At 40.6% G+C, this 104,282-nt stretch overlaps 2 protein-coding genes across 2 annotated transcripts; one reads left to right on the top strand and one right to left on the bottom strand.

Annotated features, from left to right (window-relative positions):
- The first annotated feature begins 3,696 nt into the window (after positions 1–3,696).
- On the top strand, positions 3,697–8,077 carry FAM237A (family with sequence similarity 237 member A). The gene is made up of 2 exons (XM_061147942.1): positions 3,697–4,108; positions 7,938–8,077. The coding sequence occupies exons 1-2, from the start codon at positions 3,697–3,699 to the stop codon at positions 8,075–8,077; spliced, it is 552 nt and encodes a 183-aa protein (XP_061003925.1).
- Positions 8,078–11,063: 2,986 nt separating this feature from the next.
- DYTN (dystrotelin) lies at positions 11,064–90,386 on the bottom strand. The gene is given in 15 exon segments (XM_061147978.1): positions 11,064–11,167; positions 24,851–24,953; positions 24,955–25,365; positions 27,518–27,686; positions 51,918–52,066; positions 53,480–53,591; positions 55,742–55,905; positions 56,160–56,231; positions 61,261–61,361; positions 61,882–61,967; positions 63,845–64,046; positions 66,866–66,940; positions 87,148–87,308; positions 89,741–89,795; positions 90,320–90,386. Coding segments are annotated over 15 exon segments (2,031 nt in total).
- Between the last annotated feature and the right edge of the window lie 13,896 nt (positions 90,387–104,282).

Here is a 104,282-nt window from a genome sequence, read left to right as displayed (position 1 = left end):
TCATTATATATTTAATTTTTAAATTAAGATGTAAATTTTCCTCTCCCACCACCACTACAGTGTAAGTTCTATGAGTATAAGGATTTTGTTTTGCTCCTTCTGTGTACAGAGCATCTAGAATAGTACCTGACACACAGGCACTTGAAAATAAAGTAAGCACTGCCTATTTATTACACACAAATATTTTCAATGGTAATGTGACTTTCAAGATGTCTAAAACCAGAATTAACCTTCCACATCCTTACCTCGGTTCTCCTTTCTCTTTCTACACTCCTTCCCTTGACTCTGCTCCCCAAAAGCACAGAATTTCTTTGAGCAGTCCCTCCATGCCTTTGCTCATGCTAACTTCTCTGCCTGGAGGAGACCATCTCCCACCCCAATGGCCCCAGGACACCTGTATAACTCCTCTCTAAGAAGCTCACCAGTCACTCCCTCAAAGATGCCATCTCTGCCCCTTCCTTCCCCCTTTCTTTTCTCAGGGTTCTCCCATGCCGGTCGCTGTCCCTTATGCTCATGCACTATGCTTCTCTAATTATTTTCTCCAAGAGGCCGAGAGCTCCTTGAAATTCAGGAAGCAAATTGAAGCCTTCACCCATGACCTCTTCCAACTTCCTCAGAAGATAAATAGAAACAAACATTAGTATGCCTGGTTCACAGATTGAGAAATTAATTTCAGAGGAGGAGAAACAGTCCAGAACCCCTCAGGAATCCTCTCGAGAGCTCTTGATTCCTATCACTTGGGTAGAGGGGAACATTCCTCTCATCTTTGCTAAACTTTGCTATAAGCCTGGATTCCACCCTGTGCCCCTCTGGAAGGTAACCATGGATACTGGTATTGAGCTGGCACAAAAGCTTTCAGTTAGTGGAGGCTACAAGTGGTTTTCAGGATGCCTAGAGAGTTTTGGGGTGAAGGGAAAAAGCCTGGAAACACTGACAAAGGTAAGACCTTTGCCTTGGGCTCCTGGTCTGGATGTATTTCATTTAGGGTGGGCCCTAAAGCTCAGCAGAGTCCCTAAAAGGTGACAGGTCCGACTAGGATATTAACTAGCTTTGAGTTGAAAACCAAAGAGAATCCCAGACATCTCCTCTTCTTGGAAAGCAAGACCCCCTCTGTGAAATCTGAAGCAGAGTGTTGACTGACGCAAGCAATACCAGCAGCAATCCTGGGTTTCTGGGGTGACCCAAGACACAGAGTCTGGAGACTGCAGGTCTCCTGTCCCCGGTCAAAGGGAGCTTCCAGCGGCAACTTGTCCACACCCACATTCTTGCCCCAAGAGTGTGTTTCTTTTCGCAGCCCAGGACCACAGGCGAGCAGGAGATATTCACACTCAGGGCGTCATGCTGAGGCACCTTCCTCTCCTCTGAGCCTTTACTGACACCTGGGCGGGCGCCGAAGAGCATTCTCCCACCCTAGGGGTCCTGGGTCTTCCCTGCCATCACTTTATTCTCAAACAAGGCGCGTCTGGAGAGTAGAGATCTGAGGAGCCCCACTCGCTCCTAGGCGGGCGCGGAACTGGGTCGCAACCTTCCAGTTTCGGCCGGCAGACTTTCGCCTCCCAAGGTAGGACCCGGACGGAAGCCAACCGCACAAACGCTCCACTGAGCTGGTGCAGGGTGGGTGTGGGTCAGAGTCAATGAAGTGTGTGCCGCTAAGCCTGCTGGTTTCCCGAAGCGAAATCTTAAGCGGAGGGAGAGAAGAAGAGGGTGTGGGAGATGGAGTTGGGGGCGAGAGGTGCCGGCCGTTTCCCGGGGCGCTTTGACGTAGACTTGAAGAGGCGCCGAGCACTCCCACTGCTTAAGAAGAGACGCCGTGGCCGCCAGGACGCCGGAGCTGGGGACCGTCGCTGGCTCGGGGAGCAGTCTGAGCATTTCCTCTCCACGCACTCCGAGGAATCCAGAGAGCGCTGCAAAGGTAAGTGAGGAGGGGCGCCCTTCTGCCCCCCGGGAGTAAAGCCGCGGAGTAGGGAGTCTCATGGGGCACAAGAGGGCGAGTGTCCCAGGCGGCTCCGCCCTGAGGAGGGAAAGACGGTAGAACCAGGCTCAGGATCGAGACGTGGGGAGCACACCGCGAGGCTTGTGGCAAGACACACGCGGGTCCCGGGGTTGGGGAACTTCAAGGCTCGGGGAAGACTCGGAAGGGAAGGGAACCCGACGAAGCCGAGGTGAGCGCTGTGGCGCTAGCAGACGGCGAATCCCGGACTCGCCGAGTTCAGCACCCTGGACAGTGTCCCGCCCCTGGTCGTCTGATAAACTTAGCATTGACACACAGTTTTGACTAAGGAAAAAATTAACTTTGCATCTCCTCGACTTTAGTATTTTAGTTCAGAAGAGTTTGATTTTGTTCATGTCAATCCTGCGTAAATGATATGAAATACAGAGGAAATGTTTTTGAATAGCCTTGTATATCAATATGCCTCTTCAGGAATGTGTCTATTCAAAGGCAGTTTCTGAAATATTGATTTAAAGGAGATGCCCCGGAGAAAGAAATGACAACCCACTCCAGTATTCTTGCCACTGGGAAATTCCATGGTCAGAGGAGCATGGTGGGCTACAGTCTATGGGATCATAAAAAGTCGGATATGACTTAGTGACTAAACAACATGTTTCGCTGTTGTACAGAAAAGAAACATTCATCTTACGGTGTTATCATTAAGTATTCTAATATAGACATATCCTCAAGAGTAGTCCCATGAGCTGTGCCTGGCTTGCCTTCATTATGCTAACATCTAAAAGATTTGGAAATATAAGATAAAAGTGAAAGTGAGCTGTATATAATCTCCTGCTTTTTCTTTAAGGTTAAGTGTGATATAGTCTGTGAAGATTCAGATAAGTCATTTTCAGGGACAAATTATTATGTTAAGTACATCATTTCTCATTGGGCTTGTCTGAAGTTAAAAATATTTTCAAAGTGTGTAGGGATGTCTTGGTTTTATTGCAACAGGCTTTGAAAGCCGGAAAAGTTGAACAAGAGACAAATAATTTTTGTTAAAATACTTGAGATTTATAGCAAGAAGAGAAAAATGAGAAAATATCATTTTTGTGAAAATTATGTAAAAATTGCACAACATTTTTGATGTGTGTAAAATTAATTTTATGATATTTGTTTATGAATTCTATTATAATGGGTTGAATATATATGTGTATATATTCCATGAGTATATAGATAAGTATATATCACATACTTTTAACACACTGTCTTGTATTTATTTTTAACATTTTACAATTCATATACCTTTTTTAATAATGAAAGGAACCAGAATAAGAAAGCATTCAAAGGTAAAATATGTTCAAATTCTTAATTGCTTGGGAGTCTTAGTTTAGGATAGCTAGGCTAAATTATGGTATTATAGAATAATAAAGCCTTGTAGCAAGACTGAAAAATTTCACCTAATACTCCTTTAAACTATATTTCTCAGTACTAGGGAAAAACAGCTTTATTTATCTTACAAAGGAGCATTTGTTAGGAGTAAATCTTTCTTAATCTAAATATCATTGTTTTAGGCTACCTGGCTTGACAATGCATCATTTTAGATAGAGTGGGGCTTGTGGGAGGTAGGATAAGACTTTTCCTAGGGATACTGGTATGTTTCCATTGCTGGCACCACGGTTCTTAAAGGACATAATTATTTTCTTTACTGAATAGAGCACAAGTAGGGACTCATATGAAATATTTCCATCTTGTGCAGTTTCAAGGTCATGGCCAGTCCTGGAAACAGAGGAAGGATCTACCACCCCTTGAGTCTCACCTGCTCCCTGCTCATTGTGGGAATGTGCTGTGTGTCTCCTTTCTTTTGTCATAGCCAGACAGATCTGCTGGCTCTTAACCAAGCTGATCCTCAGTGCTGGGAATCTTCTTCAGTGCTCCTCCTGGAAATGCGGAAGCCTCGAATCTCTAACACTGTTTCAGGTTTCTGGGATTTTATGATCTACCTGAAGTCATCTGAAAACTTGCAGCATGGGGCATTGTTTTGGGATCTGGCCCAACTCTTCTGGGACATCTATGTGGACTGTGTTCTCTCCAGAAACCATGGCTTAGGAAGAAGACAATTGACTGGAGAGGAAGTGAAGATCTCAGCAGTGCATCCACAGCACACAGGGAGAAAAAAAGGTGGTCCACCCCAGGCCCCATGTCTCTTGAAAGGGTAACCAAGCATGAATGTGCTGAATTGTGAGGAACAGGGAAATGGCTTTAGGGGAATCCATTGCCACACATAGTCTTCCTGGGGGTGAACCCAAAGAACACACAAGTGATAGGAAGATACTTAACACTTCTTTTTGTAATTTGCGGTAGCTTTTAAAAAATCAACATATTGTCCTCATCTTCATACTTCTGGTAAATAGCAGCAAAGAAGAATCAGATAGACAAGTAAGAAAAGACATGATTCCTAAAACACAATATCGAGGTATGAAGGGATGCCCCAAAATTTACATTTTTTTTTTCAGTTAGGTTCGACATTGGTAGTCATAACCTGTGTTTACTTGCTATGGAATCAGGAAGTTTGAATATAAGCCTGAGGAACACCTACAGCACACGTGCTCTTACCCCTTTTAAATAAAAAAAATAACCCAAATGTTTTCATATAAATGGAAGGACTCCTTGAAATTCACTTAGTTGATGATATAAATGGTAGAAAAATCAGCTGGCTTGCAAATTCACTCTCCCTTGTTTTCTGAACAAATCTCAAATAAGTAATTAACTTCCAGCAAGCTGAGTAATTAATTTTTAGAAATCTGGGACTTCCTACAAATTTAGATTTTTCATTGAATAAATATATATTCAAATATGTAATATTTTAAGATATATAAATCTTCAGTCTTACACGTATCAGTCTTCTCTGGGGGCACTAGAAAAAAATTTCCCTTATAGAATTAGAATGAGGGTGAATGAAGCACTGTGAGCTGAGAGATAACAGCCGTATTCATACTGTCTTTGTTCCTTTTTCTGTGTTGTTTTCAACCAATGAACTTCTAAAGCTTGCAAAAAGGGCTGTTCGAGTGGCAGTAACTGTTTATGAAGTAGTGGAAAACTGAAAAATAAAATAATTTTTTCATTTGCACATTTTGTTGTGAGAATTGTTATATAATTGTAAAATGGAAAAATCTATTAAAATAGCAACTAACAGTGATAGTTCTAGATAAATCTTTTCTCAAGATATTGTAGAACATTTAAATATTTAATTTGTTTTAATCTCAATAACAAAAGATATGATTAACTGATCCATAAAACCAGATAATCCACTGGTATTATTTATAAATAAATTTATTGTTTTGGCAAATATTATTGTCACTTAAGCCAATTTCACTTCCTAGAGGAAATATTCTTTCACCAGCTTAGTTACTAAAGCAGAAGTACAAAATGAGTGTCTATAAATGTTGGTTGCCAATATTTTGAAAATATTTTGAACAGAGGCTGCCCAGATATTGACATTAGCAAGCACTGTATATTTTCTTCATGTGTACTGTAGACTTTTTATCCCACCACTGTTTTCCTGTATAGCTGTCATACTCAAATGACTACCAGTATTTCTTGGTTTTGTATTTTACACTTATTTTGAATTACTTTATCCATAGAATAAATGAAAATAATAATATTTGTATTCAACTTAACATGAAAATAATCTATAAATATATCACATATAATGATATTATAATTATATATTATGTACTATAATTCTATAATTATGTAGATATACATAGAATCTCAAAAAATACTTTCAGTTTGCTTATTTGCAATAGGCTATCAAAATAGTCTGAGACTACATGTAATTTTCTGAGCACACTGCAACATTTCTATTTAAAAAAAACTGGTGGATTTGTCTTCAGCATTGGAAGTCACTTCCTTCGTCTTGCTACAGAGATGCTATTGACCCAGTTGATCTGAAAACGTTGCAAGCAGTAGGACTAAACATCTTACTTTATTGAAGTTATTTTAATGTTTGACATAATCAGGAAGTAAGACTTTCCATTTATACTGTATAGTCACAGTCAAAGAGGGTCTTGGGTCAAGGAGACACCATGTTTTAAAGCTAAATAGTTGCAGGAACATCGAGATTTTATCTCAAGAGGTTTGATTAAATCTCTAGTGGCTCAACTAGACTCTGGATGTACCTGCACAGATTCTCTACTAATTTTTTTTTGTCTCCAGGGAATTAATATTCTATCAGGTTGGGATGGGGTGAGAGTGAAGAGGTGTTTGTCCCCATAGTTCTCAGGAAAATTACATCATCAGAGCAGAAGAGAAGAACTAAAATAAGTGTCTCCATAATACACAAAAAGGTTCTTGCTATTTTGATGTCTTCAAGTTAAATAGTTTAAATACACTTGAATAATGTTGCAATGAATCATACCTTATTAAAAACACAGAACTTCTATATAACTTTGTATGTTAATATATTTGTTTTTTTAATATATTTGTTAATATTGAGTCAGCAAATATAAAAACAAGAGATATCAAATAGCTATATAAACTTGGGCAATCTAATTGACTTATTTAACCCTTAGTTTCTTCATCTGAAAAAGAGGGATATGGAAAAAATTAGAAGACCCGTAATGTTTCTTAAGGTTCTATGTTCTGATGTTCTGTGATCTTATCAAAAATAAATGTATGAAAAGCATGGATTTACCTATAGGAAGAATCTGAAAGAGCTTTTTACTCCAACGATAACTTCCTGAGCTTAGTGATGACCTAGACACTGTGGTGCTTTATAATGATGATAAGCAGGAACAGAGGTGATCCAGAAATGAAAATTGCCAAAATTCTGAGACCTAAAGATATCATTGTTTGAGAAAAGACTCAGAAGAGCATCATTAATTTGTCTAGAAAAATATGAGCTAAACTGAATGCTGAAATATTCAGAAGACTGAAGAGGTTATACCCAGGCTTAAGTACTAAATTATGATGGATTCTGTGTAGGCAGATAGGCAGAGAGAATGAGAGAGAAAATGATACATTGATTTAGGAAAAGTGTAAGCTGATAATGTCTCCCAAGTAGAAAATAACAGAGTTGAGGTTAACTCATGGGTTAGTAAAGGCTTCAATACAAATGAAAGGATTTTTAAGCATATCCTTGTTTGTATCAAAAATGATGATTCCTTGCTTCAACAAATCTTGCTCTGCCCCTGAGAGGAACAGAAAAACTTGCCTTCTGGAGCTTGGTAGTTTGGATGGTCTAGAAAAATTGTGAGTCTTTGCTTTCCTCTTTGACTTGAAAATTAACATTTAGATTTAGAATTTGATGATGTTTGCAGTTGGTGTCTAACTAGCTGACAAATGTTCATAGTGCTTATTTTTTAAACACTAAGCAGAAGACAAAACAATGCTTTAGAAATACAAATTAGATTTACAAATGCTTGATTTTCTACTTTACTCACTATAAGAAATTTTTTAAGTAGCATATTCAGAAATTACTTATCTAGAAATCTTTCTAAAGAAACATTTGGAGCTGTAGTCAATTTTGCAGTACAAGTTTCTTCACTGCAATATTATTTATAGTAACAGAAAATTGGAAATAATCTAAATGTCCCATAGTCGGGTAATGATAAATTAAATTATGGCATAAAGTATGTATTATGATTCTCTTTGGAAGATTATACTATAGATGGTTTAAAGTTTTTTTTTTTTAATTTTTATACTATATAACAATTTTTAACTTTTCTAGTCAGAAAAGTATACTTTAATACATATTAATCCAATAGGAAATGTATTTCTTATAATCTTCTTAATTCATATTACATAATTAAACTTTACAGAACACAAAATTTTGCATAAATAAAAATTTACACATATACTTTTGCAATAAATTTGTACAGAACCTTAATAGCAGAGTAGCAGAAATAGAGTGGCAGAAAATTTTCTTTTTAAAACCAAGTCATTGATGTTTAATCAGCCTGAAAATATTTTGGTGATCTAATGATTAGTTCCTTTTTTCTACTTTCAGGTGCCTATTCTCAGCAACGAAGAACCCCTTCCCTAAAGAAGAAAGAGTTGATTGAAGACTTGATAAGCAGGCATGTGCGTAGGAGCAGATCAAAGTTCATTGGAAAAGTGACCAGTGGACTGAAAATAAAGAGAAAATAAATCTAACCTCAGAACTACGCACATCTTGGCATTTAAACAAATATATATATTTTTCTTGACTATTGATCATTCATTTACTTGAAATGATGGGAGTGTAAAAAGATAAATATTAAACCACATTCCCTCGGAGTACTTAGCTTCATTCTTTTAGGCTGCTAGCACGTTCCTTCAAATGCTGTCAGATCATCCCACTGTCTGAAAGAGAGGACCTGTGCATTCTAAGCTGCTTCAGTTTTGTCTGACTCTTTGCGACCCAATGGACTGTAGCCCCCAGACTCCTCTGTCCATGGGATTCTCCAGGCAAGAATACTGGAGGGGGTTGGATGGGGCTACTCAGATTCTTTATATTCATTTTGGTCATTGTTTTGGGATGCTTGACATTGTTAATGAACTGGAGTGCTAGACATTTAATTTGAATACACTGCATGGCTTCAAAGACATCAATCACTGAATTGCTTATGCACAGGCATATGATACTATACTTATTAATTACCTGAATTTTGTTTGGAAGAATATTTTTGAATATTTTGAATTGAGTGATGCGAAAAACAAAATGAAGCAATTCTACTAACAGAAACAAGATTAATAAAAGCTCTGGACCCCAAGTAATGTTATTGAAGTCTTTTTATTTCAATATTCAGTGTTACCATTAACGATAATCCAAACTCTAACAACATAGCAGTAAGTATAATTTTTTTATCCAATTAGTATATTTTCTATTGGATTAAATATTACGACTATAATTGATAACAATTTGCTTTGAAAAACAAACTAAAAATAAAAGCAGCATTATAAGAAAAGAACCCATAAAAATATTTTTCCTCAAAATGACCAGGCCTGAATAAGGTTCATTGCAAAGAAGTCCAATTAGCAAATATATTTGAGTTCCAGACATAATGCTATTTTTATCTCTAATTATGTTCATCTTGCCAATCATTCTGACTACTATAACTGGTGGTTGAAAACCAGAGTGAATTTCAGCTATGTTAGCAATTCACTTGCTTTCCTAGATCCAAAGGAAGTCTCAGTAAATGTTTTCACTGAAGATTTAGGGCCTCCTTAAATGATAAATCTTATCCAAAGGGTTAACATTAGAAGACATAGCTGCATCTGAAGATTCACCAAATCCTGACAATAGGGGAAGGAAGTCTGGGGAAGGAAGTGAGAAGGGGACCCAGCCTCAGCTTTAACTTGATTAGAAGAATGAGCACATTAAGAGCTGCCATTCTTTGACTACCATTTCTACAGAGGGTCATAGTTTTACTTGTGTGCTACTTTCACTAATGTCTTATATCAATTTCTTAAAAAGTATCACATAAGCTCATTATCTGTTATACATCGTTGAAGAGATGCCATTCTTGCAAGGCTTGCCCCTTACTCCTCCTACACCTCGGTCCTACACGAGAGGGGCTGCCAGTTTTTTCTGATGCTTTGTGAGCCATCTAGTCTCTGGTGCAATTAATCAGTTCTGTCTTTGTAGAAGGCAAACAGCTGTAGACAACATGTAAATACATGAACATGGCAGTGTTCCAATAAAACTTGGCTTGTGGACACTGAAATTTGACTCCAAGTCACTTTCAAGTGTTAGAAAACATTATTCTTCATTTGACGTTTTCCAGTTATTTATTTTTTTAATGTAATAACCTCTCTTTATGCACAGCCAGCACAAAACTGGCAGTGGGCAGATTTGACCCTTGGGCTGTAGTTTGCTGACTGGTGCTCTGGGGCATCCTTATCAAACTTGTAAGGAATAAGCTGGGAGGAAGTAAGAAAGAGTGAATATGCTGAATAACAAAACCAAAAAAAAAAAAAAAAATCATGTTGGGCTGAAAAGCAGATTCAAAAAGTTTAGGATGAGATTGAACAGGAATAACATAGTCTTAATCCTACCCAGTTGGACATAATTTCACTTTGGAAACATTACTAGAATTTATGGATCATATGAAAAAGAGCACACAGTCTCTCTAAATGTAACATGAACTGCACATCCAGACAATAGGTGAAATAATGGAACTAAAGCAATTTTTATTCAAAGTTGAAAGCAGTGGTTAGAGTACAGGCTCAAGAGCTGGGTTCAAGGCTCAACGTCATCAGGTAGTGACCAAACAACTTTGGACAAGTTACTGACCATCTTTGTGCCTTAATTTTCTTATAAAATGAGATATCTATTTACTAGGTTTGTTGTGAGGTTTAAATGAGCTAGTACATATACGGTGTGTAGAAGCTAAACACTCTCACAGTTAAAAAATGTTAGTTACCACTTTGAACTTTGTTCAGTTAAATACCCTAATCATACATACAGAGGAGGGAAGCACAGAAGTACTTTGATCAGATTCATTGAATGTGGGATTTTAGTAAGAAACATTTATGTTTTAAAATAAATTTATTTTGAGACAATTGCTGAGTCATACACATTGTAAGAGATAATACAGAGACATCCTATTTACCCTTCATCCAGGTTCCCTCCATAGTAACATCTTGCATAACTATATAGTACAATAACACAACCAGAGAATTGACATTGATAGAATCTGCAGGGTTTATTGAGATCTGACAGGTTCTGCATGCACTCGTGTGTGTGTTTATTTTGTTCTTTGCCAAGCCTGTTCTCCAGCAGAAGTATCTAGACAGAAAATTAGGTCATCAATTTGGAAATTTAGATATTGAAGAAGATAGTTGCACAAATGCCTGTAGACCACACACTTGAATATGACTACCAATGTATTCAAAGAAAGGGCCTCTGTTGGAAGTACAGCACAACTAGATTTGAGTTGCTTCTTCTTTCCATTTCCCTCTACCTCTCCTCACTCCCAAGGCTTTACTCTGAAGAATAAGTCACAAGAGGAGAGAGATTAAAAAAATAAAATTTGCGTCATGCTTCATAGCAGACTACCAAGAAAGAGGTAGAAGATTTAGTGCGGTCAGTACAGATTTTGAAAACATGCTTCGTCATCACCTTAAGGGTCCTTGGAATCTGGGTTCCTTTTCACTTCAGGTCGGTCAAGGTGATCTGATCAACAAGGGCAGAGAAGGCCCTGCACACTCCCTCAGCTCCACAATATAGGTCCAGGTTTACTGAAGATTGCAGGTCTGAAATCAGCAGAAGGAAAGTCCTTCAGAGAAAAGCACCTGTAGGTCCTTAAACTGATCTGAATAAAGTTCTAGCACAGAGAAGAACTAAAATTCATCTCTCTTCAGTTCCTGGTGGCAATGCCCTTTCTCTAAGCTAGCCTGCAAATGAGATGGGTATCATTTACCTTGATCAATTACCAATCGAGACAAGTTGTGGTTCTTAAAGAGAATTTTCCCATAGGTCCAAGCAGCATTCTGAGTAACCAGAAAGCCCACTCTTGAGCAGTGGTTTTCAAACTCTGGTGTATGTTGAAATCGCCTTTGTTTGTTGTGTTAGTTGCTCAGTCATTTCTGACTCTTTATGATCACATGGACTGTAGCCTGCCAGTCTCCCCGTCCATGGAATTCTCCAAACAAAAATACTGGAGTTGGTTGCCATTTCCTTCTCCAGGGGATCTTTCCGACCCAGGGATCGAAGCCGGGTCTCCTGCACTGCAGGCAGATTCTGTATCATCTGAGCCACCAAAGAAAACCTAAAATCACCTTGAGAGTATTAAAACAGATTGCTAGGTCGCAGGCTCAGAGTTCAGATTCAGTATACACAAGGGTTAATTTTATGTGTCAATTTGAATAGAGTGTGGTGCTTGGATATTTAGTAAAACATTTTTCTGGGTGTGTCTGTGCAGGTGTTTCTGGATGAGGTTAACATTTGAATGAGTAGGCTGAGCAGAGCAGACTGCCCTCCCTAATTAGGTGGATGGACCTCATCCAATCAATTGAAGGCTTGAATAGAAAAGGTCTGAGTGAGAGAATTCCTTCTGCCTGATTGTTTTCCAGCAGAGACATCAATTTTCTTCTGCTTTTGGACTCAAAAGGAGACATCAGTTCTGGAGAAGTCAGACTGCTATAGTATATCAGGGATGGGACGCAAGAAACTGTGTTCCTAATAGGTTCCTGGGTGATACTGATGCTGCTGGCCTAGGGACGATGCTTTGAGACCTCTGCTCTATAGTTACTGACTAATGGTTTGAGTGGTCCCCTATGATCTAAAGTAATAGGAATCGTGCTGTAGAAAGATCTTCAGTTTGGCAGTTATCAACCAAAAAATGGATATGCATAATTTTTAAGCTAAAAGTTCCACTTCTAGGAATTGACCCTACAAACATATTTACATATGAGTACAAATATATATGCTATAAAGATACTCACCAAAACATTCTTATGATAATAAAAAATTGGGAGCAACTTAACTACATACCAATAAGTAAATTATTATATATTTATACCCTGGGATATTATGTAGCACTTTAAAAATGACATTGCTCAATGTCTAAGGTATATTGGCAAGTGAAAAGAGCAAAAACAAGTACAATCTAATTTATGCTGAGAAAGTAGACACACATACATGCAAAGAAAAAAGTCTGAAGAAAAATTCACTAAACTGCCAACAATGTTTACTTCTGAGAAATAGGTGCCAGGTCATGATGGTGAATTCATTTTTAAAAAGCATGTGCACTTGGCCATTTTAATTTTATGATGAGCATCATATTGTTTGTGTAATTAATAAAAATAAGATCACAGGAAATAAAAACTTGGAAAGGCTTATTTTGTTAGTTATACACTTCAGTTACATGATTTATTTTGGCTCCATCTGTGCTGTTTTCTGTTGAACATAAGAGGAGAGGGTTCATGCCTTTTTTTACTGTTTATTCTCTAACACTGCTCCAGAACTACAAGAACCTTGAATAAATAATGTTTTATTGCCCGAATATAATCTTGTCCAGTGGCCAACTTATTTTAGAATATTCTGTTTCTCAGCCAATACTTATAAGAACTTTAAATACAGTAATAAAAAATAGAGAAACAACACTCCATTTCATACATTTTTTAAAAATTTAGTTGTTATTTTTTAAAGTTCCAGTCCCTTGAAATATTAAAATAGCCGAAGATATGCACCTAGAGCTGACTGTGGCTCAGATCATCAGCTCCTAATTGCAAAATTCAGGCTGAAAGTGAAGAAAGTATGGAAAATCACTAGGCCAGTCGAGTATGACCTAAATAAAATCTTTCATGTTTATACAGTGGAAGTGACAAAAAGATTCAAGGGATTAGATCTGGTACACAGAGTGCATGAGGAATTATGGACAGAAGTTCATAACATTGTACAGGAGGCGGTGACCAAAACCATTCAAAAGAAAAGGAAATGCAAGAAGGTAAAGTGGTTGTCTAAGGAGGCTTTACACATAGCTAAGGAAAGAAGAGAAGCAAAAAGCAAGGGAGAAAGGAAAAGATATACCCAAATGAATGCAGAGTTCCAGAGAATAACAAGGAGAGATAAAAGGCCTTCTTAAATGAACAGTACAAAGAAGTAGAGGGAAAAAGTGTTATGGGAAAGACTAGAGACTAGAGACTGCTTCAAGAAAACTGGAGATATCAAAGGGAATATTTTGTGAAAGGATGAGCACGATAAAGGACAGCAACGGTAAGATCCTAACAGAAGCAGAAGATATGAAGGAGAGGTGGCAAGAATACATACAGGAACTGTATGAAAAAGCTTTAATGACTTGGATAACCATGATGGTGTGATCATTCACCTAGAGCCAGACATCCTGGAATGTGAAGTCAAGTGGGCCTTAGGAAGCATCACTACAAACAAAGCTAGTGGAGGTGATGGAATTCCAGCTGAGCTATTTCAAATCCTAAAAGATGATGCTGTGAGAATGCTGCTCTCAATACGCCAGCAAATTTGGAAAACTCAGCAGTGGCCACTGGACTGGAAAATGTTCATTACAACCCCAAAGAAGGTCAGTGCCAAAGAATGCCCAAACTACTGCACAATTGTGCTCATTTCACATGCTAGCAAGGTAATGCTCGAAATCCTTCAAGCTAGGCTTCAACAGTACGTGAACTGAGAACTTCCAGATGTACAAGCTGGACTTAGAAAAGGCCGAGGAACCAGAGATTAAATCGCCAATATCCGCTGGATCATAGAAAAAGCAAAGGAATTCCAGAGAAACATCTACTTCTGCCTCATTGACTATGCTAAAGTCAGTTTACAACAAAATGTGGAAAATTCTTAAAAAGATGGGAATACCAGACCACCTTACCTGCCTCCTGAGAAACCTGTGTGCAGGTTAAGAAGCAACAGTTAGAGCTGGTCATGGAACAATAGACTGGTTCAAAATTGGGAAAGGAGCTCTTCAAGGCTGTTCAGGTAGGAGCAAAAGGAGAGGCCACGTGTCCTGCCACCTCCCCAAATCCTTCTTGTCGGAATTCATCTTGACTGAGCAATGCATGTGCCACCAGGAAGGACCCTGAGTCGGAATGATTGGCTAGAGACAACCCAGAAACTAATCCCATCACCATAAAACCCAAGACTGTGAGCCATATGGCAGAGCAGTTCTCCTGGGTTCCTTTACCCTCCTGCTCTCTGCCTGGGCACCTTTTTCCAATAAAGTCTCTTGCTTTGTCAGCCTGTGTGTCTCCGCAGACAATTCACTTCCATGTGTTATACAAGAGCCCACTTTTGGGCCCTGGAAGGGGTCCCCCTTCCTCTAACAAGAACACCTGTGAAATCAGTGTGCACGGGTGCATGCTAAGTTGTTTCAGTCGGGTCCAACTCTTTGTGACCCTATGGACTGTAGCCTGGTAGGCTCGTCTGTCCATGGAATTCTCCAGGCAATTTGCCATGGAATAGGTTGCCATACCCTCCTGCAGGTGATCTACCTGACCCAGGGATCGAACCTGTGTCTCTTACATCTCCTGCATTGGCAGGTGGATTCTTTACCACTACTATCTCCCAACAGTCCGGAGGAAATTGCAATTGGAAAATAATTCACTTGACTGTAACTAACAATCAATCTGGGCTCTGAATGAATTAAGGGTGTGAGAGAAGGCTATCAAAATAATGGGTACAGAGGTTTAAACATATTAGATTATCTAGTCTGCATTAGTCTTCTGGCAATGGAAATACTGATCCCATGCCTTCCTTACAAGAATAATTAATCAGGCAAACCAGTATATAGTGAGTATCTTCTCTGGACTAAGATCTCTCTCTTGAGCTCCAGATTGTACATGTTAATTGCTTCTGATATTTCTATTTGGTTGTTTCCAAGCAATTCACACTTAATGTGTTCAAGACAGAACTCCTGATGTGTTGACCTCTGTCTTAGCTTTCCCAGCCTTCCTCATTGCAATAAGTATATAACCTTCCACGCAGGCTAAGCCACTGTCACTTGCCTAGACTACAATAGACTGTCATCCAGCCTGTTTACAAACCCTCTTGTCCTTCTTCAAGTCATTTCCCACACAATGTCAGTTTTGTAAAAACATAAATCTACCCCTTTCTGAATGAATGCCCAGGATCCAACACAGCTCTTAGCACATAAAGTTCAATTACTATTTGTTGAATGAATGAATGATGAACCAACTAGACACAATTTTTTCTACCTTCATGGAGCTTAATGCTAGAATTCTGTGTACCATTTCCTATCAATGATTTTCATATATGTGCATATATATGTGTACATGTATATATGACAAAGAGAGAAAGACTAAGACTTCAGTACATATACTTAGGATTTCTAGGCAGTATATCTATGTATACCTTCATGGCTACTTTTGAGAAGTCTACTTTCTAAATAATTGAGATAAAGATCCAGTGTTGCTTAAGCACTGCTCTTTAATTTTCTACAATCTGCTGAAGTTCAAGCTTCATTTTCTGATTATTTAAAATAATAGTTTAGATGACGGTTCCAGATAGGAAAGAAAGGAAATGGAATAATGCTCCCACATCCCCCTTAACCTCTCCTCCTAACCCTCTCATCACTCCCACACCTTCTCATCCTTGAAACATGCTGTGGTAAACAGAAGCCAAAGAGATGGAAGAGGAGCAGAGGAAAGGATTTCATAGATTTACATTGGAAATTTCACTCATAAATGAAAAGAAAATAATTTATTGAGAAAGTAAGACTAGCGTATGCTGCCCTTTTTTTGTCACCATAAAAATAAATAGTGTTAGATGCTCCTTCAAATCTAATTTCTTTACTTCAAGTTTGAACAAATCATTTGCTGCTGATTTTCAATCCAACATTTGGAATTTAAAGAGGTTTGGGGAGACCCTTCTATACACTTCTTCTTTTCCAGTAAGTTCTCAGAGTCTCCTGAAATTCTATTATCCTAGATCTCGATACTGAATGCCTATACAGTTATGTCAACAACCATGCCCAAACTGACCATGAAGCATGCCATTTTTGTTGCATCTCCTGCATTGGCAGGTGTATTCTTTATACTAGCACCATCCAGGAAGCCTGAGTCATATAGTCATATACAGTTCATCTTAATTTCCAAACTATGTTGACTTCTTAGCAAAGCTCCTACTCAGAAGGCTAGTCAGCTACCAGGATAATCACAACACTGAGGGAATATATTGATAGTCTGAGTAAATCAGTATGTTACAAACTATAGATCTTTCTGGTTTTTCTAACAATTCTCAAATAAAAAAATTAAAAAATTGGGGCAGTAAAATGATTAGAAACTTCCTGCCATTATCTGATACATCTGTAACAGAGATAGAAATAAAATAAAAATGACCAATACCTTAATTTAGTTTGTTTGCCTTTCCACATCTTCATAAATGTGGTTATCACATTTCTGCCTCTGATTACATTTGGTGTGATTTTGGTAGGCATGCATAGGTTATGTACAAATTACAGGGGGTATTTTTATAATCTATATCAACAATGGCTAAGTTGAGTTTACAAACAGGATTATATTCAATACATCACTGAACGAGGATACAGTATTAATAAGAAACATTTGAGTAAAGAATGACAGTGTTCACTATGGAGAACAGTGTGGAGATTCCTTAAAAAACTGGAAGTAGAACTGCCATACAACCCAACAATCCCACTGCTGGGCATACACACCGAGGAAACCAGAATTGAAAGAGAAATGTGTACCCCAATGTACATCGCAACATTGTTTACAATAGCCAGGACATAGAAGCAACCTAGATGCCCATCGGCAGAGAAATGGATAAGAAAGCTGTGGTACATATACACAATGGAATATTACTCAGCTATTAAAAAGAATGCATTTGAATCAGTTCTAATGAGGTGGATAAAACTGGAGCCTGTTATACAGAGTGAAGTAAGTCAGAAAGAAAAACACTAAAACAGTGTATTAACGCATACATACGGAATTTAGAAAGATGGTAGCATTGACCTTATATGCAAGACAGCAAAAGAGACGCAGATGTAAATAACAGATTTTTGGACTCTGCAGGAGAAGGTGAGGGTGGGATGATTTGAGAGAATAGCACTGAAACATGCATATTATCATATGTGAAATAGATCGCCAGCCCAGGTTCATTGCATGAGACAGGGTGCTCAGGGCTGGTGCACTGGGATGACCCAGAGGTATGGGATGGGGAGGGAGGTGGGAGGGAGGGCCAGGATGGGGAACACATGTACACCTATGGCTGATTCATGTGAATGTATGGCAAAAACCACCACAATATTGTAAAGTAATTAGCTTCCAATTAAAATAAATAAAAAAAAAATAATGGCAGTGTTAAATAAATGTAAAAAGTAGCCATGAAGGTATACATAGATCCTATGCTTAAAGACCTCAAAGAAATTAAATTGATGTAAAAGAAATGAAACAATAAATTTAAACCTTACAGTTAGTACTTGCTGAATTATCACAAAGTATACAATGCAATAGAATAACAAAAAGGGAAAGGTGTACTTTCCTGCTAATATCATAAGCATGTGTGTCTAATAATGCATGCTTTCTGCAGAAGCAGGTCAATGGTGCTACTATAAATGGAAACAGGTAAATTTTTTGAGATATATATTTTTTATATTATCTACAAGATTGGATAATGCTAATCGTATCTTTTTACATTATTGCCTCATCTGAATTTAAAAATAAACTTTGCCTTTTCATGATATCCCTTTTAATCATCTAATGATGGGTATATATATAGATATATCAATATATACATATATATATGTATATATATATATATGCTGCTGTTTAACTGCCAAGTCATGTCTGACTGCTTGAGACCCCATGGACTGCAACCTTCCAGGATCCTCTGTCCATGGGATTTCCCAGCAGGAACACTGGGGTGGCGGACATTCCCTTCGCCAGGGGATCTGTCTCACGTGTGCCTCCTGCTTCTCCCGCACTGCAGGCTGATGGTCTACTGCTGACCCACCAGGGAAGCCTCCATTTATGTGTACGTGCTTAGCCACTCAGACATTTCCGACTCTTTGTGACACCATGGACTATAGCCTGCCAGGCTCCACTGTCCACGGGGATTCTCCAGACAAGAATGCTGAAGTGGGTTGCCATGCCCTCCTCCAGGGCATCTTCCCAACCCAGGGATCAAACCCAGGTCTCAAGAACTGCAGGCGGATTCTTTACCATCTGAACCACAAGGGAAATCCAAGAATACTGGAGTGGGTAGCCTATCCCTTCTCCAGGGGAACTTACCAACCCAGAAATCAAACTGGAATCTCTTACATTGCAGGTGAATTCTTTACTAGCTGAACTACTAGGGAAGCTCCATTTGTCTATATGTATAGACCTTGGTAAAGCTACTTAAAATATTCATGGAACTTTTAGGCATCAAACTGCATACAGTGCTCTGATCAGTCAATTCAGTTCAGTTGCTCGTCATGTTCAACTCTTTGTGACCCTATGGACTGCTGCACACCAGGCTTCCCTGTCCATCACCAACTCTCGGAGTTTACTCAAACTCATGTCCATCGAGTCAGTGATGCCATCCAACCATCTCATCCTCTGCCGTCCCCTTCTCCTCCCGCCTCCAATCTTTCCCAGCATAAGGGTCTTTTCCAATGAATCAGTCCTTCACATCAGGTGGCCAAAATATTGGAGTTTCAGCTTCAACATCAGTCCTTCCAATGAATATTCAGGACTGACTTCCTTTAGGATGGACTGGTTGGATCTCCTTGCAGTCCAAGGGACTCTCAAGAGTCTTCTCCAACACCACAGCTCAAAAGCATCAATTCTTTTGTGCTCAGTTTTCATTACAGTCCACCTCTCACATCCATACATGACTACTGGAAAAACTATAGCTTTGACTAGATGGACCTTGGTTACCAAAGTAATGTCTCTGCTTTCTAATGTGCATCTAGGTTGGTCATAACTTTTCTTCCAAGGAGCAAGCATCTTCTAATTTCATGGCAGCAGTCACCATCTACAGTGATTCCAGAACCCCCCAAAATAAAGTCTCTCACTGTTTCCATTGCTTCCCCATCTATTTGCCATGAAGGGATGGGACCAGATGCCATGACCTTAGTTTTCTGAATGTTGAGTTTTAAGCCAACTTTTTGACTCCTCTTTCACTTTCATCAAGAGGCTCTTTAGTTCTTCTTCAGTTTCTGCCATAAGGGTGGTGTCATCTGTGTATCTGAGGTTATTGATATTTCTTTCAGCAATCTTGATTTCAGCTTGTGCTTCCTCCAGCCCAGCATTTCTCATGATGTACTCTGCATATAAGTTAAATAAGCAGGGTGACAATATACAGCCTTGATGCACTCCTTTCCCTATTTGGAACCAGTCTGTTGTTCCATGTCCAGTTCTAACTATTCCTTCTGGACCTACATACAGATTTCTCAGGAGGCAGGTCAGGTGGTCTGGTATTCCATCTCTTTAAGAATTTTCCACAGTTTTTGTGATCCACAAAGTCAAAGATTTTGGCATAGTCAATAAAGCAGAAGTAGACATTTTTTTGGAACTCGCTTGCTTTTTCTATGATCCAGCAAATGCTGGCAATTTGATCTCTGGTTCCTCTGCCTTTTCTAAATCCAGCTTAAACATCTGGAAGTTCACGGTTCACTGACTATTGAAGCCTGGCTTGTAGAATTTTGAGCATTACTTTGCTAGCATGCGAGATGAGTGCAGTTGTGAGGTAGTTCAAACATTCTCGGGCATTGCCTTTTTTGGGGATTGGAATGAAAACTGATATTTTCCAGTCCTGTGGCCACTGCTGAGTTTTCCAAATTTGTTGGCATATTGAGTGCAGCACTTTCACAGCATCATCTTTTAGGATTTGAAATAGCTCAACTGTAATTCCACCACATCCACTAGCTTTGTTCATAGTGATGCTTCCTAAGGCCCACCTGACTTCAGACTCCAGAATGTCTGGCTCTAGATGAGTGATCCCACCATCGTGTCATGAAGATCTGGGTCATGAAGATCTTTTTTGTATAATTTTTCTGTGTATTCTTGCCACCTCTTCTTAATATCTTCTGCTTCTGTTAGGTCCATACCATTTCTGTCCTTTATTGTGCCATCTTTGCATGAAATGTTCCCTTGGTATCTCTAATTGTCTTGAAGAGATCTCTAGTCTTTCCCATTCTATTGTTTCCTCTATTTCTTTGCATTGATCACTGAGGAAGGCTTTCTTATCTCTCCTTGCTATTCTTTGGAACACTTCATTCAGATGGGTATATCTTTCCTTTTCTCCTTTGCTTTTCACTTCTCTTCTTTTCTCAGCTATTTGTAAGGCCTCCTCAGACAGCCATTTTGCCTTTTTGCATTTGTTTTTCTTGCGGGTGGTCTTGATCACTGCCTCTTGCACAATGTCACAAACCTCTGTCCATAGCTCCTCAGGCACTCTGTCAATCAGATCTTGAATCTATTTCTCACTTCCACTGTATAATCATAAGGGATTTGATTAGGTCATACCTGAACGGTCTAGTGGTTTTCCCTACTTTCTTCAATTTAAGTCTGAATTTGGCAATAAGGAGTTCATGATCTGAGCCACAGTCAGCTCCTAGCCTTGTTTTTGCTAACTGCATAGAGCTTCTCCATTTCTGGTTGCAAAGAATATAATCAATCTGATTTCAGTATTGACCATCTGGTGACGTCCACGTGTAGAGTCTTCTCTTGTGTTGTTGGAAGATGGTGTTTGCTATGACCAGTGCGTTCTCTTGGCAAAACTCTGTTAGCCTTTGACCTGCTTCATTTTATACTCCAAGGCCAAATTTGCCTGTTACTCCAGGTATCTCTTGACTTCCTACTTTTGCACTCCAGTCCCGTCTAATGGAAAAGACATCTCTTTTGGGTGTTAGTTCTAGAAGGTCTTGTAGTTCTTCATAGAACCATTCCACTTCAGCTTCTTCAGCATTCATGGTTGGGGCACAGACTTGGATTACTGTGATTTTGAATGGTTTGCCTCGGAAACGAACAGAGATCATTCTGTTGTTTTTGAGATTGCATTCAAGTACTGCATTTCAGACTCTTTTGTTGACTGTGATGGCTACTCCATTTCTTCTAAGGGATTCCTGCCCTCAGTAGTAGATATAATGGTCATCTGAGTTAAATTCACCCATTTCAGCCCATTTTAGTTCGCTGATTCAAAAATGTCTATGGTCACTCTAGCCATCTCCTGTTTGACCACTTCCAATTTCCCTTGATTCATGGACCTAACAATCCAGGTTCCTATGCAATATTGCACTTCACAGCATCGGACTTCACTTCCATCACCAGTCACATCCACAACTGGGTGTTGTTTTTGCTTTGGCTCCGTCTCTTCATTCTTTCTGGAGTTATTTCTCCACTGATCTCCGGTAGCATATTGGGCACCTACCGACCCGGGGAATTCATCTTTCAGTGTCCCATCTTTTTGCCTTTTCATGATGTTCATGGGGTTCTCAAGGTAAGAATGCTGAAGTGGTTTGCCATTCCCTTCTCCAGTGGACCACATTTTGTCAGAACTCTCCACCATAACCTATCCATCTTGGGTGGCCCTATATGGCATGGCTCATAATTTTGTTGAGTTAGTAAAGGCTGTGGTTCGTGTGAGCAGTTTGGTTAGTTTTCTGTAATTGTGGTTTTCATTCTGTCTGCCCTCTGATGGATAAGGATAAGAGGCTTATGGAAGCTTCCTGATGGAAGAGACTGACTGAGGGGAAAACTGGGTCTTGTTCTGATGGGCGGGGCCATGCTCAGTAAATCTTTAATCTATTTTTCTGTTGATGTACAGGCTGTGTTCCCTCTCTGTTTTTTGACCTGAGGCCAAACTATGGTGGAGGTGATGAAGATAAGGGTGACCCCCTTCAAAAGGTCCATGCAGGCACTGCTGCACTCAGCGCCCCCGACCCTGCAGCTGGCCACCGTCAACCCACACCTCTGCTAGAGACTCCTGGACACTCACGGGCAAGTCTGGGTCAGTCTCTTGTGGGATCACTGCTCCTTCCTCCTGGGTCTTGGTGCATACAAGGTTCTGTTTGTGCCATCCAAGAGTGTTTCCCGTGTAAGTTCTGGTGGCTCTGTGCTGGGATTAATAGTGACCTCCTCAAAGAGGGCTTATGCCATACCCAGGTCTGCTGCACCCAGAACCCCTGCCCCTGTGGCAGGCCACTGCTGACCCGGACCTGCAGGAGATGCTTAGACACAGTTCTGGCTCAGTCTCTGTGGGGTCTCTGGGTCCTGGTGGGCACAAGATTTGTTTGAGCCCTCTGAGCATTTTTGGTGGGTAAGGGGTTTGATTCTAAATGTGACTTCACCCCTCCAACCATCTTGCTGAGGCTTCTCCTTTACAGTATGGAGTATCTTTTTTGGCAAGATCCAACATTCTCCGGTCAGTGGTTGTTTAGCTGCGAGTTTTAGTTTCGGAGTTCTCGCAAGAGAAGATGAGCGCATGCCCTTCTACTACGCCATCTTACACCAGTATACAGTGCTGGGATATTGTCTCCCAAATATGTGTAGCAGATGTAGTCTGTTAAGAATCTGAAATGAACCACGTTTGTGAGGGCTAACCCAATATTTTTAGTATTTTAAAAATCAATAGCTTTCATAAATTCAATTGGAGAAACAAAAACAAAAAATAAAAATGGGATGAGTATGTGAAATCCTAGAAGAGTTTCTAAAATAAAACCACATTTTTATGTGAAATTTTCCTAAAAAGGTCTAGTGGATATTAACTTTATTTTGGAATACTCATCATGACCCCAGTGGTGTTTGGATGGAAATAAGTGGGTGGAATCTTGTGTTGGCCTAAGAATCAGGAACAAGGAGTTCTCGTCTAGTCTTTATCTCAGGCAGTCTGAGCATACTTCTGGCATTTTTGTGATTTTACTTTCTCTAATACAGGATTATAACTCCAGCTCTCTTCACAGTAGATATTTTTAGAATTACCTGGTAATTACTTCATTGACTTGGCTCTACCAAGTTAACTGACATTATCATGTTCCCATCTTACAGCTCACCAACTGTTATCATATTTCCCTTCCTAAATTCTTATACTGAAGTTCCACTTCCACTATCTCCAAATGTGACTATATTTCTAGGTAGAGTCTTTAAAGAGTTAATTAAATTAAATGAACTTTGTGTGGCTGGATCCTAACCCAATATGAGCAATGGACTTATAAAAAAGAAGAAATTTGGACAGAGACATTTTGTTGTTTTGTCACTTACTCGTGTTTGACCCTTTTGGGGATCCCATGGGCTGGGACTGTAGCTCACCAGGCTCCTCTGTTCATGGAATTTTCCAGGTAAGAACACTGGAGCAGGTTGCCATTCCCTTTCCCAAGGATATTCCTGACTCAGAGATCAAAACCCATCAGTTTCTTTACTACTGAGCCACCTGGGAAGCCCATTATAGAGACATGCATGGAGGGAAATGGTGTAAAAACACAAGGAGAAGACAGTCATTGACAAGCCAAGAGAGAGGCCTTAGAAGACACTGATGCTGCTTATACCTTGATCTCCAACTTCTAGCATCCAGAAGTGTGAGGGAAAAAATTCAATTGTTTAATCCACCCGATCTGTGATTCTTCATTGTGGCAGTCCTAGTAAGCTAATACATCAACTCAGAAATATTTGGGGAAGGTCTTCTCTGATGCAAAAACATATGAGAACATTAACCTTTGTTTTATCACTGGTCTCTAGATGACTCATTCCAACATAAAAGATCTTAAAAAGAAAGGGATAAATAAAAAAAAAGAAAAAAAGAAAAAAAGAAAGGGATGTAAATACAGATATAGATATATTAAGATGACAAAATCTTCTATAAATAAGACAATGTCACTGCAAAACAGAAGAAATAGCTATAATAAAGAAGTATTAATAAAAAGAACCCTCGGATTTAGCAACAAGACACAGCTTATAAGGGTGCTGATGATGACGGTGTTACCTGTAGAAACATTCATCAATTATCCTCCAGAGAAAGACTATCATTCTTACTCTCATTTTAAAAGGGTCACATCAGGCTGCCCAGTTATATATGTTTTAGTACTATTGATAATGACAGTTGCCACAACAAAATAATAGGCATTTATTGAATTCTTGGTATGTGTCAGGTGCTATAATAAAATCTCACATGGCTTATCACCTCTAAGGCTCACAATAACACCATCAATTAGGCAATACTAGAAATCAATTCAAAGAGTGCTCAGTCTCTCAGTCGTTATCCAACTGTTTGCAACCCCGTGGACTGGAGCCCATCAGGCTTCTCTATCCATGGAATTCTCCAGACAAGCATACAGGAGTGGGTTGCCATTTCCTACTCCATTAAAGAAGCTATTAATATCCAAAAGACTCACAATTCTGTTACTCACTAGATGAATTACAGCTGTTGGGCTAATATTATGGACTCAGTTGTTTTAAAAGGGAGCCTGATCCCCTGGTCATCATTCTCTCTAGTGATTGTAAGAATCTTACCAGAAGGCGTTTCCAGAGTGAAGGCATCTGTGAGTTTTGACAATATTTCTTGCAGTTCTTCTTTCTCTAGCTCATCGTTCCTCTCCTGGATGTTCATTGCCCCCTCTCTTTTCCCCTGGTGCCAGAGCAAGACCAGTCATTTCAACAGGAGGAATTTTTGGGATGTCTTGCAGCCGTCCTTCCTGGGAACTGGGCAGGGCACTAGAGGTTTCCTTTGAGGTCTTCTGTGCTCGGCTTTGTGCCCTGGGGCTTTGCGCTGGCCTCGGCTTTAAGGTGGCCTCTGGTAATTCTGAGTTTGGTAGAGCATGTCTTGCAGGCGCTGGACCTCTGTGGCTTCCATTAATCACGGTGGACTTAGGAAGTGTTTCTTGTTGTGAACCATCCTCAGTGGAACCCTTGATCTGGGAAGAATCTCCTCCCCTGTTCTGAAATCTTTCTTCACCCTTTCCATGGTCACCCTTGGCAATCACATTTTGCCAGGAAAAAGATGAAGGATGGAGGGGCTGCAACATTGCCTGGGTAAAGAAAATTTTATTTATGAAGAAATTAACATTTTTCTTACTTTTTCATTATGTGTTAAATTTCAATATTTCAATAGGAAATTTTAATGCCATACTTTCTTTTTTGTCTCTACAATATTAGCAATTTTATTTTATGCTACTAATTCAATGTCACCCTAAAACTATCTACAAAAGTTAGAACAGTTTAGATTCTAAAAAGATCACAGGGAATAATCATAAGGAATTTTGGAAAACTCTAGGTTCTGAAAGTTTAAGTTCCAAAATATCAAAGGAATATCTGAAAATGTCATGATATATTGTATTGATAGATAAAAATATTACAATAAAAAGTTCATAATGATCTACTTAGGTAGGTTTCAAAATAAGCCATAGGTATAAAATCTAGGGAGTGTGCAGCCTATGAAGTACAGGTCTCTAAGTGTGGTCCACAGACTCCTGGAGGTCCCTGAGACCCTTTCTATAGCACAAGGAACTATATTCAATATCTTGTAATAACCTTTATGGAAAAGAATCTGAAAAGGAATATATGTATTTATGTATAACTGAATCACTTTGCTGTATACTTGAACACAACATTGTATTTCTTCTATTCTCCAATAAAAAAGAAAAAAAGAATATCCTTGAAGGTGTAGCAAAAATTCTTGTTTTTCTCAGTAACATGTCTCCTTAATATTGTATGGGATGAAATGCGATGTATGCATAAAACATTTCTGATGTTTACTGAAATATAAAAATTGTCTCTTATGCAAAAGAATTAGGCTTTGGTATTTGGCAAACATCTTTTTCAAAAATGAATGAAGTGAGACTATTACAGTAAGGAAAACAATGCTCTCTGAAGACAATTTTAATAGCTGAGCTTTTAAGCAAACACTAGAATTTTATAAAACTTGCATCCACTACCATGAGCTTGCCTCCATTCCAATTCTTAAAGACTTTTCCGACAAGATTCATGGTAATATTGATGAATATGATTTTTAAAATCTTGTATAATGAAATGGGTGAGCATTAGGAAGTTCAGCATAGCTTGGTAAATTTCCAACTGACCAATGTATGATAGTACAAAATCATGCCTAAATAGAAGATTCATTCAAAAAGCACGACAGAATATTGTGTCTTAATGAAACAGGGTGCAAAAGACATCTGGTTTCAGATTCAATATTGCAACCATTCTCTTAAGAAACAATCATTTATTATGTTTTGATTTGGTATCAAGGAAGATCTCCAATTATCTGAAAAGGCAACTAAAATGCTTCTTTCTTTTTCATCTGCAAATCTGTGTGAGGCCAGGTTTCTTCACATACTTCAGCCAAAACATCTTGCAACAGACTGAATGCTGAAGCAGGAAAAATTCAACTGTCTTTGTGAAGCCAGACATTAAATAGATTTGTAAAAAAACATAAAACAATGCCAGTCTTCTAATTAAATACATATATAAGAATATATGGGCTTCCCTGGTGGCTCAGATGGTAAAGAATCCACCTGTAATGCAGGAGACCTGGATTCAATCCCTGGGTTGGGAAGATCCCCTGGAGGAGAGCATGGCTACCCACTCCACTATTTTTGCCTGGAGAATTCCATGGACAGGGGAGCCTGGTGGGCTATAGTCCACAGGGTTGCAAAGAGTTGGACACGACTGAGCAACTACCACACACACACACACACACACACACACACACACGAATATTTAATTACTGTTTAAAACATTATATTATATAATAGGTTTATTATTTTCATTTTCAAATTAGTTAAATTTATTTTAAAACCACTTATCAGTCTTAATTTTGATTAAGGTAAATAGCAATAGGTATAACCCACAAAAGCTCTCTGGGACCCTCAAAAATTATAAGAATCTAAAAGGGATGCTGAGACTAAAGGTTTAAGAATCAATGCTATAAAGTACCTCTTTGCCCCAAGTCTACTGTTCGTAAATGGTACCCATGCTGTTGTCTCCCAGTGGCACTACCTTCAGAAAAGTGGAAGATATCATCTGGCCGATGAAAGCGGGAGTTGATCAGGGTATGGAGAAAAGTGGGAAAGGGAGGAGGCTGATCAGAGTGAGGTGCAAGAGCCTCAGGCTGCAGCCCACCCTCAGCCCAAGGATTCTAGGTCAGACCTCCAGATGGTCCAGATGACCAGTGTCTCCCACATTCTATCCATGTAGATCCTGTCCCATTAGCTGCAGCTTGGTCCACAGACTGTCCTGATTGATTGTGAGTTCGTGAATCTTTGTATCATATCTGCAACTTTTTTCTTCCTGGCAGGCGTAGATGGCTTGCAACTTGTCTTTGTGTTGGTTTAACTGCTTTTTAAGGAGCCTGCAAAGATGACAGGTCTGAGTGGCTTGGAAGGGCAAAACACCAGCATAGCAAGATGCAAGAGCCCTAGCGAAATGTACTCTGGGTTCTCTCTGTGGGAGAAGGTGCTGGAGAAGCCTGGACTTGACTGATAACACCTAACCTTCATCAGTCCTGCTTTACCTGTTCACCCTGTACCGCTGTTTCTCATGTCTACTATACACACAATTATCCCAAGAATTTCAGTGTTTTTAGAGTTGTTTTCAGAAATTCATCATGCCTGTTATGGACTATTTTTGACAGCATACCTTCAGCAGCTCCTTACATGTGAATATTGACTTTATTCATCATCCTTCTGTCCATAAATACTCCATTTAGAATGACGGCATGCATGTCATGGCTAAATACCTAACATCTGACCAAGACCACAAGGGAAGGAGCAATCAAGCAATTTGTGAATTCTGGGTCTATCTTGGCTTCTCATCCTAAGTCTCATTGTTCATTGGTTTCAGAATGAATCAAGTAGTCAGAGTAATTCTTTCGTAACATGAGAGAGGTTATGTTGCTCCTCTGCTAAAAGTCCTCCAGTGTTTCCCCCTCTTTATTTAGAATAAACCAAAGTCCTTACAGAGGCAGCCAAAAGTTGATAAGATGGCCAGGATCTCCCTTCCCTCCTTGACCTCATCTCTAACTTCTCCTGCTCACTGACTGCCCTTCAGCCACACAGAACTCTTGGTAACTGCTCGAACTCCCCTCAGAGCTGGCTCTTTTGGGCCCCTCTGTCTGGAACTCTCCTTCCCTAGGTTTTTGCTCAACTCATCCCATCATCTTTAAGCTTCCACTTGCCATCTTACCCTCAGTGAGGCTCTCCCTCACTGCTCTACTTGAAACTGCAAACCAGAACCCCCAACCTCACTTTCATCATCTCCCATCTCCTTCCCCAGTCCTTCCCATCTCCTTGTCTCCGTGGATTTTTGCCACATCTAATTGCTGCAGAACAAGACACAATCCTAGATTTTGACTTAGTCTCGAGCCTTCAGACTTCTGGATAGTCACTTTTAAGACACACTACCTGCTTTGCTTGTTACTTCACTCCTATTTTATTTATTCTATTACTTAATAACTACTTATTGTGTCTTTATTCTGGCAACTTTTTTTTTTTCTATTTTGCTTCTTGTCATATCCCCAAACCCAGGCCTAAAACAGTTCCTGTTACAAAGTACATATACAACTAAAATTGGCTTTTTAAAGTACAGTCTTATTCTTTGACCAGTACTGTTCTATTTGTGGAATTTGTGGAAATTGGCTCCCTGGTAGGAAACAAAACAAACATTTTCAGTATTAGAGCCATTGAAAATTTTAATTGCCGCAGATCTTGGAGAGGTCATGGAATTTAGCTGGGGTTCATATCCAAAGCAGGCATCTCCAAAAGATGGGCCTCAAACTTCCAGATAGCCACACAGGTGAAACAAGAGTCTGACTTTAAAATCTTTGATTGTAATTAGAATTTCAAGTACATCTTTATGATGGACTTTTCAGAAAAGAGTCAGCTGAGAGATTTTTATATAGCAGACAACAAAGAAGCATTCTCCAAAAGCTTCTCCAGACAGTATTTTCTATAAGTAGAGTGCTGTGTTTGTTATGACCAGTAATGACATCCATTTTCTGCTGTACTGCCTGTCACCGCCGTCCCTTGCCTCCTCTGGCCCATCCACCATGTTTGAACGCCTCATAGACACACATTCCCATCTTGGACAATCCAGGAGAAAGCAGGGGAAGCCTGCATTTCTTTTCTGACTCTCTTTTTCTTTTTTTAATGGAGAAATTATCATAAAGAGTTTCTGATGAACATAATTTACCTAATACCCATATTTCCAGGCAAATATTCACTGCTAATATGGTTCAGATTATTTGAGAAATAATTCCTTTCAAGTGATCTGAAATCTGTCTTTATAAATTAGATCTTTACATGTAGTTCTGCTTTCTGAGGTTAAGGAGCTTGAATCTCCCATGTAGGAGGCCTTCAAACAGAACACAAATATTCACAAGGCAAATCAATCATGTACAGAGTAGTGATAGTTACTTTCCTTGATCAACACGTAGTAGAGAGTAACAAATAGACAACTAGTAATTGAATGATACTCTTCCTTGTAATGTAGCCTGAGACTACATTGCTTTTTAAATAATCAGTGACACAATGTGGGCTGTTATGAAACTTATAGTTGACTAATTTATCTCAGGCCTTTCCACACTATTTACTGTGAAACTGGGCCTATAATTTTAGGATTTACATTTAGTCTTTTAAAATTTAGTCTTTACTAATTGCCCCACTATTCCAGACTGCAGCATCTTAGAGATTTAAGACTCCATTTTGACTTATTATTTATGCCTTTTGGTATCATGTCACACACATTTGTGAAGTGTGTTATCTACTATTTTATCCAAATCTTTGATGAACACAATGGTGTAGACAGGAACAAAGATAAAGCCTTCACATAGATTTTACTCATTAGTTAACTTCACACTGGTATTCTTTGTGTTGGTAAATACTTTACTAGGAGACCAAAGATGTATTTAGTGGGTATGAAGTATATAAAATGGAATCAGTTAGTTTAAAACAATAGCTTGAAATACTTTTATTGTGTTTCAAAGGACAAATCATTCCTTGCATTTCTGTACCCTATTGTCATTCCTTAATAGAGAATTCTTGGCTCAGTTATTTTAAGAATTAAATTTCAAAGTTTCCTTTTTATTTCTACATTTTGTGTTTTAAAAATGCCTTTCTATTTCTATACTATTTTCCTTAAGTTTATTTCTAATTTACTTTCCATATCTTCCAGATGTTCAAGCTGGATTTAGAAAAGGCAGAGGAACCAGAGATCAAATTGCCAACATCTGTTGGATCACTGAAAAAGCAAGAGAGTTCCAGAAAAACGTCTACTGCTTTATTGACTATGCCAAAACCTTTGACTGTGTGGATCACAACAAACTGGAAAATTCTCAAAGAGATGGGAATACCAGACTACCTGACCTGCCTCTTGAGAAACCTATATGCAGGTCAAGAAGCAACAGTAGAACTGGACATGGAACAACAGACTGGTTCCAAATTGGGGAAGGAGTACATCAAGGCTGTATATTGTCACCCTGCTTATTTAACTTATTTGCCAAGTACACCATGAGAAATGCCAGGCTGGATGAAGCACAAACTGGAATCAAGATTGCCAGGAGAAATATCAATAATGTCAGATATGGAGATGATACCGTCCTGATGGCAGAAAGTGAAGAAGAACTAAAGAGCTTCCTGAGGAAAGCAAAAAAGGAAGGTGAAAAAGGTGGCTTAAAACTCAACATTCAGAAAACTAAGATCATGGCATCTGGTCCCATCCCTTCATGGCAAATAGATGGGGATGCAATGGAAACAGTGAGAGGCTTTATTTTGGGGGACTCCAAAATCACTGTAGAGGGTGACTGCTGCCATGAAATTAGAAGATGCTTCTTGGAAGAAAAGTTATGACCAACCTAGATGCATATTAGAAAGCAGAGACATTACTTTGGTAACCAAGGTCCATCTAGTTAAAGCTATGGTTTTTCCAGTAGTCATGTATGGATGTGAGAGGTGGACTGTAATGAAAACTGAGCACCAAGGAATTGATGCTTTTGAGCAGTGGTGTTGGAGAAGACTCTTGAGAGTCCCTTGGACTGCAAGGAGATCCAACCAGTCCATCCTAAAGGAAGTCAGTCCTGAATATTCATTGGAAGGACTGATGTTGAAGCTGAAGTTCCGATACTTTGGCCACCTGATGTGAAGAACTGACTCATTGGAAAAGACCCTGATGCTGGGAAAGATAGGAGGTGGGAGGAGAAGGGGACGACAGAGGATGAGATGGCATCACTGACTCGATGGACGTGAGTTTGAGCAAGCTCCAGGAGTTGGTGATGGGCAGGGAGGCCTGGCACGCTGCAGTCCATGGGGTCACAAAGAGTCAGACATGACTGAGAGACTAAACGGAACTGAAGTGACATCACGAAAAAGATAAAAAAGATCAACATTGTTTTTAACATTAAATTATTTTTAAAAGTGTTGTTAAGCTTCTTTCATGAATTATTTTAGAATTTTTAAATGTTCCTTATCTATCATATTTTTATATTATGAAGCACATCTCATTATGTATATATATGTATGTATATACCCATCTCATTATGTGTATATATTAAATGTTCAATAAATTTATTGACAGCATTTTTATTTTAATACATATTTATTAACATATATTTATACATTGCTTTACTGAGCATCTACTAGATACCAAGTATTGTGCCAGCAAACAAAGATCTTCCCTCAGATCATCCTTCTTATTGAGGGCCAGGAATTCTGTCTTCTAAAGGAATGACAACAGGATACAGAGACTCAAAGAATGATCTGCCTTTGAGACACAATAAGATGGTAAACAGTTACCAACCAACCTAATAAACTTTCAAGAAAGATGCTGCTAGAGAAGGTATACTGATTTCTATAGAAGCAGATGAGACACACAAGAGACACACAGAATACCTCACTGAAAATGCTTAAGCAAATTTCAAGGAATAAAATAAATTAAAACCTAAAACTTAATCTAACTATCCAAGTGGTTTTCGTCATGCTTAACCACTCAAATCTCCCTGTTACCTTCATATGGAATCACAGGATTTCTCCATTTAAGGACTATTTCCAGATTAGAAACAATGCAGTAAAAACTTTGCAAAATTTTTTTCTATAAAAGCAAAGTGTGATGCTATTGATGTGTCTCTGCTGTTAGTATTTGTCCACATACATGTGGTTCCTACCTTCTGTCTCTATGGAGAGCATTAATGGATTCATGGGTCCTCCACAGTTCATTCCTAATGCTGACTATGGTCTAGAGAAGCAAGAAATAGAGAAAATAAGTCTTTGATTTGAATTTAATCCATATTCCTAAAAATTCGTAATAACATGATAATGATATTTCAAAAATGTTCTTTTTCAAAAAGTGACGAGTGTTTGTATGCTCAAAGTGCTATCACATCATCTCATTTTTACATGAGACACTTCTCTTTAAAGATACACAAACATGAGTAAAATTTTTAGGTTTTAAAAATAAGTCACAATAGTCTTTTGCCTGAGTTTCGTTGCTGCCCAGAACATCTTCCCCAAAGGCATCTGCAAAAAGCAGCTGGATTATTTTATTTCTCTTGGCTCAAGAAATCTTTCACTTATACCTTCTATTGAAAGTTTCTTATCTTTCCATTTCATGTGCATTGAGATTCATCATTTCTCTTGGCATTCACCGAGTCTCTTTGAGTTAATAATCATCAGCTCAGTTCTCACACAGGATTTTTCTCACCAAACTTAACTGCTTCCTGAACTGCACCCTAAGAGCAAGTCCTGACCTGACCCAGCCTGGCCCAGGCTCCTGGGGCACCATGTACCAGCCCACAGGTCTGTATGGGAGATTAGATTTCATTATTCTACATTGATAGGCAGCTGTGGCTATGCCCTGTGGCCTTCTCTCCTCCCTATTAATAATCTGAAGAGGGACTGGGCACCTGGGGAACGTTCTTCCATAGAATAGCCTACAAGAGAAAGAGGGTGGGGCAGGGAAAAAAGGTGAGCTACAGACTTGAAGTCACGTTGTCTGGTTGGGTACCTGCTCTTTGTGGCCATTCTGAGTGACTCATGCCTGTCTACCTCTTCATTCAAATATTCAAACAATTTCTACATGCCTAGCATAGGTCATGGTGAATCAGTGAAATCTACATCATTAATATCAATGTTATCATATGGTACATACCGTCCTGCAATTGAGAAGCATTAAAGGTTAGCACATATGGATGTATCATGGTATATCCAGAGAACAGGCATCATGACTTAGTCATTTGCAATGGAAGGATATTTCCTGTTTCCAACTTTTCCTCTGTTTCCAACTTTTCAGAATTAATAAGCAGTGTTGCAGTGAACAAAGTGGTTCATACCTTCTTGTGCATATATGTGCAAGTTCCAGGTTTTAAGTTTTTTCCCCCAGATATTAAGTTTAATAGATAAAAGCCATTTGTCTCCTTTGGGCACACACACACAAATGAATATTTGAATAGTTGTATGTGTAGTACAAGGTCTGCAAGATATACCCCAAACCGATAACCTCTAGAAAACTAGGGATCAGATTTGGGCTGGGGTTTATGGCTGAAAAGGACTTTACCCTTATCTGTAATATTTTAACTGTTTTAAAATATAAGGCAAACAGATTCAAGTCTTATTTGTATAATTTTAAATGTTTTCAGGGCAGGAATAGAGGTGCAGACATAGAGAATGAATGTGTGGACGCAGTAGGGGATGGGCGAGATGAATTGGGAGAGTAGGACTGATACATAAACACTGAAAAGTGTAAGTGTTAGTGTTCCATCACGTCCGATTCTTTGCGACCCCATGGTCCACCAGGCTTCTCTGTCCATGGACTTCCAGAAAAAATACTGGAGTGGGTTGCCATTCCCTTCTTCAGATATATACACGCCCATGAGTACAACAGATAGCTGGTGAGAAGCTGCCGTATAGAACAGAGTTCAGCTCAGGGCTCTGAGATGACCTGGAGGGGTGAGATGGGGCAGGGGTGGGAGGGAGGCTCTAGACGGAGGAGATTTATGTAAACATATAACTGATTTACTCCACTGTACAGCAGAAAGGAACAAAACATTGTAAAGCTATTATGCTCCAATTAAAAAAAGATAAACATTTAAAAAGTGAAACAAACTGCTTAGTGAAAATGACTTTTCTTCCTCTTTTATTCAATGCAGGAAGTGGAGCAGCTCCTCGTTGGTCGCCCCCATGCCTAACTCCAGCCAGAAGCCTTGCTGGGTGTGCGGTGAGTCAGTCAGGGGCTCTGCTGCCTGAGCTGCTGCTGAAAACGCACGCAGATCTGAAAGGCCATCGCCCAGAGGCAGCGGCCCAGCCCATGCCTGGGTGGTCACAAGGCTTCCCCTCCACCCGCACTGCTACCCAGAGCAACTGCAATATGGGAACTCTAATTTCTCTTTGATTGAAAAACATCACAGATGATCATATTTTGAAGACCTTCCTTAGGATCTGACTGTACTGATTACGATGATGAAAGGAACAAGTGGAGTTACACATGGGAGGGCAAATCAACAACTGATTGAAACATGATAAAGAAGTTGCAGAATGTACACTTAAAAAAAACCAGGAAGCATTTCTAATCCCTTTGATGAAAAATATTTCACTGGAATTTTGCTTTTTTAAGTTTCCTCTCTCTTATGTTTCTTTCACTTTCCTGTCTCAACTCTTCCCTTTGAAAACTCCTGAACATTTTCTTTATGTACTGCTGCTGCTGCTAAGTCACTTCAGTCGTGTCCGACTCTGTGCGACCCCATAGACGGCAGCGCACCAGGCTCCCCAGTCCCTGGGATTCTCCAGGCAAGAACACTGGAGTGGGTTGCCATTTCCTTCTCCAATGCATGAAAGTGAAAAGTGAAAGTGAAGTCGCTCAGTCGCGTCCGACTCTTCGCGACCCCATGGACTGCAGCCTACCAGGCTCCTCCGTCCATGGGATTTTCCAGGCAAGAGTACTGGAGTGGGTTGCCATTGCCTTATCCATTCTTTATGTACAGATGAACTAATTCCCCCACTTTCCCAACTTTTAAATTATAATACATAGAATCTTAGGATACTGAGTTGTCAAATTAAGGAATTGTGGGCAGAAGAAAGCCTTGTCTGTATGTAAGCTTTATTTTGAAGTTTTGGGAGGAGACTTATTATCTATGGACACTGGAGTAATTTAAAGATATCAAAATTGAATAGGCAGAGTCCTCTCAAAGTTAAACTTTATCTACTAAGGCAGTGAACAAAACAGTTGTACATCAGAGGTAGCATGTGCTGGGGTTGGAACTGCCCACTCTTTAGGGGGCAACAGGTAAGGGAACATTTATGTTCCTCATCTACATGTAAATAAGGATAGGTTTGTATCTCCTTAAGAATGTCACTATGCAGTCTTCTAAAAATACTGCAAATGGGCAATATAAATTATACTGTAATTAACTGCATATATCACTGTTGCCATTAATTCATAGTTCTTAACTGGATAGAAAAGTTATGATGTACTTGATCCTTGTGAACATCAGATTAACCTGATCTATTATATTCAGGAAAAGCTATGCAATTAAGTGTATTAAATAGGCCAAAGACAGATATGCAGTTTTGTATTTTGAGCGTATTGCAGGTTTTCCTAACATATTTAGTTTGACCCTTCTGATACAAATGCCACTTTTTTCTCTTGGGGTAAAAGCTGAGAATATTTGAGTTGAATTAAAAGTAATTTGAAGATTTGAAAAATGAATGAAATGATTAAGTTTAAAATATCTTTCTTAATTAAATATGAAAATCGTGAAGTAGATAATTTTTTCAAGAAAATTAAATTATCAAAGTTAACTGAAGAAAGTATGAAGAAGTATGAAGAGATTACTAAGCTTGAAGAAACAGAAAACTTTATCTAAATACTATAAAGATTCCAGTGTCCTCGGGTCTTCTTGAATTGTGTCTCTTTAACTCTTGAACTGTGAACTGAAAATTTTATCTAAATATTATAAAGGTTCCCATGTCCTAAGCTTTTACTCTTGAACTTGGTCTAAAGAAATAAATGGTCCTTATGTTAGAAAAATTGTTAAGATGAATAATAACTAGTTGCTTATGTGTAGCTAGCAAATCTCAAATGCTCAAAACCAACAAAAATCATATTGAGAGAGAAAAAGAGACTATTCTGATTCATAAATAATGCAATTCTAAATAAAAAATGAGCAAATAAAATCTAAAGTGTAGTTAGAGAATAATTCACTATAAACAGGTTTAGCTTTTAGTCCCCACAATCCCAGGAATATTTACCATCAGGGATGCTATTAGTGCAATGCTTTCAAGAAGAGAAAACATGGGATGTAAAACAAATAAATTCAAAATCAGTTCTGACTGCATAACCCCAAAAAACTTCTTAAAAAAGAAAAAGAAAATTACTTTCCCCATACTAGAGGGAATCTCAAATAGACAACTAACACCATAGTATTTAATGAAGAAATACTAGAAAAACGCCCCATTAAAGTTGATCCAACTTAAGATCATGTGATACAAGCCCCATCATCTCTTGCATTACTCAATTTTGTTGTGAAAGATCTGGAGCCTCCCAGGAATGAAGACATGAAAGAGAAATGAGAGGTTTAGATACTAGAAAGAAAGAGACTGAAACAAACCATTTGATTACCTACCTAGAAGCAAGAGATTCAAGCTAAACCAATATTTGAAATTACTGAGTTCAGAAAGGTTTTTCTTTACAAGATACCAATTCAGAAATCCATAACTGTCATCAATCTAGCTACAAAAAGGTAAAATTAGAAAAACCTTTATTCACAATAGCAATAAATATGTGATACCCAGGGTGTCCCTAGTGAGAAACAGAGAATGATAAGAAGTAAGCTACATATAACCTTTTACTGAGAACTAGAAAAAGAGCTGAAAAAAGTAGAGACCTAAATACCACAAAGATGACAGATATGCTCACAACAACATATAGGTTTAATGCAAGTCTAAATGAAATACTAACAGACTAATTTGGCACCTTACAAATGATTTTAAAGATTTTCTAGAAGAATAATTGTTTAATAACAGTACTGACTCAATGGACATGAGTTTGAGCAAGCTCCGAGAGATGGTGAAGGACAGGGAAACCTGGCATGCTGCAGTCTGTGGGGTTGCAAAGAGTCAGACATGACTGAGTGACTGAACAACACTTTAAAAATAAGAGTGATGCTATCAAGATGGTGGAAAAGCAAGCCCTGGATCCTCCTTCCCATCAAGATACACTGACTAAACTACAATACAAGAACAATTTGGCTTCTGCCTGGAGAAGAAAGGAAAGGTCTGGACCACAGACCACTATTCTGATTTTTTCTGTCTAATGCAGTGGCTTCTGTCCAATCTGTCTCATCACATTCTAGATGCCTTCAGTTCAGTCTCTCAGTCCTGTCCGACTCTTTGCGACCCCATGGACTGCAGCATGCCAGGCCACCCTGTCCGTCACCAACTCCCAGAGTTTACTCAAACACATGTCCATCGAGTCAGTGATGCCATCCAATCACCTCATCCTCTGCCGTCCCCTTTCTCCTCCCATCTTCAATCTTTCCCAGCATCAGGGTCTTTCTCAGTGAGTCAGTTCTTCTCATCAGGTGGCCTGATATACTGGAGTTTCAGCTTCAGCATCAGTCCTTCTAATGGGTATTCAGAACTGATTTCCTTTAGGATGGACTGGTTGGATCTTGCAGTCCAAGGGACTCTCAAGAGTCCTCTCCAACATCGCAGTTCAAAAGCATCAATTCTTTGGTGCTCAACTTTCTTTAGAGTCCACCTCTCACATTCATATATGACTACTGGAAAAACCATAGCTTTGATTAGATGGACCTTTGTTGGCAAAGTAATGTCTCTGCTTTTTAATAAGCTGCTCAGATTGGTCATAACTTTTCTTCCAAGGAGTAAGCGTCTTTTAATTTCATGGCTGCAGTCACAATGTGCAGTGATTTTGGAGCCCCCAAAAATAAAGTCTGTCACTGTTTCCCCATCTATTTGCCATGAAGTGATGGGACCAGATGCCATGATCTTAGTTTTCTGAATGTTGGGTTTTAAGCCAACTTTTTCACTCTGCTCTTTCACTTTCATCAAGAGGCTCTTTAGTTCTTCACTTTCTGCCACAAGGTTGGTATCATCTGTATGTCTGAGGTTATTGATATTTCTCCCGGCATTGTTGATTCCAGCTTCTGCTTCATCCAGCCCAGAATTTTTCATGATGTACTCTGCATATAAGTTAAATAAGCAGGGTGACAATATACAGCCTTGATTTACTCCTTTCCCAATTTGGAACTAGTCTGTTGTTCCATGTCCAGTTCTAATGTTGCTTCTTGACTTGCATACAGATTTCTCAGGAGGCAGGTCAGGAGGTCTGGTATTCCCATCTCTTTCAGAATTTTCCACAGTTTGTTGTGATCCACACAGTCAAAGGCTTTGGCATAGTCAATAGGAGAAATAGATGTTTTTCTGGACTTCTCTTGCTTTTTCAATGATCCAACAGATGTTGGCAATTTGATCTCTGGTTCCTCTGCCTTTTCTAAATCCAGCTTGAACATCTGGAAGTTCATGGTTCACCTACTATTGAAGCCTGGCTTGGAGAATTTTGAACATTACTTTGCTAGCGTGTGAGATGAGTGCAATTGTGCAGTAGTTTGAATATTCTTTGGCTTTGCCTTTCTTTGGGATTGGAATGAAAACTGATCTTTTCCAGCCCTGTGGCCACTGCCAAGTTTTCCAAATTTGCTGGAATATTGAGTGAAGCACTTTAAAAGCATCATTTTTTAGGATTTGAAATAGCTCAACTGGAATTCCATTACCTCCACTAGCTTTGTTCATAGTGGTGCTTCCTAAGGCCCACTTGACTTTGTATTCTAGGATGTCTGACTCTAGGTGAATGATCACACCGTCATCATTATCTGGGTCGTGAAGATCTTTTTTGTCTAGTTCTTCTGTGTATTCTTGCCACCTCTTCTTAATATCTTCTGCTTCTGTTAGATCCATACCACTTCAGTCCTTTATTGTGCCCATCTTTGCATGAAATGTTCCCTTGGTATCTCTGATTTTATTGAAGAGATCTCTAGTCTTTCCCATTCTATTGTTTTCCTCTATTTCTTTGCATTGATCACTGAGGAAGGCTTTCTTATCTCTCCTTGCTACTCTTTGGAACTCTGCATTCAAATGGGTATATCTTTCCTTTTCTCCTTTGCTTTTTGCTTCTCTTCTTTTCACAGCTGTTTGTTAGGCCTCCTCAGACAACCATTTTGCCTTTTTGCATTTCTTTTTCTTGGGGATGGTCTTGATCCCTGCCTCCTGTACAATGTCACGAACCTCCATCCATAGTTCTTCAGGCTCTCTGTCTATCAGATCTAATCTCTTGAATCTATTTGTAATTTCCACTGTATAATCCCAAGGGATTTGATTTAGGTCATACCTGAATGGTCTAGTGGTTTTCCCTACTTTCTTCAATTTAAGTCTGAATCTGGCAATAAGGAGCTCACACAGTCAGCTCCCAGTCTTGTTTTTGCTGATTGTATAGAGCTTCTCCATCTTTGGCTGCAAAGAATTATAATCAATATGATTTCCACATTGACATTCTGGTGATGTCCATGTGTAGAGTCTTCTCTTGTGTTGTTGGAAGAGGGTGTTTGCTATGACCAGTGCTTTCTCTTGGAAAACTCTTAGCCTTTGCCCTGCTTCATTCTGTACTCCAAGGCCAAATTTGCCCGTTACTCCAGGTATTTCTTGACTTCCTACTTTTGCATTTTAGATGCCTAGGGATCACAGAAAACAAAGACAGCAGTTTGAACTAACACAAAGGTCAAAGAAAAAATGTACACAGGCACACAGACATATAGATAGACAGACAGACACATACACATGTCCTATAACTAACAAAAACTACAAATAATCTAATTTTTAAAATGAACAGAATTTCTATGAATAGACACTTTTCCAAAGAAGACATACAAATGGCCAACAGGAACATGAAAAGACACTCATCAGGAACTTGCAAATTAAAACCACAATGAGATATCACTTCATTCCTATTAGAACATCTATTATCAAAAACACAAGAAGTAACAAGTGTTGGTGAGGATGTGCAGAAAAGGAAACCATTGTCCACTATTGATGGGAATGTAGATTGATGCAGCCACTATGGAAAACAGTTTGGAGACTCCTCAAAAAATCAGAGATAGAACTATCATACAATCCATAAAGTCCATTTCTGAATATTTATCCAAAGGAAACAAGAACAGTAACTCAAAAAGATAGTCTTACACCCATTTTCACTGCAGCATTGTTTACAATAGCCAAGACATGGAAGCAACCTAAATGTCCACCGATGGATGAATGGATAAAGAAAATGTGATATATCTATATCTATCTGTATATATATAAAATATATAAATGAACCATAAGAAGGAGGAAATTTTTCCATTTGCAACAACGTGGATGGACCTCAAAGGCATTATTTTATTTGAAATAGTTTAGACAGAGGAAGAGTAATACCGCATGATCTAACTTGTATGTGGAATCTTAAAAAAAAAAAATAAACAGCAAAAACACCCCCAAACCAAAAAACTGAGCACATAGATACAAAAATAGACCAGTGATTGCTGAAGCAGGATGTAGGAGGTAGACAAAATGGATGAAGGTGATCAGAAGATGCAAAGTTCCAGTTAAAAAATAAATAAGCTCTGATACAGCATGGTGACTATAGTTACTAATATAGTTAGTTGTATATTCAAAAGTTGCTAAGAGAGTTGATCTTAAACATTCGTATTGAAAGAAAAACTGTTTGTAACTATGTGTGGTGGAGGACATTGACTAGACTAATGGTGAGCATAACACAGTTGTACATACATTGAATTATTATGTTGTACATCTGCAACTAATGTAATGTTATATATCAATTATATCTCAATAGGAAAAACAAACAAACAAAAATGGAAACTATCAACTTTGGGTTACTTTGTGAATTATCCCATATGAGTTAAATTGATGGTGTGAAAGATCATAATGAATGCATTTTGAATTGAAGAAAACAAATTTGTTCTATAATATGCTAATGGTATCATAAAGCTGCTACTGCCGCTAAGTCACTTCAGTCGTGTCTGACTCTGTGTGACCCCATAGATGGCAGCCCACCAGGCTCCCCCATCCCTGGAATTCTCAAGGCAAGAACACTGGAGTGGGTTGCCATTAAAGCTAGAATGATTAAAAAATATTCTTGTGTTTAAAATAAAATTAAAAGCAATTGAGCCAAATAAATGGCAATAAAACACATTCTAAAATGGTAAAAATTATAATATATACTAAATAAACCACTACATAGAACTTTAAAAAAGGAAAAGATTAATTTGAAGTCAGAGAAAACTGGCTATTTAAATGCAAAGTAAGAGTAAGGGAATACCCTCACTTTCTAATATGTATCAAAATAACAGCCAGGTATATTTAAACTTTAAGAAAAAGAGACACAGACGTACAGAACAGACTTTTGAACTCTGTGGGAGAAGGTGAGGGTGGGATGTTTCGAAAGAACAGCATGTATATTATCTATGGTGAAACAGATCACCAGCCCAGGTGGGATGCATGAGACATCCTGCTTATTTAACTTTATGCAGAGTACATAAAGTGCTCTGGGCCTGGTGCACTGGGAAGACCCAGAGGAATCGGGTGGAGAGGGAGGTGGGAGGGGGGATCGGGATGGGGAATATGTGTAAATCTATAGCTGATTCATATCAATGTATGACAAAACCCACTGAAATGTTGTGAAGTAATTAGCCTCCAACTAATAAAAAAAAAAAGAAAAAAAATGTTAAAAAGCAATCAAATAGTGTTTAAAACAAATACAGCTAAAAAGTCATTTGATTTCTTAATGGTAAGAACTTTCCTAGCATAAAGCTGTGTAAAAAGACAGGAATGTTAAGATTGAGAGCACTTTCATAAGAATTGAAAATGTCTATATAACAAGACACATTATAAATAAGATTGAAGAAAATAACTATAAAGAAAGGTTCTGCACAGTTAAGCTTAACATTTAAAAAGTTAAAATCCATTAATAAATCAAGTTGATGCATCAGTACAAATGAGCAGCAAACAGCAGAAAGGAAATATAACTGCCTTCTAAACTATGTGGGGAAAAGGAAGTTTCATTTCACCCTTAATCAGAGAAATAGAAATTATGGCAAATAAACTATATCCTCCTCATAAAATTAACAAAATTTAAAATTGTTAATAGTCAATATTAACAAAGATTCAGAGAGTTACTTGAACTCACTAGGAGTGTAATTTGGTATATCCTTTCTAAATAGCAATTTTGTATGAAGAGTCTTTAAAATGTTCCCACTTCTCACGTAGTGATTCCACTTCACAAAATATACACTCATGAAATAAGTGGGGAGCCATGTACAAAGATCAAGGTATGAAGATTTCAGTAGTAAATGTTGAAATTATAGCAAAAGTTGGAAATAACCCGAATATCCAGCAACAGAGGAGGTGTTAGATAGATATTGCTCAGTCCATTTAAGTAAAAAATATACAACCATTAAGATGTTCTTGAAGAATTGTAATAGCAATGGGAAAACACCCACAATATAACTTACAGTTATAGAACTATATGATCAACACATTTTGCAGTATGATGTAAACTATATTTGAAATATTTGCAGAGAAAATAAGAAACCAAAAATATTAACAATAGTTAGAGATTGATTACAGTTTTAATTTTGCTCTTTGCTCGTCTCTGAATTTTCCAAACTTTACAATAAATATGTAGCACTTTATGACTGGGAATAAGCTATTTTAAGAAATACATTCCTAATGGTGGATTAGAAGAAGGAAAACCTACTAACCTAGTTCTTAGCTGTGTTGATAATTTTGAAGCTTGAATGACAATAAAAACAGCTCATAATGAGCTTCAAAAAAGAAAGACGCTCCTAGATTTTTCTTTGATCATATTAGCAGCTTGAAAATATTCCCCAAATTAAGGAATGGCCCATGGCAGTTCACCACACCAATGCAAGTCCAGATTAATTGTGCTTTGATTGTTCTTTTCCTCTTTGGTCTCACCTGATGATGTGGGTTGCTGCCATTGGTTTGCTGAGCCTGAGATAGTCTTTGAAGCTTTTGTTTGAAGGTCTCTGAGGCTGCTATTTCTACTGGTTCAGTTGTACACTCATACATTGGTACTTCAGATCTATTACACTGACTGGAGAGCCTGTTATAAAAGTAGGATTTTATGAGAGGTTGTAATAAGTTTTAATGATCAGGTGTGACATTGAGGAGAATCTTGTTAGAAAATGTTAAGTCAGTTATTCAATCTAATATAAAAAAAAATAACAACAGAGTAGTTCAGCTTTTTCTCTGTGCTGTCTCTCTCTTTCAACTACTTAGTTGATATGGGGCTAATTAACCAACAAGAGGAACAAAACTTCCATTCCCTTTCCTCTTGATAATCTAGAAATGAGAATGTAAAGAAGTTCAGGGATGACTACAGAAAATCTCCCAGGTCATCCTGTCCGGGTCAGACACTAGGGGTAAATGCAGACATGTGTTTATTACCAACATAGCTAAAATAGCATAGAGTAGAGTAGTTTAAGGTCAGGCATATTTCATTTTATACAACTGCATTTAATTTCATTCCCTCATTCAAAAACTATTTAAAGTATCTTACCATCTTGAGTTATTGCAGACAAAAAAGACTTAAAAAAAAAAAAAAAAGGAGAACTCCCTGCTCATAGAGAATTTATGTCTAATGAACAGACAAATACAATCATTTCTGACATAGTGCACTTATTTTTACAGAATGCAATGAGAGTATAAGAAAATAAGTGATTACTCTGCGGTACACTGCACTTGTGTGTTTACGGGGCTGGCACTTTCTGGTGAACAGAATATAACACACTGACATTTTAAGAACCTTTAGCTTTGCACGTTGCTGTTGTTCAGTTCCTCACTCATCTCTGACTCTGAAACCCCACGGACTGCAACATGCCAGGCTTCCTCTCTTTCATCAACTCCAGAGTTTGCTCAAACTCATGTCCACCGAGTCATTAATGCCATCCAACCATCTTGTCCTCTATCATCCCCTTCTCCTCCTTCCTTCAATCTTCCCCAGCATCAGGGTCTTTTTTTTAACGAACCAGCTCTTTGCATAAGGTGGCCAAAGTATTGCAACTTCAACTTCAGCATCAATCCTTCCAATGAATATTCAGGACTGATTTCCTTTAGGATGGACTGGTTGGATCTCCTTGCAGTCCAAGGGATGCTCAAGAGTCTTCTCCAACACCACAACTAAAAAGTATCAATTCCTCAGCGTTCAACTTTCTTTACAGTCCAATTCTCACATCCATACATGACTACTGGAAAAACCATAGCTTTGACTAGATGGACCTTTTTCAGCAAAATAATGTCTCTGCTTTTAGTATGCTGTCTAGGTTTGTCATAGTTTTTTCTTTCCGAAGAAGCAAGTGTCTTTTAACTTCATAGCTGTAGTCACCATCTGCAGTGATTTTGGAGCCCAAGAAAATAAAATCTGTCACTGTTTCCATTGTTTCCCTACCTATTTGCCATGAAGTGATGGGACAGGATGCCATGATCTTCATTTTTTGAATGCTGAGTTTTAAGCCAGCTTTTTCACTCTCCTCTTTCACATTTATCAAGAGGGTCTTCAGTTCCTCTTCACTTTCTGCCATAAGGATGGTTTCATCTGCATATCTGAGGTTATGATATTTCCTCAGGCAATCTTGATTCCAGCTTGCCCTTCATCAATCCAGAATTTCACATGATGTACTCTGCATAAAGTTAAATAAGCAGGGTGACAATATACAGTCTTGATGTATAAAGCTGTAAACAGATGTATATAGCTCTTTCCCAAGTTTGAACCAGTCTACTGTTCCATGCCTGGTCCTAACTGTTGGTTTCTTGACCTGCATACAGGTTTCTCAGGGGGCAGGTAAGGTGGTCTGTTATCATGTCTTTAAGAATTTCCCACAGTTTGTTGTGATCCACACAGTCAAAAGCTATAGCATAGTCAATGAAACAAAAGTAGATGTTTTTTTGGAATTTTCTTCCTTTTTCTATGATCCAATGGATATTGGCAAGTCCTAGCTTTGCATAGGGCTTACAATTCCCTTTTTTCATCTTATCTCCATAAACACTACTCTGGGAGTAGGAAGAACAAGTTATCTCTATCATCACGTGAAAAAAACAAAGTCTTCTACATAGAAAACCCTAAAGACTCTACCAGAAAATTACTAGAGCTAATCAATGAATATAGTAAAGTTGCAGGATATAAAATTAACACACAGAAATCCCTTGCATTCCTATATACTAACAATGAAAAAACAGACAGAGAAATTAAGGAAACAATACCATTCACCATTGCAACAAAAAGAATAAAATACTTAGGAGTATATCTACCTAAAGAAACAAAAGACCTATACATAGAAAACTATAAAACACTGATGAAAGAAATAAAAGAGGACACAAACAGATGGAGAAACATACCGTGTTCATGGATTGGAAGAATCAATATTGTCAAAATGGCTATTCTACCCAAAGCAATCTATAGATTCAATGCAATCCCTATCAAGCTACCAACGGTATTTTTCACAGAACTAGACCAAAGAATTTCACAATTTGTATGGAAATACAAAAAACCTCGAATAGCCAAAGTAATCTTGAGAAAGAAGAATGGAACTGGAGGAATCAACCTGCCTGACTTCAGACTCTACTACAAAGCCACAGTCATCAAGACAGTATGGTACTGGCACAAAGACAGAAATATAGATCAATGGAACAGAATAGAAAGCCCAGAGATAAATCCACGAACCTATGGACACCTTATCTTCGACAAAGGAGGCAAGGATATACAATGGAAAAAAGACAACCTCTTTAACAAGTGGTGCTGGGAAAACTGGTCAACCACTTGTAAAAGAATGAAACTAGAACACTTTCTAACACCATACACAAAAATACACTCAAAATGGAGTAAAGATCTAAATGTAAGACCAGAAACTGTAAAACTCCTAGAGGAGAACATAGGCAAAACACTCTCCGACATAAATCACAGCAAGATCCTCTATGACCCACCTCCCAGAATATTGGAAATAAAAGCAAAACTAAACAAATGGGACCTAATGAAACTTAAAAGCTTTTGCACTACAAAGGAAACTATAAGTAAGGTGAAAAGACAGCCCTCAGATTGGGAGAAAATAATAGCAAATGAAGAAACAGACAAAGGATTAATCTCAAAAATATACAAGCAACTCCTGCAGCTCAATTCCAGAAAAATAAATGACCCAATCAAAAAATGGGCCAAAGAACTAAACAGACATTTCTCCAAAGACATACAGATGGCTAACAAACACATGAAAAGATGCTCAACATCACTCATTATTAGAGAAATGCAAATCAAAACCACAATGAGGTACCATTACATGCCAGTCAGGATGGCTGCTATCCAAAAGTCTACAAGCAATAAATGCTGGAGAGGGTGTGGAGAAAAGGGAACCCTCTTACACTGTTGGTGGGAATGCAAACTAGTACAGCCGCTATGGAAAACAGTGTGGAGATTTCTTAAAAAACTGGAAATAGAACTGCCATATGACCCAGCAATCCCACTTCTGGGCATACACACTGAGGAAACCAGATCTGAAAGAGACATGTGCACCCCAATGTTCATCGCAGCACTGTTTACAATAGCCAGGACATGGAAGCAACCTAGATGCCCATCAGCAGATGAATGGATAAGGAAGCTGTGGTACATATACACCATGGAATATTACTCAGCCATTAAAAAGAATTCATTTGAACCAGTCCTAATGAGATGGATGAAGCTGGAGCCCCTTATACAGAGTGAAGTAAGCCAGAAAGATAAAGAACATTACAGGATACTAACACATATATATGGAATTTAGAAAGGTGATAACGATAACCCTATATGCAAAACAGAAAAAGAGACACAGAAATACAGAACAGACTTTTCAACTCTGTGGGAAAATATGAGGGTGGGATATTTCAAAAGAACAGCATGTATACTATCTATGGTGAAACAGATCACCAGCCCAGGTGGGATGCATGAGACAAGTGCTCCAGCCTGGTGCACTGGGAGGACCCGGGGGAATCGGGTGGAGAGGGAAGTGAGAGCGGGGATCGGGATGGGGAATACGTGTAAATCCATGGCTGATTCATATCAATGTATGACAAAACCCACTGAAATGTTGTGAAGTGATTGGCCTCCAACTAATAAAAAAAAAAAAAATAAAAAACAAAACAAAACAAAACAAAAAAAACAGGAAAAAAAAACAACAACAAAGTCTTAGAAACATTCCCCAAGGCCACTCACTGGATAAGAACAAGACTTCTTTATCTTTCTGTCCCAGATTTAAACGTCACTAGAACAAAGCTAGTGGAGGTGATGGAATTCCAGTTGAGCTATTTCAAATCCTAAAAGATGATGCTGTGAAAATGCTGCACTCAATATGCCAGCAAATTTGGAAAACTCAGCAGTGGCCACAGGACTGGAAAAGGTCAGTTTTCATTCCAATCCCTAAGAAAGGCAATGCCAAAGAATGCTCAAACTACCACACAATTGCACTCTTCGCACATGCTAGTAAAGTAATGCTCAAAATTCTCCAAGCCAGGCTTCAGCAATACGTGAACTGAGAACTTCCAGGTGTTCAAGCTGGATTTAGAAAAGGCAGAGGAACCAGAGATCAAATTGCCAACATCTGTTGGATCATTGAAAAAGCAAGAGAGTTCCAGAAAAACATCTATTTCTGCTATTGACTATGTCAAAGCCTTTGACTGTGTGGACCACAACAAACTGTGGAAAATTCTGAAAGAGATGGGAATACCAGACCACCTGACCTGCCTCTTGAGAAACCTGTATGCAGGTCAGGAAGCAACAGCTAAAACTGGACATGGGACAACAGACTGGTTCCAAATAGGAAAAGGAATATGTCAAGGCTGTATATTGTCACCCTGCTTATTTCACTTGTATGCAGAGTACATCATGAGAAACGCTGGGCTGGAAGAAGCACAAGTTGGAATCAAGATTGCTGGGAGAAATATCAATAACCTCAGAAATGCAGATGATACCACCCTTATGGCAGGAAGTGAAGAGGAACTAAAAAGCCTCTTGATGAAAGTGAAAGAGGAGAGTGAAAAAGTTGGCTTAAAGCTTAACATTCAGAAAACTAAGATCATGGCATCTGGTCTCATTACCTCATGGGAAATAGATGGGGAGCCAGTGGAAACAGTGTCAGACTTTATGTTTTTGGGCTCCAAAATCAGTTCAGATGGTGACTGCAGCCATGAAATTAAAAGACGCTTACTCCTTGGAAGAAAAGTTATGACCAACTTAGATAGCATATTAAAAAGCGGAGACATTACTTTGCCAACAAAGGTCCATCTAGTCAAGGCTATGGTTTTTCCAGTGGTCATGTATGGATGTGAGAGTTGGACTGTGAAGAAAGCTGAGCACCGAAAAATTGATGCTTTTGAATTGTGGTGTTGGAGAAGACTCTTGAGAGTCCTTTTGACTGCAAGGAGATTCAACCAGTCCATCCTAAAGGAGATCAGTCCTGGGTGTTCATTGGAAGGACTGATGCTGAAGCTGAAACTCCAATATTTTGATCACCTCATGTGAAGAGTTGACTCATTGGAAAAGACCTTGATGCTGGGAGGGATTGGGGGCAGGAGGAGAAGGGGATGACAGAGGATGAGATGGCTGGATGGCATCACTGACTCGATGGACATGAGTTTGAGTAAACTCCGGGAGTTTGTGATGGACAGGGAGGCCTGGCGTGCTGCGATCAGGGGTCGCAAAGAGTCAGACATGACTGAGCAACAGAACTGAACTGAACTGAACTGAATGTCTTCCAACACTGGATAATTAATTACTCCTTGTGACACTTCATACTCCATTCTAAGAGACCCATGTTATCAATCCAACCATCCATCAATTCCTCTATCATGCATCCACTCATTTTATTATTCAGTCCATCAGTATTCAGTAAATATTTATTGTGCATTTATCATACTGAGATGCTGCTGTAAATTCTGGAAATACAACTGGAAACAATAAAAGTTCCCTCCCCCGATGGAGTTTCCATTAAAGCGAAAAAAGTGAATATATAGAACATCAGATGCTGATGAAATACTTTTGAAGAGAAATAAAACAAGGGAGGGAGTTTGGGAGTGTCAGAGTGGGGACAGGGGATAAAATGGTAAAATAGGTAGTCAGGCAGGGCCTTAAGGATGAGCTGACATCTGACTAGACCTTTTGCGAGTATTTAAGAGGTAAGGAGTCCAGCCATGCAAAGAGGTGGTCTAAGGATACCAGTTCTTTAAAGTAAAGGTTTTAATTGTGAGACTGGGGGACAGGGCTTAGTCCTATGGTGAGGAGGGAGGAACAGAACTGGAGAACAGAGGTGTGGAGGGGAGAATGGACCTGGAGAGGTTCCCAGCGTGGCTCAAACATGCAGGAGTTTTCTAAGTCATCTTACAGTGTTCAGTCTTTAGCTTAAAAACAATGCGAAGCTAATGGAGGGGCTTAAGGACTACAGTAAGTTTGGGAGAAATGAATGTGTGAGGAATACCATCTTACTTTGTTTTTTTTTGTTTTAGAGATCAGCCAGGCTTCTGTGGCCAAAAGAAATGCAAATAAGAGCATCAGTCTTGGTGTTCTAACTATGAGAATGGAGGGATCTGGAGAAGATTTCAAGTATGCAATAAATCCAGCTGACTAATTGTCAGAGTTTAGTGTTACTCTGCTAGGGAAAGGTGAAATAAATGGCTTGAAGATGACAGATGAGTTGCTACCTAATATTTTTGCTTTTATTTTTAAATTTAAATTATTTGTGCTATGTTGAAGATATACATCAAGATGATAGCCAGGACTTCCCTGATGGCGCAGTGGATAAGACTCTGCCTGCCAATGCAGGGGACATGGGTTTGATCTCCGGTCCAGGAAGATTCCATATGCTCCTGAGCAGCTAAATCCCCGTGCCACAACGACTGGGCCGGAGCGCCACAGCCTGTGCTCCACGGCAAGAGAAGCCACCACGATAAGAGCCCCACACACCACAACCAAGAGGAGACCCCACTCACTGCAACCAGAGAAAGCCCGCAAATGCAGCCAAGACCAAGCGCAGCCAAAGAGAAGATGAGCTAGAGTTAGCCAAATTCTCTAGCTTTATGAGTCCGGTGATAACCACCTGCTAGGTAAATGTGGTTCAGGTATAGGCCTGGTATCTAATTTCCAAGTCAATATGTATTTTTCCTTTCAGAAAGCTATAAAAATATATGAAATTACACCAAACTATAAAGTGACAAAATGACCACACAAATAGGGTCTAGGATTGAGATGGAAATATGCTGATAGATATCTGAGAAGTTTAGAGAATTACAGAAGAAATTAACAAATTAATATCAATTTGATTAAAGTGATCTATTTTTACACTTCTGGTAGATAAAATAAGAGTGCATGGATTATTCTGGCTGTTTTCCTCCCAAAAGTTTGATGATCATAAGCCCAAGGAAACAGTGCCTCTTTCTTTATCTTCTGGAGTTTTAAATTATAAAGAAATAGTGACTTCAAACTTTCAGGTCGTGATGACTTTTAAAAGGTCATCTTTAGGCTGATACTCAGGTGTGTGATGGATGATCTCAGTTATCAGGGTGATGGGTGTCCTTTGAGTAGCCTTTTGGAACACAAATTGGCATTCTGAATTTTGTGGATTAACAAAATTCACAAATTTTAATGCAACTGTTTTACTTGGGTGAATTTATCTTAATGAAGTATTAAACATATAGGAAAATGCACATATAGGGATGTTGACTACAGAATTTTAGCAGGGGGCAAAATTTGAAAAGAATCAAAGTGTTAAGGGATTGCTTCTAAATTATGGCACTTCTTTATAAGGATGAGAGTGAGGTCATTGAAATGATGGAAGCTACATGCTAAGTTGCTTCAGTTTTGTATGACTCTGCGACCCTACAGACTATAGTCCACCAGGTTCCTCTGTCCACGGGGTTCTCTAGGCAAGAATACTGGAGTGGGTTGTCATTTCCTGCTTCCGGGGATCTTCCTGACCCAGGGGTTGAACCCACCTCTCTTTTGTCTCCTGCATTGGCCGGTGGGTTCTTTACCACTAGCGCCACTAATGACGGGACAAATGCTCTCCATTTAATGTATATGGAAAAAAGAATGAAAATCTGTATCCACAGCCTAATTCCTGATTTGGTAATTCTGAAATGTGAACAGCATATGGTTGTGAGTGATGGAATGTGTCTTTCTTTTCCTTTTTTAAAATAAAATATTAATTCTGAATTAGGCTTTCCAAAGTAAACCAACGAAAAAGAAAGATGTTGGAGAAAGTTATTCAAATCCTCTAATATTAAAAATCTGTGTTTGTCTGAGGTCTTCAGCTGGGATAACTAAATGATGGGATGGGCCACTTAAAGGTAGTTTTGTCTCTTGTTCTACTTTAAAATTAAAGGTTGTTTCTAGAGGGGAACAGCATCTTACCCCTTCCCCTGCTGCAGATGCCCTGGGCTGGCTGCATAACCCCAGTACCAGGCTTCAGGTTGCCACCCTGCAGGAATCCACTCACCTGGCCCATGCACGTTTAGCCACATCCTTTGGATTCACCTTGTCCAGGAGCCATTGCCTTCTCGCAGCTTCTTTCCTCCTACAGCGCCCTTGGAGCAGATTGTTTCTGAGGGTCCTGAGGATGAGTTTTGCATTGTCCTTTGCTGACATCTGTTGGGATGGCCAACAGTACGAAGGGCATCAGATCAGCCTTAACGTGATCTTCTTTCCTTACTTGGGTGGACTGGCCGCCATGAAAGTTTCTAAGATTATTTCACTAATTTTTATGTCCACAGAAAAATCATCTTACTTCCATCCCATCTGAACTTCTTACATTCTCTCTCTACTCACATACATATAATATCCATTTCCAAATTAAATACCCCCTAACTTCCACAATAACTCCTCTTCTGGAATGTGGAATTCTAAAGCTAAAAGAGGATGTGAAAGAGAATTATGTCTATGGCTGCTAATTGGAGGGATTCTTTGGAAATTTATTTCCAGAAAAATGCCTATAAATTTAATTTTCCATAGAAGTTCGGTGGATTCACAGGCCACCTGAAGTCCATCCATGGACCCCACAAGTAAGCCAAAAGGAAACAAAGTAATGAGAAGTTACAGAATGTTCAACTCTTGAAATCTAAAGTGTAATAACGAAATGACCACATGGTGTCAGTCTAACATCAATAAGACCTATTTTCCCCTAGGTAGGAGGATCATATGCTAATAAACCTGAGAATCTGAGTTAATAAAGTTTAGTAAAGCAATATCCTTTGAAAATTATTTGGCAAGATTGAGGCACTTGACTTTGGTGGACCATTCACGGTAAAGAGATCATGAGGGAAAATTGTCCTCAGTAAAGGTCAACAGCTTTTACTATTTGGAATTTGAGAGTGAGGCCAACTGCATGGAGAAACTGATTTCTACTAAGTGATTTCTAAAAAATCTTAAATGCTCTCTGCCTTAAAAGTATCCTATTTCTCTTTGTTATTATCATGAGCTGAATTCTCTTCCTGCATATTTATAGTTTTCTTTAAATTTTTTTTGAAAGTCAGCTATAAAGTCTAGTTTTACACTGGCTCCAGTCAAAACTGAGCTAGTAATCTTTCTCTTTTGTTTTTACTAAGGAAATTTTACTTGAATTTTAGTGCTGAGGAAAAGACATGTTAAAAAAGAAAACTTCTGAAATGCACTAGCAATGAGAGACCTCATTGCATCGTTTTTTTTTTTTTTTTTTTTTTTTTTTTTTTACCAAATGAGAGTTTTAAAATTTTTAATCTGTATCCATTTCCGATGCCTCTCCCCTCTTATTCCTCAGATATTTTCTTACACATAGTACCGGTCAGTGGCTTCGGATTAGACTCTGGCCCATTGTCTCCCAAAGGTTTTATTAAAATCTACAGTGTAAAGTATATGTATATTGAGAGATATTTAAGGTTGAGCTTGCCACTTCTTTAATCTTAAATATTGTAATGTATGAAAGGAGTAGAATCTGTGGTCTTCCTGATGGGAACGTTTTTTTCATTGCTGTAGCTCTCATTGATAAGACTTATGAATAGCTTGGTACATTGCATTAAATGTTACCTGGATGCAGTTCTCAACCACGGGATGAGACTTCTGGTGGGACTCACCCTGAAGACTAGATAAGAAACACACTTGGCAGATGTCAAAGTTGAGACACTTCAGACAGCGGTATCTGCCAATTAAAGTGGAAGTGTGACTTACATCACTATTCATAGGTGAGCAAAGAAAATATTAGTCAGAAGAAGGAGCATCCTAAGATAAATAAGAGATATCTGAGGATCTGAGCTATTGAGTGAGTGTACAGTTAGGTCTTCTTTTTATCATTCATTTTATTTGTCATTTTTATAATATGACATCAAATGAATATAATTTTGTCAACAAACTATAGTAAAGAGGCCTGATTTATCCTCTCCCCCACCAAAAAATACCAAGTGTCTTTTATACACATGGGACTGTGTGCAACAACCCTTAAGATACACTCTGAAGTTTGCGGCCACATTTTGGGTAGCTGCACAAAATGAGCAATTTCAATGCGATTGCCAATCTAAAGAAACCTGGGAGATTTCCAAAAAGTTAGAATTCTAAATTCTCTTGAGAATTTGTGAGATGTGATGATATTGGACCTGCATTCCTGTGTGGTATTGGGGAAAATAAAATCATAGATAAAAGAATCTAAAATAAGTGTGTCATTTTTTTTAGAAATTTGTACGTAGGAAGGAATACAGTGAAGAGCGGGAGTCCCCCATCAGCCAAGGTCCAAGTCCAAGTAAAGCCGCTCATTCGTCTCCAACTCTTTGCGACCCCATGAACTGCAGCCTACCGGGCTCCTCCGTCCATGGGATTTTCCAGGCAAAGGTACTGGAGTGGGTTGCCATTTCCTTCTCCAACAGCCAAGACTGAGTGACAAACACAGCCAAGTTTGTGAACATATCAGCTCTGCAGACTCTCTATTATGAACAGTTACAACCTTAAATTGCCTGTCAGAGGAGAGGAGATCTTGAGACATTCTGCTAAGGAAGGGTGTCTTTAGGCACTCAGGGAAAACGTTGTGCTTTTCAGGAGCGTTGCTGGTGAGACCACACAGTCAAGAATTAGTAACTTTCAAGGATGAATAGAATCATACCATTTGTAAAATATCAGGGATCTATACTTCTTCCAAAAAAGCTTTTTATTTTGCATTTGGGTATAGATGATTAACAATGTTGTGACTGTTTCAGGTGGACAAGAAGTCAGACATACACATACATGTATCCACTCTCTCCCAAACTCCTCTCCCAACAAGCTGCCACATAACATTGAGCAGAGTTCCCTGTGCTATACAGTAGGACACTGTTGGTTGTCCATTTTATATATAGCAGTGTGTACATGTATCTCCCAAAAGTGAAAGTCTCTCAGTCGTGTCCAACTCTTTGCGACTCCATGGATTTTGACTGTCATCTCAAAGCCATGGAAAGATCTGAATTTCCTATGTCCAAACCTAGCTTTCAAATCTGCCTTTTCCTCCAGGAAAAGAGAAGCTCTGGCATGAGCAGCTCCCATAAAGCCTCATCATTTCTTTGTTTTCAAGGAATGTTCTCAGTTGTCTGCACAAGGAGGCAGCAGAGCATCACGGTTGCAGAGCAGGGACTTTGGATTCAGGCCGCAGCCTCAGCCACTTGCTAACCATGTGAGCTTAAGCTTAGGTTACCTAGCTTCTCTGCTGAATAATAATAATACCACCATTAGGCACAATAACACCATTTTTTATATGGAGTTATAACATTTTCCACAAATGATCCATGTGAACCACACAACCTAATATTTGTTCAACATTTAGCAAATGTAAACAAGGTCCTATAGCACAGGGAATCATAGTCAATATCTCATGATAAACCATAATGGAAAAGAATATGTAAAAGAATGCATGTATGTATAACTGAACCACTTTACTGTACAGCAGAAGTTAACACAACCCTGTAAATCAATTAAACTTCAAAAATATTTTTAAAGAACAAAAAATGTAAACTATTGTTATTGTTATGGTTAACTACAAAATATTTAAAAGAGTTTTGGTAGCAAAAGACAAAACATGTTCCCTTTAAGGAATAAAAATATCTAGTGGTCTGAATATGCGTCACTAGAACTTAATATTCCATTAATTATAGAAAGCAAAATAAAATATAAGCAGGATCACTCATACAGGAAATTATTATCTGCCCCCACCAAATTAGCTGAGTTCTAAAAGTGTGAGTTAGACAACCAAAGGAATCTGGAGAGAAGAAGCTCCAACTCTAGATCCATTTGGAGAGTGATGGTCTGTGTAACAGTGATGAGTGACTGTACCTCAGTCCTGTGATGGGAAAGTTCCTGCAGATTCTACAGCGAACAGGGTGAGTGGCCATTTCAGTGGCTGACAGTCGGTAGCAGGTTGGGATCCATAAGAGGATGGGAGGCTCAGACTGCAACCAAGACAGGAATTTCTCTTCTTTGATTACTGGGCTCAACACCTGAAAAACAGTGGCACAGTTAAATATGTCTCCAAGCAGGACTGCAGTCTCTTGTAGATGTGTTTTCATCTTCTCTTCTGGCTCTGCTTCTGTTGACTCTGCTGAAGAAGTTTATCTCATGCAAAGGTGAATAAGGTGAATTTACCTCCTGAATTAGGTTGTCTGGGATGCGTGTGGAGTAGTAGGTGTGTGATTGAAATGGGTCAGCAGCTGTGTCTGCCCCCAGTTCCCAAGGACATGTGCGTGGCACTCACCCCTTGGAAACAGCTGCGTGTAGCACTCTCCACAGAGCACAGAGCACGACTTTCCCCAACGACAGCTGGAATCTACAAGAGGCAAGAAACCCTGTGTCAGTGATTAAGAAATGGAGAAGTGGGTGGCCGCTAGTCACACCTGAGCAGTGGCACTTATGGCCAAAGAGTCACACATATCTGGTGTCTGAGGCTGGATGAACTGTTTCAATTAGGCAAACAAGACGTGTGGATTTTGTGCAGTGTATGAATAGAGACAAAGAATGAACAAGTGGGGAGAAATGGGGCTGGGACGAGGAGAGTAAGAAGTTCTGGCAATGAGGGCAATACAGGGAGGGCTTCCATGTTTCTCTTGTGACCCCAGTTAAATTATTTAACCTTTCTTTGCCCTTGGACTGCAAGGAGATCCAACCAGTCCATCGTAAAGGAAATCAGTCCTGAATATTCATTGGAAGGACTGATGCTGAAGCTGAAACTCCAACCCTTTGGCTACCTAAATGCAAAGGACTGATTCATTGGAAAAAACCCTGATGCTGGGAAAGATTGAAGGCAGGAGGAGAAGGGGACAACAGAGGATGAGATGGTTGCATGGCATCACCGACTCAATGGACATGAGTTTGAGTAAACTCCGGAAGTTGGTGATGGACAGGGAGGCCTGGCATGCTGAGGTCCATGGGGTTGCAAAGAATTGGACATGACTGAGTGACTGAACTGAACTTGCCCTCATTCACCTACGAATTACATGTAACAATAATACCTTATTAAAGTTCAGGGCAGTTTTAAGGAAAACCTTTCAAACACACATCATCTCATTTTAATAAATGCCAGTTTTTGAGGCAGGGCAGTTATTATCCTTGTTTACAACAAGAAATAATTGAGATCTGATATTTTGCTCAAGGTAAAACAAACAAACAAAATAGATGCGAATTACTATACAAATGAGATCTCCCTCCAAGACTCTACTCTGCTGAGGGGTTCTCCCAAAGCTTTGTCACACCTGGACCTGATATGTATTCCAGTGGCTTGATTTAACACTACCTCACTCAGTGGTTTCCATGTTTCGCTCAGCCACATTAAGGAGTTTAACTAAGGGACTAAGAACACCCTGTGACTGCTGAGATGGCCAGGGACTTGGCCCTGACATTAACTATATGCACAGATACATGTACCTGTCACCTCCATTTATGCCCATTTGGTCACGTGTCCTAATTTCATGTCTGATGCCTTCTACAGCACAGATTGTCAGCAGGCATTGCTCCCAAGCTCAGAAGTAATTTCGAAGACCCCCCTGCTGAGTCCATCAACTCGAATAAACATTCTTCTAATCAGGAAAGTGGCACTTAGAACCACTTTGCTGACAATTAGCCAGGCAGAAGTCAACAAACATTTGTGTAATCGTGACAAGATGGCTTGTACTTTAAATTAATAATAACCCCATCACCAGCTGAACTAAACATGATGTGTTATTTGGCTTTTGTCTGAAAAAATAACTCATTACCCCTACTTTGGCCTGTGAATACTGATGAACTAACTGAACCACTTATTTGGATGGTATCTTGAGCCCTGGGAAAGAGGTTTAGCCTCATTTGTACAGTAAGGAAAGTGAATCAGATAGGATCCACTAGCCAGTTCTGGGATTCTGATATCAGTCAAAAGAAAATTCACTTCTGTTGTGGGTTTTAACCTACATTTTTGGCTCTTAAGTGTATGCACAAAGATTTTGTGCCCATTTGACTAATTTCTTGCAGATAATCTAAGGAAGAATTAAATGTGGCTAGAGGGCCTGCAGCATAGGCAGAACACCACTTGAAATGATAATTAGGATTCTCGGGGGAGGGAGTGGGCTCACACAGAGGGGCCCCTGGAGTCTTCTATGGGAACCCACCTCGGTGTTCTTAATGGAAGTCAATGGGATGATAATTTACTATGCAAATCTCCACCTTCCTAACAGCTTTCTCAGAAGCCTACTGATGCATGAGGGGGAGACAGCGCAGCAGGAGCTGCCATTTCAGCAACTCGTTGACCTTGGTTGAGCCTGAAACAAGGGCAGATTTTTAGGGCCTCTTGGGTGGGGAGCCAGCCTGGGCCCAGCTGTACTAGTGAGGAAGCGGCATAGGATTTCAGAAGGAAGATGCCCCTCCGTCCACCTTCTTTCATCACATCCACTTCACCACTTCAGTCTAACTAGGCTGATTGCATAAAAGGATGGGCAGATTTTTCCCAGTCTCCCCCCCAAATGTGGGGATTGCTGGGGCAGTAGCTTCTTAAGATATGCCTGGGAGTCAGCAGAAAACTGGTGACAGGATCCGTGTGCTGGGGCAACCACCAGAAGAGCTCTTTGAAAACTACATCTGAGGTTTGAACCTTAGAAATGAAAAAAAGATCATTGCTCCACAAATGTTGTTTAAAATTTACAGAATAAATTAAGTACTAATTATTGCAATCAGTATGAACATAAACTCTTAATATTAAGACCAAATCAAAGCAAGGGTAACTTTTTAAATTTTTATTGTTTTTGGGAAAAGTAATTATATTTTATTTATTTAATTTTATTTTTTGGCAGCACTGCATGGCCTGCAATGCATGCCAGGAACGCAGGATATACCTGACCAGAGATCAAACCCATCCCCCTTGTAGTGGAAGTGTGGAGTCTTAACCACTGGACCACCAGGGAAGTAAGGTAATTTGGGTAGGTTTTCCTAAATCGTATTCCTTGTCTGATAATCTTTCTCCTTATCCACCTCCCACTCTTACTGTAATAATCCCCCGTTCAGAATCCTTGGTTCTCCAGTGTACCAGAATATGCCACCCCCAAATAAATCTCCTTGGCATATGTACTATTTTGAACTAAAAGTCATTGAGAGTCAATAGAAGCAGAAAAAGCTCTAAAAATAGGACACAGGTTTTCCTTTTGTAAAGGTAACTTACATTTATATAGGAAATTTGTTTTTACCAATAGCGTCTGCCTCTACCTATTAGGAAGAGGAAGACTCTTAACAACCCTTGTTAGTGGAGAAATCACAGACTTAAATGTGCATAACAAACAAACCCTACTAAACAACCCTTGTTCACCATCTATTTCCTGATCATCTTCTCATAAACTTGCCTCCCCGACCTAGAAGCCCAGAGTCCCCTTTCCTTTATGTAGTGTAAAATAGCTTACAAGCCTGAGTTGTATCTACTTCTTTGAGTTACTCATCACTGGGTGTTCCCATGCACCACACACATGAATAAACTTTGGTTTGTTTTTCTCTTGTTAATTCTTTTACAAGTCTAATTTACAGGGCCCCAGACACAGAACTTAAGATGGGTAAGGGAAAAAGAATTTTTTTCTTCCCTACAGTTCAGAACCAGGGGGAAAAGCACAGAAAATTACTATAGTTTCACAGTGCAGAAAACCTAGTTTGAGGATTTCACAGGGGCTTGAAGAATAATAAAGACATCCTTAAAGCAGGGGTAAAAGATATAGAGACAGTAATCACTTGTACACAAAATAATCCAGAGCCTACATAACCCATTTGCAGAAGACCTTGCTTGGTTACGTCATTTTTTACAATTAAGAAGCATATTTACATTAAGGAGGTTAGATTCCTTATTAATTGGATGAAAACAATGTTTTATTTGCACATTCTTAAAGCATAGGAAATGATGGAAATCACCTATTGAGTACTCAGGGCTGCATTTCATCTACGTTTTCATTAAGCACTTGTTAAAGGCCTTAGTAGGCTTCCCTGGTAGCTCCTCAGTAAAGAATCTGCCTGCAATGCAGAAGCTTCAGGAGATGCAGTTTCGATCCCTGGGTCAGGAAGATCCCCTGGAGGAGGGCATGGCAACCCACTCCAATAATCTTGTCTGGAAAATCCCATGGACAGAGGAGCCTGGTGGGCTACTGTCCACTGGATTGCAGAGTCAGACACGACTTAGCACATATGCATGCACACGTGAAGACTTTAGTATCAAGCACTTCTCAAGCTATTGGAGACATAAAGATCACTGAGATATAATCATTGCCCTTGAGAAGCACCCTAGTGGGAAAAGCACATATCTAAGGCATGATTGCAACAAAATTTGACAAGTGCTATAACAAAGTCATATACAAGGAGTTTAAGAAGTTTTCAGTGACGAGGTGGCTAATATTTTGAGTAAACTTGAAAGACAAACAGTATTTGTCAAGGAAAGGAGAGGAGGTGTGTTGTGGATAGATGTACCTGCACAAGCCAGGAGTGGAGCATGTCAGGTACAGTAAGGATTTTGATATGCAGGAGAGACAAAGCTGGAAGGAGTTTAAGGAAAAATTACTACACAAAGGAAACCCCTGGATATCTTTTCATTGGGGATTATCTGAACCTATAGAGATGTGCATCACTCTGTTTGACTAGTCTACCTTATAATTTTATAGAGATTAATGTCAACTTGTTGACAACTGATCGCAATGCAAATAATTCCTATTTATGGACATGCAAATGAATTCTCTCCTGGTTGAGTGACGACTCCCACCCCTTCCCAAGCCACTCTTGGGTCCACCTGCAAATTCATTACAACATTCTTAATCTATCAGTTTGTTCTTTAGTTATTTCTTTCAACTTGTTGTGACATCTTACTGGAGCCCTCTTATAGTTAATAAATAAAAAATTGAATACATTTTTATATTTACTTACTTTTAAGTTACCCATATTTGAGTTACAAATATTTATTTGTTTGCATTCATTTAAATTTGTATAAGTATCATGATTTTACCTCTTTTTGAAAATATAAGATTGGAGAAAGCTTTGCTTGTGGATACTAAGGAGTTTAGGTTTTATTCTGTAGCCAGAAATGGCCAATGAGGAATTTTAGGCATTTACATTGACATTTGGAAGAGTCACTGGCTGCTGTGTGGAAGAAAAGTTGGAGAAAGGAGAGGCCTGAGTTGGGCAAACCAGTTAGGAAATAATTGCAATAGGTCAGACTACACTCAGATATTACCAGTGGCTAGAGAAGAGAGAGATTGCTTGGAGAACTATATCAAGATAGAATTGACGCTGTAAAGAATAAGATCCTTTAATAATTAATATGACAAATATAACTGGAACACATTTAGAACTCTTGAGCCTTAGAGATTTACCTGTTGTAGATCTGTTAGTAGGTTTCTCAAAACCCTTCGAGTCATGCGTGCCCCCAAATCATGACCTCCCCTGTTATTTTCTGCATAGAGCTGAAAAAGAGCTAGACATATAAGGGGGAAGAGAAACCTTTAGTTGAATACTTGCCATATATCTTTGAAGAGTATGTGCTTTGAATCCTAAACACAATTTTTAGGATCTAAAGGGGGAAAGAGGGGAAAGTTATAATTCTTGATTATCCGCTTGCTATTTTGAAGGCTTCCCAAACTAAGTAACTTGAAAAGTAGTGAAGATCCACACACATTTCTAATTTTTGATAATTGAGCACATCGATGGCAAAGACCATGAGTTTGGTGAATGGTGATGGGAATAGGGACTGCTTTAAGAGAATAAGAACTACTGATGTCTGAATAATCTCTATACAAATAAATATCAAGGATAACCAAATTATGAATAGTTAGAACACACAGATCAACATTTTGGAAGATTCTGAGTTTTGCTGGGTACAAGCTGAACCAGAGCCGTGTGGCAGTGGGGATACAGGAGTGAGTGAAGACGATCATGTGTTGGAGAGGTCTGGTGGTCACCACACTTCAGACACTCTAAACTCCTACTTATGTTACCTCTGTATTTTGTAAGAGGACTGTCCCCTGAGAGGGTGATCAGAGCGGCGGCTGCAGGTGCAAGCTTGAGAAAACCCATTCCTGTGCTGCATGGCAACAACAACAACAAAACAACAGAGGCAAGGATAGGAAAGGCAGGGTTATTCTTCTAAAAACCATGACTATGAACGAACATTTCTGACATCATGTTACAAGTTCACGCTCTTCATGGTCTGTTTTCCTATGTCTCGAATTTGACAGGACAAGAAATGAATAGAAATATTTCACGCTTCATTATTTATCCATTCATGTATTCAACAGATGTTTATTGGGTGCTTTCTCGGTACAAACCACTAGCCTAGGCGCTGGGGACCCTGGGGTGCACCTTCTCTTCCTGGACCAGGTGATCTCATTTTCTTTAGGGTTCATGGGCCCAGAAAACAAACAAGAGAGACAAGGACCAAAGGGCAGGCAGAATGAGCAAACCTTTATGTTAAAGAAATCTGCCTCTTCTCAGGTCACTAACTAGAGCCTCATCAGCCTGTGCCCACCAGCTATGCAGTTCCGAAAGCTACAGAACAATGTATCAAAGGCAGGTGGGTTGTTAGAGGCAGGCGTTGAATATAGAAAGGACAGCCAAAAGCTTAATGCCTAAGGAGGCTGAAATCAAGAAAAAAAATTCACTTGAGGACATACTTATATATTATTTGCATGACAAAAAATAAACAATAAACTAGTAAGGAATTTGCCAAATGGTTAAGCTGTCCTTGTCTCTAGGATGCAGGCTTTGGGGTGATATTGCTTCTTCCTTACTCTTTTCTGCACTTTCCAAATGTTTTATATTCACTGCGAGTTTTTAAAAGTCCATTCTACAAGATGAAGCCAACTGGGTCAAGACTACATAGATAAACAGAGCTGAAGTGGAGCAAAAAAGTGATAAACTCGGGTTCAGTGAAATACACACATACACACACACACACAACATCACTTACTCCAGAGCATGCATAATCAAGTTTTGACAAGGTGGAAATGTTTATGTACCTTCCCTCTCCAAGTCATATGTCAAATCCTAGCTCCCAGTGAGAGACTATTTCGAGGTAGGATTTGGGGAGATGACTAAGTCACAAAGGTGGAACTCTCATGAACTAGATTACTGTCACTATAAAAGAGACCCCAGAAAGCTCTTTCATTCTCTTCCACCACGTGAAGACACAGCCAGAAGATGGACCTCTGAGTGCCTGCAAGTGGTTTCTCACCAGACCCAAGTGTCTGCAGCTGCCTTTGATCTTAGACTTCCTAGCCTCCAAAACTGTGAGAAACAGATGTCTGTTAAGTCACCTGGTCTATGATATTTTTGTATAACAACCCAAACAGACTAAGACAAGAGGTTAGCCATTTATGCACGAGTTATTCAACCTTATCCCACAAACAGAAACTGATAAATGTTTATAAAGAAATAAACAAAGAAGTAAATTACTGGGGACTCATGCTGGGAAAGATTGAAGGGAAGAGAAGGGAGGGAAAGAGGATGAGATGCTTGGATGGCATCAATTCAATGGACATCAGTTCAAGCAAGTTCCAGGAGATAATGAAGGACAGGGAAGCTTGGCATGCTGCAGTTCATGAGGTTGTAAAGTATCAGACACGACTTAGCAACTGAACAAGAAAAAGTGTAATTTTTAGTATCTATAGATGTAATTGCCCTAGAAAAAGGTGTGCATGCTTCTCTGAAGTGGAAATGCAGTTTGTATGAAAATGTGGATTTTCCTCCTTATTGCTTTGCATGAGTCATTTATGTTAGTGAGGTTGTTAAGCATGTACTTCTTTGTTCCCCTTCTGAATGAGTAATACTTTGAGGAAAACAAACAAAGAAGCTTTCTTAGACCTCAAACCCTGAGCAAATATTAGACATCCTCAGCTGGTCAATGACCGGAGGCAACTGCACACCCCCTGTTAGGTCACAGCTTGATCTCTTCACCCTCACCTGTCATACATCGTAGTGAGAAGGCTCAGAGTGAGTTCCGAAGCCCTGGGGTGCACCTGTCCTGGTTTTTCCACTCTGACTTTCTGGAACATCGCCTGCAGAGCCTGAAAAAGCTGCTGCAGAGAGAGGGTGCTTTCTCCTGCCTCCCAGAGATGCTGACGTAGTAGGACATGCTGAATCAGAGAACTGCCAATCAAGTCCACTGCAGGAAGGAAAGGAAACACTGCTTCATCTGTGATGGGAACAAAAGGCTTCAAAAAAAGTAAACAGCATCTAGTCTATAAGACAATTTTTTATGGCAGCTAGTTTTTAAGGGAGTTACATATGACCTCAATTTGGATACAGTGTATTATTCGCTTAGTCCTGTCTGACTCTTTGTGACCCCGTGGACTAAGCCTGTCACAGTCCTCTCTCCATGGGATTCTCCAGGCAAGAATACTGGAATGCGTTTCTTTCTCCAGGGGATCTTCTCCACCCAGGGATTGAACCTGGGTTTCCTACATTGCAGGCGGATTCTTCACCATCTGAGCCACCATCTTGTACATAATTAAGGCATTCCTATGCTGACAGTTGATTTGATTTTGGAAAAGTGCGTTTGTTAGCGAAGGAAAATTAGAACATTATTCCCAGTATAACCTCTAAGATGTGACTTTAAAGTAGGAAATTAAAAGGTAAAGAAGTGAAAAGCTTGAAAACAGCTTTCTGAGGAATTGGAAAAGCATTTTTTATACTCTTTATTAAGTGGATTGAGAAAATTCACCTTTCATGTTTACATAACTTTTTTTCTTGGTGCATAGCCTAGCTCGAGAAGGAATATTTTATGTTAAAACACACTTGCATTACTTAAAAAACCCAGTGATCTTTATAAGAGAACAGTTGCTGAATTATCAGACTCTTTAGATCTCACTCTTGCCTTAGTAATATTTATTTTTTTTTGATCTTGGTCCCGTCAGTATTACTATCCTGGAAGGCACTTAATAAAACCAAGTTTGCTTACAAAAAATAATGGTTTATTTCTTACATATTTTTTTTTTATCACATTCTCCTAAAAATGTTACAAGGCAATGAAGATAAGGGAGAATGAAATAGAACCAACCCTATGGTTTCTTGCAGATGGAGAATGACAGACAAAATGAATAAACACCCACTCGTGCCATCTGAGAGATGGGGATGTCAGTGGCACCAAGAGCTGCTGGCATTTAAAATGCTTCAGCTTGTGCAGTGATAAAACCCCGCGTTTCTGTCTACTTCGTAAATCAACCTCACAGATGAGAAATCTAGCAAGTATAATAAAATTTTTTATTTGTTCTCTGATACTGCTTTTAAGGGGAGAGTCTAAGGAAGTCAGGGGGTAGGTTTGGGGATGTGACTTTAATAAAAACCTGGCTGCAGGTGGTGGAGGCTGCAAACTCTTTTATCATTATTCAATCGCAAAACCTATCACCTCAGCCTGGCTTGCGGTACACAGGAGGCTGCATCTTCCGCAGAGAGTTCTATACAACAGCAAAACAGATAATAGTGGTGTCCATTCATCTCACCACCAGATTTGGGCAGCAACGCTCTCTAGCTCCCCAGATCCTGCCGCCTGGAGCTCATGATATACTTTGTCTTGGTGTCTGGGACTTTTCTTTTTGTTTTCCAATTTTGTGTGGCTATCTTCTATAGGTAGAAGTTTCCAACTTCTTCCTGTGTGTACTGTTGCTATTTCCCATGAGTATTATTTATATTCACTGTTTCTGATGCCAGGTGTAATAAAAAGTTGAAAAAGGTACATCCTCAGATTACACTGCATCAATTACAGGCATTAATGATGGAGGCTCGTATAACATTGGCTGCTAAATTTCTTTACTAGGAGACATTCTCCAGGGAAACAGCATAATTGAGGGTGAATTTCTTTTTGAGCGTATTCTGTCTTTTGTGAATTTCTGGAATTAGTGATTTATCTATATCCATGAATAAAAAAATTTTAGGCCAAGAATTCCTTCTTCAAAGGGATTCTTTCACAGAAGTCCAGTATGAAAGATAGAGAAAAACAGAATTGTTCTGGTGCAGGAACAACTTTTGGGTTGTCTTTTGGGTTTTCTTGGCTTGCCTGTACTTCCTTTTCCTGCTTTGCTGACCCTTTCTTATCCTACTTCACACCCATGTCCACTCTGAAGCAATTTGGAAACCACTAGTCTATCTAACCTATTACACAGAAACTAATACATAAAAAATTTCAACCTTTATGTATACATGTATATATATATGTAAAAAATTTTCATTTAGATCTGCTGTAATAAATGTCATAAATCATTTCACATGAAGTGATTTTTAAATGCAATATAAAACTTATTAGAAATCAACACTTTAGATATGCTGAATGCCTGTTGTTTTTCATAGTCAGGATCCAAGTCATTTTGTTTTGGAGAATTCTTACAGGATAAACATTCTACTATATTTTACCATATTTTACCTAGTTATAATCGTATAGGAGAAGAAATGGTGGCATTCAATCAGATAAAATTTGATGCAAAAGAGCAGTTCAGAAAATTCTCAAGAAATTTTTAAACTTTATGGCCTGAGGATTATTCCTCCAAACTTACTTTTGCAGGTTTGCAGGTTCAGAAAGAGATAGGGGGAACAGCTTAAAAATGCAAATTTTAAGTGGTAGGAGGAATTTAGAAATGTTTATATTTGAATCTATAAGTTAAACTAACTTATTTTGTGATTTTATTTTGTATCAATAATGGTATCCTGAAAAATAAACAACAACAACAAAAAAATTCCAGAAACAAGTAGGAAAAATTTTTTTAAGAATTAAAATTCTCATCCACAAACAATTATCAAAGCTGCATGTAGTCTGAATACACAGGAGTATCTTACCCACTTCATCTTCTCTGTTACAAGGGGGGTACATGCACAGGTCCAACCTTCTGGGTTCAGCAGTCACTCACATGGGGGAGTTTTCGGTTCTTTGTGCATTTTACTTTATGTATCAGGGTCAGATTATTTCAATGTTTCAAGAAAGCCTGTACTTACATTGACACAGGGTTTGCAGTGATCGTAATTTGAAGGCCGTTCTATAAGTGGAATTCTCAATACTATTAAGGGCATCTGTAAAGAAAACATGAAATATCATGGATAAAGGACTCTCCCATTAGATAAATCTTGTAAGGAAATTCTAGCAAGCATGTTACGCTGCATAGTCACTAAATCATATCTGACTCTTGGTGGACTGTACCCCCTGCCCCCCAGGCTCCCCCCAGGTTCATGGGATTTCCCAGGCAAGAATACTGGAGTGGGTTGCCATTTTCTTCTCCAGGGGATCTTCCCTGCCCAGGAATCAAACTCATATCTCCTGCGTTGGAAGGTAGATTCTTTACCACTGAGCCACCTGGAAAGGCAAGAGAGCATGTAGCCCTACTTTATTTTGCAGGTGAGGAAAACAAGGGCTATTGCTCTTTCCTGGTACAAGTACTAAGTCTCTTCAGTCATGTCTGACTCTTTGCAGCCCTGTGGACTGCAGCCCACCGGGCTCCTCTGTCCATGGGATTCTCCAGGCAAGAATACTGGAGTGGGTTGCCATGCCCTCCTCCAGGGGATCTTCCCCACCCAGAGACTGAACTCATGTCTCCTGCATTGCAGGCAGATTCTTTAGCACTGAGCCGTCAGGGAAGCCCGTTGCTCTTTCCTACCTGGGAGCAAATAATAATGTACTACAGTATCCTTGAATTCTCTGGTGGTCCAGTGGTTATGACTCTGTGCTTTCACTGCTGAGGGCCCAGGTTTGATTCCAGGTCAGGGAACTAAGATCCCATAAGTTATGAAAGAAAAGAAAGAAAGTGAAGTTGCTTGGTCGTGTTTGACTCTTTGCAACCCCATGGACAGTAGTGCAACTGGCTCCTCCATCCATGGAATTTTCCAGTCAAGAGTACTGAAGTGGGTTGCCATTTCCTTCTCCAAAAAGTTATGAGGTGCGATCCAAAAAAAAAAAAAGGTTTCCAGGTGGTGCTAGCGGTAAAGAACCCTCCCGCCAACGCAGGAGAAATAAGAGACGTGGATTCAATCCCTCGGTCAGGAAGACCCCCTGGAGAAAGAGTAATCGTGGGCTTTCATGGGTCACCATCACCATTTCTACCAGCATCATCTAAAATGATAGCAAACACCTGTAACATGGCAACCCACTCCAGTATGCTTGCCTGGGAAATCCCAAGGACAGAGGAGCCCAGTGAGCTACATAGTCCATAGGTTCAATTTAGCGACTTAAACAGCAACACTATCCTAGGCTCCAGACGGCACTAGAGAGCATCCTCATAGTGCCCTGCATTAAGTAATCAGTCCCCTAACGAGGAGGGCTCCTCTATGAAGCTATCCGATTTTTATATAAAAACAAAATGACCTTGTGAAACAAAATAAGACAAAAAACTATCTGTAGAATATAAATTGTTAACATATTCTACTCATATGTACACACATATTTATGCATATATGAAAATGACTCAAAACCTATCCATCCATTCATTTAGCAGATTTTTATTGAGTTCTTACTATATGACCCTGGCAGAAGTCCAGGCTCTTGAACATAGCAGTTAACAGATAAAAATTCTTGCCACAAGGAGCTTAATTTCTAGTGGCATTCATCAAAATTGTTAAGAGTGTGTATCTGTGAGTGCTAGAATTCTTGGTTATTTTCTTCCTACTTGTCAATATTACCTAAATTTTTGGTGAAGAGCACATGTTACTTTTATAATCAGAAAAGAGTTATTAATATACCTTCTTTTAATACCACCAACATCACTACAATAGTGGCTAGCATTTTTGAGCACTTACCAGGCACTGAGTATGTATTCACCCCTTTCACAGTGTGGAGAAGAGAAAGTGCTGGAGCCATATCTAGGTCCATTCTTTCCTTTTTTCTTTGGGGAAACTAGTTTACTTTGATCTTCAGTGTATTCATCAGATTAATAGGGATCACATTACTCTCCTCCTAGGGTATTCACATGATTTAAAAAAGAAAATACAGATAATTATCTCTCTTACTTCTGCTGAGGACCTACAATTTAATTTGTTTCACTGATCTTTCAAGTTTGATTTTTTGTTTAGGAGACATATAACAACCTCAAAATAGAACTTCTGATTGGTTGAGACTGAAATGATTAGTCTTCATTTCTAGAAAAAGGAAAATCTAAAAGAATGCCACTGACCACTGAATTCATATTATCTAGACTTAAAATTCTCAAATTTAGAATAAATAAATAAATAACCTACATAAACATGAAAAAAAAGTTCTAGTTTAACCATTTAAACTGATTTCATAACACACAAATGGGTTGCAAGTCACACTTTGACGTTACAGGTGTTTGCTATCATTTTAGATGACGCTGGTAGAAATGGTGGTGGCGACCCATGAAAGCCCATGATTATTCTTTCTCTGACTCAGCACTCCCACACTGCCACGGCTGACCTCTCTCCCAGCCTGCGGCCTTCTCTACTTTGCCTTATGCTCATTTCTCTCAAATGGCCAATCTTTGATGGGATCTTCTTGCTTGAATCATCTGTGTCTTCAAAGGAATACATGATATATATTTGTTAAATGAATGTCTGAAGGAATAGCTGTAGAAAAAAACACCACAAATTTAGAAAGTATCTCTCAAGTTTCTACTATGTGTGAAAGCTTGCTTATAGAGACATCTGCAGTTAAGTCAACATAAAATAGCTATTCATATTTGTTTATTTATTCATTAATGTGTCCCCCTCTCATGTACACAAAACACCCAAGATTTGAGTGACTATGAGGTCCTAGGTATTATGCTGGGTACTGAGGGCATTATAGAAAAACAGGAGTTCTCAATGTCAAGGGAGAAACAAAATATGTACGTTTGTAATAGGGTTATAACAGGAGATGCAAAAAGTGAACATCGACGTTTTAGGAATCAGTGAACTAAAATGGACTTAAATGAGTGAATTTAACTCAGATGACCATTATATCTACTACTTTGGGCAAGAATCCCTTAGAAGAAATGGAGTAGCCATTATAGTCAATAGGAGAGTCTGAAATGCAGTTCTTGGGTGCAATCTAAAAAACAACAGAGTGATCTCTGTTCATTTCCAAGGCAAACCATTCAATATCACAGTAATCCAAGTCTATGCCCCCACCAGTAACGCTAAAAAAGCTGAAGTTGAACATTTCTGTGAAGACCTACAAGACCTTTAGAACTACACCCTATAAAGATGTCCTTTTCATTACAGGTAACTGGAATGCAAAAGTAGGAAGTCAAGAAATACCTGGAGTAACAGGCAAATTTGGTTTTGGAGTACAAAATGAAGCAAGGCAAAGGCTAACAGAGTTTTGCCAAGAGAATGCACTGGTCATAGCAAACACCCTCTTCCAACAACACAAGAGAAGACTCTACACATGGACATCACCAGATGGTCAACACCGAAATCAGATTGATTATATTCTTTGCAGCCAAAGAGGGAGAAGCTCTATACAGTCAGCAAAAATAAGACCGGGAGCTGACTGTGGCTCAGATCACGAACTCCTTATTGCCAAATTCAGACTTAAATTTAAGAAAGTAGGGAAAACCACTAGACCATTCAGGTATGACCTAAATTAAATCCCTTATGATTGATTATACAGTGGAAGTGAGAAATAGATTCAAGGGATTAGATCTGATAAACAGAGTGCCTGATGAACTATGGACAGAGGTTTATGACATTGTACAGGAGATAGGGATCAAGACCATCCCCAAGAAAAAGAAATGCAAAAAGGCAAAATGGTTGTCTGAGGGGGCCTTACAAATAGCTGAGAAAACAAAAGAAGCTAAAGGCAAAGGAGAAAAGGAAAGATATGCCCATCTGAATGCAGAGTTCCAAAGAACAGCAAGGAGAGATTAAAAAAAGCCTTCCTCAGTGATCAGTGCAAAGAAATAGAGGAAAACAACAGAATGGGAAAGACTAGAGATCTCTTCAAGAAAATTAGAGATACCAAGGGAACATTTCATGCCAAGATGGGTTCGATAAAGCACAGAAATGGTATGCACCTAACAGAAGCAGAAGACATTAAGAAGAGGTGGCAAAAATACACAGAAGAACTATACAAAAAAGATCTTCATGACCCAGATAACCACAATGATATGATCACTCATTTAGAGCCAGACAACCTGGAATGCAAAGTCAAGTGGACATTAGGAAGCATCACTATGAACAAAGCTAGTGGAGGTGATGGAATTCCAGTTGAGCTATTTCAAATCCTAAAAGATGATGCTGTTAAAATGCTGCACTCAATATGCCAGCAAATTTGGAAAACTCAGCAGTGGACACAGGACTGGAAAAGGTCAGTTTTTATCCCAATTCCAAAGAAAGGCAATGACAAAGAAAGTTCAATTTACTGCACAATTGTACTCATCTCACACGCTTGTAAAATAATGCTCAAAATTCTCCAAGCCAGGCTTCAACAGTACATGGACTGTGAAATTCCAGATGTTCAAGATAGATTTAGAAAAGGCAGAGGAACCAGAGATAAAATTGCCAACATCCGTTGGATCATAGAAAAAGCAAGAGAGTTCCAGAAAAACATCTATTTCTGCTTTATTGATTACACCAAAGCCTTTGACTGTGTGGATCACAATACACTGTGGAAAATTCTCAAACAGATGGGAATACCAGACCACCTGACCTGCCTCCTGAGAAACCTGTATGCAGGTCAAGAAGGAACAGTTAGAACTGGACATGGAACAACAGACTGATTCCAAATTGGGAAAGGAGTACGTCAAGACTGTATATTGTTACCTTACTTTTTAAACTTATATGCAGAGTACATCATGCAAAATGCTGGGCTGGATGAAGCACAAGCTGGAATCAAGATTGCCGGGAGAAATATCAGTGACCTCAGATATGCACATGACACCACCCTTATGGAAGAAAGTAAAGAAGAACTAAAGAGCCTCTTGATGAAAGTGAAAGAGCAGAGTGAAAAAGTTGACTTACAACCCAACATTCAGAAAACTAAGATCATGGCATCCAGTCCCATCACTTCATGACAAATAGATGGGGAAACAATGAAAACAGTGACAGACTACTTTTTGGTCTGCAGATGGTGACTGCAGCCATGAAATTAAAAGACTCTTGCTCCTTGGAAGAAAAGCTATGACCAATCTAGACAGCATATTAAAAAGCAGAGACATTACTTTGCCAACAAAGATCCATCTAGTCAAAGCTATGGTTTTTCCAGTAGTCATGCATGGATGTGAGAGTCAGACTATAAAGAAAGCTAAGTTCCAAAGAATTAATGCTTTTGAATTGTGGTGTTAGAGAAGACTCTTGAGAGTCCCTTGGAGATCCAACCAGTCCATCCTAAACGAAATCAGTCCTGAATATTCATTTGAGGGACTGATGCTGAAGTTGAGACTCCAATATTTTGACCACCTAATGTGAAGAACTGACTCATTTGAAGAGACCCTGATGCTGGGAAAGGTTGATGGCAATAGGAGAAGGGGACGATAGAGGATGAGATGGTTGGATGGCATCACCGACTCAATGGACATGAGTTTGAGCAAGCTCTGGTAGTTGGTGATGGACAGGGAAGCCTGACATGCTACAGTCCATGGGGTCGCAAAGAATTGGACACAACTGAACTGAACTGATAATAGGGCTAAACACATAGGAGTGCAGACAGATGATTTCTCAGGGGAGATGAAGTAAGAGCTGACTCTTGAAGGAAAAATAGGAAATCTTCAGGGCATTAAGTCAGGTGAAGGGTTTGGGGGAATGGCATTTCCCAGGTCTAGGCAGAGCTGGTGCAAAGTCACAGATGTAAGGGGACCAAGGAGATCAGTCTGGCTGATCAGAGAGCTGGGGAAGGGAGGGCGTGGGGTAGGTTGGTGTGAATTCATTAAAGAGATTGCAGTTTTCTTGCAAGCATGGAATTGATTGATATTGTTGTTATTTAGTCATTAAGTCGTGTGTCCCTGTGGACTGTAGCCTGCCCAGGCTCCTCTGTCCATGGAATTTCCCAGGCAAGAACACTGGAGTGGATTGCCATTTCCTTCTCCAGGGGATCTTCCTTACCCAGGGATCGAACCCGAATCTCCTGCATTGACAGGTAAATTCTTTACCACTGAGCCACCAAGGAAGTCCTCCTGGGGATTGATAGAAACTTTATAAAGCTCACTCCATCAGTTGTGAAGAACGGATTACTGGTGAAATTAGAAATAAGAATTTATTTCAATGACTCAGGTCCAGATGATAGGATTGATCATGATTCAGCCACAAGGAAAATTTAATGAATTTCAAAAGTAGCAGAAATATTACAGAACTAGAGAAATGACACGTTCTCTGGCCCACAATGCAATAAAACTAGAAATAATCAATGAAAAGATTTTTTTTTTAAAGTTGTCATTGTGAAACATATTTTAAACTTTTTATAAATGTCATGAGGTCAATTTAGAAATCAAAGTTGAAATTAAGCACTATCTAGGGGATAAAAAGATGAAAAAAGAATGACTCTCAATACTATAAGTACCTAAGCTGCAAAACCATAATAGTAATAGAATTGAGGGGCGGGGGGCGGGAACAGGAACTGGCTTTTTTGGTAAGAAAAGTAAATTAAGCAAACAATTGACAAGAATAGAGAAGGAAAAAATATAAAACATTAGAAATGAGAAAATATTTATATTTATAGATACAGATAATATTTTAAAATGGAAAAATGCTCTGTATAATTTTATACCAACAAATTTGAAAACATATATGTAATAGAAAATAGACATCATCAAAATTCACTAAAAATAGTTGAAAGATTAGTTACTACAGAAGATTTTTAACAAGGAGAAACAGTCTTCAAAGATAAACAACCATAAGAAGAGATGGTTTTCCAGGCAAATTCCTTTAAACTTTCAAGGGATTGGGGAATTACTTTTACTCAACTCTTCTAAAAACTGGAAACACTGAGAAAACTCCCCAGTTTATTTTAGGACACTGGCGTAACTGTAATACTAATATCTGATAAAGATTTATTGAAAAAATTACACTGTTATAACTGAAAAAAATTTAACTGAGTTAAATTCTGAGTTGAAGCTTTGAAGGAAATTGGTGTAACTGGCCAAGGAAAATTGTCTAATATGGAATTGTTCCAGTATCAACTCAAAAGTCTAATGTATCATCTAAATGTCCCCTAAATCAGATATATAAAAAATAAACATATCTTATATAAGATGAAAGCAAAGATAAACATATCAAACATTTTCAAGAACATATTAAAAATTATGTTCCAGTATATAGAAAGATTTAGTTTAGGAATTCAAAATTTGTTCAACAGTTGGTTTATATATTAAAAGAAGGAAAAAAACTATTGAATCAGTGAATTCTCAGAATATGTTGGTTAAAGCCAGTCTGAGTTTTAAAAACTGATCTTGGTACATGATACATGGGACATGATCTCAGAAGAGAAGGAAACATACTTAAAATGTCAGAAATAAAAGGCAAATTTTAATAAATGTGGTAGACAAAAGATACCCCAGTTCAACTAGGAGAAAAATCAGCCCCACTGCCCATGTCACCACTATGAGCCTGTACTAGTCTGAAGCAGAGAAACAAACCACAGGGCATCAGGGCCACCTCTGTGCCCTCCATACTGTACCAGACGGGGCAGAGTCTCTTGGGTAGATCTTGAAGGATAGCCCTCCAGAATGTCAGTATCAGTCCATTGGAGCTGGTATGTAATAATATAGTAGGAATTTATTTGCTGTCCCTGTTTTGGAATTCTAATCTACAGAAACATAAGAATAAGAGTTATGAATTTCGGGAAGGAAGAAATTTATGGATGATCTCTATTTAGATAATTCATGATGATCATCTGCAAGTTGGTTGGATTTTGGACAATTGCTTGAGAATCAATAACTCCTTTTATATCAGTGGTTTTCAAATTTATCTTGCCTCAGATTGCTGGTCTTACCCCCAGAGTCTGGAGGGGGTCTGGGAATTGCATTTCTGATCTCAGGCGATGCTTGTGCTTTCAGTTCTGGAACTATACTTTGAGGATCATTGTTTTAAACAATAATTATAACAGGTAATTTTAACATCTAAAAAAAGTCTAAAGTACAGAAAACATTGTATAAGACCTTATAAAGTTTTACTGAAAGACATTATAGATAATATGGATACATGGAGACATCTACTTCCTCCATTCCTGGGTATTCCTGGATAGGAATGTTCAATATCACAAAAATATGTGAACTCTACTCCAAATGAATCTATAAATTTAAACTGATGTAGTGGTTGGTGGTTTAGTACCTGTATTGTGTTCAACTCTTAGGACCTCAAGGGCTGTGGCCCCCCAGTCTCCTTAGTCCATGGGATTTCCCAGGCAAAAATACTGGAGTGGGTTGCTATTTCCTTCTCCAGGGGTTTCTCCCAACTCAGGGATGGAACCCAGATCTCCTGCATTGCAGGCAGTCTCTTACATTGCAGGTAGATTCTTTACTGACTGAGTCACCAGGGGAAGCCCAAAATTTAAGGCAATTCCAACCCCAATTCCAGTTATCATTTGGAACTTGACAAAACAATATAAAATTAATCTGTAAGAATAAATGCAATGTGTGTTTATTTCAGGGAAAGATAGGGTAATGGAAGAGGAAGGAATCAGAAACTGACCTATGTATACAAAGGGTTTTAGCATATGATAAATATGATATTTTAACTCAATGAGAATCAACAACTTCCCTTTATATTGGTGGTTTATATCAGTGGTTTATACCAATGAGGAAATGATAGTTTATTTAATAATAATGTTGAGACCATCGGATGTATAACTCTTTCGAAAAACATGATATAGGTACCACAGTTCAGATCATAAACAAAAATAACACCAGAATGTACTACAGAGTTAAACATGAATTTGTAAAACTCTCTATCAAACTTTATTTATCTAGGGACAGGAGTACATTATGGGAAGGGTTTAATTTTTTACTTTCTGTAAGATGATAGGGATCTGAATGGAGCTAGCGAGAGAAAATTGCAGGGAAATATGAGGCATAATTTGCTAGTGAAATTGACAGGGATTGATGGCTGATTGATTGTGGAAGGGAGATCAAGTGTAGGAAATAACGGGGGAGGAAAAAGTTTGCACATAGAGGTGGAAGGGGGATTCATTTTTTAACCTCTGAGTTTGAGGTTTCTATAAGACAGCTGAATGGAGATGTCTAGTAGGCAGTTGGAACCCACTCTCAGACACTTGGGAATCCAGGAATGTGGAACCTGGACTTGGCCCCCGAGGCCTGGGCTTGGAATTCAGGGCATGGTCCTTGGACTGCAGAGCCGGGAACTAAGGTGATCTGAGAGATCAGGTATACATGTCGGTCAAGGTGTCTTTCTGAGAAGGTTTGGAGATCAAGCAGAGGCCAGGTGAAAGGTAACAGGTCAGAAACTGGGAATGCTGGACTACAGCCAGAAGGTTACACACGGTGGGGAAAATAAGCTTAAAGAGATTTCCTAGCATCATGAGTAGCCATGAGAACCTTTTAGAATATTGCTGTCCAATAGGAGAAATACAATATGTGTCAAATATGTCAGCTTAAATTTTTAGCAGCTACATTTTAAGATGAAACAGGTGAGATTAATTTTAATGTATTTCATTTAATCTAATCTTTGCTCAGTGGGTGAAGAATCTGCCTGCAATGCAGGAGATTCAGTTTTGATCCCTGGGTCAGAAATGTCCCCTGGAGAAGGAACTGGCAACTCGCTTCAGTATTCTTGCCTGGAAAACACCATGGACAGAGGAGTCTGGCGGGCTACTGTCCAAAGGGTCACAAAGAGTCAGACACGACTAAGCAAGCAGGCAATCTATCAAGTTATTATGTAACCAACATGCTGATGCTGAAGCTGAAACTCCAATACTTTGGCCACCTGATGTGAAGAACTGACTCATTGGAAAAGACCCTGATGCTGGGAAAGATTGAAGGCAGGAGGAGAAGGGGACAACAGAGGATGAGATGGCTGGATGGCATCACTGACTCGATGGACATGAGTTTGAGCAAGCTCCAGGAGTTGGTGGTGGACAGGGAAGCCTGGTGTGCTGCAGTCCATGGGGTCTCAGAGTCAGACACGACTGAGCGACTGACTGAACTGATGTAACCAACATAAAAATTATTAAGATATTTTCTATTGTTCCTGTCTTTTTTACACTTGTAGCACATCTCATTTTGGACTAACCACATTTCAAGGGCTTGATAGCTACATGTGGCTAGTGGCTACCAGACTGACAGCTCAGTTTTCGAGAATACTGGCTGGGAGAGGAGAGCTGTTCAGGGTGCTGAACAGACGTCGATTTTTGACTCTGTGTCTGGAGGTCAGGATTGCTATTTGGGATGGGATAGAATTTAGGAGTCAGCAGTGCTGGCTTTGGGCAAAAGCATGGTCAACTATTAGGCTGTCTAAGAAAAATGCTTTAAGTGAAGATAAAATTAGGCTAAGTAACAGTATGCCTGAGAAACATAATCACTTAAGTAACAGGAGGAAGAGAAACCCAAGAGGAAGGACGAGAAGGGAAAGCCAAAGAAAGCAGCAGACAGCAACGGTACAAAGGCCAAGGCAGGTGAGTTTCAGAAAGTAGAGACAAGTCAATGCTTCAGTCCCTGGGAGCCGGAAGGAGATTAACTATGGGCTAAAAAGTAACCTCCATGTATGATTAACCTGACTATTGAAGGCTCCCTAAGAACAGTTTTATGGGAATGTGGGGGCCCAAATCAAACTGCACAGGGTTGTAAAAAGACAACTCTTTCAAGAGCCGTACTCTGAAGACAGCCTAAATCTTGTTTTCAGAGGTAGGCAAGATTCCAGAATATGTTAATGGGTCAAAACAGGGAATCAGGAGAGAGGATGAGGTTGAGGGTCCAAGAAGCAGGGATCCAGGTGGTATTTCATATAGCTAAGTCTATATATTGACTAAACATATAAGGGCACATACCTTAGCTATTCTGCATCCATTCATCTTTCTTCTGTGAACAATCTCCCCCTAATCTTAGTCCATGAAATTCTAGCTGTTTTCATTCCAACGCTCCTATTTCCATGGGGAGTATGTGGCCTGGCCAACCTGATCAGTGAGTACATCATTGTCCTCTGCAGACATGGGCACATAACCAAAATCAGGCAAGGAATACACCAATTAAACTTGGATCAAGGACTCTTTGTTTAAATTACTTTTTTCTTCTTGAACTTGGAATCCGAGATTGAAGTGGTAGTTACTCTCTCATCTGGGTGTGTAGCTTGAGTGTGCAATCAGGACACAGAGAAGAGATGAACTTGGAGGCAGAGAAAAGTTACATCCTAGTGACGTTACCTAGGACCAGAGCAAGCTAGTCCTCCCTTGGGTCATTAATTAAACAAGGTAATAAGGCCTCTTTGAGCTATTTTCTCCCACAAGCCATTGAAATACAGCTAACTGATACAATCCCTGAGGTAGAGGCAATGGTTGGGAGAAGATACATAGGTGAAGGAATTAGCTCTGGTGAGAAGCTCATTCCTTGAGAGGAAGAAACATATGGAGATGATGATGGCTAGGGAGAAGAGGGCATTCTAAGGGCTTACGTTTTCTTTTTGAAGTGAGGAACAAATTCACTCAGAGTTAGGAGGAGATTATGAGCAGAAAACTTGAGGAATGATGAAGATTTGAAATTGGTGCGGCAGCCATTGAGAGAGGTGACCAGTCACACACTTTGGAAAGAACTGCCAAGCAACATGGCATCGCTAATGTTTCCTGTGATGACAAATTTCAATTAAATAGACTTTACACCCTAATGTTTACTTGGAGGCAAGATTTCACATGCAAACAAGCTTTGAGTCCAGGACTGACTTGTATTGATTATGCTGAAGGGAAGATGCCTTGAGAAAAATAAAGCTATTTTCAAATTTATCATCAGCTGACTACTATAAAACTCAGGCAATTGAGAATAAATGGTCTGTGTGCTAGAGAAGTGTTTGTGACTAGAAACACAGTGGGCCCTAAACAAAACAAAACAAGGACTTATTGGGGGGAAGGAGGGAGATTTCATTGGTTCAAAAACATGTAGCAGGATAAATTATGGTGATTTTAATTCCTTCCTTGTTCTCACAGTAGTGGGAGAATTAAAAGAATGAAAAGGCAACGTTTCCACGTCCATTTCTGTGTGTGTTCTGAGGCTTAAGTTCTCTTTACTCCTTACCATCTTTTAAGGGGCGAGTGCTTAGGGGGCCACCCCGAATTCAACCCACTCAGGCCTTAGTATGAAAGGCCCACCCAAGAATCAATGCCATCCACGCACAGGAGAGTTGGAATCAACACTACTATAATTACATGGGCTAAGAGCAGGGGGATGTTGTTCTTCCACAAGAAAATAGGTGCACTGCTTCACCAGAAGAAACCTGACTGGATGCAGGATGGTCAGCAGAGCAGGTTGCTTCTGAGAGGGACTTTTCTGTGGTAAATATCACCTGGCTGGTTCCCCCACAGCCTGAATCTCAACCTCTTCCTTTGTCCTGGCCCCTCAGCCCTAACCCATATACATCCAGACATTCTAGGATCTCCCTTGCCTTTGAAAACCAATCTTGATGTTAGTGTTGTTCTAGCTATGTCTCTCTTTTCCCTGGGGTGGGAGAGATGCTAACCTCTGGACAGGCAAGCGGGAGATGCCTAACCGGGGTTAAAATCTGTGGGCTGACTCCAGGGCTGCCCTTACTATTATGAGCAGTGTCCTGGGTGGAGGGAATGACTGTATGGTGTCACGAGGGAGACCAGCCACTAGGCTTGGCAAGGATTTCTGTGTCCAGTCTTGACATGGAGTCCCACGTCTTCAAGTGGACCCCAAAGCCAAAGGCAAAGAGCAGGGTGAGTGGCAGCCACGATGCCATTTCAGAGCAGATGTTTTGAACACTTGGGACCAGATTTTCAGGATTAAAATCTGAGTTATTTCTGTTGTGAGATGGCTGCTTCCCAGACAACTCAGTCTAAATTTCATACCAAGCGATGACTTGATTTTGGTTCAGAAAGGACTGTTTCAGGACTTCCCTGCTGGCCCAGTGGCTAAGACTCTGTGATTCCAATGCAGGGGGCATGGGTTCAGCCCCTGATCAGGTAACTGAGATCCCACATGCTATGGGGCGAGGCCAAAAAGTAAAAAACAAACAAGCATGCAGCTGTTTCTTGCCCTTGAGTGGTGCGGCTTAAGGTCCTAACTGTTCCACCTGTGGGTACTGAGTGCGGGGGCACTCTTCTAAGCCACTCAAGGGTGTTATGGCACTGAACCTGGTCAGACCCACTCTTGAGGCCTTGGATCACACCTCTGACCTGTTTCTAAACATACACTGATTCAATGATCAATATATGATCATGAGTCCTGACCCAGGGAACAAACCCAGTTCTCCTGTATGGCAGGCAAATTCTTTACTATCTAAGCCACCAGGGAAGTCCCAAAGACACCTACCTCTGGGGAATGTGGGCTGTGCCTAACACTATCATTAAACAAGATAGCTTATTTTAAAACCCTCCATATTTTTAAAATTCTTTTTTGAACAGGTATAACCATATCAGAGACCTACAGTTTTAACTCTTCTGTTTACTATTTCCTGATGTTTTAAAAAGGCTTAGCTTTCAGTTAAGAGTCCAGTGTTAGAGAAGGGAAGAAGTCACCCCTCTCTGCTCCATGTTTGGAGAAGGAAAACACATGGAGAATAGCCACCATAGTGTGGAAATGACTTATAAAAATGTAATGTACAACATTGGTTTTCCTTTTGGAAAGTGGCCAAGTTTTGTGTCCTGATTCCTCTCAGATGCACCAAATGAACACAGAGAATCAGCAAACTAGGGAGTCTGCAGGTTCCCAGATGCTGCTCGTGGTGGAAGAGTGATTCTGTGGCTACTCTACCATCTGGCCCATCACACTCCTGTCAAATTATGTTTTGCAGTGTCATCTGATGAAGCTATGCAGCATAACATGGCAAGCTGTGATAGAGTACGTGGGGAAAATGAATGAGCATCCCAGGTGATTCACCAGCAGTCCTGCTTCCTCAAGGCTTTTTCTTCTTTTTTTTTTTTCTCCTGCTGGTAGGAGAAAACTCAAGAAAAGAAGAAAAATTGCTGGATATATCAGACCCAAAGCTATAAACAAAATAATGTGCAATGTTCAAAGAAATAATAACATAAGCTACATATGGTCTTGTTCATGGAAGCAATTTAACTGGGGAACAAATTTTGCTTTAAACGACTCATATTTTAACTTAGCCAAATAAATATGTGTCATTTTCTACAGATACTAAGAATGGAATAAAAATTTCTTTCAGCAGTCCCTCATGTAGTTGGATGATCCAGAAAGAGATATATTAGGCCGGTTGTCCTCCAAGTGTGGTCCTAGGTGGGCAGCATCAGCATGGCCTGGGAACTAGTTAGAAATGCATGTTCTCAGTCCCCACTCTGGGTCTACTGAGTCACAAACCCTGGAGGTGGAGCCCAGCATTTGAACAAACCCTCCAGCGATTCTGATGCAGACATACTACATGTAGGAAAACTCCTTTAGGGAGAGAAAAGTGGGCTTTGAATACATTATCTACTGCTTTGTGTGAAGCTTAACTAGTATGAAGGCCCAATTTTAGAAATCCAAAGATAATTTGAAATATTCAGAATGCTGTTTTAGATAAATAACTTAGGAGCATGCAGAATTTTACATAAAACAAGCCAAGTTAATCTAGATTTTAGCCAGAGGAATAAGGCTGCTACTAGATCCTGAAATAAAACTACCACATGCCGATCATGGGTCTACCCTGGCATTCAGAGATGCTGGAAGCACAGGGAATCAGCTTCCCCCTGTCCATATATCAAATGTCAAATATTCATATAGTAACAGCTGTGAGCTTTTTTCTCCCAACTTTGTTTTGAGATTTTTTTTTTTTTGACGTGGACCATTTTTAAAGTCTTTATTGAGTTTGTTAACAATATCGCTTCTGTTTTATGTTTTGTTTCTTTGGCCATGAGGCATGTGGGATCTTAGCTCCCCAACCAGGGATCGAACCCACACCCCCTGCTTTGGAAGGTCAAGTGTCAACCACTGGACCACCAGGAAATTCTCTTTCCCGACGTTGGCCTCACACAGCACTGTAAACTTACCCCTGAAACTAAAATACCTACAATGACGTCATTTTAATAATAAAAAACTAAGACATATATAAATGAGATGAGCTATTTTGTGTATTTGAATAGCAATTTGAAGTGCAATTACATTGAGATCAAGTCTTTGTTAAATTATTTTTGGTGCTATGGGGGCCACAGACCAAATACTCAACATATTATAAATTTCTGTTTAGAAAAAGGAAAAAATCTTCTCTATCCCCAACAGTTTCTTTATCAGCCAGGCATTTGCCAAATGTCACTCCTTTGCAACTCGGAAGTCTGAAAATACATCTGTGTTGTTTTGAACTGTGCTCAGAAACTTAACAATAATATTTACCTTGTTTATCTGGGTCCATTTTAGGTATTTCCTGGAAAGACAGTTGGGAAGAAGGTCCTTGTAACTGGAAACAAACCAATATTTTAAGCAGGAGGTTTTGAAGTGGTTCAAGTGGGATAGGAAGCAAAAAGACAACTAAGCAAAGTCCTTTTACCTGTGGAGCAATGACTACAAGGTGTTCAGAGAGACCGAAATCTCCTAGAGGATAAAAAATAGGAAAGCAGGGGGAGGCTTTTAATATGGGTCCCATCTCTAGGGTGGAGAAGGCAATGGCAGCCCACTCCAGTGCTCTTGCTTGGAGAATCCCAGGGACGGAGGAGCCTGGTGGGCTGCAGTCCATGGGGTTGCACAGAGTCGGACACGACTGAGCAACTTCACTTTCACTTTTCACTTTCATGCATTGGAGAGGGAAATGGCAGCCACTCCAGTGTTCTTGCCTGGAGAATCCCAGGGACGGGGGAGCCTGGTGGGCTGCCGTCTACGGGGTCGCACAGAGTCGGACACGACTGAAGCCACTTAGCAACAGCAGCAGCACCATCTCCAGGGATTTAGAGCTGTATCTCAGAAACTGGAAACAGATCCTTAAACTAATATGGTGAATATTTAGAACTGTTTTTTTTAAACTGAGGTATAATTGATATACATTATATTAATCCAAGGTATATAACATAATGATTTGATAAATGTATATATTACAAAATGATCACCACAATAGTTTTAACATCATTATCATACTCTTTTCTCTTGTGATGAGACCTTTTAAGATCTACTCTCTTAGCAACTTTCAAAATGATACAGTATTGCTAGCTATAGTCATCATGCTGTAGGTGAATACTTTGAACTTTTGAGACATTATAATTTTAAGAGTGGACTAGATTCTCACTTCAAGAAAGTAGAAATTTACTTGAATTTTGAAGGACAAAATTTGAAGTTCTCAATGCTTGAATTTCTAATAGCACTATATTAAATAATTCTACACATTAAATACCTGAAAAATACTATCTACTTGAACACATTATTGCATATATGTGTGCATTTATGTGCGTGTTTATATATGGAGTATCAGTTTGCTTTCAACAAAAATAGTAAGTTATTTTATAATAAAACCTTAAGCAGTTTTAAGAGTAAGACATTTCTAAATATGAGCAGTTGAAAAATGTCTTTAAAAGTTATATGATATGGAGAAGGAAATGGCAACCCACTCTAGTACTCTTGCCTAGAAAATTCCATGGATGGAGGAGCCTGGTGGGCTACAGTCCATGGGGTTGCAAAAAGAGTCGGACACGACTGAGCGACTTCATAATTGGTGTCAATAAACATTAAAAAAAACAAATAAAAAGGAATAAATTAACAAGAAAAAAAAAGTTATATGATAATTAGGCTTAGAAAGGACTTCTACTTCTAATGAGTATATTAATTAAGGTACAAATTATTGGGCAGATAAGCAACACTTTACAAAGAGAGATACCAAAACAAAATTGATTTACATTATTTCTTTAAAAATATGATAGCAACAGTTATAATACCAGACTTGGCCCCAAACCAGGAAAGTTCCAAATATAGTCAAGTAAGATTTGTTTTGAAAAGCTGTAGCAAGGGCCATCAGGTTAGAACGCTTCTTGGTGTTCTCCTGAGCCCATCCTGAAGTCCTCAGGTAGGTGCAGAAGGGTCCAGCCTGCCATCCTATCAACAATGCTCCTGGAAATACAGTGCCTCTGCCTCCTTGCCAGGTCCTTACCTTCCTTAGTTTCCTTGGGGACTCACTTTAGTCAAACATTCTGCAGTGGTTACTCAGCAGTTTTGGAAGAAGGACGAGTTGAGTAGTAACATTGTCAGACGTGGCATTCCTATGGAGAGTCAATGTCCTGTTCTGACTGCCCAGCAATGACACAAGAAACTGACCCTGAGGCTGCCCTGTTTTTAAGGGCCCACAGAAGTGCATTCATTAGTGATAAAGATGATGAAAAATTTAAGGCCACTCCTACATCTCTGTTTCAAAGGGCTATTTCATATTGATTTCGTGTGTGTGGGAGAGACAAGTAAAACTTCTTCTGTGTGCTGTCCAGAGCAGGGGTTACCGTAGAGATTAGGAGACAGTAAGAACGGCCCCACATCCTGGGTAACAGCCACCTTACTAACCATCCCAGGTAATAAGACTGACCTAGGAATAGAGTCTAATTCATTTGATTATTAGTTCTTTTAGGAACACAGAGAGAGAGCTATAGATTTTTTAAGGCACCAAATATGACTTTAAAAGGATAATAATAATTTATGAATGCACATGTCCTCTTAAGTTTTAAGTATAATCTGAAAACACACGTTTTAAGTTCAAATTAAAAATGTATCTGTTGTAATCCTGATAAGGTTTTGTTTTTAAAAATGATGTCACATGAACTCGAATGTATTAGAACTTTACCATTAATGTCACCAGGTGGCTGGAGGCCTGACTGTCAGAAGGGGTGGAATGCCACGCGTGGTACATGACTCTAAGAGCAGTGCCCGGAGAGCCAGCGCATCAGGCAGTCCTCGCCCCCAGCTGTCCCCGAGTCCAAGCTCGTTCTGCTCTGAGAGGTGAAGTGTTGAGGCAAGGCACATGACTTTGTTCGCATTCTCAGCATGAATCTCTCAAAACAACCATCTTGTAGGGGTCTGGATACCACTTATATAGAACAGAGATGGGGGGAGGTGAGGAAACAAAGTAAAAAGGCTATTAATCTTGCAAATATCTCCTAGAATGACAAGCCTCCAGGAGGGGATGCGCTAATTTCTTCCTTCCTGTAGCTATCCACAGGAGAATGTGGTCCTGAACAAAGGCACTTTGGATCAATTTTCTGGCAAAGGGGTAGGGTTCCCTGGGGCAGGAGATTCTGTATAAACGGTACCCTTTTAGTGAACAAAAGAAACAGGAAGCAAAGGCTAAAGTAACAGATCCAAGATAGAGTCAGCATTGGCTCTTCCCTGTAACACAATTGATGCTCCTAAAACAATTATTATAACGAAGGAGGAAACAGAACAGGCTCTATCTTGAAAGCAGAACTCCTTCTTGGGCCGGATTGTGAGCTATATGCCCGGTATCTATGGAAACGACATACCAACTGGAAAGCCAGGCCTCCGAAAGGAAGAGCCCCAGGGCCCTCCATCCCCTAAAAGAATACCCGAATTATCTGTGTAACTGAATAGAATAATACATTCCATTATGCTTATTGGGGTATGACCACAAGCCTATTGATAATTGTCCACTGTTAACCACCTAGGCTTAAGGCATATGAATCACGGGTTAACTTTGATTGTATCTTTCTTTTTCCTTTGTTCAGACTAGTTTCAGGGAATTTGGGGAGCTGGGTTTGGGCACTTATGCTTAGGGTATATAAGGTTTTCACAAAAACTGGTCGGGGATCCTTGGCTAAGAGGAGACTGCCACGGGCCTGCAGGTGTAATAAATTGTACTTCACTGTCTGTATTGTCCTTCTGAATGAGTTTGTTTCCCGGAACATGTGGCTACAACAATAAGTGGTCACCAATACACTTCAGAAAACACCATGAGAAAAATCAGTATCAACTCCAACAAAAGCCAATTTATTCCTTTCTTCTCAAAAAGTATTAGTATGGCACTACTGGTTTTGTAAAACCAGAAACTTGGGACATTTGAAAAATGAAAATTGATTAGTAATGGGACAAGAATGGGATAAAGTAGAGAGGAAAGTGTATAATTTATTTTTCTCTATACAAATTTTGTTGATTTTCTGGGAGCAGATAAGACAATTTAGGACCAGAGAAAATCTGCCTCACTGGAAATCTGTTTGAGTGATATAGACTTAAATTTGAGAACAGATTTTAACGTTTTAAAATTCCATTATATGTGCAACAAGACAGCATAATACTTGAGGTCCTGGCAAAAGAGGAAGGTTGAAATGTTTTCCTGAATGCTGCCATGTTGAGATTTGAGCCAATCTCTGGCACTGATTGATTATATGGATCAAAAATCTTGCCCTCCCCCCAAAAGAAGGTTGTCTGATAGTCTGAAGTTCCAGGCAAATGATATAATTGAATAGACAAATGTTTAAGTACATGAGAATGAACTAGGGGATGTTGGAAAGTAATTTGAGCAGCAATTGATAGTCCTGAGCCTGGATGGTTTTGGGTAGCTAAGATGAAAGTTCCGAGGACAGTTTTAGTTTCACTTACTTCTATTAACTGGGAGTTTTTAATTACTGTTGCACCTCCTGGTTCAAGTTCACATAGACTTAGTCACATTCTTTCTTTTTCATAGTTTGTTTGGGTTATAAGTCAAAACAAGTCAATACATTTTTTCAACGTCATAGATAACTGACAAGCTGTCATTTTTTTTACTAGTATGGCAGTGCACGTGTGTATGCTAAGTTGCTTCAGTCACGTCCGGCTGTTTGTGACCCCATGGACTGTTGCCTGTTAGGCTCCTCTGTCCATCAGATTCTCCAGGCAACATTACTGGAGTGGGTTGCCTTGCCCTCTGAAAGGTCGGAGCACGCCCCGGGAAAGTGCTGCAAGGCAAATTCCGGAGGCTGGCTAAACTTCCAGGGGCTGGCCCCCTGCAGCCTGGCCCAATCAGGTACCAACATAAAGCCCTCGGACACTGACCACCGCTGTAGCCCGCGCTTTCTTCCTTACATGAAAAGACCTGGCCTGGATGCCTGCCCGGACTATAAAACCCCTCCCCACCCCTCATACTTTGCAGACTCCCTTTGTCTCCTCACTCACCAGCCCCCGGGAGTTCTGCCCGAGAGCGACGCTTAATAAAAGGCCTTTACCACCGGTCCTTAGAGGCGGCTTTTTTCCTCCCGCAGCGTTTTTCCTAACATCTGGTGCCCCAACGTGAGGCCCGAGGTGAGGGCCCCCGGCACTTGCCGTTGAGGCCCCCTCGAGCTCCACCGCCGCGGAAGCCTCGGACCCAGGCGGCTGACCAACCCCCCGGATGGCAGGATACGGAGTAAGTCCCTTCGGCTTTGGGGCTTGCATTCCCTGACGACCACCTCCTAGGGCCCCGTAACGAGTGCGCACTTACTGGGCCCTCCCGGTCACCAGCTGGTGGAGAGACGTCCCCAGCAGCTGAGTAGACCTCCGGCTTCGGCCTCCGGCTTCGGCCTTTCCGGTCACCAGCTGGTGGGGAGACGTCCCCAGCGGCTGAGTAGACCTCTGGCTTCGGCCTTTCCGGGTCCCTGCGGTCGTGAGGAAGACGTTCCCCACGACTACACGGACCTCCGGCTCCCCTTGACTCGTCCGAAGACGTTCGGACAGCGGGGGTTGCCTCCACGCCCCGTGGTCGTCATGGGATTGACAGCCTCCAAACCCGATCCCCAATACTCCACCCCCTTAGAGTGCCTGCTGGCTAACCTGCGGACTCTAGGGCTAAAGAGAGATATCCGCCCCCAGCAGCTCACTTTTCTGTGTTCACAGGCCTGGCCTCAGTATTCCCTAGATAATGGCTCACAATGGCCAGCCACAGGGACACTAGACTTTGACGTCCTCCGTGATTTGGATAATTACTGCCGGAGAACGGGAAAATGGTCTGAGGTCCCCTATGCTCAGGCCTTTTGGGCGTTGCGCTCTCGCCCCTCCCCCTCCTCTCCGGCCCCTCCTAACCTCTCCCCCTCTAACCCTACTCCGGCCTCTTTTGCTCCTGTTCCCCCCCCTGAGGCTTCACCGCTCCCACAGCAACCCTCCAGGGGCCTCCCCTCCCCCTCCCCCAGCCCCGCTACTTCCCCTGCGACAAGTAGCCGGAGCTGAGGGTCTAGCCCAGGTCCACGTCCCCTTCTCTCTCCAGGACTTAGCACAGATCGAGGCCAAGCTGGGATCCTTTTCCTCCAACCCCACTCAGTACGTTAAGCAGTTTACTGGTCTGACCCGCGCCTATGCCTTAACATGGCAGGACATATATGTCATCCTGGGGTCTACCACCACCCCCGAAGAGAGGCAGGCCATCTGGACGGCAGCCAGGGCTCAGGCCGACCAGCGGCACTGTGCCAACCCCTCCCCCGAGCGCCCCCCGGGAGCTCAGGCAGTTCCTGACACCGACCCTGATTGGAACTACCAGGAAGGGGGTGGCGGCCAGCTGCGGGTACGCTATATGATAGAGTGTCTCCTCGATGGGATGGAAACGTCCTCTCATAAGATAGTAAACCTCCTCAAACTAGATGAGGTGACTCAGGGGCCCGACGAAAACCCAGCCATGTTTCTTAATCGGCTGACTGAGGCCCTTGTTCAATACACCAGACTGTCCCCTGAGTCCCCCACTGGGGCAGCTACCTTGGCCAATCATTTTATCTCCCAATCCGCACCTGACATCCGAAAAAAGCTGGCCAAGGCCGAAGACGGCCCTCAGACCCCTATTCGAGACCTGGTAAAAATGGCCTTTAAAGTTTATAACGCCCGTGAAGAAACTGCTGAGGCCAGCCAAAAGGCAAGGCTCAAGCAAGAGGCCGAATTTCAGGCAAGCCTCCTAAACCAACAAACCCAGGCCTTAATAGTGGCCCTGTGGCTGGCGGCGGGCTCGGGGTCCCAAAACCCCGCTCTGGGGGCCTGCTTCAAGTGCGGCCAAGAAGGACACTGGGCCAAGATGTGCCCCAATCCGCGGCCTCCTTCCAAGCCGTGCCCGTTGTGCAAACAGCGAGGACACTGGGCTAGTGACTGTCCCCAGGCCTCTCGGGCCCCGACCTCTAGGGGCCGGGGACCAGAGCGCCCCAGGGAGACCTCCTGCCCTCCTCCGGCCTTTGAGCTGCTGAGCTTCGACGATGGCTGACATCGCCCAGACTCGGGAACCCCGATAACCCAAGCCAAGCCCAGGGTAACGCTCCAGGTAATGGGTAAAGTCTGGTTAATGCGGGGGCTACCTATTCGGTCCTTCCCTCTTTCAGGGACACTTTACGTCCTTCCCAGGTTTCGGTTATGGGCATTGACGGCCAACCCTCATGTCCACTCCAAACCCAACCACCACCCTGTCAATTAGATTCCTGCCTATTTGCCCACTCCTTTCTGGTCATCCCCTCCTGCCCTACTCCTCTCTTAAAAAAAAAAAAAAAATATATATATATATATATACTCTCACAGATCTCCCAGCAGGTGGCTACGGCCCTGGACATCGACTGGCATCTCCACATCCCCTATCGGCCCCAACCGCCAGGCCTGGAACAAAGGCGCAGACAGCTCCAAGAAAGCCCCCTCTGGACCGGACTCAATGGTTTACTCCCATACCTCTTGCCCTTTCTAGGCCCTATACTCCTGCTGGTTCTGGGCCTCACCACAGGCCCCTGCCTCGTCCAACTTATTCTTCGCTGGGTTCAAAAAAAATCGCGCAGGTTGCGACCGGACGGGCCATGCTCCTAACAGCTTACACTCGACTCAATCAAAAAGACATAGACCCACTTCACAATCCTGCATAAGCTGACCTTTCATCCCGGCTGGCCCCTACCCCTCGCTGCCCCTGTTCAGCAGGAAGAAGCCAGAGAGAACCGGCGCCCCTTGTCCTATAACAAAAAGGCCGGGATGAAAGGTCGGAGCATGCCCCGGGAAAGTGCTGCAAGGCAAATTCCGGAGGCTGGCTAAACTTCCAGGGGCTGGCCCCCTGCAGCCTGGCCCAATCAGGTACCAACATAAAGCCCTCGGACACTGACCACCGCTGTAGCCCGCGCTTTCTTCCTTATATGAAAAGACCTGGCCTGGATGCCTGCTCGGACTATAAAACCCCTCCCCACCCCTCATACCTTGCAGACTCCCTTTGTCTTCTCACTCACCAGCCCCCGGGAGTTCTGCCCGAGAGCGACGCTTAATAAAAGGCCTTTACCACCGGTCCTTAGAGGCGGCTTTTTTCCTCCCGCGGCGTTTTTCCTAACACCCTCCTCCAGGGAATCTTTCTAATCCAGGGATCGAACCTGCATCTCTAACATCTCCTGCATTGGCAGGCAGGTTCTTCACTGCTCTTGCCATCTGGGAAGCCCACTGTGGCAGTAGTGCCTGTAAATCACAAGTCTGTAATTCACAATGTCTTTACCTTCAGAAACATAGCAGCTCCACCCTGAGGAAGCAGGTGAGAAGAGGGTTCCATCTGCCTGTACCATCGCAACTTGCCCTGATTTGGACAGACTCCACACCAATCAGAAACTGGTGACTGCTCCTTGTTGTGATGGAAACTATTTTTTGAAGCAGTCAGTATTCTGTTTGATATCTGATAGCTCTTTATACATACATCTGAAGACTCTAACTCCCAAGAGACAAGGAAGATCCTTGACACATCACACACTAAAATGTGTAGGTAGTCCCTTAACATAAATTACAGGATAATTTTACATACATATTTACATACATGATGAACTCTTTTAATAAAGTTACCAAAGTTGACTCAAGAAAAAGTAGAGAAAAGAGAACCGTTGTGCATTGTTGGTGGAAATATAAATTTGTACTGCCATTATGGAAAACAATATGTTTAAAAATAGAACTACCTTGTTACCCAGCCATCCTACTTCTGGTATACATCCAAAGGAGATAAAAATCAATATCTTAAGGAGATATCTGAACTTCCATGTAAATTGTAGCATTATCCACAGCAGGCAAGATGCAGAAACAACAATAACGTTCAACCATGGATGAATAGATAAAGAAAATGGGATGTGTATATATACAATGGAATATTATTTATCCTTAAGAAAGAAGGAAATCCTGCTATTTGTGAAAACATGAATGAACCTGGAGAATATTATGTGAATTTGAAATGACAGACACAGAAAGACAAATGTCACATGATCTCACCTGTGGAATTTAAAAAGAAAAAAGTCAACCTCGTTGTAACAGAAAGTAGAGTGATGGTTACAGAGGCTGGGGGCTGACGGGAGGGTTGGGAGGACATGTGCAGAGAAAGGGGGATATTGATCTAAGGGTACAAACTCATTCTTCAGGTTTCCCTGAGGTCTTCCAAGCTGTGCTTAGTCACTCAGTCGTGTCTGACTCTTTGTGACTCCATGGACTGCAGCCCACCAGGCTCCTCTGTCCACGGGGATTCTCCAGGCAAGAATATTGGAGTGGGTTACCATGCCCTCCTCCAGGGGATCTTCCCAACCAAGGGATTGAACCCAAGTCTCCCACATTGCAGGCGGATTCTTTACCGACTGAGCCATGCTGGAGTGGGTAGCCTACCCCTTCTCCAGTGGAGATCTTCCCGAGCCAGGAATTGAACTGCGTCTCCTGCATTGCAGGTGGATTCCTTACCAGTGGAGCTACCAAGGAAGCCCTGAGGTCTTCCAGGAACACCTGATCTGAAGTAGCTTCAACACATAACTCCATTTTATTCATAACTATTAGCACAACCTGTGGTCATCTTGGTTCTTTATTTGTTAACTTACTATTGGCTTCTACTAGAAAACAAACTCCTCAGAGGCAGGAATGAGAGATCTTTTGTTTCTCTCTGTGTGATGCTGTGATTCATAATGAGAAATGTGCACATTTGGGTTTTGTCCCTTTGTTCCTTTCCTGGCACGCTCAGTGCTCAGTCGCTTAGTTGTATCAGGCTCTTTGTGACGCTATGGACTACAGGCTGCCTTGACAGTTCCTCCTCCAGATGATCTTCTGGCAGTGAGCTCCTTGAACACTTGGAATTTCCTAAGGGATGAGAATGTGGAATTGTCTTTGTTAATGAGGTGACTTTCCAAAGCACTTAAGGATAGGGGACTGGTTGCCAGAGAAACCAACCACCCTTTTAGCAGGTTGGAAATTTGAGTCCTACTCCATTGACCTCAAGGGAGAGGAGAGGGGCTGAAGGCTGAATCAATTACCAGTAGCCAATAAGGAGGGAAAACCACTAGGCCATTCAGGTATGACCTAAATCAAATCCCATATGATTATACAGTGGAAGTGACAAATAGATTCAAAGGATTAGATCTGATAGAGTGCCTGAAGGACTGTGGATGGAGATTCGAAACATTGTATAAGAGGCAGTGATCAAAACCATCTCCAAGAAAAGAAATGCAAAAAGGCAAAATGGTTGTCTGAAGAAGCTTCGCAAATAGCTGAGAAAAGAAGAGAAGTTAAAGGCAAAGGAAAAAGGAAAGATACACCCACCTGGATGCAGTTTCAAAGAATAGCAAGGAGGAATAAGAAAGCCTTCCTTAGTGAACAAGGCAAAGAAATAGAGGAAAACAATAGACTGGGAAAGACGGTGGCTCAGAAGGTGAAGAATCCACCTGCAATGAGGGAGACCTGGGTTGGGAAGATCCCCTGGAGGAGGATATGGCAACCCACTCCAGTATTCTTGCCTGGAGAATCTCCATGGACAGAGGAGCCTGGTGGGCTACGGTCCAAGGGGTAGCAAAGAGTCAGACACTCTAAGCGACTAAGCACAGCATGCAGCACAGAGAGCTCTTCAAGAAAGTCAGAGATAACAAGGCAACATTTCACACCAAGATGGGCACAATGAGGGACAGAAATGGTGTGGACCTAACAGAAGATATTAAGAAGAGGTGGCAAAAATACACAGAAGAACAGTACAAAAAAGATCTTAATGACCTGGGTAACCACGATGGTTACCCTAGATCACTCACCTAGAGCCAGACATCTTGGAGTGAGAAGTCAAAGGGCCTTAGGAAGCATCACTACTAACAAAGCTAGAGGAGGTGATGGAATTCCAGTTGAGCTATTTCAAATCCTAAAAGATGATGCTGTGAAAGTGCTGCACTCAATATGCTAGCAAATTTGGAAAACTCAGCAGTGGCTACCAGACTGGAAAAGATCAGTTTCCCAAAGAAAAGCAATGTCAAAGAATGTTCAAACGACCTCACAACTGCACTGTTTTCACATGCTAGCAAGGTAATGCTCAAAACTGTCTAAGCCTGGCTTCAACAGTACCTGAACTGAGAACTTCCAGATATACAAGCTGGATTTAGAAGTGGCAGAGGAACCAGAGATCAAATTGCCAACATCCGTTGGATTATCGGTAAAGCAAGAGAGTTCCAGAAAAAAATCTATTTCTGCTTTATTGACTATGCCAAAGCCTTTGACTGTGTGGATCACAACAAACTGTGGAAAATTCTTCAAGAGATGGGAATACCAGACCACCTGACCTGCTTCTTGAGAAATCTGTATGCAGGTCAGGAAGCAACAGTTAGAACTGGACATGGAACAACAGACTGTACTCCACCAGAAAAGAGTATGTCAAGGCTGTATATTGTCACACTGCTTATTAACTTACATGCAGAGTACCTCATGCGAAATGCTGAGCTGGATGAAGCACAAGCTGGAATCAAGATTGCTGGGAGAAATGTCAATAATGTCAGATATGCAGATGACACCACCCTTATGACAGAAAGTGAAGAGGAAACTCAAGAGCTTCTTGATGAACGTGAAAGAGGAGAGTGTAAAGCTGTCTTAAAATTAAACATTCAAAAAATTAAGATCATGGCATCCGGTCCCATTGAAGAAGGAATTCATAGGGCCTGGACACCATCTCAGGCCTGTCCGTGCTGGCCGTGCTCGGCTGCCTCTCCAGCGGACTCTGAACTCTCTGCTTAGTGCCTGTGGGGATGACAATGGAAGGATAAGACCCCCTCCAGACAGGGGAATCTTGAAGATCACATCCAGGCTACTCATTGCCTAAGAGGAAGCATGCCATAATCACCCCTGTCTCCGGACAGGTCATAAACTTTTTTCGTATCTAACAGTATGTAATCACAGGCTTATCGATTATTAACTGGTTGGAATGTAACTGTGGGCTTATTGACTATTGACTGTTTAGACACATACACATGGGGTAGGTGGTGGGTTTAGACACGTACACATGGGGTAGGTGGTGGGTTTAGACACGTATGCATGGGGTATAAAAGATTTTCACAAATGCTGGACGGGGTCCTTGGCTAAGAGGAGACTCTGCCTTGGGCCCGCCGGCGTAATAAACTGCACTCCACTATCTGCATTGTCCTTCTGAGTGAGTCTGTTTCCCGGAAAGTGTGGCTATAACACCATCACTTCATGGCAAACAGATGAGGAAACAAAGGAAACAGCGACAGACTTTATTTCTTGGGCTCCAAAATCACTGTGGGTGGTGACTGCAGTCATGAAATTAGAAGACACTTGTTTCTTGGAAGGAAAGCTAGCTAATGCCCAACTTAGACAGCATATTAAAAAGCAGAGCCATTACTTTGCTGACAAAATTCCGTATAGTCAAAGCTATAGTTTTTCTAGTAGTCATGTACAGATGTGAAAATTGGACCATAAAGAAGGCTGAGCATCAGGGAATTGATGCTTACTAACTGTGGTGTTGGAGAAGACTCTTGAGAGTCCCTTGGACTGCAGGGAGATCAAACCAGTCAATCCTAAAGGAAGTCAGTCCTGAATATTCATTGGAAGAACTGATGCTGAAGCTCCAATGCTTTGGCCACCTGATGCGAAGACCCGACTCATTGGAAAAGACCCAGATGCTGGGAAAGATTGAAGGCAGGAGAAGGGGATGACAGAGGATGAAATGGTTGGATGGCATCACTGACTCAAGGAACATGAGTTTGAGCAAGCTCTGAGAGATGGCGCTACAGTCCATGGGGTCGCAAAGTCAGACACAACTGAGCAACTGAATAGCAACAATGATTTAATCAATCATTCCTACAATGAAGTTTTCACAAAACCCCCAAAGGATGGGGTTCAGAGAGCTTCCCAGTTGATGAGCTCATGGAGATTTTGGGACAGTAGCATAGAAGCTTCATAACCTTTCCCCATATGTTGCCTTCTGCATCTCTTCCATCTGGCTCCTGAGTTATATCTTTTTTTTTTTTATTATTTAAACAAACTAGTAATCTATTAAGTGAACTCTTTCCCTGAGTTCTGTGAGATGCTCTAGGAGATTAACCTCGCCCAAGGAGAGAGTCAGTGGAACTGCTGATACACAGCTGTTGGTCAGAAGCACTGGTGACAGTCTGACCTTTTGATTGGTGTCTGAAGTGGGGTGTGTGTGTGTGTTGGGACTGAGCTCTCAGCCTGTGGGATCTGAGCCGATCTCCAGGTGGACAGCGTTAAGAACTGAGCTGAATCATAGGACGTGTGGCTGATCTCAGAGAGTATTTTAGTGGTGGGGAAGATCCCCACACATCAGAATTGGGAGCAGAGTTATTCCTTGTATCCTGCGTACTTGTTTCCCATGTTGTATGAGCCGTTGTAAGCACCCAAGAAATGTGTTGGATAAGTCAGTCAGGAGAGACTAGTTAGCACTGTGTAGGAAGAGAGTACCCTGCCAGTGGTCTCAAACACTCCATATGGCATATGGCTCTACTGTGGAGATAAAGTTAATTAGAGTCTGAAGTTTTCAGATTTCCAATTCATCTAAATACTTTTCCTTGTTCTGACTCCAAGTCTTCTGATTATAATCTGTGTCCCCATGTAGCTTGCATAGGAAGTAAACTCACTCTCAGGACTGTGGACATCTGGTATCCTGGATGGTTCTATTTTAAACCTAAGACTTATAAATTGGCATTCTAGCTCCATCATTAGTTTTGGTTGTTTTTTTGAGGATGATTAATAGTGCCTGAGAACTATACTTATTGTGTGTGCAAGGATGAAGATAGACTTTGGTGCTGGATTCTACCTAGATAATATCACCCTAGAAGAAAACCTGCTCACTTCCTTGGATTTTCCTTTTTTATATATACTTCAAAAAGTAGTAATGATTGCCATTAGAATTTAGAAGGGAGGGACAAAAACATATACTGGTCACAATTATGTCTCAGGCATTATTCTAGGTGCTTAGAAAAGATCAGAGAACAGATGATGACCCTGCCATCCTAGTATGGGAGATGGACATTATAATTAGTAACAATACATGAACAAATAATAATACTGATTGTTACAAGTGCCATAGAATATAATAAAAAGTAGGGCAGGATAAAGAGATTTGAGACTGCTGAGTATGACAGTATTAAATAGTGTGGCATGTGCAGGCTCTATTCAGTAAGTCAAAGTTGAACAAAGACTTGAAGGAAGTGAAGGCGTTGGCTAAGCACCATTTAGAGAAAGAGTGTGCCAGGTAGAGTCTCTGAGGAGGGAGAGTTCCTGGCAGATGTAAGTTGTAGTTAAGAGGCCAGTGCGGCCAGAGCCGAGTGGGAAGAGCATGGAAGAGAGGCATAGGAGAGATGTTCGTCGTTCAGTCATGTCTGACTATTTTTTGTGGCCCCCATGGACCATGACCTGCCAGGCTCCTCTGTCCATGGAATTTTCCAGGCAAGAATACTGGAGTGGGTTGCCATTTCCTTCTCCAAGGAGAGATGAGAGATGCAAAGGTGAGGGTGGGGATGGGGAGAGGCCATTGTAAAGATCTGACCTTTTCTTTTTGTTCAGTCACTCTGTCGTGTCCAACTCTTTGTGACCCCATGGACTGCAGCATGCCAGGCTTCCCTGTCCTTGACCATTTCCCGGACATAAACTCAATGTTTCATGTTCACTGAGCCCATGATGCCATCCAACCACCTCATCCTCTGACCTTTTCTCTGAAGTAAACAGACAGCCTCTACAGACTTTTAAACATAGATGAGATGCTATTAACAAAAGGAATTTCTGGGTCTGGCCGCTTGGCCCTCAAAAGCCAATAAACAGGACAGGTTGGTGGAAAGGGGAGGGTGGAGGGTGGCAGACATCTGTCCAAAGGCCAGCCTCCCTCCCCCCACAAGCAGGGAGGGAGAGCTTTTACAGGCAGGGGTGAGGGGTTACATGCAGAAAGAGCACAGTCATCTCGGACAGTCATCTCCAAACTGATCATCAGTGGTCTGACCAGCATCATCTTGACTGTTTTAGGTACAGTTAATCCTTAGTTCCAGGGTCCATTTGTTCCCATTTCTTTGCGGTCAATTCTCAGAACTGTGGCACTCATGTCCTGGGTACAGTGTGGTCATCATGCAGTGAACCTCTCCACCTGGTGTTTTGGTATCTATAAGACAGCTCACAAGATATGGCCCAGAATATTTTCTACAGCCCTTGAGAAAGAGCTAAAGGTCCCTGGTGGTGGTGGTGGTTTGGTCGCTAAGTCGTGTCCAACTCTGCGACCCCATGGACTGTAGCCCGCCAGGCTCCTCTGTCCATGGGATTCTCCAGGCAAGAATACTGGGGTGGGTTGCCATGTCCTTCTCCAGGGGATCTTCCCGACCCAGGAATCGAACCTGGGTCTCCTGTACTGCAGGCAGATTCTTTACCAACTGAGCTACAGTGAAGCCCTAAGTATGTTTGAATTGCACTTGGTATATGTATTTGTGTGTGTATTACTTGCTCAGTCATGTCTGACTCTTTGTAACCCCACAGACTGTAGCCACCCCTGACTATGCTTAATGACTACATTATTATTATTTAGTCTCCTTTGACTGTTTTCCTTTGTCTCAGCATTTCTCACTTCTCTGATTAAACTTACTCTTTCACAAAAGGCAGGCAGAAGACATGCTGGGGTGGCAAGGACCATACAATCCTGCTCCATTTCAATACTATCTGATTTACAGGAGCATACTTTGGAGTTAGAGCCAATAGGATTTCCTAAGAGATTGGATGTAGAATATGAGGGAACGAGAAGTAAAGGATGACTCCAGTGATTTTGGTTAGAGCAATTGGAAGGATAAGTTCCCCTTCACTGAGATTCTGTGGAAGGAACAAGTCTGAGGTGTGAGATGTTGGAATAAAAGAGAAATTTGGGACTTGTCAATTTATTTACCTATTTGCCATTTAACTGGGAATTCGAAGAAAAATAGAGAAGTGTAAACTTTGGAAGAGATAAAAGTCTGCTAATATAAGTTGGAGAGTTACCTACACACAGACAGAATGTAAAGCCATGGAACTAAATGGAATTATTGACAGATGAGTGTAGATAGAGAAGATAACCAAGGATAGACTCTTGGGGCCCTCCAACCTTATAAGGGAAGAGGGGGAATTAGCAAAAGATACAGAGAAAAAATGGGGCACCTCATGGGATAAAGTAGGAAGAAAACCACGGGAGTGCCCTGCCCTGGAAGGCAAGTGATACGAAGAGAGGGAAATGATCCACCACGTCAAACACTGCTGATGGGTCAAGTCTGTTTGAGGACTGAGGATGCATCATGAAATTTTTCAATCTTCGCATTGACTTCTGGGGGCTGTGGATGAAAACCTGACTTGGTGGCATTACTTGAGTGACTACTGCATGCTGTTCTTTGGCAAGAGACACTCGGATCTGGGGCCACTTTCCCTGAGACAGGTATTGTACCTACAGGAAAGAAGGAAACCACGCCTCTGCAAAACCCTCCTTACGGCCCTTTGTATAGAAATAGTGCTTCCTTGGACCAATGAAGTGAGAAGCTTGTGATCAGAGATCTCTGAGGGCTTATCATTTCTGCCCAGAAGGAATTAATCTAAGGCATAGCGCAGCTGCTCAGGCTTGGGAGGGTTACGGGCTCTGCTTCCAGCAGCTCAGCTGTCAGTGTGGGTAACGTTTCCGTGTCCTCTGCAGAATGAGTAAGCATTCAGCTCTAGCCAAGGACCATTTTAGAGGTAAAGACACTCATGTTAAGGCCAGCAAAGGAGCAAACGAAGGTTGTATACAACATTATTTCCCACCTGGCGGGAAGTAGAGGGCGGAAAAGGCTCTTTATTTCTGTCTGTTGGAATTCCATAATTTCCTTCTTTCTGAGATAGAAAGTGATTTGTCCAGGAGAAGGAAGGTCACCCCACTGTGTCAGACCCAAGGAGGCTTCAGTGAGATAAGACTCTAGGCAGGGCCAGTGGTCTGTGAGAGCGTGGGGAGGCTGCAAAACTAAAGCTCAGAGGATTGTGGCAGACTAGTGTGGGTGGCATGAAGAAGTCCTAAAACACTGGGCTGGTCAGTGTGGGGAGGAATCCTGTGGCCAGAAAGTGAGTGTCAGGACTATAGTTCAGTCACTCAGTCATGTCTGATTCTTTGCGACCCCATGGACTGTAGCACACCGGGCTTCCCTGTCCACCACCAACTCCTGGAGCCTACTCAAACTCATGTCCGTTGCATTGGTGATGCCATCCAACCATCTCATCCTCTGTTGTCCCCTTCTCCTCCTGCCTTCAATCTTTCCCAGCATCAGGGTCTTTTCCAATGAGTCAGTTCTTTGCATCAGGTGGCCAAAGTATTGGAGCTTCAGCTTCAGCATCAGTTCTTCCAATGAATAATCAGGGCTGAATTCCTTTAGGATGGACTGGTTGGATCTCCTTGCCTGCTAAGGGACTCTCAAGAGTCTTCATCAATTCTTGGGCACTCAGCTTTCTGTATAGTCCAACTCTCACATCCATACATGACTACTGGAAAAACCACAGCTTCAGGACTATAGCTGTGGATAAAGGGAATTGGGGAGGCAGTTGATTTAGGAAGCCCCATTGGCTGGGGCAGTGGTTATCTAAGTGTGGTCCCCAGATCAGCAACATCAGCACTGCCTGGGAACTTGTGAAGAATGCAGATTCTCAGGCCCCACGTAAGACCTTCTGAATCAGAGACTCTGCAGATGGGGCCCAGCAATGTGTTTTTGACATATGATTCTGATTCATGTTAACACTGAAAACTATTGGTCTAGGACTGAACTAGGCTGGTAACATTTACTAACTGGAACTGAGAACACTAAAAATATGAAAGTCAATACAGCTTTGGAACCTGAGTGGGAGAATTGTCTAAATTATCTAAATATATTTCCTATTCATTCCCAATAACAATAACAAAATAAAAGCTATTTCCCTATCAAGTTATATAGCTTTTGGCTATTTAAGTAACAGAAACCACAACAGGGGCTTAAACCATATTTGTCATTTGTTTGATAGAAACTCTGAAGTTGATCCAGGGTTGGCTCTGAGGCTTTTTGACATCATTGAGACCTTGGTTTCAGGCATCAGGTTTTTTTCTCCTTCTACACTTCTTCTTTCCTGATGGTATCCTGCCGGTGATGTCTGTCCTTACTGCCACAAAATGACTCTCCAAGCTGCAAGCATTACATTCTGGTAGAAGAACATTTTAAACAGGAAGGAAGTAGGTGGAAGTCAAAGCACTTTCTTCTTGCATATCATTCATGCATTCACTTTCTCTCTGCCCTCCCCATCTCCACACCCCACCCCACCTCACCCCTCTCTCTTTCACACATACAGCCCCTCTGGAAGACGACTTCTCCTCATGTATCACGGTACAAAACTGGGTCACATGCCTGCCCCTAGACCAATCACTGGTAAATGAGACTATATTAGATCTATCAAGATTCACGGCTGAAGCTTGGGCCCATTGACCATCCCAACAAAATCAGAGTTCAGTTAGTCAGGAGAAAGGCAGCGGGGCTGTAGAGAGGGCAACTAAGAATGCCTGCTACAGTTACAAGGGTGTACACTTAATCTGTATTTCAGTTACCAATAAAGTAACCACTTTATATATATAATGACTTTATCTGAGTCATACTCTAAAATTCCGACTGAATATTCTTCCCTCATGCCTTTATCGGACAGTTTTAATAACATGGAGAAATTATCTTTTAATAATCTCATATTAAAGTGACTCCTAATGGGAAGACCAGACTTGAGAGTTTTCCGAGATGGTTCATTACATCTAATAAGCTACTCTGAGAACTAGTGCAGCAGTTGAAAAACAAACACAACAAAATAGTAATTCTCTGAAAGATATTAGTTTTGAAATGGCACAATCATTACTTTTAAACCAATAGCAAACACAAATACTTTCCTCCTCCCATAATGCTGTATCTTATATTAATTTTGAACAGATGTATGGTAGTAGGGAGAGTGGTTAAAATCACTTTGTTCTCTTCTCCTATGGGCGTTTATCGTAGAGCATCCCGTCACCCCACAGTGGTTCAAACAAGTGATAGTTCTGACTCATTCTGGGAAATACAGCCTGCTGGAGATGGGGCTGAATGTTTCCTACAGTGTCCCCAGAGAGAAGCTCTGCCCATGGCTCTCTCTCACCCCTTCCTAGATGTCCACCTATTGGAGAAGCAGCTGATCATCTGATCGGTCAGTGCTTGACACCCACTGGGTAGAGTCTCACTGAAGGGCAGGGCCACAGGCTTGAAAGGTGGCGTGTGTCCATGATTGTATTCACTGACTTTCCCTCCTAGTTCTGACTGATAACTGATGGGCAAAAGTGACTCCAGGGGAATGGAACAGGACGCTTTGCTTCAGTTTCTTAGTCTGAGTTACACGTTCCAATCTAGTTCAGCTTTACCGTGAAGAAGCCCTGCATGTTGAGGGCCGACTCTCACATGCCTCGCTGTGTGTTGAGGACAGGCAAGTTCTCCTCCAGTTACTGTCCTTGGTGGTCTCACTGCTTTGGTTGAGAACCCCACGAGAAGAGGCAGGGGAAGTGGTAGGATTAGGGCACAAGACCTCACTTGAAGTCCTTAAGTTTTCTTCACTATAAATGAGATGCTGACTTAAAAAAAAAAAGCCAAAATTAGCCATGGTTTTAAAATCATACATTTTATTATGAAAGTACAGAAGCATCGTAGAAGCATCTGAAATCTCCCTGAATTTTCAGAGAGTCATTTGTACCTTAAGCACCATTTAAAACTACAGAGAAAGCACAAGTATCAGCAGTTTTTAACATGACTCTTTGTTGTTCAAAACTTAAAGAATCCTCCTGTCAACACAGGAGACACAGGAGATGCAAGTTAAATCAATGGGGTGGGAAAATCCCCTGAAGAAGGAAATGGCAACCCACTCCAGCATTCTTTTTTTTTTTTTCCAGCATTCTTGCCTGGGAAATTTCATGGACAGAGAAGCCTTGCGGGTCACACTCCATGGAATCACAAAAGAATCAGACACTTAGCAACTAAGCAACAACAAAAGCTTGAACTATCTGAGCAGACTGGAATGACTACTACTACTTTAATAAACGACTGTAATTTTTCTTAAACCATAAGGTATGCATGTGTGCTAAATCGCTTCAGTCATGTCCAACTCTTTGCAAGTCTATGGACTGTAGTCCACCATGTTCCTCTGTCCATGGGATTCTCCAGGCAAGAATACTGGAGTGGGTTGCCATGCCCTCCTCCAGGGGATCTTCCTAATTCAGGGTTTGAACCCATATCTCTTAGGTCTCCTGAATTGGCAGGCGGGTTTTTTACCGCTAGTGTCACCTGGGAAGCCCAGGTGTAACACTGTGCTTTTCTTTCAAAATGCAGTTTACCCGGGCTTCATGTGGTGTCAAGAGACAGGATCTATTCAATCTAGACTAAAAGTGTGGTTTGTTATAATGATATTTATACCAAGGAAAACCAATGCCCGGCCGAGTCTTATGAAGGCAGTGAATCTGACCGGATCTACAGACCTCACAGACACAGCCCTGTGGCCTCCTTCTGTTCACTACCATTGCTATCACTCAGACACCAACCTACTCATCCATTTTGCTGAGTTCAAATTTCTTGAGAGAGCAACAGAAAGCTCTGATTGTTTCTCCTTGAGTCAGGTGTGTCCATTTGGGAGGCTGATGTGGTAAGGACATTTGAGCAAACATGGCCACCTAGGCCCATGTCTTAGGGTTGGTCTGTGGGAGGAATGGGTTCTTTCAGAAGGATGTATAAGCAAGGATGCAATGACTGACAATTCTGTTTTAGTGTAGTTCAAAAAACAGCAGTTGGTACCAAATTATTTGGAGAAAGTACAGAAACAGCAACCCACTCCAGTATTCTTCCAGGAAAATCCCACAGACAGAGGAGCTTGGTGGGCTACAGTCCATGGGGTCACAAAGTGTCAGACACAATTGAAGTGACTGGGCAGAGCAGAGACAGCAATAAGCAAACATATCAATGGATCCAGGTAATACAAAATGATTGAACTGATTTTGTGTGTGTGCTGTCACTGATACTGAACTGTCTAGCATAATATTAGCTAAAGACTGAAGCAAATCTGTCTGGTTATTCTTCCCTGAATATAGATATTCAGGCTTCCCTGGTGCTTCAGTGGTGAAGAACCTGCCTGCCAATGCAGGAGACATGGGTTTGATCCCTGGGCCAGGAAGATTCCCTGGAGAAGGAAATGGCAACTCACTCCAGAATTCTTGCCTGGAAAATGCCACCGACAGAGGAGCCTGGTGGGCTATAATCCATGGGGTCGGAAAGAGTTGGACAGGACTTGGCGACTACACAACAACAAAATATAGATATTGATGGTCTTTCCATATTTATTATACTACCAAATAATCTTATAATTGGCCTGATTTGATCTGTTACTGTTCCATAGCCTTGCCTTCAGAATCTGTGAAAGGAAGGTAATGAAAGGATATGAAAGTCAAAGTGTTAGTCTCTCATTGTGTCCAACTCTTTGTGATCCCATGTACTGTAGCCCAGCAGGCTCCTTTGTCCATGGAATTCTTCAGGCAAGAATATTGGAGTGGGTTGCCATTTCCTCCTCCAGGGGATCTTCCTGACCCAGGGATTGAACCCAGGTCTCCTGCATTGCAGGCAGACTCTTTACTGACTGACCAGGGGATGCCTGAAAGGATGTAACTGTTTAAAAAATACATTGGTCAACATGTTTTCATTGGCTTTTCTTTGGCTCCCCTGTCCCTTCCCTTTACTGGATTCCTATACTCAAGCTGATTCAACAGCCAAGGAACTGCATGTGTGAGAGGGACCCTATGAAGGAAATCAAACCACTGATCATCATTAGATATCTTCACGTAGCAAAACTAAATTCTGGCCACTTTTCCTGACTTTAATCTATTTCTACATGCAGTTCCTCTTGGCTCCTTTGTTTCTTATTCTGAATTTTGCTTGTGGCTATATTGTCAGTTTCATTTCCTCTTTTGGCCCTGCTTTTCCTCTATGCACCAATTCTAATTCCCCATGGCCAGCCCCACTCCAAAGCCTACCACACTGCACGTTTTCAGAATGGAAGGCACAATGGATCTGTTCATCTTATTGGATATACAAATGAAAGTGCTAACATTGCCCTTTTCTAACATTTTCAGCCAGAAAAGAACCTGCCTGCCAATGCAGGAGGCACAAGAGACGTGGGTT

This window comes from Dama dama, chromosome 8, assembly GCF_033118175.1.
Source record: "Dama dama isolate Ldn47 chromosome 8, ASM3311817v1, whole genome shotgun sequence".
NCBI classification, from domain to species: domain Eukaryota; kingdom Metazoa; phylum Chordata; class Mammalia; order Artiodactyla; family Cervidae; genus Dama; species Dama dama.
This window is presented reverse-complemented; position numbering and strand designations above follow the sequence as displayed.

Excerpts from the sequence above, each read along its gene's own strand:
- FAM237A (XM_061147942.1), top strand. The coding sequence starts at position 3,697 with ATGGCCAGTCCTGGAAACAGAGGAAGGATCTACCACCCCTTGAGTCTC. Across the intron at positions 4,109-7,937 it reads GCACACAGGGAGAAAAAAAG|GTGCCTATTCTCAGCAACGA; the intron begins GTGGTCCACCCC and ends TTCTACTTTCAG.